The 123,408-nt window shown below is 44.7% G+C and overlaps 1 protein-coding gene across 6 annotated transcripts; it reads left to right on the top strand.

The window, feature by feature from the left end:
• Nucleotides 1–7,613: 7,613 nt before the first annotated feature.
• On the top strand, nt 7,614–117,513 carry LOC111154980 (kalirin-like). Of its 6 annotated transcripts, none has more exons than XM_022514937.1 (28): nt 7,614–7,706; nt 45,225–45,508; nt 46,908–47,012; nt 48,755–48,757; nt 50,350–50,442; nt 61,022–61,152; nt 65,347–65,413; nt 66,187–66,290; nt 66,479–66,548; nt 66,870–66,956; nt 67,676–67,768; nt 68,550–68,600; nt 69,466–69,543; nt 72,832–73,017; nt 73,555–73,726; nt 78,450–78,688; nt 80,601–80,857; nt 84,426–84,549; nt 85,688–85,747; nt 100,194–100,221; nt 100,698–100,869; nt 103,227–103,348; nt 103,994–104,125; nt 105,591–105,755; nt 107,897–107,975; nt 111,576–111,776; nt 114,645–114,783; nt 115,637–117,513. In XM_022514937.1, the coding sequence occupies exons 1-28, from the start codon at nt 7,622–7,624 to the stop codon at nt 116,180–116,182; spliced, it is 3,873 nt and encodes a 1,290-aa protein (XP_022370645.1). In that variant the 5' UTR covers nt 7,614–7,621; the 3' UTR covers nt 116,183–117,513. The 6 variants fall into 6 exon arrangements, with proteins under 6 accessions (XP_022370645.1, XP_022370646.1, XP_022370647.1 ...); XM_022514938.1 differs by having other exon boundaries at nt 80,604–80,857; XM_022514939.1 differs by lacking the exons at nt 84,426–84,549; nt 85,688–85,747; nt 100,194–100,221; ... (6 more) ...; nt 114,645–114,783; nt 115,637–117,513 and having other exon boundaries at nt 46,911–47,012; nt 80,604–80,977.
• The last annotated feature ends 5,895 nt before the right edge of the window (nt 117,514–123,408 follow it).

Genomic DNA, 123,408 nt, shown 5'->3' on the forward strand with positions numbered 1-123,408 from the left:
GCTCTACCTGATCTGAGGTGGGGCACTGTCTCTGGCTGGGCTCATGCTAAGAACTGTGTGGGGGTGATTTTGAAGAACTCTGTGCTTGCAAATCTGAAGAGAAGAAGCCTAAAGGACAACATTAGACATATGTCTGTCGGTGGATAGGGCGGATGTCTGAGGTCACCACCCTCCAGTGTTACTGAAGCCTGTGGCTGACATGGAGGAGAGGGCAGTGCTTTTAGTCCCTGGTCTCAGGCCCCGCATTATGGTGTATTTGTCTGGAGGCCCAGTAGGTCTGCAGGCTGAGACCAGCAGGAATTCTTTGGGGTTCACTGTGGCATAGAACGCAGACAAGATATGAAGTGGACACACAAGTGGATAGAAAGCCTAATGGACTTTGGAGGAGGCCCCACCTAGACAAACTCAGCCAAATAAGAATGAGGCTCAGCCATCTGTTCGGAAATTAAGAACCTCTAAAAATATATGCTGTAGGGGCACCTGGGTGGCTCAGTGGGTTAAGCCTCTGCCTTCAGCTCAGGTCCTGATCTCAGGGTTCTGGGATCGAGTCCCACATCAGGCTCTCTGCTAGGCAGGGAGCCTGCTTCCTCCTCTCTCTCTCTCTCTACTTGTGATCTCTCTCTCTGTCAAATAAATAAAATCTTAAAAAAAAAAAAAAAGAATGAGGCTCAGCCATCTGTTTGGAAATTAAGAACACTCTAAAAATATATGCTGTAGGGGCGCCTGGGTGGCTCAGTGGGTTAAAGCCTCTGCCTTCGGCTCAGGTCATGATCCCAGGGTCCTGGGATTGAGCCCCGCATCAGGCTCTCTGCTCCGCAGGGAGCCTGCTTCCTCCTCTCTCTCTGCCTGTCTCTCTGCCTACTTGTGATCTCTGTCTGTCAAATAAATAAATAAAATCTTTAAAAAAAAAAAAAATATATATATATATATATATATATATATGCTGTAGCTCAGGGGTTCTTAGCCTGAACTTTGGGAATGCATGGGTAGGTGTTTGAAACCCTGAAATTAGACATTCAATTGTCTTATGCAAAAAGTTTATCTGGGTGTGCATAGTCCAAGGTACAGTAAACTTTTGGGAAAAAATGTATCTAGTTATTCAGTTAACATCATCAGACCTCTCCCCCAACTTGTCTGTCCTTCAGTCTCTCTCAGTCTCTCATCTCTATCTCTGACTCTCTTATCTCTTTCCTCCATGTTGACTTTATTCTCAGGCAGCTTCTTCCTATGTGGTTATGGCCAGATGGTCTCCAGCTGCTTCAGGCTAACATTCCACCAACTTAGAAATCTCGTGGGAAGAGATTGCTGCCATCCCAGGACTTCTTGTTAAGCTCTCACGGTTTACGCTCCTTGGCTAAAATTGGGTCATTTGTTAAATTTGAATCAGTCCCTGTGACTGACTGGCTGAGCCCAGGTTCATGGACCCATGCTTCGAGTGGAGGGTGGACAGGGAAGGATGTCAGGTATACCCAAAAATGTGGTCTGAGAATGGAGGGCCGCTTCCTCAAAGAAAAACCAAGATGCTATTACAAAAAGAAGGGTCATAGATTGCAAACACATGGGGAAAATTGTCTACATTAGTGGTTCTCAAAGTGTGACCCCTGTACCAACATCAGCATTCTGGGGTAACCTATAGGAATGCGAATTCTCATGCCCCACCCCAGTCCTACTGAATCAGAAACTCTGGGGATAGAGCCCAATCATCTGTGCTTTAACTCACCCTCTAGGTAATTCTGATACATACTCAAGTCTGAAAACCACTGCACTACTGGTTCCCAAACTATGCTACATGTTACAAACACCTGGGGAACTTTTAAAACTACTAAAGCAAAGATGCACCCAAAGTGAATTAATATGAATCTCCAGGAGTTTGGGGGAGGAAGACCTAGGCATCACTTCTTAAACTTAGTTCCACCCTGGCATCACATGTGGGGCCCTTAAGAACAACAACAACAAAAACAGCAATCCAAAAAAACCCCTAATGCCTAGAATTGTTTTATCTTAATTCCCATAAAGTCAACATAGTGTTATATTAGTTTCAGGTGTGCAGTATAGCGATTCAACAGTTCTATGCATTACCTAGTGCTCGTGATGATTACTCTCTAATCCCCATCACCTATTTCACCCATCATCCCCCCATCTCCCATCTGGTAGAATGAAATCTTATGATACTTGTCTTTCTCTGACTAACTTATTTCACTTAGCATTATACTACCTAAATCCAGCTGGGTTGTTGCAAATGGCACAATATCATTCTTTTTTATGGTTGGCATATATATATATAATCTCCACATCTTTATCCATTCATCTATCAATGGACACCTGGCTGCTTTCTTAATTTGGCCATTGATAATGCTGCAATAAACCTAGGAGGGTATATATCTTCTTGAATTAGTGTTTTTGTATTCTTTGGGTAGATACCAATTAGTGGAATTACTGGTTCATACCGTAATTCTGTTTCTAATTTTTTTAGGAAACTCCATATGGTTTTCCACAGTGGCTGCACCAGTTTGCATTCCCACCAACAGTGCACAAGAGTTCCTTTTTCTCCACATCCTCGCCAACACCTGTTGTTCCTTGTGTTTTTGATTCTGGCCATTCCAACAGGTGTGAGGTGGTATCTCATTGTAGTTTCGATTTGCATTTCCCTGAAGCCGAGTGATGTTAAGCATCTTTTCAGTGTCTGCTGGCCATCTGGATGTCTTCTTTGGAGAAATGACCTCTCATGTCCTCTGCCCATTTTTTAATTGGATTATTTGTGGATTTTTTTTGGTGTTGAGTTGTATTAAGTTCTTTATGCATTTTGGATACTAACACTTTATCAGCTATATCACTTGCAAATATCTTCTCCAATTTAGTAGGTTGTCTCTGTTTTGTTAACTGTTTCCTTTGCTGTGCAGAAGCTTTTTATTTTTATGTATTCCCAATATATATTTGCTTTGATTTCCTTTGTCTTAGGAGATGTATCTAGAAAAATGTAGCTACAGCCAATGACAAATTATTGCCTGTGTTCTTTTCTAGGATTTGCATGGTTTTAGGTCTTACATTTAGGTGTTTGAGTTTATTTTTTTTGTATGGTGTAAAAAAGTGATTCCATTTTATTCTTGCACATGTAGCTGTCCAATTTTCCCAGCACCATTTGTTGAAGAGACGTCTTTTTCTCGTTGCATATTCTTGCCTATTTTGTTGAATATTAATTGACTATGTAATCATGGGTTTATTTTTGGGCTTCTATCCTGTTCCACTGATCTATGTATCTATATTTGTGCCAGTACCATATTGTTTTGATTACTACAAATTTGTGGTATATCTTGAAATCTGGGATTGTGATACCTCCAGCTTTGTTTTTTTGTTTTGTTTTGTTTTGTTTTGTTTTTTCAGGGTTGCTTTGGCTATTCATGGTCTTCTGTGGTCCCATACAAATTTTAGGATTATTTGTTCTAGTTCTGTGAAAAATGCTGCTGGTATTTTGATAGGGATTACATTAAATCTGTGGTTGCTTTGGATAATATGGACATTTTAACAATATTTGTTCTCCCAATCCATGAGCATGGGTTATCTTTCCATTTGTGTCATCTTCCATTTCTTTAATCTTTGTTGCATAGCTTTCAGAGTATAGATCTTCACCTCCTTGCCTAAGTTTATTCCTTGGTATTTTATTATTTTTGGCACAATTGTAAGTAGACTATTTCCTTAATTCTCTTTCTGCTACTTCATTATTAGTATATAGAAATGCAACAGATTTCCGTATATTGCAACTTTACTAAATTCATTTATCAGTTCTAGTAGTTTTGGGGTGGAGTCTTTAGGGTTTCCTACATATAGTCATATAGTATCATGTCATTTGCAAGTAGTGAAAATTTTACTTCTTTATCCATTTGGATGCCTTTTATTTCTTTTTCTTGTCTGATTGCTGTGGCCAGGACTTCCAGTACCATATTGAATAAAAATGATGAGAGTGGACACCCATGTCTTGTTCCTGATTTTAGGGGAAAAGCTCTCTGTTTTTCTACCATTGAATATGGTACTAGCTGTGAGTTTTTCATACATGAATGCCTAGATTTTCTTTTAAAGCTTCTCTTATGATTCTATAAGTGTTCAATAACCATTGCCCTACCCTCCCCTTTAAATTGTCCTGAGGACATTACCATAAAACAGCTAGATGCAGATTAGAAGAATCAGACATCTATTTTCTGAAATCCCTCAACTCAAACCTTGGTCACATATCTGATGTTGATTCCCTTTTCTTTCACATTTATGGTGAGTCTGTCTTAGCAGCTAGCTCCATGAGGACTAGGATTGTTTTTGTTCACCAATGTAGACCTAGTACCTAGAACAGAACCTGGCATATAGTAGGCATTCAAAAAGTATTTGCTGAATTGTTGAATAAGTCTGCCATGGGTCAGTGTCCCATTGGTGTTCAGGATTTCCTTGTTGGGTTGTAGACATCACTGGTCTCATTCTGGAAGGCACATGAGGATGGCGATGGGACTCTGAGTTATTGGTGCCCAACAGCTGAGTGAATCTCCAGGATGGCCAAAATGTGTTAACCACATCAACTTAAGATGGGTAGGTGGTCCTAATGTTTTATGCCTTTGAGAGTAGGGTGGATTCTCAAGTTATAAGGACCTGTGGACACATGTCTGATGGATTCTTTTCACAGAGACTGAGACTACTTTAGGGTCTACTCATACTGTAATCTCTGAAGTAAGGGCTGGATCTTCCACGAACATCGAACTCAAGCCAGTTTCTGCAAGATGATGTCACCAGCCTCTTGGAAAGGATTATGACAGAAAAATGATCAGTGTTACCTAAACACAAAGGCCCAGAAGGAAGATTCAAGAGAAAAAATAAGTGGCTACCAAGCAATTTTGAAGCATCTTTCAATTCCTGTCAGAATGCCCCAAAAGTATCCAGAGAGGTGGATTAGGTGGCTGGACTAATATAGATTCTTGTATCATGGCCTCTATGCAGGGGATCACAGGCAAATAAAGCTCACTTTTAGAAGGGCTGAGGTCATAGCCAGTTTTCTGCCGTGGGCTGGCAAGGACAACCAAATGGCTTTTGTTTTTGGTGATACGGAAGAGAGAACTGGACAGAGTTATGTGTTGGTTGCCGTAGGTCAGAACTGGAACCCAGGATAACTGTGATCCTGAATTCATTGAGGCTGATGAGATAAGACTGACCACAGTCAGGATGATTGGCAAATCAGAAATCTGGAATGCAGGCTGCATGAGCAATTGGAACTTTTATTTCTCTGTTTTGCATGTGGAGCACCAGGGCACATTTCCTACTTAACATGAGATTCTCATATAATCCTTACCAGGAGAGGCTATCAGGGAGATGGAAGTGTCAGAACTAGAAGTAAGATTTTGACCCTGTGTCCTACTCTTCCTATGGGGGGAAGCTTTTTAGAATTTCTCTTTAGACTCAAATCATCAAAGCCTCATCATGGTTCATTCATTCAGTTTCCTCCGTTATGAAAGAGGACCCTACATTTTAAGGGTTGGTTGTGTGTTTCCGTGTGTGTGCACGCATAAATGAGTCAATGTATAGAAAGCAATTAGGAAATGGCCTGGCACAAATAAATGCTCAATACATGTTTGCTACTGTTATTCATTAAGTTGTGCTGCTGTTATTTCCTGAGCATCTGCTGCGTCCCAACTGTGTGGCAGATGCTGCAACACCCAGATCTAAACATGGTTCAAACTGAGAGAGGAAGGCCAAATCCTGCTAACTCCTAAAAGGCTTGGCCCCTGGCTGTCTTTCTTGTAGGTGGGAATTGGTTACCTGAGCGTTCAGTTTCTGGTTTTTTTAATCCTTCTCACAGACTTCCCTTTTTTTCTGCTTGATGGGCCTTCTCTACTTTATGAGTGTGGGATGGTTCCAGAAACCTAAATCTGGATACAAAAGAATGGGAGAGATGACCTGTGAGTGATAAACATAGTGGTTCATAGGAGGATCCTGTGGGTGTGAGGCCGGTGGGCTTCCTGGTACGAGTGAGGGGTGTAAGTGTGCCCTTGAAATATGAAAAATATATTTTTAAGATTTCTTATTTATTTATTTGACAGAGAGATCACAAGCAGGCAGAGAGGCAGGCAGGGAGAGAGAAGGAGAAGCAGGCTCCCCGCTGTGCAGAGAGCCCGATGTGGGACTTGATCCCAGGACCCTGGGATCGTGACCTGAGCCAAAAGCAGAGGCTTTAACCCACTGAGCACCCTGAAAAATATTTTAAAAGAAAAGCTTAGGGATATAAGGAAAGGATTGATAGACCCACTGTGGGTGGGGAGATGGTAAATGGAAGTCTTCCTCCACCCTGAGTAATGTCTTTGGAGTTTCTCTGCCATTCACCCAAATGGAACTATTAAATGTCTAACAGGTGCTTACATGCATATGTCTTTTAAAATTCTATTAGCGGGGCGCCTGGGTGGCTCAGTGGGTTAAAGCCTCTGCTTTTGGCTCAGGTCATGAACCAGGGTCCTGGGATCCAGCCCCGCATCCGGCTCTCTGCTCAGCAGGGAGCCTGCTTCCTCCTCTCTCTCTGCCTGCTTCTCTGCCTACTTGTGATCTCTGTCTGTCAAATAAATAAATAAAATCTTTTAAAATAAAAAAATAAATTAAAAAAATAAAATTCTATTAGCAATCCTGTTAACTTAACAATCCTTTCTCCTCCTTTTATTTATTTACTTTTCAATGAGGAATTTGACGATCAAAAAAGCGAAGTGACTTTGCCTAAGGTCAGAGAGTTAGTAGGCAACAAAATAGCTTTGAATTTGGGGCTTGCGATTTCAAATCCGGAGTGCTTTGGCCTAACATCATTATGGGCCGGGAGCCTATAAAAAAAAAACTCAGGCGCGGGGCGCCTGGGTGGCTCAGTGGGTTAAAGCCTCTGCCTTCAGCTCAGGTCATGATCTCAGGGTCCTGGGATCTAGCCCCGCATCGGGCTCTCTGCTCGGCGGGGAGCCTGCTTCCCTCTCTCTCTCTCTCTCTCTCTGCCTGCCTCTCTGCCTACTTGTAATCTCTCTCAAAAAAAAAAAAAAAAAAAAAAACACAACAACAACAAACAAACAAAAAAAACCTCAGGCATTAAGTAGTAAAAGGAGGGCAAGAAAAGAGTTAAGTGAAGGTGTTTCAATGCAGAGGAAGCGGTCCACGTTCCGAGACAGGGGGGAAGGAGAAGGGGCATCTGTGAGAGAGGAAAAGCATTAGAGTCTTGAACCTTCTAAATCCGCTCCTCTCCCACCGCTTTGGCCTCCTCTGGTTGTATACGCTAAGCCAAAGCTGAGGACGGGAAACTGCGCGCAAGGAGGAGCCCCTAAGCACCTGTTGTGTGCGGTGGCTGTGGGTACCCCAGCCCGGACCCCCAGCGTCCATCCACACCCCGGCCAAAGTCCGCGCACAGCTGGACTTTGGAACTCCGCCCCTTGAGGCCCTCCCTCGCCGCCGGCACCCCGCCCCTCCTCCCCAAAGTGGCTCTGGCTCCCAGAAAGAGCGGCGGCCGAGCGGCGGGGACAGGGAGGGAATTGGCTCGCGGCGGCAGCGCTGAAGTTTCTTGCCCGCCGATCTCCCACCCGCTGCCGGCGGCGCGGGCCATGCCGGAGCTCTGGGGCCAGGCGGCAGCATGAAGGGCGGCGACCGGGCTTACACCCGAGGTCCCTCTTTGGGGTGGCTTTTCGTGAAGTGCTGCTGTTGCCTCCGGTGCAGAGGTGAGTGGCTGTCGCCGTTCGCGCCTTCTTTTAGCAAAACCCGGGCCGACGGGGGAGGAGGGAGGAGTTGGGGGGGCGCGGCCGAGGGGGTTCGCTGGGCCCCGCGTTCGCGTCCTCGTCCCCAGCAGAAAGCGGGCTCGCTGGCGGGGAGCTTCTGACTTGGATGCGGAGCTGCAGTTTGGCATCTCAGTTACTTACTTGTCAGCGACTTTGGATGTCAGGACGCCAGCCTGGGGGGGGGGGGGGGGGGGCATTGTGCGGGGGAGCCTCGCCTCGGCCCCCGCAGCTGTGTGTCCCTGTAGTGGCCCAGGCGCACTTCCCTGCTCTCATTTACATATGGATCTCAGCTGAGGGATTAACTAGTGACTCCTAGCTATAGGAATGTGTTTGACACTTGTCTCTACACTAGAAACTATTTTTGCCAAGTGACAATTTTCTTCGGGGACTGCAGCGGGCTTTTCGTTTTTCTCCGCTGGGGCTTTCGCAGGTTCGCTGAGTTTGCAGCTCTGGGACGGAGCTGGGTTCATTAATTAACCAAGAACTCTCTGTGTACCCAATTAGGGCTGTATTTAATTATTCTTCTAATTTTAATGTTGTTGAGGAGTGGCAGGAAGCAACTAATTTCCCCAAAATCAGCCTGCAAAACAAGATGGTGAGAAGGGTCACAGAGAGAAGGTTATCAATTGTGGAGCCTCTCCTGAAAAAGAAATGGGGCTTTTCCTAGGCAGAGTGCCCATATGTTCCTAAAGCTGTTCCTGTCACTTTAACATTTCAGCTTAGAGGGTGGGGGAAGAGAGGTTTTGTTTCTATGTGATTAGAAGGGAGAATACAGCCCCTCACTTGAGATTCTGATATTCGCCCTTTTTAACTTTCACCTATTGGGGTGAAATTTCCCTCCACCCTCATTTACAATGCCCCGATCGCTGGCTTCATTCTCATTTAACAAAGTCCTGATAGAACTTTCTCTCTGAGTTACTGATAAATAAACTTCATCCAAGGAACCCTTAATTGTCCTTGTCTATGCCACACACAGAGCAGAACCCTGACAAATTCTTTACCCTGAGCTGATAGAAGGCTACAACAACTAATTAAACCTGTAGGACATTTTCCCAGTTCCTAATGCCAGCATTAGCCTTTCGGTCTCTGCATTTAATTAGAACAGCCTGGAACTTCGTGGTAACCAGCTCTAAAAGCCAGAATTCGGATAGAGAAGGAATCATAGAAGGCCTGGGACCCTCACCAGAATCTAAGCCTAGTTCAGAAACATTCAAAACCAAGGCTGGGAATTGAAGGAAGGGAACATTAAAAGAGAGAGAAGGCAGGAAATGGCCAAAGAGAATCTCTGAGTGGGTGGGATTGCTCTGAGGGCTGAAGGGTTTCCAAGCAGGATTTCTTGGGAGCCCATTTCCTGTCAAAAGGCAGAATTTGGGGACTTGGGTAGTGCTTTTTCTAAAGCCCCTGCAGCGGCCTGCTTGAATCCAGATGTGTGGCAGCCCCAATTTGCCTGCAGAGCAATTCTCCTGGGTTCTCTCAGTCCTTGGCTCTGATTATGGCCCCAGCTGCCCCTCCCGCTCCAGGCGCGCCCAGGAGGTGGGGGCTGGGGGAGCCAGCCTCCAGCATGCAGGACTGGGAAAGCAGTGGCTGCAGGCTCTGTGGCTTGCAGAGGGGGTGTGGGAGGAAAGAGGGTGTTGCAGGAGCCAGAGCCAGAGCAGGAGGAGACCAATGACCCTCAGCTGAAGATTGAGGGAAGCAAGAGCCCCAAGCAATGAAAGCTGCTTGAAAAGGGAAAGGAGAGTAACAGAGGTGGGTTCCTAGTCATCTTCTCCCACTTTCCTCCAGATTCCTTCCCAGATGTGAGATGTGAAGATGGCAAGCTGGGGCTAAGATCTGAGGAAAATGGGGGGCAGTGAAGTAGCCACCCTTTAAAGAACCCTGGGCCTCAGCTGGGCAGGGCGATCAGATCACGATTGTGTCTGAGGTATGCGGCACTACGCTGAGGCTCTTTAGGTCTGCTCTAACAGAAAAGAGAGATCCCAATGGAGACTAAAGGCATCTATTCTATTCGGAAGCTGACTGCAAAGATAGGTCTTGTACTGAGTTTGAGCACCTTGCCCAGAGCCCCAGAAACTTGCCTAGTTGCCTAGTTGCAACATGGAGAAGGGCTCAGAGAAGTCTGAGAGGTTGGCGGGCGTGGAGGGCAGTGCCGCCCGGGACTGCGGCCTCTCTTTTCAGTTGAACCAGTTCCTCTGGTTGTACAGACTTCATACAATTGAAAGGCAGCTTCCCCTTTTCAATAAGGGCAGCTGGCTGTTTGGCCTCTCTCTCTTCTCCCGAGAGAACTTGGCTGTCCTGCTCCAGGAGCTGTGCTCTGAAACCGGAGGGTCGGAACCCACTACTACAGTTCCCAAGTCTAGGGGCCTTCCCCCCGCTGGCTTCCGGTCACTCAGAATTCAAAGGGTAGAGGAAAATCTAAGAAAAGACCTTCTGAAGTCTGAGGAAAAGAGGAAGTAGAATGTTCTGGCTATTTTTGACCAACCTAAAGCTAAGTGAGGCATCCTGGACTTTCTCTGGTGAACCCTAAGTGGTTGTAATTGTTAGCACACGGTTGAGAGTCAAGGTCTTAGTGATGGACCTGTGTGGTCTTTAAATATCATATTTGAGGAAAATGTGGGAGAAACTAGTTGAGCTTGTCTTTTGATTTGGAAAAGTGAGGAAAGCTACTATCTCATTGTCTCTCTTGGTTTTTGGTTCTAGTGAGTATGAGGATGGTAAAGGGGTTTGGTGCAAGGTGATCTTTCTTCCCTCCCCTGAAATTGGTGCGGAAGGGCAGGAAAACCGAAAACCAGGGGTAAGATGAAAACAGAGATGAGGTGAAAAGGAAGACAGACAGCAAATACATTTATAACTGCCTTTTTGGAAGTGAAAAAGGGCCAAATGTGAGCTAATAGCATGTATATGTGTCTAAAGGCTGATTAATCATTGATGTCACACTTTGCGGGAAGTTTTGGGATTGCTCTGGCTACTTAGACTTTCCTTTAAGCTTGAAGAAGTGGGTCAGCTCTGGATTCTTCTTCAGTTATCTTAAATTTTTAAAAAGCACCTCGTTTCAGAGATGAAAAGGAATTGAAATCACCAGGATATACCTAAGTTCTGTGCTGCAGACTGGAATTTGTGACTTCTAAGATCATGGAGCCCAGACATTTTTTCTGACCTTGCTAGGGTGAAAGCCAGTTTTAGAGCCTTTAGTTTTCTAGTCCACTTGTAATTAACTTTGGGTGTGTGGACCAAAGAAAGTCCTTTCTTGGAAACCCTTATGCCCAGGGTTTATTTATATTTGTTTATTACTGTATCACCGTCCCTGCATCTCAAGCCCACGTGCCATTGTGTGTCCCCGTTTATGCTGCAAGTGCCCAGTTCAGGCATCTGAGTCTCTCAGAAAGAGAGGAAGGAGCGGTGACTGAACCGGACTGAATCAGCCAAGAGGGGAGGCGCCCGGATCACATTCCCATGGTTTTTTCAACACAAGGGCAGTTGGGCTCCAGCCTGAGTCTGACATCATGGGGCTGGGGTAAGGGCCGTGGGGCTTCACAGGGCCTCCCAAGTCATCGTCAGCTGTAAGCTCTCTTTTCCCCCTACCTTTTCCCAGAATGACTATGCAGGGACCTCATGACTTGATGTGAATGTCTCTTCTTTGGCCTATAAATGAAGATAGCTTATTTTATAGACTGAATTTGATGTGTGAAAGCATGACATCAAGTTCCTTTAGAAAGGTGCTGGTAACCTCAAAGAGAAACCCTTGTGACATTCACTATTAGTGACTTAATTCACCACTCCACAGAAGCACAAAAATCCTTAGGGCCTTAATGCACATTCTCTTTTGTTTCTTCATCTCTGGGGACATGCCTGTACCACAAAGAAAGCAGAATCAACCATTTAGCATGTATGTTTTTCCAGTGTATCTCTTGGTTTTTCTGCCTCCTGGGGAGATACCCAGACATGGGGAGAATTACCACACACACCAACCGCCCCTAACCCAAATCCTGTTTCCTTTCCCCGATGTGATTCTCTGACTAGGGAGTAGCAAGAAGGATGTCAGTTATTACCTGAATAACAGTACTGACTGCCAATTGTATGTCCCTTGTAGAAATAGGAGTGTTTGGGTTCAGTGGGATGAGGTGGAAACTGGCAACAGAACCCGAATAGCCCTCCTCTGCTACAGCTGTAGGTCCTACAATCACCAAAAATGCTGTAGACATCACCCCTGTGGTTGCATGTGCTACAGGTTGGTTGGTCCTAATGTGGAATAAAAAGGTAAAAATTCAGACTCTGTATCTGTATTTTTATGCCAAGTGATTTTAAAGTTAAAAAATAAAAGTGAACATTGGGGATTCACTTCCAAGCCCCCTATTAGAGTCAATAACACCCCAGAGAGGTGTTATTGATATTCTCCTTCATGATAGTTCCCCTTGAGAATCTTGATGCTGGTCTGTTCTGCCCTGAAGGTATTCCTCATCCATCGAGGTCCTGCTCCTCTTTCAATGAGTGAGTGCCTGCATGGCCTGCCCTCTTAGACTTTTCCTAAAGGAGGGCCCTAGAAAAAGCATGGATCTGAAACCCAAGGGAGGGCTTCTCAAATAGAAGGGGCTAAATCACAGAAAGTTAGAGATCACTTAACAGATCTTCTTTGATAGAGGAGGACACTGAGAGCCACTTAGTAGCAGGTCAGAACAGAGCCCTTTTCCTGTGCTCTTCCCTCAGTGTCATTATTGTCTTCCTGGGCATGTGGTTTCTCCTACTATGGGCACAGATGAGGTAGAGCCAACCAAGAAGGGTAGAGGCAAACCCTAGACTGGAATTTAGGTGTTGACTGTGGATTATCTGCAGTTCTGGGGGATGACTGCATTGCCTGGAGCCATTTGGAACTTGACCTGCCTGGTCTGCTTTGAAGTCCTCTTCTGTCCCAAGACCACGGAAGGCAAAGACGGTCACATCTCTGTCTGTCCCAGAGCAGCCTGTGCACATGTTCTTAGTAAATATTTGTTCACATTTTCCCCTCGGGTTCAATTTAATTCAGAAGGTCTCTTTCCCCCCCTTTCTTATCCCTTTTCTTGAAATGTACCCTTTCAGGTGGAAATGAACCAATGAAATGCATTCCTATCATTTTATTTTTGAGCTGGCTTTTATGTAGCACGCAGTGTTTTAATTCATTTGACAAATGTTTATGTGCTGACTGCCTGCCAGCCCAGCACTAGGCACTGGGGGATGGAATCCTAATGGTGCTGACCCCATTTGGCTGTTGTGAAGATTAGTTAAGATGATGTATGTAAAGGGCTTGGCATAGCACAAAGCATATGAAGTCTTTTTAAAAAGGTCGCTACTAATGGTAATAGTAATTGTAGTACTAGATATAGACCCTATCCTCAGGGGACTCCTACCTAAATATTTGTGGGTCCTCTGGGTGGCAAAACCATAAATCTACATCCCTATGCCAATTTAATGGTCTCAATTCAAGCCATTGTCAACTGCGCCTCAATTCTGTGGCATTGTAACTATGGGGGAAGAAAGTTTGTGATCTAGAAGTATGATAGGGATTGCCTCTTTATTTTTATTAAACCAATTTTAAAAAAAGAAACACATAACACTCCTAGTATTACAATCTCTGTGTTACATTAAAGAACATTCCAAAAAAGACACTGGCAAGAATCCTAAGCATCCCTGAGTTACTCTAATCTGGGGGAAAACACAAGGTCCAAGAATTGCAGCAAAACTACACCAGTATTAAAGTTCAGATCCTGAGAATGTACCTTATATAAAACACACCACTTCTTCTTGGCTGCCCTTTGATTTTGGCTAATGATCTGATGATACACATTTTTCTCTTCACTTCAGCCAGCATTTATTGCACATTCATCGTATGCAAACTTTGTTGCTCTTCTCCAGGCTGTTTTTGTCTAGATAAAAATCACCACCTGCTGCCCACAGCAGCCTCCCCGAGGCTCTGAGGTTTGGCCATAAGCTTGGTACTTCTTGTAGATAGGGGACATGGGTAGCTTGGTTCCCCACCGGGTGTGTCCAGTGACTAATGGAGGATATCTTTCCTAGTTGACAAGAAGCCTTTTGTGTTAAACCTCCTGGAAGGAGGGTAGCCCTGGTCACACCTGGGAGACAACAAGAAGGCTGCCAGGTTGGCTTCAGCCAGGCAAAAGAGCAAAGATCAGAGTTACAGAACAGGTTGTTCCACATTTTTCTCAATTTCCTGGTGACCACAGTGAGGAAACTGTCAAGTTCAAAGGAGGGGAAACCCCTTCTACTGCTAGATTGAAACAGTACCTCCTAAAACATTTCTGTTTCCAGGTATTTGCTTTCCTTGGGGGCAGGATTAGTTGTAAGTGTGTGTGTGTGTGTGTGTGTGTGTGTGTGTGTGTGTGTGTGTTCTCTTGTAGCACCTGGGTGTAGCAGGCTCTCAGGACTTTCCCAATTTCTGCCCTACCGCTTTTAGAACCACCATATTGCTCCCATGGAGAAAGGATTATATCACTCCCTGTTCAAAGGAGAACCAAGACCCACTGTTAAAAAGAAATGCAGGGGCACCTGAATGGCTCGATCAGTTAAGCATTCACCTCTTGATTTTGGCTCAGGTCATGATCTCAGGGTGGTAAGATCGAACCCCATGTGGAGCCTAGTTTGGAGCATCTCTGCTCAGTGGGGAGTCTGCTTGAGTTCTCTCCCTCTGCCACTACCATGCCCCCACCTCCCCGTGCACACGCAGGTGTGTGTGCGCTCTCTTAAATAAATCTTTTCAAAAAAATTAAAAAAGAATTGCAAACATTCCACTTCAGCACAAACTTTGGACCTGAGTCTCACACCTGTGCGGTGCCTCTTTCTCTTCTCTACTTAGAGCAGAAATTCTTGAAGGAATTTGGTCACTGAGGAACATGCTAGAAATGCAGATTCTTGGCCCCGTTGACTCAGACCCAGTAGTCTTGTTTTAACAAGCCCTCCAGGTGGCTTGGTTTTTGTTTGCTTGTTTGTTTGCTCTTTTTCTTTCCTCTCTCCAACTCTCCCTGACTTATCTACCCCACCCCAAGTCCCCCAGCTTCAGCAAAAGCTTTCTATAACAGAAGACATCCTGCTTCCCTGGGGATTCTTGCTTTGAGAAGTGGAGGAGGCCCCTGCATGACTCACTTTCACTTGTCAGACAGAGGTAGGAGTTAGGAATCCCCAACATATTCTGTAAACTTTACAGCCCCCCAGGGTCCAGTAAGGGAAGCTGCGGCATTCTTCTTCCTATTTAAGACTCCTTTGCTTTTTATTTTGTTTTCCTCATTACTCTTAAAGCTAACTGTGCTTACTACAAAAAAAAAAAAAACAAAAAACAAAAAAACAAAAGTTAGGCAAACAAAAAGACCATAAAAGTGTAACCTTAATAGTGTAATCCTTTAATAACGTAAAAGTGTAACTTTAATAGCGTGACTTTAATAGCTTTAATAGAGTAATCCTTTAATAGTGTAACTTTAATAGCGTAAACTACCTCGAAACAACTACTTAACTACTTAATATGTCTTTTTCTATATGTTTACCCCCTTAATAAATGGGCTCGTTTCATATATTGCTTTATAACCTGATTTCATTTAATCTTTTGAACATCTTCCCAGGTAGAGGCATTTCCAGTGTGTGTGTGTGTGTGTGTGTGTGTGTGTGTGTGTGTGTTTTAGATTTTTTTTTTTTAAAGATTTTTATTTATTTATTTATTTGACAGAGAGAGATCACAAGTAGACAGAGAGGCAGGCAGAGAGAGAGAGAGAGAGGGAAGCAGGCTCCCTGCTGAGCAGAGAGCCCGATGCGGGACTCGATCCCAGGACCCTGAGATCATGACCTGAGCCGAAGGCAGCGGCTTAACCCACTGAGCCACCCAGGCGCCCCTGTTTTAGATTTTTTACTTAAAGACTTATTTTGGGGAAGGTGGAGAGGGGAACAGAAGGGGAGGGAGAGGGACAATCAGACTCCATGCTCAGTGACAAGCCTGACTTGGGGCTCCATCTCAGGACCCTGAGATCATGACCTAAACCAAAACCAAGAGTCGGAAGCTCAACCAGCTGAGCCATCCAGGGGCTCCTCCAGTATATTTTTAATGGCTCCAAAGTATTTCACTGGTGACAAGACTTGAACTTGACAATTGTTAGAATTAATTTAATACAGTGGTTTAAAGTTTAGTGAAAAAGCATGAGGATGAGCCTTGGGTGAAGAAATAGATCTTTCTAGAACCAGATTCTACAGCATACTGATCCTTGTCCTGGGGTTTATGTATGTCCACTCCCTACCTCACCCCTTTCCTTTCGTTAAGGTATGATTTACTGTACCAGGAAAGTGTGATTTATTCCTCAGGAGATCAGTGTGCACGGTGGTGAGGGGATATTTTTTCCCCACTCACGCTTCTCTTCTTTTGTGGTATTAGGAATCATCTCACTCCTCAACTTCTGACTGATCATGCACTTGCTTTCACTGAGCAGATCTATGGATTTTTCTTTTATTTATTTGAGACATACCTTTGAAAATAGGGTATTTAAAAATTATTGTAACTGGAAAAGAGAGTCTTGATTATTTTTTTTCCTAGCGAAATCATATATAAACATTGGGAAAACATTTAGAAATATAAACAAATGAAAATAAAATTTCATTACCTAGCGATAGCCATAGTAACATTTTGAATAATCCTCTTAACCTTTTTTTCCATGTATGTGTTTTTTTTTGTTCAGAAATATAACAGTAATATTATAAACTTTCTTCTTGTTATATATTGAACAACTTCTATGATGTTTTTCTGTATGCCTTCAGTGAAATGCTGGAGCCAGCTCTGCTCAGGTTGGGATTATTAAATATTCAGAGTTTTGTTTTGTTTTTTAATTTTATCCATTTATTTGACAGAGAGAGAGATCACATAGGTGGAGGGGCAGGCAGAGAGAGAGAGAAGAGGAAGCAGGCTTCCAGCTAAGCAGAGAGCCCGATGCGGGGCTCCATCCCAGGACCCTGGGATCATGACCTAAGCTGAAGGCAGAGGCTTTAACCCACTGAGACCCCCAGGTGCCCCTATTAAATATTCAGAGTTTTGAGAGAGGATTGTTAAACCATTGGTAGCTCGAGATCAGCCAGATATCACAAATCAAGGTTTTTTACTTTATTCAAGGAGCTGGTTTATCAGCATACCACCAGATGCACAATTTAATCATGCATAAATATGGTTTTTTTTCAATGTTCATTCTATTTTTAGTTGTTTCTAATTTTGGCTATTACAAGCAATACTTATAATATTGCTTATAGTCTTAGAGTTAATTCTTGGCACAACTATCATTACTTCCTTCGGATAAATCCCTAGAAATGGAGTTCCTGAATCAAAGAGCATCCAGAATTTCACAACTTACTTGTTGCCAGTTAAACCCCCTGTTTCACACCCTTTGAAAGGAAGACTGTACTGTTCTTTGTCTTAAGAGGATTTATGAGAAACATCCTCTGAGACCAAGGAATTTAATGTCTCTCCTATTGTTTGCTTCTGTTTACATTTTCTGAATTAACTTAATTCTTTTTATATAAGGGAACACCCTGGCTGAGAGCCTTTGATTCATAGGCTATATATTGATATGCAAGTTGTAACAAATATATTTTATGTTTGTGCTGGATTGAGAGGCCATATATCATGATGATTAAGAGCTTGGACCCTGGAGCCAAAATGAGTTTGAATCCCAGCTCTGCTACTTTATCTGTGTGACCTTGTACAAGTTATATAAATCCTTTGTTCATGTTCCTCATCTGAAAAATGGAGATGATCAAGGAATCTAGTCTTGGGATTTCTACGAGGCTTAGAGGGGTTGACATAGGTAAACCACTTAGAACTGGCACGTGGTAAGTTCTACATAACTGTTGGGTTATTGTTACATTACCGAGTATGTAGAAGTCTGCATGGAACTGTACCAACTGTCCACTGTCACATTCAAATGATTTCATTAGCTCCTTCATCATATGGGAAACTGAGCTGAGCATTTCTTGTATTAGCCTCTAAGTATTTGAATACCATGTGGCAGGTACTGGACTAGCAACAGTAGAGAATTTAAAATGTTTTCACCCCCTCGAGGATCTTGCCATCCAACTTGGGAGCTGCTCCACAAATATGAAACAGTAAATAATAACCAAAAAAAAGAGGGAGGGAGGAATAGTTGCTGAGGCCAATAAAAGGAAAGATACTTCAGGGTCCTACCTGACAGCTGACTTAAGTAATTATGTAAAATCTGGTGGGAGCACAGTGGCCTGCTGTGGTCTGGGAGGACTTCTCAGGACATACAAGGTTCTGTCTGGGCCCTAAAGGGTAAGAAGGGGTTTTTAAAGGACTGAGTATACGGGGCACCTGGGTGGCTCAGTGGGTTAAAGCCTCTGCCTTCAGCTCAGGTCATGATCCCAGAGTCCTGGGATCAAGCCCCGCATTGGGCTCTCTGCTCAGCAGGGAGCCTGCTTCCCCCCTCTCTCTGCCTGCCTCTCTGCCTACTTGTGATCTCTGTCAAATAAATAAATAAAAATCTTTTAAAAAAAATAATAAAGGATTGAGTATATAAGGAGAGCAGAGCACCCTGGACCGGCTGGGGACCACAGAGGAATACAGGTCAGACATGCCTTCTAGAGCTGTGCTGTCTAATTCAGTAGCCGTTAGCCATATATGGCTATTGAGAACTTGACATGAGGCTAGTCCAAGTTGAGATATGCTGAAGGCACAAATTACATACCAGATTTCAAAGATTTAGTACAAAAAAAAACATTGTATGGGAATCTCAGTAATTTGGATATTGATACTATGTTGAAATGATAATATTTTGGAGATATTAGATTAAATACAATAGGTTAAAATTAATTGCACCTGTTTATTTTCACTTTTCAAGAGAACTAGAAAATTTTTAATTATATAAAAATTATATAAAATTATTTTATATTATATAAAAAATAAAATTAGGTATGTGGCTCACATTTATGGTTTGCACTGCATCTCTGTTGAATGGAGCTATCCGAGGGCCTATAGTACATGATACACTGATGTGCCAGAGTAGAAACTTTCCATCCCTTCCAATGGCCGATGCTAGGCCCTCCTCTCAGCCATCTCCATAATTCCAGGAGGAGGCAGTCCCTCTGATGGGGAACCAGATGCCCACGGGCCTTCCCAACTGAAACTTTCAAGGGAGGCAGTTACATATTTTCATTTCTGAGTGACATAGTTTGTGAGGAAACAGACAAGGGCTTCAGTTGCAAGTTGTCCCCCAGAGCTCAGACAAGCCAGCTTTTAGGGAAGATCCTGAATTCAGGAAGAGCCTAAAAACAGTACTGAGCAGGAAGAGAGTGACAACGTGCTCCCATCTCCCAACCCCCCTAACCCCTCCACCAACCGACTTCTGGTCAGCCCTCCTCCTTTATGTGACAGAGGTAGTGTTGCCACTGGCAGGCGCCCAGAGTCTGAGGGGGAAGATGGGTAGCTTGGCAGACCAGGGTGAGATGGAGATGCAGGAGATGTGAGTAGGTGGGTGTGTGGAGCCCCAGGCTGAACTCCTTTGTCCTTTAATTGAAAGCTGTGTGAGTGTTCTATTGTATCATTCCAAGCAGCGTCTGTGATCCTAATGTTTGTCCTCATGGGGCATCACCAGGTGCCTGGCCGAGCACAGTGCTGTCTGTCATTTCCCTCTTTGTCTAGAGACCACTGTATACATAGCTTGTCTTGATTATATATCATCGAACACTGGAATTTTACAGCATCTCAGATCATAACGATGTCAGTTTTATCAACAAGAAGAGCACTTTGAGAAAGAGAAGCAACTTACCTCAGGTATGAACTGGTAATTTATAAAATGGTACCATTCTGCTGGTACTTTTGTAGAAGAGGTGGTGAGATGTAGACTAGTCCTGCCCTTTTGTTTTGGGGGGACGCAGAGGGTAGAAGCACTAGATCTGATCTGAGAGGAGACCCAGCTCCTTGGAAGGAATCTAAGAGTTGAGGCGCCCTGTGAATCAGAAATCACTCTTAGGTTCCTGGAACTGTGTCCTAGCCACCGGCTCTAGCTTTTCTCCTGTAGAAATCTGCTCCACAGTGTCCGCTTACATATGGTGTTTCTAAATGTCTGGAGGGATTCTGGGGAACTTTACTGCTCTGAGATTGCGGCTGGATTCCCAGAACCTGGAACTGGCTCTAATGAAATCAGGGTCTGCCCTGTGGGTCTGAAGTCTCTAAATGGAACTAGTCAATACAGGAGACCTTCTTGAGACATCTCAAGGGGCCTTCCTATGACCTTCCAAGCAAAATGGAAGGTCAGGTTAATCTGAAGCCAGGTCTGGATAGCCAATGTGCTCTTATCTAATCAGGTTGCCACAAAACCTCCTGGGGAACCCAGGATGTCTGTGGCTGCCGCAGTATTCCAGGGGCGTTAGCCAAGGCCTCCTGGACTGGTCATTTCTGACTCCTCTAAGACTGGGTAATAGTCAGAAATCATAGCCAGTGAACACAGTGGACATGGCCCTGCCCTCATGAACTGCAGTATAGAGGGGGCGAGAGAGAGCGTATTCCTTGTTCCAGCTGTTCTCTGAGCATGTATGAGAGTATCTGTTGGTGGGAGTGGAATTTAGATTGGGACAATAGGAACCCTGTCTGAGGAACTAACATAGGTGCCAAAAGTCTTGTTACTACCATGCTTCTGGTCCCCACATGGGTTTTATTTCATTCTGGACCCAGTTTAAAGAGCCTTTCCAAAAGGTTTTGCTAAATATTATGGGAGAACACAAGGGAAGGAGAATAAAAAAAGATAAGGCCAGACAGTTTTCTAGAGTTCGTGTTTTTGGTACCTTGCGTGAAGCTGGCTTCCTTCAAGGGCTCGGGTGCCATTCTTTGGTCCCCAGACACCAGAGAAACCCGTACTGTGTCCATAAAGGATCATTGGTGAGGCCGTCCCTTCCTAATTCATGAACTGGAGAGCTCTCTTCTTATGACCGGAGCCCCTCCCTTCCTACATATTTTGACCCTGGAATCCAGGGAAAGGGGCCAGATTCATTCACTGTTCCATACCTTGGGCTTTCCCAGCTGGCTTAGTTTCTGCTCAGAGGCATTGCCATCCCTCTCAGCAGCCTCCACAGGGTTACGCCACTGATCATGCATGCTGGCAGTTCTCCACTGAGGCTAAGTGACCTTCTCTTGGCAATGTTGGAGACGACTCTACAACATGTGGGACACTGTACTCAGGGGACTTTGAGATCTTTTCCAATTCCCATTTCACAAAGGGATTTTAAAAAATATCTGTTAACTTGGATTCTGTATGAAAGAAGGGGAAGACCTCAATAACTTTCCAAGGGTTTTTTCTGCCTTTCTAATTTTTAGGTCCCTTTCTTTGTGTGTGCGCTATGGTCAGGAAATTCTACCCCCTTCTCAATTTACCTTACATCCTTGCCACCAAATAGTGCTTCCATCTTAGAGTGGCAGCAGCCGACTCTACGAGAGTGTCTACGGATCTCTTCAAATAGCCAGTTTCCCAGCCCGTTCCCAGTGAGGTGGTCAGGTCTAAGTTTAACCATGACCTTCTGCCAGCATACGCAAGCTAGGGCTGCAAGAGCAAAATCGGAGCTGAACTGTTCTCAGGGCTGTGTGTGTGTGTGTGTGTGTGTGTGTAGGAGTTTAAAGAGAAGGTGAACAGAGCTTCCCAAAAGGCCAGATCAGCCCTGGGGGAAGAGAATATGTTCAGGGCAGGGAGATGTATGTTCATCCCTGGTGACTATTAGAGTTTATGCTAGCTTGGCCGGCTCCCGGGGAGAAGGTCAGCCAAATTCTCCACCTTCTCGGTTTCCTCCCACTATAAAGTATCCGTGACGTAACTCACCTGGGTTTGTAATTACTGTGGCTTCCTGCCAAGCATTCTACCACAATTAATGTGCTCGCTCTTGTCTCTTCTCCCACAATTACTAATCCCAGCTTCACGAGATATGATCTGCACTTCATGTTGTACAGGTTTCAACTCTTGTTTACCTGTCTGGCTTGAGTCTCTTTCTGCATCAATGGGTACATGTCTCAAACATAGGACAGGGGCAGTATCTGTAATTCTGGGGGTGGAATGCCTTTGCACATTTTTTATGCCAAAAATGTGTAAGTGCAGAGCAAAATTTAGCTCATCATAATTTAGTCACACATCTAATTTGTATTTATAGTCATGATTAGCGTTCTGTACCATAAAATTCATACACATATATGTGACATATATATACATATACATGTGACATCGTATATATATACATACATATATATATATATATAAGGCATTTTTAAAGATATTCTTTATTTATTTGAGAGAGAGCAAGAGTGAGAAAACACAAGCGGGCGTTGGGAGAAGTAGCAGAGGGAGAGGGAGAAGCAGGTTGCAGCCCAATGTGGGGGCCCCATCCCAGGGGCCTGACCTGACCTTAACCAGTGAGCCACCCAGTTACCCCAATATGGCATTTTTAGAATGGCATCAGCTTAGGACTCAAATAGGATTTTTTTTAAAGTAGTCTCCACACCCAGTGTTGGGTTTGAACTCATGACCCTGAGATCAAGAGTCATGTGCTCTACCAACTGAACAGGCAGGAGCCCCTTCAATAGGACAATTTTTATTTTTCTGTTTGTTTGCTAACAATAGTTTGGAAGTAATGTAGAAGCAGGTTTGGAGAGGCTGCCTTGAATGTATGTCTTTCCAAGATGCCTTGGCTTGCAACTAAGAGAAGAGCTTACAGAGCTTCTGGAAGAAGAGTTACAGAGCTTCTGGAGCTGGGGCTCTAGCAATCTTTGAACATGCCCATCATGACAGGGACTTGACTACGGAGGGAGCACGGGCCAGTTGGGGCTCTTGTGCTCATCTGTCATTTGCTGTGAGTAAACTAGAGGAGTTGTGCAGGCAAGTTGCTCTTTAGCTCTGGTCTCTGAGGGAAGGGCACGGATCAGGGAGGGTCCAGGGAGGGTCCGACTGGGTCTGTCCTGGCATTAGCACTTACTAAGTGCATTGTGTTAGTCTAGTTACTGAACTTTTTTATGCCAATTTCTTCATCTGCATCCTTGGGAAAATACAGGTATCTGTCCCTAGGGTATCCGGAGGATTCAAATAAAAAAGGTGTGGACTGGTGTGACACCTAGTATAGCTCCTGGCTCCCTGGCACGTAGAATGCACTCTGTAAATGCTAAATTTATGGACAATAATATTCTTTCTCATTATCAGATATTTCTCTGACTTATAAGGCAGTAGTTTTTGGTGAACCATTAAACGGTTTGGGGGATTAGTGAATATTTTCCAAAACTCTCTGGGAAAACAGACTCGTAACTTAGACTTGTAATTACTGGCCTTTTGCTCAGTTTTTGATTGCTAGGAGTGTCCCTGTTTCAAACAAGTTGCTGATCTGGTGGGTCCTAGGGCTGATTCAGGGTGAGAGTTTTTATTAAGAAGGAGGTAAAAGGTCTCCTCTTTATACCCGGAGGCCAGTGTGTTGGGTTATTAAGCAATTCTTCAGCAGGTCACTATAAAGATCTTTATATTTATTAGTTTTTATATTCAATTATTAGTTTAATGTATGCTATTATCCTATATTCACGTCCAGAGCTGATCATCTTAGATGTCTGTCTTTGGTTACTACAGTTATTGGCTGTGTTTGGGTAAATATCTGGTCTGTTGTTGATGGGTCAGAAATTTCTATTCTGTCATCAGCAGCTAGTCAGAACTCCTTGTAATCCGTCACCACATTTATCAATTTTAGGCAAAAAACAAAGAAACTTGGCATTTTGGTAAAATGTGTTACCAGCTGGATTTAGATTATTTTTTGCTATGGTGAAACTCACTTATAGATCTTCAGGTTTGAGGGGAAGAAGGAAGTCAAAAGTCCCCCAGATTGACTGCTTTTAGGCCTGTCTCTGCTGAGTGGGGTCATGTTCCCATCCTTGAATTGGTCCCCATGGCCCATGGAATGAAATACTCAGGTGACTTTTGGCCCCACCTCTGGGCTTGGGGCTGGAGTTGGAGACTGAAGAGGAACAGGGTTTCTCCTCACAAAGCTGGATAATCTGGGATGCTCCTATGAAGGAGAAAGAGAAGCGGATACTGGAGAGGCAGCCAGCATGTGTCCTCTGTGTTGACCTGTGGGCCCCGTTATCTAATGAGAAACCTCCACAAGTGCTGCCTCTGCCTCTCGTGTTGTACGTGCCCAGAGGACAGCATGACCCGCCCCTCTGGAGGAATGAGGAGGTTGCGTGCGGACCTTATGAAGAAAGGATACAGGAGTTTGGTCTTAAAGGGGGGATATTCTTCACCTAAGAAGTTAGGCAAAGGAAATAGCACGAGGAAGGACATAAAGTCCTGGGTACAGGTGGAATGTTCAAGCTAGCCATCTACTATGTGTGACTCTAGTATCTCCTTTGGTCTCCAGCTTCTGGGGGTCAGACTGCACATCTCACAGGTGAGAAAACTGAGGCTCAGAGAGATTCAACTTTCTCCCAAGAGCATGTGGGTAATAAGTTGCATCCTGGTTTCCTCTCCATGTTCTGCTCTTTCTCCCACTTATCCTGCTCCCCAACTCGATTTGGATCCTTGGGTCAAGTTCTACTTTTTATTACCATACTGGAATCTGGTGCAGTTCCATACTCCGTCCCTGAAGCTATGGGATGGGTTAGCGGTTCCAGAAGCAGCCTTTTCTTGTCGGGTATTACTTTTATTTGCATACATAAACCCTGTGCCGCCACAGATCTTAACATAAGCCCTGCCTGGCATCCACACACACTCGTTTATACCCTAAATAGCAGAGGCCTAGAGATGTTTGTCTACTTTTGCCAACATCTGACTGTGATTATCTTTAACCACAGTCACACTGTTTGTCTCTTAAAATAGCACTGACTCTCCCGAGGAGGTTGATTGTGGTTTTCACGGCCCTCCCGGAGCTCTGGTCCACCTGCCTTCTCCTGGTGGCCTTGGCAGCCCGTGGTTTACTGGGATTAATTTTGCTTTTCCCTTATGTCCACTGTCCTGAATTCTTCTTTAGGATTCACAGACCTCTCCTGGTGGTCCCAGAGCCCACCTGTTGACTCAGGTAACTGACAATATAGCTCTCCCTGCCTTGTCCGTCCACCTTTTTTCCTTCCTACTCCTGTCTCTGCCCTCAGGCCATGTCAACCTGCAGGGGTTGACTTCCCCAGGGGAGAACAGCCTAAAGGCCAAGTGGTGTCTGACCTGTGGGATAGACTTGGTCAATTTCTGAAAGGGAGTGTCCCTTCCCCCTGCCCTAAAGCACAGGTACTAAACACATATGTCCTTGCTTTGGGTTTTGCCTCACAGAAACTCAGCATTTCCCTTTGCTCATCCCAGGTTCCTTTGCTTTAAAAATTTGTCTTATTTTGACTTCGACCGTGATAAGAGTAAAAAGAAGGAGTGAAGAAGGTGTCTTTACCTCACAGTTTCTGACTCTGCATCATGCTGCCCCACCCGCCTCCACCCCTTAGAATAATACATCATACCATGCTAGGGAAAACTACTGCCAGAGAGAGCCTGGTGGTCTTATTTGAGAAGGACTTTCTCAGAACCATCACTAGTTTCAAGGGAATGAGAATCAGCTCACACATGTGATTCTGGGTGGTGCGCTCTGGTCTTGGATCCTATCACTAAGAGATCCTTTTTCTGAAACAATCCGGGTGAGGTGGGTCGTAGACACAAAAGCCAACCGGGTAAGAACTCCAAAAAAATAGATCATCGGGGTAGCTTTCTCATTTTTCAGGCTCGCTGTGTGATTTGAACAGTGTGTTCTCCAGCATGGGGGCGTGGAGGTCATCCATTGAGCTCTGGCAAGAGCTGCTCCCGGTGCTGCTGTGGGGCTCCGTCGTTCTTCCTGAACCACAAAGGTTCTTTCTGCATAACCTTGTAGAAGTAGAATTGAAAGTTGAGGTGCCTGATTGTGGAAAATAGGTTTGGGAGATGAAGGTTACAGATGAGCTCATGAAAGCCCTATAAATATTTTTCTGATCCTTCAAATAAATTATCCCACTAAATAAGGAGAATGAGCACCATGTAATTTCCATTCTGTTGGGGTAGAAATGTTTCGAGTTTTCCTTACTTGAAATTGGAACTGGCTATTTTTCAGGTCGTTTTGGCGTGTAGATAATGGATACATGGAGACATGTTCATCCCCACCCCCACTGGGGTCCTTCCTCCAGATAGGGCTCAAAACCTTGTAAGAGGTTTAGGGTCCAGCAGATCTCCCTGAATACTGGCTTTGTCATTTACCAGTTCTGTAACCTGCCACAGGGACTTAACTTCTCTATGCCACATGCTCATTGTCAGTGAAATGGGCATAATATTAAGCAATTATGTGCCTGGAGTGTGCAAATGTTACTGACGATAGCCCTGAAATGCTTAGCATTTCTGTCATGTTGGAGTTTCTCATAAAGAGCAGCACATAAAATGTAGGGGTACCTGTGCCGCTCAGTTGGGTAAGCGTCTGCCTTCGGCTCAGGTCATAGTCTCAGAGTCCTGGGACAGAGCCCCACATTGGGTTCCCTGCGTGGCGGGGAGTCTCCTTCTCCCTCTGCCTCTCCTCTCTCCCCAACCCTCACTTGTGCTCTCGCTCTTGCTTTCTCTCTCAAATAAATAAATAAAATCTTTAAAAAAAAAAAAAAAAGAATAGCATATAAAACGTATATACAGACAATGGTAATTGCAACTGTACATGTACAAGTGGTTAAAATGGTAACTTTTGTGTTATATATATTTTATCAGAATAAAAAGAACTTTAAAGTGATACCCCAGAAAAGGCTAAGCACATGAGACAGAGAGTGATTTTTATAAGAAACTGGAAGGACTTTTGCCAAAGCATGTTCTATGGAAGGATTCTGAATGATTTTTTTTTTAATCCTCTTCTTTAAGCTTTGATTTTTTCCAAATTCCTTCAATAGCGTGATTTACTTCTGCAACTAGAAAATTCTAAGTTACAATGAAGTCTAAGTGGACAAAAGCATCACTAAGTACAACCATGCCAGGCTACCCACAATGTCAAGCAGGTCCCAGGACTCTGTTCTCCACCTGCCCTGTTGTCCTTGGGCTTGATGGGGTCAGGGTCACAAGGTCAACCTCTTCCTGTCCTGGGTTTGCACTGACCTCTGCCCCAGTCTGCTGTCTATCCCTGGCCACCATCACTGGAGAAAGGGGTGGGTCAGTGCAGGTGGCTCTTTATGGGCCATCCCCCTGAGTTGTGCTTAACTGCGGGAGCCCCAGCTGTCTTGACTACCTGATTACTGAGTTTCAGTCCCTTAGAGTTTCTGGCATCTTGTATTTCATAAAGATGCATACGCGCCCAAAGGTGTCTCTCAGCCCCCATGTTTCACCCATGGCATCGTGATGTGTCAGAACACCCAAGAGCAGAGCAGCAGTTGGCCCTGCCTCTGTCACCCCCCCCATTACACGTGACTGACATTCCCCTCCTCCAAACACACACATTAGAATGTTATTCTTGACACAGCTTCTAATCTCTCCCGAGACTTTGATTTAACACAACTATGCATTCATTCAGCAAATATTTACTGAACCTGAATATGCTGGAACTTAAAATACACAGAGCAATAAAATCACATTTATTGAAATTCTTGCAGGAGGGGAATTAAACTTTAGAGTAATTACCATGTTGTCCTCAGATGGGACATCACAGTTCCTTAAACTTAGGTCTTCAGTGATATCCTTTCTTGAATGGGGGCTCACAATGGTGACGTGTGGCCCAGAGGAGCATGGAAACTGAGATCTGCCTCTTACACATCTAGCAAGCCTAACGAGCCCACAGCATGGTCCATCATTCATACTTTGGCTGTGAGATGTATAGTATGGCAGGCTTCTCCTTCATTCTTTCTCATGGTTGTGTCTCCTTAAAAATTCCATAATTCTGATTGATAAAATATGGGAAGCTTATAAGATAAATATAAAACAGGTTCTTTGAAGTTTCTACTTTTTAAAAAAATATTTACATATGGGGGGAGGGGCAGAGAGTCTTAAGCAGACTCTGTGCTGGCGTGTAGCCCGACATGGGACTTGATCTCACCATCCTGAGGTCACAACCTGAGCCGAAACCAAGAGTGGGAGGCTTAACCGACTGTACCGCCCAGGCGCCCCTGAAGTTTCTGCTTTAAAATATTTTCCCTGACATTAAAGTAAGGTAAATTATGTTCCTGAATAACATTATACATAAAAGTAAATTACAAATAGATTTCAGGCAAGGAGGTGAAGACAATTAATAGACTGGAAGAAAATACTTGCAACCTACATAACAGACAAAAGATTAATACTCAGAATACATAAAGAGTTTTTATAAATCAATAAGAAAAAAGCCAACAACCCAACAGGAAAAGTTAGAAACAAGCAGGACTTACAAAAGCAATAAACTTTTGAAAAGATAATATCAGTATTAATCAGAGAAATGCAAATAAAAATAGGATTATTTTCACCCTTCAGACTAACACAATTTAGGTAAGGGGGTAGAGAAGTAAACAGTTGTATAGTGATGGGAATACAAATTGAAAACAGTCTTTCTGGAGGGCCATGTGGCAGAATCTATACAATTCAAAATATATTGTATCTTTTGGTCTCCTTCTAAGAATATACCTTTAACGAAGTTCTGAAGTTCTCCGTTTGTCCCAAGATGTTCAGGTGGTAATTTTTGTAATAGCTACCAAGAAGATGGGCAGCATCTTTATTTCCAATAGGGGAATGATACAGTTTTACTGTGAAACCCTATGTAGCCATCTAAAACAAACAAACAAACAAAATACAGACATGAAAGTCTTACACTTGCTAAATGAAAAAATGTATAGAAACTTTCAACTATATAACATGAACTGCTTTGTGCAAGAAATGTGGGTATGTGTGTGTCTGCATATGTGTGCATGTGTGTGAGTGCATGGAAAATGGTCTGAGTGATGCCTGGGTGGCTCAATCCTTCAGCCTTTGGCTTAGGTCATGATTCCAGGGTCTTGAGATCAAGTCCTGCATCGGGCTCCTTGCTCAGCGGGGAGCTTGCTTCTCCCTCTGCCTGCCGTTCCCTCTGCTTGTGCTTGCTCTCTCTCACTCTCTGACAAATGAATAAACAAAATCTTAAAAAAAAAAAAAAAAAAGGAAAGAAAGAAAATGGTCCAAAAGTCCTACATTAAGCCATGATTACCTCTAGATAGCAGAGTGGTACTGAGGTGTGGGGGAATAGCTGAGAAGAAATTGGAGAGATAAGGAGGACTTTTTACTCTGCAATTTTCTAAGGTATTGTTTGAGATTTTATGAATGTATATTTACATATGATGTACTTTTTAAAGTAATAGGTATTTATAAAACTTAATTTGGAAAACATAGGAAAAATTAAGGAAAATATATCACCTGTCATTCTAGACAGCTTGACTATAGTCAAGCTCAGTTTTTTCTATATGTACACTGTGGTGGGGGGGTTCAGTTTTATACTCAACATCATATCCTGGTTCTTTCACTTAAAGTTGTCTGAGCATTTCCCCACAGTTTTACAGATTCAGTCTCTGGTGCTACCTTTGAATATTTATTATAAATTCACACCTTTAAGGTTCTAGAAAAATGGCTATGAGGAATAGGTACCTGGAGACAGAGTGCTCACCCTTTCTGCCCAGGAGGGGTGGTCAGTGGAAGGCAGTTAGTTCAGACATGAGCCTGACCTGCTGGAAATCTGAGGAAACCAAAAAGCAGCCCCTTTGCTTCTTTCACCTTCTCAGGTTATCATCGGACCTTCTGTTTTTCTTTCTCCGCAGCTCAGGCTCTAACTCTTGACTTCCAGGAGCTGCTTTCTCTGCTACAGGCCTATCTGAGGACGGCAGCCAAAGGGCAGGATTTGAATGTCATCCCTACCCTCGAGTAATGGCATCTGAAAGTCAGCTTAGGATGTAGGCTTCTGTCTCTTTCTGTGAGTTTTAAAGGGGAAAAAAAAGACTCGTGCAGATAATCTGGAGTTGTTCTCCCACTTGGTCAGTTGGTAAACTGAAACCCAGCAAGATCGGGGTTTGCCTGAAACTATGCAGCAGGTTAGCAGTGAGGCTAGAATCTTCCCCTGGGATTCTTGGTGTAGCCCAGTGCTCTTTTTACTCTGTGATGAAAGATACCTGAGCAGCATTCAGGCTGCCTAGGGCCCTGAGACTTAGCCAAAGGTGCTGTGGGCTGGGGAATGGTCACCTGGGCCTAAGTTTCAGTTCATTCACTCCACACTCATCCAGAGATGAGGTACGTGTCCCCAAGTGGTATAGGTGTAGTTTTCACATGGTGGTAGGATTCCTGAACCTCAGTTTTCTTCTATTTTTTTCTTATAATGGCTCTGTATTACAGTTGAAATACAGAGCCATTAAAAGCTTGAAAGTTTGACTCTTTTTCAAGTCCTCCTATACAGTTAAGTATTTTTAACTTCTGAAGTCATAAAGTACTTCCTAACTTCAGACTAAGAAATGGGTGGGAAATTCATCGTCTCTTCTCATGTGAGTCTGATAGTTCTGGGGTCTTGGGCCTGAGTTCATGAACACCCTGTGTGTCATGCCACGAAACTATTCCCGCTTATCATGCACCTCTGTGAGTGCGTGTGTGTGTGTCTTTGCCCTTGCTGGGATCTGCTTTTGCATCTGGGACTGGTGAGGAGCGGCGGCCCGTGGAAGGCAGTCAGGAGTAAGCGCGTTCTCCCTTTGCTGCTGTCTGGGGAAGGAGAGTGAGAGGTTCATGAGCGAGGGACGCAATGCACCGTGGCCTGATGGCTCCAGAAGGGGCTGGCCATCTCCCAAGCCCCACAGGCATGACTGCATTGCAACACAGCGTTGCTTATTGTCATTCAGCTGTCATCACTGTCACCTCTGTTTATTGTCATGTAATGGCCTTTCACTGTTACTCTAAGTATGCATGATTATCTCACAGGTAGGTGTTGCTTCTCCTGGGTTATGGATGAAGGAGCCCGGGTTCAGAAGGGCCAAGAGGCAGAGCTGGAACTCAAATTCCGAGGTCGCCTCCCTCCACCCCTTGCTCCCTGTAGTTATGTGCGCACACACAAACCAGCACCCTGGCTTCCTTTTTCCTCATTTAATATTGAGAACATATTTACTGATCATCTTCTAGGACATCTTTTCCAACAAACATTTATTGAATGTTCTAGTGCTCATGTCAGCCGCTCTTCTCAGTGCTAGAAACAACAGTGAGCAAAAGCTGACAAAAATCCCCTGCCTTCAGGGACCTGATGTTCTAGCGTGGAAAATAGGAGAGACAATAAAGTAAATTCTATGGTAGGTACTTTTAAAACTGTGCAGTTCAACAAGGCCAACAGGTGAGGAGATGCCTGCCATTGAAAAGACAGCCTGCGGGGCGCCTGGGTGGCTCAGTGGTTAAGGCCTCTGCCTTCGGCTCAGGTCATGATCTCAGGGTCCTGGGATCAAGTCCCACATCGGGCTCTGTGCTCAGCAGGGAGCCTGCCTCCTCCTCTCTCTCTCTCTGTCTGTCAAATAAAAAAAAAAAAAGAAAGAAAAGAAAAGACAGCCTGCTGGTCACTTTGCCACCACACAGGGCTGCAGAGGAAAACACTGAGCTTGCTGGCAGGCAGAGAGAAGAAGGAACCGCGAGGCCCCTGCCTTTATGAGGCTAGCCAGGGAACTCAGGCTTAGGATCGGCTAGTTTGAATCATTGCAGCTGGCTCCAGAGTGCAGGGGCCTCTCCCTAGCTGTCTGGTTCCTAGCCCTGGGGTGCTTAGGGCGGGTGGAGAGCGGCCCAAAATGCAGAGCCCAGTGAAGAAGATGGTTGGGGGTATGGGCTGTTCTGGAGGGTTTGAGTATGAAAGTCACAGTTCCAGTTGAGTTGTTTGCTGTGTCTAGGAATTAGGTAGCCCTAGGAAGAAGGGCTGTCCCTCCATGTCAGCAAGGCTAAAGGTAGCAAAGCATCAGAATACAGAAAATAAAAAGACATGGTTATTACAGCAAGCTAAATGGCAGTAAATGGTACAGGGAAAATAAAAGGGGAAGGGATTAGGGACTGTCAGCATGGAGGGGTGGGAGGTTGCAGTTTTAAATAGAGTGTTCAGGGGAGACTGTACCAGGAAGATGGCATTTCAGTGAAGACCTGAAGGCAGAGAAGAAAGTTTTCCTGGGGGATGAACTTTCTAGGCAGGGAGATTAGCAAGATCAGAGGTGGGAGCATGTCTCATTGATAATGCCAACCGAAGCTTGGCGTGTTAGACCATAACAAGAGGAATATAGTCGAGAGCTCAGGTGACACATAGGGTTGGAAACACAAGCTGACGGTAGGAAGGAATGAAATAGTCTTGTGTATGTGAGCTGTATATGGAGTGTTTTGTCCAGAAAACAAATCTGAATATCCTGATATTTCCCTTTCATCCATATTTGGTTAGATGTTTCTTCCCAAATCCTTAAAGATGAGGTGATTCTTTTTTTAAGATTTTATTTATTTATTTGAGAGAGAGAAGTAGAGAGAGCAGGGGGAGGGGCAGAGGGAGAGGGAGAAGCAGACTCTGTTGAGCAGGGAGTCCGACGCCAGACTTGATCCCAGGACTCTGGGATCATGACCTGAGCCAAAGGCAGAGGCTTAGCCAACTGAGCCACCCAGGTGCCCTGGAGAAGAGGTGATTCTTGATGGAAAGATGATTCCAGTTCAGGACAAATTTATCCAGTTGCACAACGTGGACCAATCAGGAATTAAAGTTTGTCAATTAAAGTAAAATCATCCCTCACCCCAGCCTCTTTGAAAACCCTCCAATGGTTTCCCATTGCATTTAGCATAAGGTTCCAACTTGTTGCCTTGGCCTACAAGGCTCTGGGTCCAGCTGCCACCTGCCTTCCCAACTTCATTTCCTATCCCCCCAGCCCTCACCTGTGCTCCAGCCACGAGAACTTCTTCAGGTAACTTGGACCTCCCAAACTTATTTCTGCCTTGGGCTATCTTCCCAGACGGTATTCTTGGCAGCAGGTCTTCTCCCCATCTTTACATGGCTTGTTCCTTCTTATCGTTCAGATCTCCGCTTACCTCAGGGAGACTGTCAGCAGCTGCTCACTCTGAAAACAGTATCCAGGCCCTCTACAATTCATTTAATTTAATGAGGTTTTTTTTTTTTTAATTTAAAGCCGGTTTAATTCTCTAAATCATGTTTGACAGTATCGGAAATTTTAAAAACTCATGTTAGTTTATTTTCTGACCCCACTGCCGCCCCAACTAGAACATCAACTTGACTTTGTCTCCTTCACCGCTATTGACCAACATCGGGAGTGGCACCTAGCACAGAGATAACACTCAGGAAGCATCTGCTGAATAAAGGAATAATAACACAGTATCTTCAAGTATAAAGGCTATATGAATTGAGCCAACAGGACCTAGCAGTTAGGTAATTAAAGGGTCATCATAATGGGGCCAGGTCTAGGCAGTCTTCTAGGAAAGAAGCACTCTCATGGAAATAGTCTAATTGTGTATCTTTCCTGAAAAGGATGTCTCCAGGGGTATCTGTGATGCTGGGTGACACCCCATCACAGTCATTGCTGATCATGAAGCTGGGGGGTTCCTGCTGTAGAAAAGGGGAGATGGCCCTGTCACCCTTGAGCAGGCATGGCAAAGTAGCAGCCCTTGGGCCTTTGGTCCCAATATGTAGTATTTGGCAACAGAATGTTTGGCTTATTTTTAAAAATATGAACATGCATGTCTTTAGCTGACTTATACTCTCCATTTGGCCATGCATCCCTCTTCTGACTATCCATGTCCAAAGCCTTCTCATGCTGACCTTCTCATGTTGACATCAGAACTTCTCATGTTGACCTTCTTCATGTTGACATCAGAACTTTGACCCCTGCCCTAGGTGAATAAGTACCCTGTTCCCTACAAGTCCGGTGAGTACTCTGGATGTTTTTCCTGATTAAAGGGAAGTTAAAATACTGCTGGTAAATCTCAGGAACTAGCTCATGCCTAGAGGGCAGGGTGTCAGCTTATCTTACCCACATCAAAGACACTGTGCTGACCAAAGGGAAATTCTTGTCCCAATTATGCAAATGAGATATGTGGTATAATTAGGAGGTGACCTTTCTAGGGTCCCACAGTATCATCTGAACTCAGCCTCTCTATCCTGCTCATCATGCACTCAAGTTTTATTATTTGCTACAACAGTTACGTAGCCCATTTCAGTGTTTTCTAGAGTAGAGCCCAGCATCGGAGCGTCTAAGGTTCTCACTGATCTACTCTCTTAACACCTATTTGTCATTTCTCCAATCTTTAATGCTCTCAAACGTGACTCGAGAGTTAGGAAATGCTTTGGCATCTACCAGGATCTTGGAATCATGACCTCTCTGTATTTATTAACAAAATATTGTAGGTAACTAACATAGCTGGCCAGCATTTTATGGCTCCCCCAAACCCACAGCACCATTTTCAGGGACAATTTCAAGATCTATAGAGAAGACTCATAGGTTGAATACAACCTGACCCCCAATTAGCTTCAGGAATCCCCATTTAGGAGTATGAATTTCATATGGACCCTTAAGGTTGACTGATAATTGTATGCCCACAAGGCCAAAGTCAACTTTAAAGGGCAAGTAGAGCGCAACTTGTACAGTTTTAACAATCTAGTTCTAGCCTTTTGCAAAGCCACCATTTTCATTATACATTGTTAAATTTGTTTTCAGTGGAGTAGAAAATTATTTTCCCCTCATACTCATGACTAGGAGCTTATTTCATGAATAGGATTGGGTACTGTCTGTAGGAATTGTGTTCAAACATCACTCATGGTTGATTTGTGTCAGAATTTTAAAATATCCACACTGAGCAAATATGCAATTTAACTTGATGGATTAGAGTATTGTGCCAGGGACAGATACCACCTCAACCGAGGGATCAAACTTAACGTCACTAGAATTGGATCAAATCAATAGTATGTGTCTTCTCGCATGCTACATCATTTTCAGAGGTATTCTGTCCAAAAACACACTGAATCTAATCATAAGGCAACGTCCAGCAAACCCAGACTGAGAGATGTTTTACAAAATGACTGCCCTACACTGGTAAAGATATCCAAGTCATGAAAGACATGACCTTTCTCTGTGAAGGACATCATTTGAACAATGGGTAACATTTGAAGAGAGTAGCAATGTTAAATTCCTGAACTTGCTCATTATACTGTGGTTATGTAAGAGAACACCCGTGTTTGTAGGAAACATACGCTGAAGTATTTGGGAATCAAGAGCAATCTTCTTTCTAACTTATTCTCAGATGGTTCAGAAAAGGGGGAGAGCAGGTAAGAGAAAGAGAAAAGAAAAAGCAAGCGGTAAACTGTTAGCCTTTGGGAAATCTGGGTGAAGGGTGTATAAGAATTCTTTGGACTAATCTTGCAACTTTTCTCTAACCTGGAAATTATGTCAAAGTAAGAAGTTTGCAAGAAAAAAAAAAAAGAAGTTTGCAAGAAATGCAACCATGGGATCATATCATGAATCTCACTCCCAGGGAGGCGAGGCAGTGGCTTTTCCTGGTCATATGCACCCCTGAGCTTGGAGTCTAGGCTCTGGGTTCGAGAAGGTGGGCCCAGGAGGCGGGGCATGAGGGCATTGCTGCACAAAAGAGCAGGGCAGAGCCATGTAGAATGAGACGTTACTCTTGGTCGTACAGCTTGGACAGAACTCAGCTTGTTAGTTGCTTTTTTCTAAGCAAGTAGCAAGGACCCAGAGGAGGACTCATTTGGCACAGGTGCTTGGGGCAGACAGGGCCAGGTTAAGCCTGTGGGGTCTCAAACTATGTTAAATCCAGGATACTCGGTTCCCTAATACTTTCTTCCCTCCACCCAATCCCTCCCAAACACATGCAATGTAGTTTTCCTAAAAAAGGACACTGAAAATGCAGTCGTTAACTACCAGCCCCTCGTTTCTTCCTCCAGGTATGCAATTTCCCCTCTTCTTCCCTCCGGTTCCCTAGGAGACTTTCCACTGCAACATTTTTAGTTAAGTAGCGCTTAATTACAGTCTTAAACTTTCCAGAGTCACCCTGCTTAACTCTTTCCCTGCGCCTCTGTAATTAAGCCTGGCAGAGCCATCTTTGGTTTAGGTTGCTGGTGAAGGGCATTGTAAGTTGAATCCGGGACCGCTTCCCACTGACTCCTGGGTCAACCCTGAGGTAATGGCACTGAACTTGAAAATAAATGGACTGTAATTTAGCTCCTCCTTTAGTGTTCATGAGAGGTTTTGAGTTTGAGCGGTAACCCTGCTGTCAGGAGACCATCCTCAGGAACGTGATTCACCTTTTGTATTCTAGACCAAGGAGGAACAATCGCCAGGATCTATGCTAACCATGCGGCTTTCCACAACACGTTAATAGACTTCTGTAAATGGTCTGTGTTCCCCCTCAGAGAAGCGTCATCTGCCCGATAGGTTAATTCGCCTAGTAAAGATTCCAAGAAGTCTTGCTGTAAAGAAACGGTTAACTTTGTTTGACCCCTCTGAATGGCTTGGGCAACACAGACCTTACAGAACAGGAAGCACTAGCCCATGTTGGTAGTCACCTTGCTAAATTGAAGAGATGGAACCCCTCACCAACACTGGCTTTTTCTTAGAGGTCTCTGGGCCTAAAAATACTGAGGCGCCAGTGATTTATCATTCATCATCCCTAGCTATTCATCTCTGGCCATTGATTGGGCTCCTCTATCCCCATATCTATCCCTCTGTTCCGGCTCAGAGAGAATATTATATAGGGGAAACTGAAGCCAGGGAGGCTATGAAGACAAGCAGTTGGAAACAGCCATTTTACCCTCTGTTTCCAAAGGTGTCCTGATGGAAGTCTAAGTGGCGGGGGCGGGGGCACCAAAGGAGCTGGGAGTAGTTGAGTGGGATCTGGGCTGAATTAGAATAGAATTCGCAAGAGTTTATCTAGATTGAAGCCCGAGGTACTGACTTCTCACCCCTATGAGAATTGTTTTGACTGTTGGAGTAGACCCTGATATTAAGGGCTTGTGTCCCCAAGAGCTCTGAAGATGAAAAAAATTCCTGCCCTATGTAGATGCCACTGGATTTGGAATCCCTATGGCTCAGATATCTGTACATTCTACCAGGTAGAATCAGCACTATGGGAGGAGATGGGGACGAGGGAGTAGAAATGAACTATCATCTGTCTATTGAGCTCAATACAATGTGCTGTTGAGGCTCAGAGTGATCCTTCATTTTGTACTCTGTTTAGTGGGGAAAAGCAGACACAAATTTCCAAATCCCTAGGGATTTAGATGTATAAAAAAAATTATAAAAACACATGAAGTCTGAGTAAAGTGGTGAGATAAGGAACGGTGGGTTGGCAAAGGATTCATCAGAGAAGACATTCCTGAACTAAGTATAAAAGCAGGATAGCGAGCAGGAGGCAGGAGTGTGGAGTACGTATTTGAGACTTGCGTGTTGGTGAAGAGATCTTGAGCCAAGTGGTGTTTGCCAGGGTTAGTCAAAAGTTGTAGTAGGGGCGAATTGCAAGGGCACCAAGTTTCCTAGTGTTAAGAAACAATGTTTCTGGACCAAGCTGCTTATCTTCCCTTCCCCTGTCCTGTTGCTGTCACTGTAGCAGCTTTCTTCATCCTCTGGCACCAGGTGGTCTAGACACTGGAATGGCCAACCAAATGGCCTGGTGGGAAGCCAGCCGTTCCAGGAACTGGTGATGCACAGCCTTGGGACCTCAGCTAAACACACAACCAAGAGATTGGCTTTCATCAGCATTCCACTAAAAGACCTGTCAGAGTCATTATCTTGTGCCATGAGAGATATATTAATGCTTACTGTAGGTTTTTTCCTGTCCCTGCTTACAAACAATTGGATTTATGTGTTTATTACCCAAAGAATTTGTACCCTTGACATTTCCATCATCCCTTTCTCCAGAGGTGCAATTTCCAGTGTGAGAAAAAATGTATATATGATACCTCTATAATGTTTATATTAAGTAAATTATTTATAGAAAGCTGAAGAAAACATGAGTATTTGGGTCTCTAATCTCTGCAGACAGATGTATTGAAATGCATTTGCCTTATATAGCTCAAGCCACAGAAGGCAGTAAGGATGAGTTTATAATTATTCCAGTATCATTGGAACTAAAGCCAGACAAAAGAACAGGAGGTTAAAGGACTCTTCTGTAAATATCTAGTAGATTTTAGGAGTCTTTGTGTTTTCTTCTGATTTCAGCCATTGGAGTCAAAGCTTCCAATAGAGTGTTATAAGTACCAGGGGGACATTTATAGACCCATTGACCATCTAGATAAAACAGTTATGATTAATGCAGAGCAACTAGATTCTGTATCTTTTAGCAATTACATAAAATAACAGTATTTAAAAGACAGCCTTTGGGGTATGATTGAATACCACCATTGACCTCCAGAAGAATGGACTGAGAATGAGTTTTTTGTTCTTGAGTTGTGTCCCTTAAGCCAGTATAGAAAATAGGTGTCCAGCTTAGTGAGGTATGCATCAAGGGTACTCACAATCCATGGAAAGCTTGGGTGACCTTATACATGTGTATGCTGTCTGTGGTCCCAGCCTTGCCCTTTCAAGGACATTGTTCCCGGTCTTTGGGGAAGGTAACCCCCTAAAACTAATAGAACTCTCTTCTCTTTTTGTCTGAGAGGTATAATCCTTTATTTTCAGCTTGCTTTGAAGTCAGTGAGAAGAAGACTGGTGCATCAGTATTTTGTGATTAGAGAAATAGTGGGCGGCCATACTGGGGAAGCAGCCAAAGGCTTTTGACATTTCCTACATGTGCATTCTGTGATGACTTGTGCTTTCTTTCTTTCTTTCTTTTTAAGATTTTATTTATTTACTTATTTGACAGAGAGAGAGAGAGATCACAAGTAGGCAGAGAGGCAGGCAGAGAGAGGGGCGAAAGCAGGCTCTCCGCTGAGCAGAGTCCTATGTGGGGCTTGATCCCAAGAACCTGAGATCATGACCTGAGCCAAAGGCAGAGGCTTAACCCACTGAGTCACCCAGGCACCCCCGTATTCCGCTTTCAGAATAGGTTTGCAAATTTTACAATAGGCTATTAAGGGTAAAAGCTTTTTTTTTTTTCCCTAGGTGTAATGTGAAAGTGAAATAAATATGAGTTGAAACTTTTTAAAAAGGAAATAGAATTTATAAATGGGCTGTATTAGATATGGCAAATTTCTAGTATATTCAGTTACTACCCACTTGCACACATTTATCTTCTATTCTGGTAGCTAATGAAGGTCTAGCCAAGTATAGAAGGACAGGGTTTGACCTAGACAATGGACTTGTTGGGACGTGTTCAGTGCACGTATTCTCATGAGCTTTGTTCCACTTTTCCTCTTCATGTCAAGAAGACAGCTCTCCTCTCCGGTACTGCTTGGAAACATGCTACTGTGATGAAAATACCTGAAATCATGGAGTGCTTGCCCCAAGGCTGAAACCAATAACACTGGCATGTTTATTCTAAAGCCACGATGGTATTTGAGACCCTAATCGCAGCAGTTGTTCAATTGCGTGGTCATAAAATCCATCTGCGGCTCCCATTCTGAGACACCCTATGCATAAGGAGGCTCGTGTCGTTTCCAGGGAACAGCCTATGGTACTTCCACTTCCAAATAGCGGGAAAGAGAGACAACCATGGCCAAGGAGCCCTAGGATTTGGCCACCTTATTCTTGGACAAGATTTCAGGCAGTGGTCGTACAAGTGGTTCCCTGAAATGAGAAGGGAAAATGACCTGGAATGGCAGCTGGTAGCATTTTTTCTTCACTTTTAGGAGACCTGACTCTTTGAAGCTAAAAATGGCCTTCAATCATTTGTTCTAGGCTTTAGAAGGACATAGATAGAATGAAAAAAACAGAGTTTATACAAAATAAACTCAAAGTCACGGAATTAAGGGAGCTTTTTATGGTTTTATTGATTTTTTTATTTAACTTAACATCTTGTTTCTATGGGTCTGAAGTGTTCTAAGCACTTTAAAAATATTAACTCCTTAATCCTAATAGCAATCCTTTAGGGTAGACACTAATATTATCTTCTGTTACTGATGGGGAAACTGAGATACAGAGAGATTAGGTAAGTGGACCAGAGTCACACAGCTGGCCAGGGGTGGAGCCGGGCTTTGAGTGTATCTTGTCTAATCTGTCTGAGCGCTGCTCAGCTGGTTAGTGACATAGCCGGGCCAGAAGCCAGCTCATCCCTTTGTTGTAATCCACTGACGAGGCACCAGTGGGTTGTTCTGAGGTCATTTAAGGCAGGCCCAGGGCGCCTGGGTGGCTCAGTTGGTTAAGCAACTGCCTTCGGCTCAGGTCATGGTCCTGGAGTCCCAGGATCGGGTCCCGCATCGGGCTCCCTGATCAGCAGAGAGTCTGCTTCTCCCTCTGACCCTCCCCCTTCTCATGCTCTCTCGCTCTCTCTTGCTCACTCTCTCTCTCAAATAAATAAATTAAAACAAAAACAAAAACACAAGGCAGGCCCATTATGCCAGGAGAATTTCCCTTTTAATCAACATCAACGAAATATCATGAAGAGATGGGTGTTGAGGTCAAGAACTCTCTAATCATTGACTAAGCTTTGGAATGTGTTGTGTGGCCAAGCAGCATGTCTTCTCAGCTATTAAGGAGGAAATCAGGTGGGTTAGAGAGGTGGCTTGGGAACTTAAGAAAGTAGGGATAAAAAATAGTGTGTGAGTCTGCTGATGGATAAGCCCTGGTTGTCTGTTGATTTATTTATTTACATTTTCTTGGTTTCATTAGTATCTTTATACTCCCATGACCAACCAGATAAGCTGTGCCACTCAGAGCCTATGAAGTTGGACCTTCAACCTCAGAGATTCCCATGACAATTTTCCTATTTTCCCAGTTTGTGGCTGAGATGCCAATTACAGCGTGCATTTCTTACTGATCTAGAGGCACTGGTTTTTACCTTTTTGTTTTTTCTTCTTGAGACATTCTGCTTTAATTTCAATTTATTTCCTTTAAGTATGTGCTTTTGGTTAGGAAGGAGACATGTACTTTTTCCAGTGGAAAATTATATGCTGATGTACATAATTAAGCATCAGAGAATGCAGGAAGATAAGAATTTTTTCTTTTTTTTAATCAAAATATTACCGACATAACATTATATTAGTTTCAGGTATACAATATAATGATTCAGTATTTGCATGTATTGTGAAATGATCACCACAGTAAGTCTGCTTAGCACCCATCACCACATACAGTTAAAAGTTTTTCTTTCCTGTGATGAGAACTTGTAAGGTTTACTCTCTTAGCAACTTTCAAATATATAATACAGCAATATTCACAGTAGTCATCACATGGTACATTACATCCCTGTGACTTATTTATTTTATAACTGGAACTTTGTATCTTTGGACTTCCATCACCCATTTTGCCCACCCTCCTCGCCCAACTTTGGCAACCACCAAACTGTTCTCTGTATCTATGAGTTTGTGGGGTTTTTTTCCCCCTCGATTCCATATATAAGTGAGTTCATACATTCTTTATCTTTCTTTGTCTGACTTATTGTGTTTAGCATAATGCCCTCAATGAGCACATTGCAAAATGATACCTATATTATGATATTTATATAAAATTTTAAAAATACAAAATAATACTATATTTCCATACACAGTAAATGGCTAACAACATGGACAGGAAAGATGCACACCAACTTCAGAAGAGAATTTAACTCTGGGAAGGGAAAATGGTGGATAGAATTGTGAATGGGTGCAGACCTGTACCCCTGAATCTAATAATACAATATATGTTATTATATATGTGTTATAATAAAGAAAGAAAGAAGGAAATAAAGAACTGTGAATGGGTAAAAAAATTTAAAACTTCAATAATCTTTTATTTATCTTTTTTAAAAAGTTGAAGCAAATATGCCCCCCCAAAAGTTGACATTTATGCCATCTAGGTTGGTGGGTACCTGGTTGTTACATTTTTTTTCTCTATTTTTCTCCATCCAAGTATCTCCCAGTAAAACCAGCCTCAGAATATGATTTTTTTTTTTTTTTCTGATCCAGAAAGCAAGTTGAACATACTGGAACATCTGGGGAGCTTGATTACCTACAAGCCCTGGGACACATTTGTCCTCCCAAGTGACTTAAAACCAGATATTAGCTGTTTGTGCAGCTTCTGTGCCTCAGGGCCGTAGAGGAAACATTTGTTCAGAGCCCTGGGGCAGCTGTACAGATGCCTAGATTCTGCTCCTAGCTTTGTGACTAACTCACTGGTAATAGTGAATTTCTCATATTTAAATCTTCATTGCCTTGTGGTAAAATCAGTCTGAGACTGTGTTCAGCATTGCAATTTTGTAACTTATACAAATTATATATAAATGTATATTTGAAATGTTAAATACACTAGCAGTTTGAGGCTCCTTTTACAATAATCATAGAAGCTAAAGCAATACATAGAATAAATGCAGATGTAGGAATAAGATTAATATATGTGCCATGGATGGGGCACCTAGGTGGCTCAGTCAGTTAAGCATCTGCCTTCAGTTCAGGTAGTGATCTCAGGGTCCTGGGATCGAGCCCCATGTCAGGCTCCATGCTCACCAGGGAGTCTGATTCTCCCTCTCCCTCTGTCCCTTTCCCTAGCTTGTGTCCTCTCTCTCTGCTTGCTTTCTCCCAAATAAAATCTTTAAATAAATAGTTGTGTGTGTGTATATATGTACACGCACACACACACACACATATACGCACAATAGAGTGAGATCTGGTTTTAAGTCTTGCTTCTCTGCCGTTCACCAACTATGAGCCTTGGTTTCCTGAAACACTAATCTTCTATTTCCTATGACAAGTATCATAATAAATAGCAACTACATCAGCTTGGAAAACTTTGATAGCAATCTTATTGTTGCAGTTGTTACAAATCAGTCACTTAACTTTTATGCCTGGAAAGGTATTAGAATAAAACCTCAAACAGCTAATTGCAGTCATCTTCCAAAGATGGGATGAGCATAGCGTGCCAATTATTCTTTAAAGCAGCAATAAAGTACAAATTTTCTAAACTAAATGGTGCCACATTCTTTAAAAACATGCATCCAAAGTAATTTAGTAAATTTCTCAGCTCAAGAAAAAAAGATTTAACTATATGAGGTGATAAACTTACTGCGGTGATCATTTCACGATGTATCAAATATCAAATCATTATGTTGTACACCTTGAACTAATACAGTGTTATATGTCAATTATATCAAAACCAGAAAATAGAAACAGAAAGAGACAAACAAAAAACACCAAAGTGATTTAAAAACAGTCCTGTCTCCATATGGGACCCTAATTAGACAAATTACGGATTGCTTCCAACACTTGAATTCTCTTTTATGTGGGCTGCGATTAAATGGTTGATTTGATTCCAACAAATCTGATTCCAGTAGATAAACTTTAAACATGCTTGATTTTTCATTTGTACTTTGTGGTGTGTACTCTCGCCATTCATTTATACAGAATGACCCAAAGCAGAACCGCATGACCACAGGGAACGACAGTCAGTCAAGACTCACATTTGTGAATCTCAAAGTTAGGCTATGCTTTGTGATGGAACAGAGAATTTGGACAGTCACCTGCCCTGCCTAGAACCAGGCACAGTTAATACCCTTGGACCTCTAGTTCTGCTGACACAGTACATGGCTGATTACATTTTGAAGGCTCGGTTTTACAGAGCCATGTGGTATCCCAGGGGTCTGGTGAATGAAAAGCTTCTGCAGCTTATCAGCAGAAAGATAAGAGAAAGGCCCTGGTTCCACTGCCAGTGCAGGGAGATGCTGATCACCCAGGCTTCTGAGAACAGGAGTCTGACCCACACTGAACACTTCAGCAATAATGTCAACATACCCAGGACCACAGCCAGCAAGGAATTCCCTGAGATAAGATTACAGTGTTGTCCTTAAGGGGACGCCAACCAAGTCAGTGGATCTCCAAATATTCCCTGAGTAGAACAGCCCTGTAAATTGTCCTTTATACCAGGGGACTTGAGGACCTCAGTGTTGGGGCTTCTAGATGCAGACATTGAGGTATTGTTTTCCAAAGTACACATAAAACTCTAGCAACGTCAGAGTCAGTCCCCATAAGGTCAAGAGCCTAAGCTTGGGGCCCTCAAGATCCACCAGTTAAAAAAGCTGGAGACAGCTCTTTGTTGGCAAAAGTATTTATCCACCTTCCTTGGGGATTTTGTTTCTTCTCTACTGGCTGTGTCTGGGCCAGAGGGCCTCTAAAGCCAGCTTTGTCCTCCAGGCCAGGTCTAGGATGAAGTCATTACAGGAAAAGGTGATTCAGTCTTTGAGAGGAATAGGTATGAAAAACCACTGCAATAATTGATTTCAATACCTAGTCATATGTTTGGTTTAAATATCAGTGTTCAAACCGGTGCTGGGACAGCATGCCCATGAGGGGTCAAGGCAGAGCTGGTCAGGGATTCTTCTAAGACCACTTTGGTAATGAGAAACAGCAGACACAGAGAAGTAACTCACCTTCACTTTGTCATCCAGACCCTTTGTGCTTTGGAATGCCTCACATTCATTCCTCTGTACCCCTGTGTGCTGCCCTAGTATGGCCTTCTGGTTCTGACCCCACCTTCCCAGGGCTATGCTGTATATAGTGACCAGATTAATTAACAACAACAACAAAAAAAAAACAAACCCATCTTTTTATTGTGTCATTTCCCAGGATAGTCTCACAATAAAATTCAGACACTTCTAGTTTATTATTAAATGTCCTCACCCATCTTTCTATCCAGTTTCTCTTTCTCCATCAAACCTTTGTTTCATGCAGAGGATCTCCTTATGGGCTGGTGTTAACTTATTTTTCAATATTCATGCTTTGGTTCCTGCTGTCTCTCCCTTTTGGAATTCCTTCTCCCCTTCTCTTCTACTCAGACACATCTCTTCCATTAAACCGTTTCAGACCAGTTCCCGCCTACACTGATCTGACCTCCCTCTGAACTCTGCTAGCTTATCACCTAGAGTTCACACCAGCCTTATGGCAATTAATCACATTCTACTATATGAATTTGGCTTTGTTTTGCATGCTCTGTCTTGCTCTTTTGCTCTTTTCTCTTTTTCTTTGAGTGTGTGTGTGTGTGTGTGTGTGTGTGTGTGTGTGTGTTTTGTCCGTAGATAGATAAGAGGTGTTTGAAAATAAAACCTAGGTCTTAAATGTCTTTAAAATATACTACCTAATAGATGGTCCATAACATGGTTATTGGTTGGTAATTCTTGCTTAGGATCTTGATTTTTTTTCTCATGAGGGTAGGAGTCCTTATCTTCTGTTCACTCCGATATCCACAGCTCCCAGAGCAGTGCCTTGCACATTAAATATTCAGTGAGGGTCAGCTGTTAACCTCTAGAGAGGGCTGCCCTGACCACGGTCTGCAGCGGGCCTTGACATTCTGCCTTGTGTCCCAGCTTTCTGAGTGATGGAGTCTTACTCCCAGCCGCAAACCCTGTCCCCAAACTGCTTCTGACATGGCTGTATCTGTCTGTTCTTTCTCCTCAGATGCATACTCTCATTCCTCAAGTGAAAATGGAGGCAAGTCTGAGTCAGTGGCCAACCTCCAGTCTCAGCCCTCCCTGAACTCCATCCACAGCTCCCCCGGGCCCAAGCGTTCCACCAACACCCTTAAGAAGTGGCTAACCAGTCCCGTGCGCCGGCTCAACAGCGGGAAAGCAGATGGAAATATCAAGAAGCAGAAAAAAGTACGAGATGGCCGGAAGAGCTTCGACCTGGGCTCTCCCAAGCCTGGGGATGAGACGACACCTCAGGGAGACAGTGCCGATGAGGTACGTACACGTGGCCCTGGAGCCTCCATCAGAGGGACCTCCTTCACCGGGTTCTGTAAACCTCCCAGTCTCTAGACCCCAGTAGATTGTTTTCTTGAGCCCAAGGAATCTGAGTTTTTGTACCAACAAGATCTTACCAGGCCAACACGTGACCATTTCAGAGACTGACTAGCACCTAGAATTTCCAGCAGATAGACAACACTTTGCCAGATTTGGAGATAGGGGCCTGGGCCCAAGGGGAGCCATTTGGTCACCTATTCCCCTGCTTCTACTAAAGACTACATCAAAACCTGCTAGTTGAGAATAAGAATGGAAGAAGGTCCACCATTTCCCTTGGAAGGAGAAGGCCATGCTGGGAGAGTATAACTGTTTTCAGTTGTCTAGAGCAGTGCCACATGTAAAAGGGAATAGACAACTCCAGGTGCTCAGGGGGGAGAATTATGACTAACAGGCAGAGGTTTGCAGAAGGCTAGGTTGCAGCCCAAAGAGGGACTTGAATGGAAGTCAACCAGTGATGAGCAAGCAGTCATGAAAGCGAACAGACACCAGGGCTAGAAGGGGCAGGGATGACGTATGACCTCACATAGCAGTGGGAGAGGTCCCTGTATTAGCCAAGAGGTCAGACTGGGTGACCTCTGAAGTCTCTTTCAAAGCCGAGATTCTATAATCAAGATACAGTGGGTGGGGCACCTGGGTGGCTCAGTGGGTTAAGCCTATGCCTTCGGCTCAGGTCATGATCTCAGGGTCCTGGGATCGAGCCCCGCATCGGGCTCTCTGCTCAGCAGGGAGACTGTTTCCCTCTCTCTCTGCCTGCTTGTGACCTCTCTGTCAAATAAATAAAATCTTAAAAAAATAAAATAAAATAAAATGCAGTGGGTGTGTTCTAGTTGGGGGAATGAGAGTGGTTTTTTTTTCTGGCCAACTAACCTGCTCTAATCGTTGATGGGGCTAAGCAATTCTTCCTGCTGTGTAACCAGACTCTGTTTGTAATTTTAGGCTATTTGCCATTTCTCCCTCTGAGGATGACAGGGGAGCCTGGTGATACTCAGATTGTGGCTTAATAGTCCTTCAAAGGCTTAAAAAGTTAGGCTCCCTCTGACCACTCTCAGCTTTTTCTTTTTCCTGATTAACAAGGTTGATGTTTGTCATGTGTGTGTGTGTGTGTGTGTGTGTGTGTGTGTGTGTGTGTTTTCCCCCATTTTAACCTCACTGTCCTTTGAGATGAAGGTGCACCCATTCCACAGAAGAGAACAGTGAGGCTAAAAAAATAAGGGTGTGTTGAGGAAGGAGGTTATCTTATATGTTGCTTTTTAAAAAAAACTCTAAGTTTTTTTCTAAACCACTGGTATCTTTATATGAAACAGAGGACTGTATGATTAATGCTGCTCTTTTGTTCTAGAAGAACAAGAAAGGTTGGGGCGAAGATGAGCCAGACGAAGAGTCACACACCCCTCTTCCACCTCCTATGAAGATCTTTGACAATGACCCTACGCAGGACGAGATGGTAGGACTCCTTTACTTTCTCCCTTGAAAGAACAACGTGTAATACATGTGATTTTGTCTTGTGTGTATGGTGGGGGTAGTAATACTCTCTCTCCCTTGTTCTCGCTCTGAATCTATAATAATGGAGATTTGTCTATATTCGGTAGTTTACCCTCCCCCTGCCGAGAAGCTCTGACTCCATTCTGGGCAGCAGAGGGGCATGTGCAGCAATCCCAGAGTGGGACTGGTGTCTCGTCCTGTTGATGGAGGATAATGGCTGTGTCTTCGGACACTGCAGATCCTAAAAGGAACTGTGTGTCTCACAAGGAGTCTGAGGGCGGTTCCAGGCCGAGATCCCTTTGTTGTACCTGACGTCTGAACTGTGTTTTCGCTGATCGTTTTCCCTATACTCAACTCTAAAATCCAAATAGCAGTAGCTTCTGGTCAAGCCCAAATTCTGCAAGAATGGGAGGGAAGGAGATGCTGCTAAGGGGGGAGGGGAGGTTGCTGACAAAGGTGGGAAACCTAAATAAATGCAGGCTGTCGCATGCTTGGTCTTGTAAAATCTCTGGCTCCTGAGCACGCGGAGGCTCCCGGGTGCCTGGAGCGTGGATGTCTGTGTGGCCTCGAAGCCCCGAGCGATCACCCTGATTGCTCTAGAGGCTCAGCTTGGACATGCTGCCCAGTACCAGCCAAGGCTCAGGGCTGCTTTAACTGCACACTCCGTCACTCATTTTCCTAGCAAACCCTGCTTTCACCTCAGTGTGTTTTTCCTGCCTTCTCTTTGTCACTGTCCCCTTGGACTCTGTAGGTTTTAACTGTCCTTTACAGTTTCTTTTCAGAGTGGCTTGTGGTGGTGGTGGTGGCTCAGCTGTCCCTCTGAGGACAGCCCTGTGTTCCCTGCTGCACCGCCTTGCAGTGGCACGGCTTCCTGTGGGCAGGGGGCCAGCAGGGACGGGGAACAGATCTTTCCACCAGCTCCTGGCATGCAGTTCAAAAAGTCCAGCTTGCCCATGCTTTAGCATGTCCAGTTATAGCCCCGTCCTGGAGCTCATTCCCTCCACTTTTATTGGGTCACGAACCCAAAGACATTGGTTGGGGTCTCCCAGGATGCCACACAAGAGGGAGAGACTCTAGGGACAGGACGATGACAGTTGCCCTGCTCTGGGATTCTGCCATGAGCCAGGCACAGCGCTGGCCCCTCCTACAGTGACGCTGGTGGCCCCTGTTGGAAGGACAAGTAGCGGGAAGTGTGGCGCGAGGCCCATCCCGGGTTCCCAGGAACAGAAGCGCCCACACTCCACACTGAGGTCCGCATGGGAGCCAACCTGCTGTGTTCCCAGAGGCCTTCCCTTGTAAAATGTTCCACAAACAGTGATCGCGTGTGTGGGGCGAAGGACGCTCCTGTCACAGCATTAGCTGTCCCACACGACCTTTGGCAAGGAGGTGCCAGCTGGCCTATGATAAGTAAAGGTCATGGACCCACCCCCTCAAATTCCCTCAGACACAGCTTGTTTGGGGGAAGAGGATGTTATGTTGTTTCTGGATAATCTTTAACTGAAAAGGCGGACTTACCCCAGACATTTGTGTGGCCTTTTTGTTAGCCAGAAAGAAGACAGATGGCAATGGTCCCTTTTTAGACATATTCATCCTCCTCAGCCCCGCCGGTTTGATTTCTGTGCGTTTATTTTTCTGAAACATTTGGGGAGCCTCAAAACTTCTAGCAATTAGAGTCAAACTTATTAAAATAAGTTTTTACAACAGTCTGTAAGGAATTTTTTAGTCTACCTATTTTAATGTTATACAATCACCTGGATTCTCCATGTTCCCCTCTAATATTTGTTCATATGTATGTATGTTTTATTTTTATAGTTTCAATATATACTTGATATGTTGAACGTTTTATTTAATATTTTTTAAAATCTTACTAATTTTATCTTCGTAACTACAATTTTAATAGCTGAGGAGTATTTCCCTTATTCGATGTAGCATAATTTGCTTGGCCAGTCTGTTTTGGGATATCCTGGGTTGTTTCCAGTTTTTGCTACCCTAGATAACACTGCTACAGATCACTTTGTACATACAGCATTTGTTCTTTTGACTTCTGTCCTTGGGATAAGTTCCCAGGGGTAGGATTACTAAATCAAAAAGTTGATAGCTTGGATTTCCAAACAGGCTTAAACTCCTTTCCTGCATTCCCCAGAAGAGGAGAAAGAGTGTTGTTCTCTCTCTCTTAATTATTATTTGATTTTGTTTTACCCTATCTCAGGAGCAAAGACCTAGAGTAACTCTTAAACTAGACAAAAAGTAGCTTCTTTTTGAAACTTTTCCCCCTAATGTAAGGGACAAACTTGATGCCAAAGCATGGCCAGGACTTTGAGCTTTTTATCTCTGCATTGATCAGTGTCAAAGACTGAAGGAACATGTGTCTGGGGCCCGGGGAGCACAGTTGCCCTCTGCTTGGCTGTGCCAAGGGGAAAAGTTCATACATGCATGCAGGGTGAACCATTTCTCCCCCAATTTCTTCTCAGGTAGGAGAAGGAAGATAAAAACCACTGCCCCTCCATGAGCAGGATTCCCCACACCATTGGCCATCCAGCCACATGCACCAGTCAGTGCTTCTTGCTGGTACAAAGGGATGGTGGGCAGGCCCTTGGCTTGAGCCTCCTTTTACTGTGAATAGGACAGTCCCTAGTGACTCTAGCATGAGACATTCAACTCCTTGCTAGAATCATGCATTATATCCACATGTTTCAATTCAGGAGCAACACAAACAGCTATGTTTGTGGAGGGGTGTATGTGTGTGTGCATGTGAGTGGGCAGGGGGTTTCTAGCATCCTGGTCTTTAAGTGCCCTGCCCTAAAATTTTTGCTTGATACACACTGAAGATCTATGTTTAAAATCTGTATTTAAGTAAAGCAAAGACAGTTTCTCTCCTTTGGACACATTTGAGGCCAGGTTTATGGACCCCTTTCATACCCTGGAACAGCAATGGGCAGCCCTGTTGTGGCCAAAGTTCTATCTGTCCCTCTCCCCCTGTTGCTGACAGTGGGTGCAGGCCTTACCTGTTGGCCTCCCGGGAACTCAGCAAACCCTACCCTCAGTTCCTCCAGAGGCCTGCCTAAGGAGAACCTAGTCTCATCCCTGCCTTTCTGCTGGCCAGAACTCCTGACAAGGAGTCAGGCAGGACTATCTGACACCCACACCACTTCCTACCTTGCTCTGTGATTTCTTGCCTCTAAACATAAAGCTTTGCTTCCCTTGCCTGCCTTGAGCTGTGGACTTGCTGTTTTGCTTCCTAATTGCTATTCCTCATTCCTTGCTAATCTGCTTTTCCTTTGCTGCTCAATGTCTTGCAGTCCTCTTTGCTAGCAGCCCGGCAGGCTTCCACTGAAGTACCTTCTGCTGCAGACCTTGTCAGTGCAATAGAACAATTGGTCAAAAGCAAGCTGGTAAGTGGGGGTCCTGGAGGCAGTTTTGTGTGTGTCTTACCTCCATGTGGCTCCCAGGGTCTGGCATCTGTCTGCCATGGCCTCCTTTGCACCTGTCCTCATTCCTCCTGTGGGATTATTTCTAGCTAAGGATGGTTTCCCAAAAAACCTGTGCTCCACAGTCTTTTTAGCTCCTTTTTTTTTTTTTTTTTTTGAATGGGCATGGGCAATTAATGGCCCTTTGGGATTGTGTCACTAATGAAAGGAAAAAAGTATCCAACACAAAACAGCATCTCTCTGAGCCCGGTCCACTGACCCATAGGGATGCAGCATTTGGACAGTGACTGGTGTATGTCTGGTTAGCCCTGAAGCTAATTCAGCTACTGAGACACAGAACATGATTTGGGTCTTTGAAAGTACCGGGTAATTTTATTTGCGGACCCCAGGCGAGTTTCTAGCCTCAGAGTCTGGCAAAAGTAGATATTATATAGATAGTATATATGGTATATAGTATGTATAGTGTGTATATATATATGTATGTATACATGTATTATGTATATATAATATCTACTATCTATAAATACAGATATATCTATATCTATAAATATAGATAGTAGATATTATATATATCTATATACATATAGATAGTAGATATTATAAAGGGGCATGGGCCAAAATGTGTAGCTCTCTCACTGCAGGAGATGAGGGGAGCTGGTGTGTACCCCCATCATGGGGGACAGTCGAGCTGACGGCTACTGAAAACTGGCCTAGCTTGTGACTATCTCAGGGGCCAAGCAGATGACCGCAGAGAAGGATTATGGGTCTGGCTACTTTAGGGTTTGGGCTCCATGCTGGTGAAAGAGCTTGTTTTTGGATAATGTTATTCCTCTACACCACGTTTTTACACTGACGTGTATTCCTACAGGATGACAATTTAAAGCATTCTCCTTGCCCTTCACCCTCATCTGTGTCACTCGTTTGGTTTTTCTCAAAACTCTCATTAGGATAAATGTCTGTGCTTCTGCCAGACTTCTCTTGGAGAGTTCTGCTAATCAGCACCATATAAACCCTTCTCCCCTTGGCCCAGGAAAATGCTGGATGCCGTGCAGGGAACGCTGCCCAATCATAATTCTGATTACAGCAACTCCGTCTTCAAATCTCCCAGCTTAGAGAATACTGATGAAATTTAACACGTGATTTTCTTCTCCTTCTAAGTTTTCCATCCTAAGTAAGAAAGACTTTTGCAGCTGATGTTTTCAATAACTGTATCTAACTGTTCTTGAGGGCTGTCAGGTCTCCGGTCACCCTCCCTGTCTCTCACTGGTAGGAGGTCGAGTGCTCGTGTGGGCACTCCATTGGCTTTTCAAAGCTTGCCTCTTCAACCACCCCCCACTTGCTCTCCTTTCTTCTTCACACTGACCCATACACCCTTTTCATGATCCAAATACTGTCTAACAATGTTTTTCCTTAAAGGTCATCCTTTGTTTTTTTTCTTTACATTGTCCTCTTCACCACCAGTGCCTAAGCCCTCACCTCATGCCTGGACTATTGAAGTAGTCTCCTGCCCCACTCTGCCTCCCTCTCAGGCCTCCGTCCTCTGGCAGGTCTTCCACATGTACTGCCATTGCCTTCCTCCTCGGTGAAGGGTCACTGTCTCCCTCTTGCCTCCACAGTTGTCTGCAGGGTGGGGAGCCTTCAGGTACACAAGACTCTTCACTGACGTGCAGGAAGATAATTTTAGCATCTCTTCATCATTTAAAAAATGATTTGGAGTACATTTTGTTAGGTACATAATGATAACACAGTAGCACAGAAATACAAGTTATAAATAAGTTACATGTTTGGGCAATGTATGGCCAAAATTAGGTTTCCTGATAGAGGTATATGATCAAGGTTTGGAACTCACTGGATAAAATATTCCATGGATAAAATTCACATTTACCCAGTATTCTAATGCTTTGTAGGCAGCCTACCACCACTTATTTATTCTGGTTGATGAACTCTGCTCCAACCAAATTGTTTTCCTCATGCATTTGGCTCTCCTCCCCCCAAGTTTCTATTCATACCACCCTACTTCTCTGGAACATTCCCTCTCTTATTTTTGCTTATCTAAAGCACAGTAGTCCTTCGGGGCCCCACTGGAATCTCATCTGCCCAGAAGGGCTTCCCTGACCAGCCCAGGCCAGATTTCCTCTGCAGTCCCATGCCAATTACTGTGTAAGCCACATACTGCTGGGGCCAGCTCTTAGATAGTTCTGTTGCATTATTTGTTAGAGTATCTTAATCTTTTCATTATCTTTGTCTGTGTAGCTTCCCTACCCAGCAAGATTAGGACATGATTTTCCCCTCCTCCATTAGTACACAAGAGGCTTTTACACTCATACATCAGTAGACACTTCTCTCCAAAATGCTATATTTTTGTATATTTTCGATTACCTTTTATCCTGATATTACTGCCCACCTGAGCTCTCTGGGAGTCCCCCCCTGGCCCTTCTAGTTGTGTGATCAGTGTGTCTGGTATTAAACAGGTAAGGGCAGATATTGAGAAGTTGGGGCGCCTGGGTGACTCAGGTGGTTAAGTGTCTGCCTTCAGCTCAGGTCATGATCTCCAGATTCTGGGATCGAGTCCCACATCTGGCTCCCAGCTCAGCAGGGAGTCTGCTTCTCCCTCTCCCTCTCCCTCCCCTCTGCCTCTCCCCCTGCTTGTTCTCTTTCTGTCTTTCTCTTTTTGACATAAATAAATAAATCTTTAAAAAAAAAAAAAAAGTCATTGAGAGTAAGTTTCCCAGAAGAGAGGAAGTGGAGGGTGTTACTGGAGCAGATCAGCCCTGTAACAGGCCCTCAACAAACCTCTATCAGATGAGTGGTTGCTCTGTGGTACGTTTCCACAATAAGAACTTTAACTTGTCCCTCCACCAATAAGTACTCCTTGAGGACCTGCAGTGAACCCAGAATTATAGAGATTTCTTTGGCCAAACAAATAACACCAACCCCATATCATGGAGAGGAATGAGAGAGCAGCAGCGTGGTTTCTCAGACTCTTCTCCTCAAAATTTGATCCTTTGTCATTCCTCTGCTTTCTCCTCCCTCCCATCCCAGTATGTACCCACTGTAGGAGAGCAATGAACAGCAGCGTGTGGTGGTTTCCCCAGGCATGTTGGAGAATCCTGAGTTGCATTTTTACCTCTGAGACTTGTATTCCTATTCCTCATTAGCTCTTTAGCTGAAACAAGGGTAAGACCTAGAACCTATGAAAGTTCCAGAGTTTTTATTTGACTGTGAGTACAACAGTGTGACAGCTGCCAAGATAGGCAGTGTGTTCATAGGCTAGGTTAGTGAAAGTACAATGTACAGTCAAGGAGAGTAACTACCCCATAGTCCTCCAAGTTCTTCAGTCCACACCTGCCTTGAATATATGTGAGTCATGTATCAGGTTCTGAACGCAGCATTCTGAAGTGTTCTTGAACTCAGTGCAAGGGCCCCAGAGGACGTGAACAGTACCATGTGGTGTCCACATCATTTGAAGGGAAGTTGAAGGTACTGGGTTAAATGAGGGGAGAAGTTAGGAGAGAGAAGGCTAGTGAGAGCTGTCTTGAATTCATTGAGGACTGCTGTGGAAAAGAAGGGTTGGTCTCCCTCTGTTGCTCCAGAGGGTGGAACATAGACCTGTGGGTGAAAGTTATCTTAGTTCAGTATGAGATGAGGTAATAAGTTCCTTTCCAACCAACAGAGTCTGGAAATTTTACAGGAGCATCTAGCATACTTGGACTTTTATATCTAGGGCTTAGATTCTTTCTACTTTCTGTTTTGGAAAATAGTAGGAAGAGATAGCACCAAATTCTGCTCTACCCAAAAGCCTGGAGATCCCTGTGTCTTGGAACCCCAGAGCTGCCCTTGGTATGTTTTGGTCACGTGGTCATGATGGCACCAAGGCTTCTGCCTTAGAGTTGCTGGTAGGAAACAAGGGTGGGTGTTCTCCAGCTCACCTATGATACAGACAAAAACCCTTGAAGCTTCCCCCGGAACTCCTTTGACAAGTTCCTCTGGACATCAGTGGACACTTCTGAGTTCTCATCTGCCAGCCTCAGTTTTGAATCACTGCTTTTATTTACTAAGAGAAGATGCCCACCCACCTCCCCCCAAACAGATCTCACACATTTTTTTCCACATTTTGTATTAAAATGTTCTCTCTAACTCCAAGCCGGGTGTAAGGACTCTTCCTACTTTCCCTGTGTGATTTTTCTTTCTTTTTTTTTTTTAAAGTAAACTCTATCCCAAAGTGGGGCTCTAACTGACAACCCTGAGATCAAGAGTCACTTGTTCTACCAACCAAGCCAGCCAGGTGCCCCTCCCTATGTGATTTTTTTTTAAGATGTTTTATTTATTTATTTATTTATTTATTTATTTATTTATTTGACAGAGAGCGAGAGAGAGACCCAGTGAGAGAGGGAACACAAGCAGGGGGAGTGGGAGAGGGAGAAGCAGGCTTCCTACTGAACAGGGAGCCCGATGAGGTGCTAGAATCCAGAACCCTGGGATCGTGACCTGAGCCAAAGGCAGATGCTTAATAACTGAGCCACCCAGGCGCCCCTCCCTGCGAGATTTTTAATAAAACTTTTCCTAGATGTGAGGACAGGTGGTGATGGTGGTGGGTGTGCAGGGAATCAGAGACCTGGGTTGTAGTCCCGCCTTGGCTGTTTATTGTGTAGCTGTGGGCAGTTACTTAGTCTACTTGGGCCTCTCTTTTATCTCCTTTATCAGCAGGGATGATTCTGTCCAGCTGAATCTTATCTCAAAAGAGATACCATGATGATTGAGTAGGTGTGAGTGTGCTTTGTAAAATGATTTGTAAAATGATAAGCAAGCACGCTACAAATGTTCGCTCTTAGCCACCTCATCCGGGATCTGTGTTAATGTCGGGGGAAGGCAACAGAGGCAGCCCTTTCATAGCCCCGTCCTGGGCCATGAGGACACAGTGTGTGTCAGCCAGTAGATGAGCAGTTGGGTGAACAGGGCAGGGTTATATCTTAACCATCTATATGATCTGGTTTTACTTCTCAAGTTCAAGGAACAAGAGCATGTGTGTCTCTAAAAATCTCGTGTGTCTCTAAACAGCCCCAGGATTTCACAGCCTGCCTGAGATGAAAGGTCAAGCCTCCAGAAAGCAAGTCTCCTATCTGAGCCCTTGTCCTCAGGTGGCATGTCACAGCACTTTCTTGGGCTTGGGATGGTATTTCTCCTCTACCTTTGGAGAAAGCCTGGGATTGAGCTCTTGTTCAGTCTACCCAGTGGCCCGGCTTCCTAGAATGTGTCCACCTGCTTCAGCAAGGCTTCCTGCCCTCTGGTTCTCCCACTTGATAGCATTCACCTCCCTGGGCCAGCCCTGTGGGCCACAAAACATGGCTCGGGCCACACTGCATCTCTATGTCTTTGTGCTTTGCTCACATGATGTGAATCAGCATGCTTGGTCAGTGGCAAGGTAGAATTAGCCAAAGAGCCCAGAGAGGAGGAAATAATGGCCACATTGCACCCGTGGTGGAGGGGTGTGTTTTCAGGCACTGGGTGCCTCTGGTCTTCCTCTATGGAAAAGGTTCCTGAGCTTGGTGAAGTAGAAAAGTTTCGATTTCCACCAAAAAAATTTGAAGACAAAATCGCAAACTTGAAATGTCATTTGCCCAGACATGACATTTTTTACTCTACAGTTATCTTCTTCCCCATCCCCACCCTTAATTTGTCTGGAGACGATTCTGATCTAGTACTTTTGGTCCAGAGAATATTATTTAAATTTTTAGAACAGGGTGGGTCAGCTAGGAGGTTGGTGTGATGTGTGGTGCAGGACAAGAACCCTTATCTGTTGTTTTATCAGATGACCTTTGACCTCTCCCCAAGAGTCCCATAGTACATTCAGTAAATTCTTGGAGCCCTACCATGTGCCAGCTCTGGCACTGAGCACAGAACCTTCCTTAATGGAGCTCACAGTCTAGGGTTAGTGCTCAAAACCCTCTCCTGCCTGGACTGTTGAACATTTCCTCCGTGACTACGGTCTGACGTCTCTCTACATGAATACCAGATGGATTCTCTTTTCTTTTTAAAAAACTTTTTAGTAGTTCTTTTTTTTTTTTTACTAATAAAAGCGATATATGCTCATTCAAGAAAAATTGGAACAATGACAAGGGTAGGAACACAAATTATATCACTGATAATATCATCATCTAGACATATTCTGTGCTGAAATATTGATATATTTTCTCCTAGGCACCTTTAAGATTTTATTTATTTATTTGACAGTGAACACAAGTAGGCAGAGAGGCAGGCAGAGAGAGAGGGGGAAGCAGGCTCTCTGCTGAGCAGAGAGCCCGATGCAGGGCTCAATCCCAGAACCCTGGGATCATGACCTGAGCCGAAAGCAGAGGCTTTAAACCACTGAGCCACCCAGGCGCCCCTCTCCTAGGCACTTTTAAAAATAATATACTTAATTAGAGAGTATAGAAAAATGACATTCTTTTTTCCTTTACTGTCATATCAGAGACATTTTCCCAAGTCATGAAAAGCCCTTGGAAACATTAAGACTGATCTTCCTAAAACTTAAATCCAATCATGTCACTTCCCTGCTTCAAACCCTTCATCACTGGTTTTAGAAAGTAAAGTCTCTACTTCTTGATGCAACACACAATTCTCCCTATGATGGGACACTGCATACTTCTCCAGGGTTGTCTGTCTCACTCCTACCCTCTTCCTTCACTCACTCCCCCAAACTCACACAATACACAGTCATTTGCCACCACTCCCCGAGCCCTTGCCACTTTCACTCCCTTATATTCTACCTGTGTGGGCTGCTTTCAGCTTCCCAGGCTGCCCCGGGTAGGGTCACAGCTTGATCCTTTACTCAGAGTGTTGCTCCTGCTTAGAATGCTCTCTCATCAGAGGATCCAGGGCAATCCTCTTTCTCAATACTCAGTTCAAGCACTGCCTCTTCCTTTCCCTCCCCTCTCCACCCCCTCCTCCCCCAGAGAGCATCTTGCTCCTTTTTTCATCCTCCGTGGTACCCCTTCTGTCTAGAACAGTACCCATGATAGCTCAGATGATGGAGGGTAGGAAGCCAGATTGTATTCATCTTCATTTCTGCAGTGCTTGGCAAATATTTAGCATGTAGCAGATGCTCAATGAATATTCGCTGGAGTGCAAACCGTTGAGCAGTTGCAGTGCTGTGTCATGACTGGTGTGCAGGGGCGTGTAAAGGGTGCTTGCAGAAGTCCCAAGGAGGGGCATTTTATCCATAATCCAGCAGACAGGGAATGTGTTCATTTTTAATGGGGGACAGCCTTCCTCCCTAATTAATCTACTGCTTTGAATCCTATTTGCATTTCTTTTCCATGGCCTTGGACCAGCTAGAGGCACTTTGTGGCCCTCTCCTCGTGCACCTTCTCCTTTGCCTGCTGAGACTGTGATGGCTTGAGCCCTGGGCAGGGCAGAAGCTCCCACTACCCATAAACCAGCCCCTGCTGCCTGCCTCCCACCAGGAGCAGCACAGACAGTGGCAGCTTGCCCCCAGTTGCCCATGGCTGGGACCCAGGAATCCCCCTCTAGCCCTGGAAGCCTGTCATCAGGGGAATGGCATTTGAGTTATAAGCATTGATAGCCAAGGCCATTAGGAGGCACATTACCCAGACTACAGCTTACCCAGACCCTTTATTTCTCTCTTCCTCCTCTCTCGCTGCCTCTGCCCTACTCACCCCCTTGCAGGGAGTCTCTTTGGGCTTTTTTGCTCATTCAACAGGTCAGACAGGAAGATAGGGAACATAGTTCCCTGCATGACATTTCAGTTCCTCAGAGGTCCTTCATTCTAGAAGGTTGAAAAAGGACCATGCCAAGCTGGATGTTCCACAGGAGAGCCTTGCAGGCAGAGATGGAAGCCTGTTTGCCCGGGCCTTGCAGTCAGCATCCTGCCAGCCATCAGGCTGTAGACCAAAGGCTGTAATAGGACAACAGGACAAGGAGGAGGGGAAGTAAAAGGCATGTAATCAGATCAGTTACCAGCTGGGTCCATTTGCCTGGGAGCCTGTCTCTGGCCATGGCACCAGGGAGCAGGTCACATGTCTTGAAGAGCCTGCCTGTCCACTGGCTTCTCAGACCCCAGCACCAGACACTCTCATTTCCTTAATAACTGGTTAGAGATCCTGAATCTATAAATTTAGCTAAACTCTCCTTGACCTTCCTATATTTTTAGTCTATGCTGTTTCTCAGGATAACAACTTCCACAGTTGATTACTTATCCTGTAAAATAACTTCATGACAAGTTAAAAGAAATTCTCTCTCGAGCTTGAAAATGCTATCTTTATTTAAATTTTATTTTAATTTTTTTACTAACATATACTGTATTATTTGTTTCAGGGGTACAGCTCTGTGAATCATCAGTCTTACACAATTCACAGCACTCACCATAGCACATAAATCGCCCCCCTCGCCAAAATCCATCACCCAGCCACCCTATAAGATGCTATCTTCTTAATTCTAGTTTCTGGTGTTGGTAACAAATTCATGCTTGGCCCTTGGTACATTTTGTTGATTTGGAGGTAGAGCAAGGGAAAAGAAGGTTGACATCACTTCTCAGCTTTAAATTTTTTGGCTTTAAGACTCTTTTTTAAAGATTTATTCATTTTTTTAAAGATTTTATTTATTTATATGAGAGAGAGCGAGAGCACAAGCAGGCGGAATGGCCGAGAGAGAGGGAGAAGCAGCTCAGCAAGGAGTCCAACGTAGAGCTCGATCCCAGGACTCTGGGATCATGACCTGAGCTGAAGACAGACACTTAACCAACTGAGCCACCCAGCCCCTCCCCTTATTCATTTATTGTAGAGAGAGAAAGAAAGAGCGTAGGGGAGGGAAATAGAGAGAGGGAGAGAGAGAATCTCAGGCTGACTCCCTGCTGAGCATGGAGCCCAGCATGGGGCTTGATCTCATGACCCTGAGATCATGACCTAAGCCAAAGCCAAGAATCAGATGTTTAACTGACTTACACACCCAGAGGCCCCTCCGCTTTAAGTCTTAATATCCACCATCTGTTATATAATGAATGACCCATTGGGTACCTCATTTACTTTTTGTTTCATTCCTCTGGACTGTTCCTACTTGTATTTATCCTATCTTGAATTACGGCAGCTAAGAGAATTTAGACATATATTCCAAGTGCACGCTGTTTAACACCATGCTGAAGCCTGTTGTTTCTCCCACCTTTTTGGAGATTTTTTTATCTTTGTGACTTTAACCTTAAGGCTGATGTTTTCAAAGACTTCCAAAGTGAAGCTTTTACTTTGAGCCGCAGAGGCTGTTGTAAATAGGCCTCTTGTGTGGGTAGTTTGGGTTAGACACCCACATTTGTTTTAGAGTCACTCACCTTGACCTTGATCTCCAGGCTTACTGTTTATCCACATTGCTTCTGCCAAGTTCCATAATGAAATGCTAAGTGTTGCTGTTTGATCTTTCTTCAAGGACACCTGTGAAAATGCTAAGATTGGCCCCATTTTTTAATATCCTTCTTGTTAACAGCTCCGGGGGCTGGGAGGGAGAGCTCATCATTGTAGAATATTTTTAATTTTCCAAGGGGTTATACAACTATTGTCTCTGTCGATTCCTTAGAAATCTGTAGAAAGGAGAGATCTGATTTGAAAACTGAAAAAAAATGAAGCCCACATGGAATAATTGCAGCTGTCTCACTTAAGATCATCCAGTGGCTAGCATATCTGGGGTTAGAATCCTTTGCCCTTAAGTCTTTCTAGAGTACTGTATTAATATCTTTACCTTGTTTCTCAATCCTATAGCACCTTAATTAAAAGAAATTAAAGGGATTCATAAATGAAAGAAAACCTTGGCAAATAACCTTAGGAAAGATATTTTTAGGAAAGGCTAAATCTATTGATCTCTTCCTGTCTACATCTCATTGGCATCTCGGGGGGGGAAAAAAAAGGTAGCTGATTTAACAAACAGGAGTTGGTCCAACTAGCTCTCCTGTCACTACCCTCCCCTTATCAATTGGCATTTGATGGTCTCACAACTGATTTTCTTTTTTCTTTTTTTTTTTTTATTTATTTATTTGACAGACAAAGATCACAAGTAGGCAGAGAAGCAGGCAGAGAGAGGAGGAAGCAGGCTCCCTGCTGAGCAGAGAGCCCGACGTGGGGCTCGATCCCAGGACCCCGGGATCATGACCTGAGCAGAAGGCAGAGGCTTAACCCTCTGAGCCACCCAGGCGCCCCCTGATTTTCTTTTTTAACTGCTTCGTCAGTATAGAATCTCAATGATTATCTTTACCTCTGCAGCACTTACCCAGATATAAGTCACTTTGACAATTTTCATTATGTCAGGAAATTGGCCGCACATGATGCCAAGTTCATCCTGATTGCCCGAGAAGGCGGCAGCTCTGGGCAATCTGCTGCAGGGACAGGGGAGTACCTGGCCTCCTGGTGCCTCGCTGACATTCAGTGAGAACAGCCTGGGCTATTGGTCTACCAAGTTGGCTGCTGCTAGGCAGGAAGGGACACAAGGGCCTCCAGATGACTTTTCAAGGTATGCTTCCCTAAGACTGTTTTTCTTCTCTTTTCAGAGTCTAGAAGGAGGCTCCTACCGGGGAAGCTTGAAAGACCCTGTAGGCTGCCTGAATGAGGGGATGACTCCACCCACACCTCCTAGAAACCTGGAAGAAGAACAGAAAGCCAAGGCCCTAAGAGGCCGGATGTAAGTAACTTTCCCATATACTATCCTAGTATGCATGTGTATGGTGGACAACATGCTGAGGTTGGAAGAAGTTTGGGGAGGATTACAGAGGGATCCCCCACACTGTATTTCCACAGATACTATTCATTCTAAGTAAAGGTGACCTAGATCTGTGCAGTGTACATTGATAGACAAGGCACTGCAGTGGCACCGACATTAAGAATTTTAGGCTAAAGTATCGTCAGAGAGATAGCAGCTGTTATTGACAAAGTGTGGTAATAACCAAGGTCTGTTAGAAATTTAAAACATGTTGGGGCACCCGGGTGGCTCAGTCAGTTAAGCATCTGCCTTTGGCTCAGATCATGATCCTAGGGTCCTGGGATTGAGCCCCCAGCAGGCTACCTGCTCAGCAGGGAGTTTGCTTCTCCCTCTCCCTCTGCCTGCTCGCTTGCTCTCTCTCTCCCCCATCATTCTCTCATAAATAAATAAATAAATCTTTTAAAAACAAAATAGCACATGCTGACAAAAGGAAAACAACAAAGTGCAGGGAACAATGGGACTATTACTATGGTCCCATATTAGAGAAACCATGGCAGAAAGTCTGGTAGAGTTTCACCTGAGGAAACATTTCTCAAAATGTAGAGAAGTCATATCTAGGAAAGGCTTCTGTTGTGCCGGCTGGCCAGGGCCTAACTCCACCCCTTTCCTAACCCTTTAAGTTGACATCCATTTGTGGGCTTAGCTCCAAGAGAACCTCTTCACTTTTTTTTTAATAGTTGAGGGTAAATAAAATTCACATTGCAGCCCATTTCACAAAAACCCGTATTTTATATAAGGTTTGAGTTATCTACCCTGATGTCAAGGCCATCTTCTGTTATTTGAGATGATCAAGAGGATATCAGATACCATTAATCCCAAACCACAATTCCTCCAAAACTTTAGTTTTCTTGCTTCGGATTTGATTCCATGTTGGAAGCAGAGCTTGGTGAGTCTTGGATGTGGCCTGGTATGTGAGGGATTATAAAGCCCAGAGAACTGATCCCTTTGCTAATTAGTCTGTCCTTCTCCCTCAGACTCGTCCTTCCTTTAGCCTGGTCACAGATGTGAGGATTAGCAAAAATGAGTGAGGCCAGGCCCCTCTGTTGCCTGGAAACCGGCAAAGTGAACATCTATGACTTTCTTTCCTAGGAAACAAGAGTAGAAACATCGTAGCCAGGGCCTGGCCTCCAAGCAGGGTTGTCACCTCATAGCTGAGCTGAACAGTGTCTCTTCAGGTCCAAACTTACCCCTCACCTTTATGGGTACCCGGGGGAATCCCAAGAATGGAATAGAGGTAGAAAAAATACCGTCCCTAAATGGAAATTTTTTAGGACTTGTATAAAGCTGCTTCTCTTTAGCCTCTCAGGGTATTTTTTTACATAGATAAGACAGTGGTGGAGCCAATGTTCCAGTCCTCTGTCAAGCCAACCAAAACTCAGATCAGAGAGGAGACCTTTGGGGTAGCAGATGGTCCTTGGCAAAGCCTGTCACTGCTCTTGTCATTTTGGATGAACAGGCTCATGAGCAGTCATGTAAGCCATTGTCCAGCTTCCAGATGTGCTGTTGTCTGATCTTGCTCCAACAGGCAAAAGTCTGTTGCCTCTTTTACTCTCTTTACCCATTCTTCTCCCTCTTCTTACTCTTTTGCCTGACTCTACAACTCTCCACATCCTGAGCTATCCTAAAAATCCAGCCATTACAGTGTCTCATTGCTCTTGCTGCAACTTACGGCCATGATGAAAGAGAGGATAGATACATGTCTAATTGTGAACTCTGTGTGAGGCGAGAGGCCAGGGAAGGGGAGTGGTGGGGGGAGGGGGCAAGGTACAGGGAATGGAGACTCAGTCCAGACAGCAAAGGGTTAAATGGGAGCTCTGTGGAGAAAAGATAAAAACAGATAGTTATTTGTCCAGGACAAGAAAAAAATCAGGGTGGGCTTGGTTGTCTTCAAGTTTTAGCCGTCATTCATTGAACAATAGGTACTGAATACCTATTGTGCACCAAGGTATGGGATGTATCAGTGAATTAGACAAACAATAGGAATAAAAGAAAAGTCCTTGCTCTCATGGCAAGTCTACACTATAAAGGGAGAAATTGCACAATAAAAATAAAAATAGATTATTAAATATGTTAGAGGCTGGAAAAATAAAAAATAGTAAGGGAGATTTGGAGTACGATTGAGACCGTGTTGCGATTTTAATGCACAAAGACTAGAAGCAGGTAAGAAATAAGCCATTAGCTGTGGCCATTAGCCAGGGAGGAAAAGTGTTCTTGGCTGAGGGAATAGCCAGTGCAAAGCTTCTAAGAGATTTCCTGTGCAAGACCAGTCATTCCTCACCATTGTGAAACACAGAAGTTAGAAACAGGTCTGACCTGTTGCTGGAAGAAGTTTAGTTGGGCGAAAGAGTAACATTTACCTTGTAAATAACCTTTACTAATAAGAACTGAACATTTGTTAAAATACTTTATTATGATTTCAATTTATTTGGCAATTAATCATGGTCTGTCTTATGCTGCATGTAATTTAAATCTTTTATGGACCTTTTCAGAATGTCCATTAATGCGTCATGATCTCCTCAAGTATTTCATTGGGCCTTCAGTGGAAGTGATGCCAGGCCCACTAGCAGCACCTAGCCTAATCATTCCCCTTCCCTAGAGGCTGGAAAGCCCAAGACAGCCCTCAATCTGTCAGCAGATAGCATAGGATAAATATATCGCCTGGAGACAGGGAGCTGGACTTCATCTCCAGAGGGCCCTCCCAGCCCCAAGTTCCCACTCCCACTTTCCTGTGGGTTTTTACCATTTTCTTCCAAGCAGTAGCGTGGGCCATGCTAAAGATATATTTAAATGCTTTTATTTGGCCTTGCCAGTTCCTTCCTGTGGCCTATAACACATGATTGTGGATTGTGTATATTAGAGAGAGGAAACTGGTTGGAAGTACTGGACATGCTGATAAAGAAGCATGTGTTCCTTTTGCTTTCTCCCCATCACCCTGAGGCCCAGAACCTTGGATCTGTTGGCTTCTGTGTGCCATATAGGTCAAGAATTCCAGATGAAGTGCTTCCTGCATTCAGAACACTTACAGCCCTTATGCTGGGGTTCCTTCGGCCCCTTGGGCCAAATAAGCAGTTGTGTGGCTCCAGGCAAAAAAGATAGTAGGAGTCAGACTCCAGTAAGCCGCATGGCACCCAGCCTGCCCCCGTACAGCCTTTAGTATTTTATGTCCAGCTCTTTACTCTCTGGACAGAAAGAAAGAGAAGCTCTTGGATTTGAGGCCTCAGGGGCACCAGAGAGCCAGTCTGAGCAGTTTGCCAGGCAGCAGGCAACAGTGGAAGAGCAGAGTCTCTGAACTCTGGCATAATAGGTTCAGATCCCAACTCTGCTACGGACTTCGTCATCATGGGCAACACAGCCTCAATATCTTCCTCTATATGAAACAGGGCTTACAGGGGCACCTGGGTGGCTCAGTGGGTTAAAGCCTCTGCCTTCAGCTCAGGTCATGATCCCAGGGTCCTGGGATCAAGCCCCGCATTGGGCTCTCTGCTCAGCAGGGAGCCTGCTTCTCTTCCTCTCCCTCTGCCTGCCTCTCTGTCTCTCAAACAAATTAATAAAATCTTTAAAAAAAAAAAAAAACAGGGCTTACGCTCCCTACCTTGATAGAAGCATGAGACATTTCAGATGAAGGGCTGGCACAAAGCAGTGTCTGAGAGGAGGAAATCATTAACAAGAAAGAGACCAAGAAAGCAAGGGTCCTTGTGTTGATTACACCCCACATCTGCTGGGGAGAGGGGAGGCTACTGCTTTGAAAGCTGTGATAATGGGGGCCTGCAGTCAACCTTTCTGGCCCTGACTGGACCTTTTGCAGGCCGGTTACCAGGGACAACTATCTAATGTAGCTTCTGTATCTCAAAAGTTTCACTTGATGTTGGTGTCTCTGAGGACTCAAAGCTTGATTATCAAGCAAATGTCTCTCTCCTCTTGATAATCACAGAATAGAGTTGAAATGAAGGAAGAAAAGTCTCCTGGTGGGTCTTTGGCCTCAAAGCTTTCATAACTCAGTTTTGTCAAAGTATCTTGTCATAAAGGTGCCAAAGTATCTTTCCTGTCAACTTAAGTGTGAAGATTTCTTGCTTTGCAATGAAGAGGAACCCTCATTGTTCTTAATCTCCTGCTCAGGTTTGTCCTGAATGAGCTGGTACAGACAGAAAAAGACTATGTCAAGGATCTGGGGATTGTGGTGGAGGTGAGTATGTGGGTCAAGGTGGGTCTGAGGTCACCCAACCAGGGGCATGTTGGACCCCACCTGGGCCAAGGTGTTTTTAACTTGTGGGTTATGTGCAAATACGTCTGCGTATTTGCAGAATGAAACTAAGAATGACAATAGATCAAATGTAATATGCAGGGTTTTTTCTTTTCTCCTTGAAATATCAAAAGATTCAGAGGGAGATGGGGTCTCAAGTTTGGGGTAGAGCTGAGTCCCTTCCTCTTGTTTTAGGTGACTAACTTACTACCTCAAGAGCCTCATATGGCGTTTAACCATATGGACATTTCTTCTTCAGGCCTATGAGTCACCATGGGCACAAGCAGGGCACTCCTAGGGAAAACTTGGGGCTTAGAGTCTCCTTAGATTTTAAGGAGAATGTTATGGCTACCAAGAGAACAGACCAAGAAAGACCCACCCATAAGACAAGACTGACAAGTCCATAGTTAAGAGTCAACTTACAGTAAATAAAACAGCGCTCTCCTTAGGGATTTACTTTAGGGGCATTTAGATACTTGGATGAAGAAGACTTTCTCTTAAGAGGGCTGAAGACAAAGAAAGGGACCTAGAACTTTATCAGAGTTGGGTCTGTCACTCTACATGGGGTGAAATCCTGGCCGAACACTGAGACCAGGGAAGAGCTTGCCCTCAGGCTCCCGAAGAGAGTGGGCACTTACACCAGCTGCAGTATATGAGGCTTGGCATGAGAGCTTTCTGGTAAAGATGCCCCACTCATCACTGCCTCTGCTCTACAGGGCTTCATGAAGAGAATAGAAGAAAAGGGTGTCCCTGAGGACATGCGAGGGAAGGATAAAATCGTGTTTGGAAATATTCACCAGATTTACGACTGGCATAAGGAGTAAGTGCCACCTTGTCCCCAGGACAGGGCTCCCTGGAAATCCAGGACCCACCCATCCTCCCCCTGCATCTGACCTCAGGGGTAGGGTAGGGCTGGGGGAGAGTCTGGTGTCATGTATCTCATCATGGAGAAATAATACAGTTCTGAAGGAGGTGGCCTCCTTCCCTTACGCCCTCCCCTCCTTTTAGTTTTTTCTTGGCTGAACTGGAAAAATGTATCCAGGAGCAAGACAGACTGGCCCAGCTCTTTATTAAACACGTGAGTGCTTCCCAGCAGCCTCTGCGCTCTGCCCCGCCCCTCCCACCAGGCTCCCTTGCATGCTCTCGAAAGTTCCTCCTCTCTTCTGGTTCTGACCTTCCTTCTCACCCAAGTTCTTGGTTTTTTGGGGGGTGGGAGGGGGAGTACCTTCTTGGCAATTTGAAAGATGGGTGGTTGCCTACGCGTGTACTCTTGTATCCGTGGTACTGAAGAGCCTGTGACCCCTGAGCAGGGCGTGGGGGCCGTGCCCTGGGGCGGAGGGGTTTAGGTGAGGGGTCGGTGGGGGGCGGCCTCCTGAGCGCCGCTCGTCTTCCTCTGCAGGAGCGGAAGCTGCACATCTACGTGTGGTACTGCCAGAACAAGCCGCGCTCTGAGTACATCGTCGCCGAGTACGACGCTTACTTCGAAGTAAGCTGCGGCCTTCGCAGAGCCGGGGTCGGGGAAGAAAGGCAGCCTGAGGCAGCCGCAGTCAGAAAGGCCGGCCGTGTCCAGCCACATACCGCTCCCCGCCCCCCGAACAGCGCTGGGACCCCCTTCAGGGCAGGGAGCGCTGCCTCAGCGGGGCCACTGCCTTACCTCGGTTCCGTGGGCGGCTTTGCTCTGGACGAGCTGAGGCGGCCAGCGTGCGGAGCGACGGTGAGACCGACGCGGCTTCAGGAGTTTGGCGCAGACCGCCACCCGCCCCGCCAGTCCTGGGGGACTGCTGGCGGAGGCCCCTCCTCCTCAGCCAGGCACTCGCAGTCCCCTCAGGCTCTCCGCTTGCGTTCTGGAAGGTTCTGTTGGCCTCCTCGATCTGTTGGCAGATCTGTGTCCAGGGTGACACCTTTAGGCCCCTGCCCTAGGAGGAGCCCTTCTGACAGCAGAGAACAGAATACTCATTCCAGCGTGTCCCCAGGGCTGGAGTGAGGACACGGGGTGGGAAGTGCCTAACATGCAGAAAGTGGCAGGTTTGTGTGGTTAGTAGCATGGTGGCAGCTGTGTGGGCAGCTGTCCCTCTCCCCTGGTTTGAGGATTCTAAAACTCCATTGGCCAGAGGGAAGGCCCGTCCTTCTCACCTTGCCCTTTAATTTCGGGGACCCCATTCCTTTGGTTCCTTTTTCTTCTAATGTAGATCCCTTGTGTTCCAGGAGGTGAAACAGGAGATCAACCAAAGGCTGACACTTAGTGACTTCCTTATCAAGCCCATTCAGAGAATCACTAAATACCAGTTGCTCCTCAAGGTGAGAGAGCTGTGAGCCTGAGTCAGGGCTGGAGAAGGGTCATCTCAGATTCTGAGATGGAGAGCAGGTCAGCGGGAGGCTGTGTCTCCACCACACCTTTCTCATGAACGAGTTGGGGGGGCATCTGTGGGCTGTTATCTTCCCTGTCCCTGACTTATGTCAGCTCTTCCTCCAAATAAACTGCATGCCACTCCTGCCTATAAGGTTGGTGCTTAGCTCATTTTCTTTCAATTCGCTTTCTTCCCTTGTCACCATCACGGACTTGGGATCTTTAAAAAATAAAAAACAGTAACATAAAATCAGAGTGACCACAAGGAGAAAGAAAAGCCAAGGCAAGGCCCTGGAGAGCTTAAATGAGTAATACCTAAAATTTGATCATATTTTACCTTTTAAAATGGTTTAATTTGGTTTGTCTTACAGAATATGAGGTAAATGGAAGAGTGAGATTGATCTTTCCTTTCTCCCAGGCTTTCTGAACATAACCCCCATCCCTGCCCCGCTTCCTGCTCAGAGCCTCCCTCTCCCTTCTTCCCTTTCTCCCCCTCCTCCATTGCCCATAGCTTTTAATCTTTGAGTATTTGGGGGTTTTCTCCATGTTTCCAATATGATTCATAAGTTCATATCTCAGCTTCTATAATGCACTGCCATGTCTGTTGGGGAGGAAAGTCATCTGGGTATCATCATAGGTTTTATGATGCTGGATTTTTTATAGTGCTCTGTTTTCCTAACTGATGTCACCACTCTGCACCTTCCCTGCTCCCTCCCGCCCCCACCTTGCTAGGACTTCCTGAGATACAGTGAGAAGGCTGGTTTGGAGTGTTCCGATATTGAGGTGAGTCTAATGCTCTTGGCACTGGCTGTTCTTGGAGACAGTGTTGGATGTCTATCTCTAAGGGGGAAGAACTGGCTCTTGAGGGCCAAAGGTCCAGGCTGAGTCCTCTCAGTGAGAGCCCCTTGCCAGCAGCTGCTCGACAGGATGGGGAATGGCAAGTAGTAATAAACACACTGAGTGTTTTTCCAGAACCTGAGAATTCTGTCCTGAGAATTCCAGAGTTTCATTGCACTCATCTCCTCAGTGTGGCTCCAATGGCATATGGTGGGAATGGGGTGCAATATTTGAGTCTTCTAACATCCTTCAGAGATTCAGTGTTTCAGTGTGCCATTTCATCCATGAATCCAGGTACTATCTGAGTTCAACACATAAAACATCCTGTTTTCCCTCCTTCCCCTCCCCTGGAGGATTACTCCCTAAGTGAAGTCCTTTGAGGCAATCTCACCATGGGGATTATTTTAAGCCAGAGAGGTTACAGACCACTCTGGCAGGTTATTTTAGGTGAAAACCTCTAGTGTTTCACAAGCCAGGCTAAGCTGTTACTTAGGCAGCCAAGAAGCAACAGAGAGAAGAAAGAAAATATGAGAAGGAATGAGAATTGCTAAATAAAAGTGAGAAGGAGGAAAAAGCTGGCTGGGTAGCGTTCTTCCCACATGTGGTCACTGATTCATCTGGAGCCGTGCGCTGATGATCAACATCCCAACAGAAAATCCCATACTACTCTGGGAGTGGGCAGCAGGAACCAGTGTCCTTTCCTAGAATTAGGGATCCCCTCAGAGGTCCCTGTCCTCCAGCACGGAATTGCCCTAAGCTTCCTGCTTGAGTGCTTATCCCCCTCCTGAGCTGCTGTTGTTCTCTCCCACAGAAAGCCGTGGAGTTAATGTGCCTTGTTCCAAAACGCTGCAATGACATGATGAATCTGGGACGCCTGCAGGGCTTTGAGGTGAGCCCTTACCGAGCCCTCTCTCTTCTGGACAGCAGGATCCAGGGCTGTGAGGCAGCTTCCCTTTGAAGCCCTGTGCCCACCTCCTCTGCCACCTCCACTCACCATCTGTGCCTTTGTGCCAGGCTTTCTGGCTCACAGGCCCAGAATATGTATCTGTTTAGGATATCCAGTGATAGGACAGTCAGAGGAGGCTACAGAGCAGTCCACCAAGCTAGAGTCACAATTCCAAGGGGGTTGGAAAGACCCGAAATTCCTTATAACTGTGGACCTGGCAGTGACTTCTGCTTTGCTTGCTTTCTTGAGATGTGAGCGCGGGGAATAAGAGGGAGAGCAGACTATGGAATGAAAGTAGCACCAGAGGGAAAATGAGACACCCTTTTTTGGGGGGTGTGGTTCCTAGGTCTACATAATGGCTGGCTTTTTAGTTAAGTGACTATTTAAAACTTTAAAGCACACGCACATTTCTATTCTTTGAAATAGAATAGAATCTTAGGAGCTTGAATTGAGAATGGAATCTTAGGAGAAATAGCTAGATGTCCCTAGAATTTTGGCTTCAGTAAATAGCCAGTTTGCTAGGGCTGCCATAACAAAGTCCCACAGACTGGGTGGCTTAAAGAACAGAATTTATCATCTCATTTTTCCAGAGGCTAGGAGTCCAAGATCAAGGTGCAGGCAGTGATGGTTTCTTCTGAGGGATATGAGGGATGGATCTGTTTAGGCCTCTCTCATTAGCCTATAGATGGCTGTCTTCATGTTCACATGACATGCTTCCTATGTCTTCATATTGTCTTCCCTCTGTACATTTTCTGTATCCAAATTTCCCCCTTTTTTAAGGACACCAATCATGTTTAAGTAGAGCTCACTCTAATGACCTCACTTTAACTTGATTCTCTCTGTAAAGACCCTGTCTTCCAATATGGTCACATTCTGAGGTACTTGGGGTCAGGACTTCAAGTTATGAAGGGGGGATGGTTGAGCAATACACCCCATAACAGTGAATCTTTGAAGAAAAAATGGGCTTTCCTACTTTAAACTTGGTAAGTGACTACCATTAGTTTATACCCAAACCTCATATGCTAACTACATATCATCTGTTTTTAATATTAATATGATCAAATTGGAACTGACAGAGTCATTGGCATTTAATAATTGTTGAACCCCTTAGAGAAAGATGTGGGTCTTCTAATTCTGTGTCCTGATAATTCTGCAGCCTAAGATTTTATTATTCCTTTCTAGAGAAACAGGGTTCCTGAAAGTTGAGATGATAAAGAAAATAATAGCTTTTTTTTCTCCCTGGCTAAATTAGGATAGAACAGAATAGAAATAAGGCAGACTGGTCTATAAGTAAATTTAGGAGATGGTACATTCAGGTTTGGGTTACTGAGTTGGATTCCTGATGTTCTTGAGCCCAGTCCTCCTATCTCTCAGCCGTTCCTTGTGTCTGTCTGCCACCACTTTGTTCTTGTGACCAGGAACTATGTAGAGGGTTTTCTTTCTTGTTTATTTTTTGTAGATCCCAGTTCTCCACAGTAGACCTGAGGCATCTCAGGTCTGCAAAGCAGGGCTTTGTAGCAGAAATATACCCTGAGTTCTTACAACTTTTCAGTAGTCATACTGGATGAAGTTCATCATTTTTTCCTTGAGGCTATGCTAGGTCTAAAACTATTCTGAACAAACCAAGTAATTCCTTTTGCTCTTAAGTCTTGATGTCCACATGTTTCTGAGGAGTCTGGCTTGACTTTCTCCTGGTCTTTGAAGGCACCGACCACTGACAGGAAATCAGCATCTGACCATGCTAACTCACGTTAGACTCCACAGGAACTGCATTGTGCATGCACACCTGTGTACACAGAAGGCCACACACAGACTGCACGATTATCTTCCCTTTTCAGTCAAGCACCACCACCTCCTTTTTCCATCAAGTCTTGGAGAATTTGCTTTGCATTCCTTCCACTAATTAAGAAGGACCATGAACATTCTTCCATCCCTTCTGAAGTCCAGGGCTTTGGGCCTGGGAGAAGTTTGTCTCTGACTTACATTTTCTCTCTTTTACATCCTCTAGCTTTTCCTTCAGTATTGGCAGGGCTATAATTCACAGGTCAGACTCTTACATAATGTTAATAGAGCTTTTAGAGCTTTCCTGGCTAGCTGATAACTGGCTTAATATTAACTTTGGACCAGGGTAGAGATAAGCCTGTTTGGCTGCTGACCTTGACAGTAAGGAGCCATGATCCAAGCAGAGGGCAGGTATTTCTTGGGAATAGGAAAGAAAAATGACCCCTGTGCTGGGTACTGTTTGGAATAAGGTATTGTGTGCAGAGAATGGCCCACATTTTCACTAAAAGGCAAAAGCCATCACCTGAGAGAGTGTGGTTCAGAGGAGGCCCTCTAGCTGCTATCAGATATCAGGTGTCCGCGTGTTCTTGCTGCAGAACAGTGGGGAAATCAAGGTTCTCCAATGGCATCTGTGAAGACCTGCTGGGTTGGGCCTAATTCCCTTTGAAGATGTGAAGATGTCTCTGAAAATCAGGTTAGAAACTGGCAAACCAAATAGGCTCTTCTTATGTAGGCTGGAAAGTGGCCTGCTAGCTCAAGGCATTTCAAGAAGATCACAGGGCCCAGAAAAATATCTGCCAGCTTTTAAAACATGAGCACCTGTATATGGTACTCCGACGGTACCTGTTGATAGGTAGCAGGAGACTAAGATTTCAGAATTAGACTAATTCTAACTAAGAGTCCATCCTGAAATAATAGAAGGAGAGGAGAGGAGCCCAGCTCGTTAGATTACTTGTGGTCCTGCCTACATCACTCCCCTTGGTCACAGATTGGTTCTAGGTTTGTGGCCATAAGAGTACCCGAGGTCCTTGGCCTGTGCTGCGAGGGACTTCTGAGGACAGAAAGGCTACAGATGTCACCCACTTTCTGTTATCCTTTTAAGAAAAAATAAGAAGAGCCAGGATAATCCCTGAACAACTTTTTTTTTTTTTTTTTTTTTTTTTTCCTGAACAACTTTTTAGCTAATGATTTTATCTTCCTCCCTTCTGGTATTTTCTTAGGGCTGCTTCTTAGTGGTTTTCTAACCTTTTCCCCCAACCCCCTCCCCCAGGGCTCCGTGTCCCCTACCTGAATGGATGGGTCCTAATTCAGTCTCTTACTAGTACCCTGAGGCTTTTAGTGTCAGTTCTGTTGTCTGTGTCCTCAGGGGGGGCCAGTCTTGTGGACCCAGAAGGCTGTGGCCCCCTCCCTGTTTTTCACCTCCCTCACCCCAGTACTTGTTTCCATCAGGGAACCCTGACCGCCCAGGGGAAGCTGCTACAGCAGGACACGTTCTATGTGATTGAGCTGGACACAGGCATGCAGTCCCGGACCAAGGAAAGGCGTGTATTCCTCTTTGAACAAATTGTCATCTTCAGTGAACTGCTAAGGAAGGGCTCCCTCACCCCGGGCTACATGTTCAAAAGAAGCATCAAGGTAAGGCTCCCAGTGGGGATAACAGAGCAAAGGACAGAACCAGTCCTGGGAGCTGCTTCCTGAGGACAGAGACGTGGAGTAAGTACAGATTCAGAACCTTGGCAGTCTTCCAGCCAAAGAAGCTGTGGATGTGAAGGTTACATATTTTGAGAGAAAGAGACAGGCTGAATGCATGGCTTACGGATCGTGCAGGTTCTCCAGGATCATGTCATTCACTCAGAGTCAGAAACCAAAGTATTTAGCTATTAGATCCAGGACAAAATTTTGGAAATGTCTCCTGAAATAAAAACGTGGAGGAACCTGCCTTCAGCTCAGGTCATGATCCCAGGATCCTGGGATCGAGCCCCGCATCGGGCTCTCTGCTCCACAGGGAGCCTGCTTCCTCCTCTCTCTCTCTGCCTGCCTCTCTGCCTACTTGTGATCTCTGTCAAATAAATTTAAAAAAAAATCTTTAAAAACTTGGAGAAACTGTAATATGTTGTTGATTTTCTTTTTAAACCACTTAAGTATGAAAAGACTCAACTTGGATTCTTCCAGATGAATTACTTGGTCCTGGAGGAGAACGTGGACAATGACCCCTGCAAGTTTGCACTCATGAATAGAGAGACTTCTGAGAGGGTCATTCTGCAAGCCGCCAATGCGGACATCCAGCAGGCCTGGGTGCAGGACATCAATCAAGTCTTAGAAACACAGCGAGACTTCTTAAATGGTAGGTACTGGTCCTGGCTTCTAACAGGGCCAATGTCAGGGAACCCCACACCTCTGAACTTCCTTGGGTCTGGGCTTAACAGTGACCTCATGAGCCCGGATGACATTTTCTATGGATGGTATATTTGTAGTTTTCAGAAACACTTTGTTTAGAATTTTTCTGAACCTGGATATGTCAGTGGAACAGATGGAACATGATAAAGATGCCTCATCTTTCCAAAAGAAGAGCTATTCTCTTAGAGCCTGGACATAGGGTAGATGCCTTGTGGCCACCACTGCCAGCTGGTAATGATTGTGGCCGAAGTCTGAGTTGGGCACATCCACCTTGTCTTAGGGGCTGACTAGCAGTGTCCTATGTTTTCCCATTTCGTGGCTAACGGCTGGTATTTTCACAGATTCTCTGGTGTGATCTAGTGATAACTGGGAATTTGACAGATCAGTGGGAGAGCCTACATAGGTCCTCTTGGTAGCCAGCTTGAGCCCTTTCAAAGGAGAGGTGATCCCTAAACTCTAAATTTCAGTGATATCCTGATACTTCCTAGAGCTCATGATTACACAGAATGTGTAGCTCTCTACGGACCCCGCAGGAGTCCCCTAACTGGTGGTGGGAACCGAAGTGAAATGGTGCTGCTACCTTGTTTATGTTTCTTTATCTCTTTTCACTGCTAGGGTTGTCTCCACGTTGAGCTTAGCATGTGACAGGAAGCGTACGGTTTTAAAGTAGTGCTCGTCTCTCAAGTTGATGCGCTCAGCAGTCATTCTGAGCAGAAACAGAGCCAGAAGGTGAAGGCAGAATGTCACCAGAAATGAAGTTACCCCAGAGACTTAGCTAGCACATATACCCATACATATACATACATACACATACATGCACACATATGCACGTGCACAGACTCAGCAAGCTCATATATCCATATGTGCGCACACACACGTACACACAGACTCAGCAAGCACATATATCCATATGTACACACACACGTACACACAGACTCAGCAAGCACATATATTCATATGTACACACACATGCATGCACACACAGACTCCACAAGCACACATGCCTGTGTGTACATACACGTGCACGCACACACACAGGTCCAGTGTCGAATGTGTCACCTCTTGCCAGTACTGGAATCTGGACTCCTTCACGTGGTGCAGACAGCCCTTGTTGGGTGTCCAGCAGCAACCTGAATGCTGTGGGGAAAGATTGAAGGTGACATACCAGTTGAAGACCATGGGCAAGTCATGATGTTTCTCTGGGCTTCTGTTGGCTCATTTTTGCGAAAAGGAGAAACAGTCTACTCTGCCCACATTGGCATGTGCTCTGGTAGTAGAAGCAGGAAAGCATGGCACAACTCCCTACAATCTCAGTCTAATTGCATGATAAGGGATTTAACACATTGTATTTATTTTAAAACATGTAAAAAGAAATTATACAGCAAGATAAACATGAAACTTCAATTTCACGCTGTAAGTGTGAGAGTATTTTGGGGTCATCCCCTCTGATCCCCCAACTGTAGGCAGTTTGATGGAAAAAAAAAAAAAAAACTTTGTGATCTCTAGGGCTCTTTCTCATTCTAAAAAGTCTAAAATAAAACACCAGCCCAGCCCTGAGGGATAGCAATAGAAGTCGTATATAGTTTACAGTTTCTGAATGTAGAACTTTGAATTAACACCTATGTTGATAAAATTTAGGTAGAAGGTGCACATATATAAAATACATTGATCGAATTACATCCAGTGGTTAAGAATTTCTGATAGATTCTAAGCTGGGATGAGATTTTTAAGTTTATCAATTCAGTACAAAAGACAAATAAGAAAAAACTGAAACCAGCAATAATGGAAGTAACAACAACGGCTCACACATGGAGTCCTTTCTCCGAGCCAGGCACGGTGCTAAGCATGTATTCACAGGTATCATCACCGTTCATCCTCAGGTCACATGGAAATGTGAGTCCTATTATCCTGTATTTTTCAGGTGAGAGAAAGGATTCAGGAAGGTTAATAAACTTGTCCAAGGTCACAAAAACAGTAGGTGATAGAACAAGGACTTGAACCGAGAACTATATAACTTAAAATTAGGCTTTTAACCACAAATTACCATATAGTCAGTGGTGGTAGGGATACACATTTATCTATGACCTCCCCGGTAAACAAAGCAAAGAAAGAAACAGGATCAGGCAGAAGATGCTATAGATCAGGCAGAAACAAACCCTTCCAGGAGATCCGTAGCTTCCCTGATCCTAAGACCTGAGTAATGCAGACTGAACAAGTGGAAGTGGAAGCGGAAATAAAGGCTGTCTGTGTAGCTCATTTAAAAAGCCATATTAAGGGGTGCCTGGGTGGCTCAGTGGGTTAAGCCGCTGCCTTCGGCTCAGGTCATGATCTCAGAGTCCTGAGATCGAGCCCCGCATCGGGCTCTCTGCTGTCTAGGGGAGCCTGCTTCCTCCTCTCTCTCTGCCTGCCTCTCTGCCTGCTTGTGATCTCTCTGTCAAATAAATAAATAAAATCTTTAAAAAAAAAAAATAAAAAAAAATAAAAAAAAATAAAAAGCCATATTAAGGGGGCGCCTGGGTGGCTCAGTGGGTTAAAGCCTCTGCCTTCGGCTCAGGTCATGATCCCAGAGTCCTGGGATCGAGCCCCACATCGGGCTCCCTGCTCAGCAGGGAGCCTGCTTCCTCCTCTCTCTCTGCCTGCCTCTCTGCCTACTTGTGATCTCGGTCTGTCAAATAAATAAATAAAATCTTAAAAAAAATAAAAAGCCATATTAAAAAAAATAATTTAAAAAGTTAAAAAAATAAGCCATTTTATTTTGAAATACTTCAGCACATTTATTATATCTATAAACAGGTAATACCCCAGTTCCATGTGATAGGTACTGATTCATATAGTCAGGTTGATAAGGCCTGCTTCAAAACTTTTTGCCATCTACTTAAAACTTAGAACTGCATTTCTTTGGGTCTAGTCCATGGTCCAGACTTTTACATGGTTCCAAGAGACCTTTCTCTTAATTATAGTGTGTTATAGAGCTATTGCTGAATTAGATTATCAATACTTAAATATTTAATGTCTACAGAATACTCTCCAGGGAGAAAGGCTGAACTCTGGCAGGAGTCTGATACTTTTTTTTTTTTTTTTTTTTTTTTTAAGATTTTATTTATTTATTTGACAGACAGAGATCACAAGTAGGCAGAGAGGCAAGCAGAGAGAGAGGGGGGAAAGCAGGCTCCCTGCCAAGCAGAGAGCCTGATGTGGGGCTCAATCCCAGGACCCTGAGATCATGACCTGAGCTGAAGGCAGAGGCTTAACCCACTGAGCCACTCAGGCGCCCAGGAGTCTGATACTTTTGACACGTTCAAGGGGTAAGGCTGTGATGACAGAGTGGAGCCAGCCTTTTGCTCGCAGAGACATGTGCAGGCATCGCAGGGCCAATATTTCCCTCCTGAGACCTCAGAGAGGAAGAAGGGTGGCCCTGTATTGGGTCCTAGTGAAGTACATACTTATCACTGTAGAAATGTTCCTATAATTGAAAGGCCCCAGCTATAAACCCACTTAAATATTTGTTACAGAGAATCCTGATAAAAATGACAAAAGTGGGGGCACCTGGGTGGCTCAGTGGGTTAAAGCCTCTGCCTTCGGTTCAGGTCATGATCCCAGGGTCCTGGGATCGAGCCCTGAATCGGGCTCTCTGCTCAGCAGGGAGCCTGTTTCCCTCTCTCTCTCTGTCTGCCTCTCTGCCTACTTGTGATCTCTCTCTGTCAAATAAATAAATAAAAATCTTTTTTTAAAAAAATGACAAAAGTGGGCCAGCCCTTGAAGTCATTATTACAGAGTTTGACCTGTATGCCTTTTGCCTGGCTATCCCTCTTTAGTACTCAGGCCTTGGAACTTTCTTATCTGAAACTAAAACAAGGCTCACATCTTTCCTCTGTCTCCTGAGTTCCACTGACTGCCATCCTACCGGTCTCCGAATTGGAGTGACCCTCAGCTCTCGCTTCCTCCTTGCACCAAGGCTGTGGCAGTCTCATCTCCCTCCAGAACGCGTGCCACCCCACAGCCATTCTACATTCTCTCTGGCTCTGCTCTGCTTGGGTCTCACTGGTCACTATCTCAAGGTTTCTGAATCAGCCTCTTTGATTCCTCTTCCCAGCTGCCACGAGGTTCATGTTCTTTGGTTGTGGCTCTGGTGAGAGAATTTAAAATGTTCAAATTCATTTAATCCAATCACTTTTCATGATCTTCAGAATTACACCCAGACTCGTTAGCCTAGCTTTGTTGATCTTTCAACCATGGCACCCATAACCTCCTTTTCCTGTCTCATCTCCTCTTCCTCCATGGAGACGCATGGCCTGCAGGTCCTTTGACTCCATCCCGTTCCCCAGACACACTTCACACTTGCCTATATCCTGCAGAGTCTGAAGCATGTCACCACCCCTCCTACGGGCCCCTACATGCACACGCACCCACACACATGCACACACACAAAGCCTTTGTTGCTGCTTTTGCACAACACTGTGCACCTCACATAGGGCATCACTTCATGTCTGCATTTTCCTTTTTAAGGTAGCTTTCTTAGTTCTCACAGGAGATTATAAGTTCCTTAAAAACAAGGTTAGTGTCTTCCTCAGTAACACCACAGTGCCTGGCACAAAGCCTGTGTGTAATAAGCTTCCAAATCCTTGTGGGATTCCCAGAGCTTAGAGTAACCATCCGCTCTTACCCTGCAGCCCTACAGTCACCCATTGAGTACCAGCGGAAAGAAAGGAGCACGGCCGTGATGAGGTCCCAGCCATCCAGGGTTCCCCAAGCCAGCCCCAGGCCCTACTCCTCTGTCCCCACGGGCTCTGAGAAGCCCCCAAAGGGCTCCAGCTATAACCCACCTCTGCCACCCCTGAAGATATCTACCTCCAATGGCAGTCCAGGGTTTGACTACCACCAGCCTGGGGACAAGTTCGAGGCCAGCAAGGTAAGTGACAGCCCCGCACCCCCACCCTCACCACTCTGAGGGCACAGCCTCCGAGCTCCCTTGAGGAAGTAGCTTCTTTTTATTCTGCTCATTTGACCAGAAGCAACCCACTAAATACAGCCAAGGCTCAATTATTTCTCTTTCTTCCCCTGCCAATTGAGTGAGTTAGACCAGTTCCCTCTGCTCAGATACTCTGTGTTAAAGGACTGTTGCCATCTGCAGAAACTCTGCAAATATAAGGTAGTATTGTAGTGGCAATTTTGACTTCTACCAAATAGAGTAGTTGTGGTTTGAATCACTGAAAGTGACAACTCTAGTGTTTGACATCTTAAAGAGATCACTCTTTCTAATGATGAGCTGCTGAAGTGAGCTCATGGTCCTCCACCATCCACTGGCTGATGCAACAAGGGGAGATTGCTCGTCTGTGTGTGAATGGGAACAGCAGACTTGGATGAGACATTATTCACAGATAATCCACAATTCAAACATCACCATGGCAGCAGCATAGAATTAACTGTAGACCCAGTCTGCACAGCGGTTTTGACCCTACCAAGTGGTAGGTGTGAGAATAAATGGGAAAGGTGTTAGATTAGGAATTCAGGCAATCTGGTTCCATTCCAAATTCTGCAGCTCACTTGTTCTAGAGCCTTAGCAAGTTCATTAATCTCATTAAGCCCCAGTTGCCTATAGAACTTAATGAATCTGTGAATAGGAAGATTTTTTTTTCACTTACGTGTTCTGGTTTTATTGTTTTATTTGCTTTATCCAAATTATTAAATGATACTGAGTTTTTAATTAACTGTTAATAAAAACTACCATAAGTTTTTTTTTTTAAATCAACTGTTAATGTCTAAGTTCAATTCTGCATTAGAATAACTGTACTGACCTATTTCATCACATTACCTAGAAATGATTTTCTACATTAAAAACCCCTTGTGGGTGCCTGGGTGGTTCAGTGGTTTAAGCCTCTGCCTTTGGCTCAGATCATGATCTCAGGGTCCTGGGACTGAGCTCTGCATCAGGCTCTCTGCTCAACAGGGAGCCTGCTTCCCCTTCTCTCTCTCTCTGCCTGCCTCTCTGCCTACTTGTGATCTCGATCTCTCTGTCAAATAGATAAGTAAAAAACAAAAAAAAAAACAAAAAAAACAAAACAAAACAAAACAAAAAACCCTTGTGAATTAACTGAAGCCATGTTGGCCTTTTGTCAAACTTACTGAGGAATTTTTTGTTCTGATCATGCTGTGTGAGGTAGCCAGATTACTAGGAGGTACAGGACAAGATTCAGCTTTCCTGGTGTACTCATATGAAAAGTCCTCAGAGGCAGGACCTCTTGTATTAATGAATACAGGTGGGACCAGAGTTTTGTTCCCCCTCGAGTTGGGTCAGGGTAGGTCATGGTCTTGCCTTTGAATTGGGCAAATGTCTCATTGTTGTTGGTCCTGCTTCAAAGAAGATCAGAATGTAGCATAAGACCAATGCTTTTACAAAAGGAAGAAAAAATGTTTCAAAGGGTCTGTCTTCTTTCTCCTGGGGGGTTGTGACCCTGACATGACCTTTGCCCCAACGTCACTCTGCCCAAGTGCTTATGTATACTTGTGCCTGTGCCACACTCTTCCGTGCATTGGAGGATGCTGGTGGGAAGGTTACATGCTAGAGAGGCTTCCAGGTGGAAGGTGTTTATGCCTTTCCCTAGGCTAGACAATTCTCTGCTTATTCACCCTGGATTATAGTATTATATGCAACATTGTTATAAAAAATAGATATTCAAAGCATGTTTATTGATAACATTTTATCACTTAAAATAATCTTCTGTCTGCTGTTTACCCTGATGGTGGAGGGTTGGCCTTTAACCACACAGTGGGATGTGAACCGGCCTCCTCGTGTCCGTGTCGCTCTTGCCCTTGTCTCCTAGCAGGGTGACCTGGGAGGCTGCAATGGGACCTCATCCATGGCTGTGATCAAAGATTACTATGCACTGAAGGAGAACGAAATCTGTGTGAGCCAAGGTGAGGTGGTCCAGGTCCTCGCCGTCAACCAGCAGAGCATGTGCCTGGTGTACCAGCCCGCCAGCGACCGCTCCCCTGCGGCAGAGGGCTGGGTCCCAGGCAGCGTCCTGGCGCCCCTCCCCAAAGCCACAGCAGCCACAGAAAATAGTGACGGAAGCATCAAGTAAGTGCCTCGTTGGCTTCCCCGGGAGAGGAGTGTGTGGATTAAAAAATCAAAATCAAACAAAGAACACAAAAAATGCAAACACATGCTAGGGAATTCCTGCTGCTTATTCTCGACAGTGCCACTGGAACCAATGTTTGAGTGCTGGAGCCACACGCAGCATGGGGCAGCCAGGCTGGATTGTTCTGGGCTGTGGTTGTTGTTGTTGTTGTTGTTGACAGTAGTGGCTGTGGGTTTTTTTGTTTTTTGGTTTTTTCCTTTTTGTTTATAATTTTCTGTTCGTTTTTTTCCCTCCCCTCCCCCATTAAGAAAAGAACCCTACTGAAACCCTAGATGACAAAAGGTATGCCTTCCGTTGCTCCATTTGACCCACCACAGGATTCACTGGACTGGACTTTATTTATATTGTATTAAGTTACCAATATATATATATATTTTTTTTTTTTTTGATTGACACCAAAAAATTACCTTAGCACGAATGCCAGACCTATATAGGTCAGAGGCCTGCTGCTTCTCCCAGAAGAGAGGGAACTTTTTGGTTGTCTGTGGCAATTCCTCTGTACAGATTGTAACTTTTTTTTTTTTAATTTCTCCCCTCCCCTGTCACTTTAATATATGTTCATGGTAATTTGTAAGATATTTCTTTTCCTTATTTTGGTTGCGAAGACCCTTCTGAACACATTCCTGTATAAAGTATTTTGCACTATTTAAAGAACCCCATATGGATGAAGTCAGGTTGTGCAATATAAATGGAGAGTCACAATGTTCATCATTGTACCTGTAATGTAACTAATAATTTTAAATGTACTATTTTAAATATGTAAAATAAATTTTCACCATGAGCATGTTTTAATGAGGCTAAAGACTAGTTGACCCTTTTTCCCCTATTTCACTATTCTGTGAGTTTTAAATGTGCAAACTATTCTTTTTTTTTTTTTTCTTTATTTTAGGGATTGGTTGAATGCATTGGCAGTGTTTTCCTACACAGAAAGGGCTTTAGTTACTAAAGCTCCAATACTAGCCTTCCCTTCAAGAGCCCCTATGATATCTCTGTCTCTACCTCTGAGATGTAGAATGGTACAGATAGGATTCCATCTGTCTGGGCACCCTTGAGGTGCTGACATAATGTAATGACTGGGGTATGAGGCCGTGCTTGGCTTGCACCCCCTGTTTCCCGTGCTGTCTGGCCATCCATGGCAGAGGTGGAAGGAATTCCCCACCAGAGAGCTGAACAGGGGCACCAAAGGAATAGCGCTTCTTTGGCCCTTTCTCTAGCTCGGGGGAGAGGTGACCAACCTCACCCTGGCCTTTCTAAGTAATGACAGGCCCAGATTGAAATCAGTGGTGGCCTCTAAGGCACAATAGGCCTAAGTCCTTTTATTTTAAAGACATTTGCTTTTGGTACCTTTTAAGGAGCTTTGGAAATAAACGCCCTTAAAGCATTGAAATTCTTAATAGTCAATCACCTGGTAACTACAGAGCTAACCTGTTGTGATTTGTGACCTAATTATGCAAGCTCTCAGCACTTCCTCCTCACTTTTGTGTCTTTTGGCCACTTTTTCATACCTTCCATGAGAGTGAAGGTAGAAGGGATGTCAGGCTGGGCAAAAGAGAACAGATCCAAATATGAATGGGTCATTCCGGTTCTTTGTCAACCCCTCTTGCACAAGGGTTGGTGGGAGTGGACCAGAGGCACAGACTTGGAGTGGTTGTCAGTATTTATCAGTGAAGGACACTTAACCGCATCCTCCCCAGGGCCTACTAGGACCACAAGAGTCAGAATTGGTTGTGATGCCTCCATCATAAATGTCACTGAAACCCTGTTTCCACATCAGTTCCTGGGCCTGTGGCCAAGAAATGGAAGCTCCCCAAACCATGATGACGACTTCTTCTGGGAAGAATATGGAATTGAGCCTGCCCTACCACTTATACTACCCTGAGTCTTTCTTCTGAACATTATTTGTAACATTTCTAGTTTCTCATCAAGCATACCGAATGACCCAGAGGGTTGCTAATAAACGTAGGAACACCCCGCAGATTTACACACGCACTCACTGTCTGTCCACCCTAGGAGTCTTGGTAGCATGGACCTCCCTGACTTAAGGTGTTCCCAGACTGAGTCAGGGATGTAGATTTTGGGGGTAAAGATACAAGGTGAATGTCTGAAGTTAACAGTGATATTGTCTAAAGTCAGTTTCCAGGACTGGTTCTCGCTCAGGTACAACAACTGAAGGGAGTTGCTGGTATGCTAGGGAGCCTGCCTGTTCAGGAGGTTCAAGACAAGGTCTGGCCAAGAGATCCTTGCTTTCTGATGGAGTCCCCTTACTCCCAAAATCTGAGAACATGACTATTATTGCTCTTTCCTGTTCAGAAAGGTGATCATTGAACATGTGTGTTAGCGATAAATATTTTGGAAGCACTTCAGCACATCCTAAAATTCCTGAAATATTAGAACATTCTCCTTCCTCCTAAGTCTTATGTGTGTGTTTCTCCCCCCACCCTGTGCCCCTTTCCCTTAATGAAGGCTCTTTTCATCAGGCTCTGTCTGCAAAGGCCTAAATTTGACAAGGAGACACTGAAGGGAGGCCAACCTCACTTATTCCTGACAATGATAGTCTTTCATCCAAAATCTGTGACCACTCCTGAAATTTATAATGTCTGCCCAGGGTCATTAATGCTGTTTGTGACTTGGCTTTTGACGTCTTTGTTTTTGAGTCCTGACATACGTGGAACTTGAAAGCTCTGCTCTGATCTTGTCTTTACATGTCTGTGAAGTAGCTTCCAGACCCCTTAGTGGGAAGGAAGAAGTTAGGGTATTGCTGCCCCACCACCCTGAGAGCACATAGTGGGTCTTCTCCCAACAGGAAAATTCTAGGACCTCTTAGTGCTCGACAGAGCTCTTTATTCACAAACACCTGAGTGACAAGGAAGACATAGACCAAGAAAAACCCTTCATCCTAAAATAATCAGATAAGTGAGTTGAGTTCAACTATGTATTAAGTCAAATGCTCTAGAAAAAAAAATCCTTTCTGTACTACAGTATTTGGGAATAGCCACAGCCCAAATATAAATAATGAGGTGAAAACCTCAAAATCATCCTGTTGGGTCTTTCTTTCTGGTCTTGGGAAAGTACCAATAGCTTATGCACTATAAAATCTACTTCTCTTATGTTTTCTGTTTTACCCACCACTACCCCCCAACCTCATTCTTCCACCCTCCACCATACTGCTCAGGAAGAGAATTCCTCAGTCCTCTAAGGCTTCTTCAGCATGATATAAACACTTTCCTTGGTAGAGTTTAATAACCCAGTACTCATATTTTCCTCAAGTGCTGCAGCCAACCTTGCACATCTCTCAGGAGGAGTCAGAGCTCATCCTCACTCACTGCCTATCGGAGGCAAGATCAACTACCAGCCACCACAGGAGCTGGCATGCTGGTTTGGGGCCTCCGAAGCTGGGGCTTGACTGGAGCACCTCACCTACTGACTCACCCGAGGGTGGCAAGCCCACCCACCACCTCACTCTGCCCTGACCTGCCATTTTGATTGGTGCATTTTTTGGTACAACAGGAAGTCATGTTCATGGCATACTCTACGAATGAGAAAGCGGGCGGAAGTGGAGCACACGGGTAAAAATGAAGCCACAGGGCCTCGTAAACCCAAGGATATTCTGGGCAACAAAGTCTCTGTTAAAGTGAGTAAGGACTTCCAGAGCTGTGTCCCAACTCTCACCTAGTCCCACCCTGCAGCATCTCACGAGGCAATTTGGGTGGATGGGGTTTTTTCTTCCCCAGCGTGGGGACCAGAGGGGATGTAGTTTAGCAGGATTTTGCATGCAAGATCAATTTATTTTTCGTTTTTTATTTCTCCTGGCAACTTTGATTCAAATAAGTAAGTATCTTTTTTTCTTTTATATCTTTCTCTTTATACTGTGCACATGTTTTATAACACATTATCTGCAGCATTATTGTTGTGAAAAATGCAAGATGCTGGACTCATACTAAAGTTCTCAAAGCTGCCTATTCAGTATCCTAGGTATGAAAATACATGCAGGGGAAGGAGATTAGGGGTATTTGCCAAACCTCCAACCCTGTGAAGTCTGAGGTTTGGAATTTAAGGGCCACTATGGCCTTGGTAAAGTTTCATTTCTTTTCCCCAGAATTCAGACATCATTATCAGGCCTATACAGGGGCAGGGAAGGGGAGGCACATCAGCAAAGCCCAAGTTACTGTTTTGTAATAATCCACCTCTTGCTGTGAACCCACTGATTCTAAGCTTCAGCAGACCCTTGTTGTGCTCCCCCTACCCCAAATCTTGAAGTGATGTGATCTGTTTTCTTTACATTGGGCCCTCTGAAAAGATCTGACTCTGGACAATGGGAATCAGACTGCTGATGCTGACTGAACAGCTTTATAATGTGTGATTCCCCACCTGGCATTTTTTCCCCTTCTTGGGCAAAATAAAGAACGTCCTTCTTGGGGAAAAGAAATTCTATTCCCTCCCTCACTCTCCTCGGGGAAATCCAGCCTCACGGGAGACAAGAGTTTAAATTCTACAACGCTCATGCTTCATGTGCTTGCCTCTTCCACTGCTGTTTCCCGTGAGATGCGTGGCGGCACACGATCCCAGCCTCCTCTCCCACCCCCACCCCTGAAAAGAGCATGCTGCCACCCCTGGGTGATCAGCACCCCCACCTTAGAAGCACCTGGTTTTTTTCTCAGCCCAATATTCCATTGCTCGTGCCTTTCTGAAGTTCTCCTCACTCTCCAGCAAAAGCTGCCTGTGTTCTAACTATGTTCTCTTTCTTCCCCCTCCTCATGCTGCCCTTCAAGGAGACGAACAGTTCCGAGGAGTCAGAGTGTGATGATCTTGACCCTAATACTAGCATGGAGGTAGAAGCAGCTATTGTTGTCCTATTTGCTATAATGATTGTCTTTTTAAATGTGTTCTGTAACAGTGACCTTGTTGAAGTGACCGGTCAGTCAAGGATAAATGGTGATGTGGGAACATCTCTGGGTGTCCCCTCCCAACCTAAAAACAAAAACAAAAACAAAAAATACATTGATCCAGCTCAATTTTTGTAGAAAACTTGACCTAGATTTTTTTTTTTTTTTAAGTAAAACTTCTGGTTCTCCTGAATGCTTGCTTAATATTTCCTTCTTTGGTGGGTATGGCTTTGTGTAGAAAATATCCAACTTCATTATTGGAAACTTAGAGCACTTTTTCCCCCTGTGGAAAATGGCCTTATGAGGAGTGGCAGATTGCCTGCTGAAAGACAAGAACTCTTTTAGTTTCTCCTTCTTTTATTTCTCCTTCCTCTCCCTTCCCTCTTTTACTTTCCCCTTTATCCTCTTCACCTGGTTCTTCTACTAGAACCTATTCCTCCCTTGAGGCTCCAGCAAAATCATGGACTAGGTGTGGTCTGGTGGGTAACCTGCTCCCTAGTTACTGGGTATGGCTGGCTGAGAGCAAATGAGTGATTGTAGCAGCCCCAGGACCCGCCTCTGCTCGGCCCCAGAGCTCCTGCACAGTGCCTGTCCCACCAGGAAGTAAAAATAGCCCTGGGAAAGGCCTCCCTTCTGTAACCTTAGCAGCGATCTCTCTAGAGATGGGAAAACTAAAACATTGTCAGAGGCCTTTCTTATACTGTAGGGCTCCAGGGTATGGGATTGGAACCAGTACCTCCACCAAGAACATGAAATCAACTTCCAGCCCCTTTTTGGCTAGAAACGATCTTGGGTTAGAGAAATAGGACTCCTTCATGGCTTGCCACTGAGGGATAACCCTCATAAATTTACTAACCCTAGACAATTAAAGCAAACATGAGCCTGGCTTTCCCTGCCATTTTGTCTTTCAGAGTAAATGGAAATGTTTTCCTCCAAATCTGTGTTCTCATCACCAGGAATGGATAAAAATTTAGAGCGTTCCTCTGAGTACAAAATAAGTATTTTTAAAAAATCTTTTCCTTTTTAGAGACCTAAGCTTTTCACTTAACTGGATGGACTTTTATTATTCTTATTCTAATTTGACCTAATCCCAAAGAATTCCACCACCATATTAAGGCAACCACCAGAAAACCAGAGAAAAACCATTCTGCCTGAGAAGGAGTAAGGCAGCTACGGAAGATGCCAGTTGCTTTGAGCCAGGTCAGAGCCAGTGGCTGAAAGCAGACATTCTGCCAGGATACAGTGGTTGCCTATGGATGTGGGTATTGCCACAGAGCTAAATTCAGCAGGTGTGTGTCAGTGCCCTACCGTGGGTGGAAGTGGGACTGGCACTCGTAGCCTAAATATATCTTAGAGAATGAGGAAGCCAGGGGAAGTTTCTGGCTCTGCTTTCCCTGTGTTTCCTCGGATAGGCACCAGCTCCCATGGAGCCCACACCTGCCAGCTTGTAGACCCCCGGTGATGCCTGTCCCTCCAAGTCTAAGCTCTGCTGGCCTGTATCACAGATGTCATCAGCAAGCAGAGGCAGCCCAGGCACAGGGAGGGACAAGCCAGGTATTTGTGATCCAGAAGACGACTTGGGACCTTTTTCAGCTCAGGTGGAATGGGGAGAGAAAAGTGCCTTTCCCACCCTGCTCTTTAATGCAAGAAGTGGGCCCAGAGCCTCATGGGGCCAGGTGAGCAATGCAGAAGGAGAAAGTTAACTGATGTAATCAGATGCTCCATTCTATGGTTAGATAAGCAAAAGCACACTCACACTCATATACACTTGCATTAGCCCTGCTTTGTGCATTGAACACATCTCTAAGGTTTTTATTCATCCCAGGCCTGCAGCCCTTCGCATAGACTGAGTGCAGTGGGTCCCAGGGAGGCGCTTTGGGATGCATAAGCAAAAGCAGTCGGATGTTCATGCTGAATGGAGGAAAGCCATGAGTTGTGTTGATGCATGTCTGGAAAGTTTTCAAACACAATACTTGAGGCAGACATTTCAGTTAACTGGCACTGTAGAGAGGGCATGTGGTTAGAAACGAGCCAAATATTCTGGTCAGTCCAGGGTTTCCGTAGGAGGTGTGCACGCAGCCCTTGACTATTCCATACGGATCCTTTCAGGTGCCAGCAAGCTCTTGGGCAGTGTATGGCTGTGTTCGAGTTAACTCAGCACAAAGCAGGTGCTGAGGGAGCGCAGGCATCTTGGCACTGCTAGCTCAGAATTCTCAGACACAAAAAACAACTGAGACATAGAAAGTCAGCCTGTTCAACATGAGTTGAGAATTTTCCCACAGGATAGGTAAGTAGAACGTCATTGCGATGTTCATTGCAGAGGAGGAAAATGGCCAGGGGTGCATAGGAAAGAGAGCGGTTCCTTAAAGACCTGGCTTGAGAAGCAGGGGGGCCTCTTGAAGGCCTCTGGCTGCTCACGGATTATTTGGGGCATCATTACCAGGCCCAGCCTGGCCCCCAACCTCACTCTTACCTTCTGAACCTGAGCACTGTGATGTGCATTGTCTGGCTGTTGACAGTCCCTGTGCCCTGGGGAGGTGTCCTGCTCCCCCCCCAAACATACACTGTGGCCTGTGCCCTGAAGCCCTGTGCTCGGCCCCAGCCGCCACGTCGGCCCCTGCAGCAAGTGCACTGCTCCATGCTAGGTCTCTGGGCGTGAAGTCTGGCCCTCTCCACTGCTTGACCTGCCGCCTGCGTGTTGATTCCCACCTGAGCTGTGTTTAGGTTCTTTCTCCTGCCTTCGCACATCTGTCACTACCAAATTCACTACTTTTCTTGTCTTGTTCTCAATTGGTGGACTGAAGGGTCCCTTTAAGGAGCAGTTTCCTTGAATCTTTGCTTACAGACCAGCTGCTTGCTACCCTCAGGGTTGGCTTATGTCCCACCATACCATTTCACGGAGGTTTATAGACATCTCCTTGAAAGCTACTGAAGAGGGAAGTGAAGCACCCCGAATCCCAGGAATCTAATTTCCAAGGCTTCCCAAGAACTCCGAGCACATTGTAGAAGGAGGCAGTTCCGCTCCACTATACCAGCCTTTGTTTTCCCCTCTGGAGAAACGCTTGTGAAGAGTCTCAGGTAGAGCCCCCGCGCCCCCTCCTGGCATGCCAGCTGCTGCACGATTGGTTCCCTGTCTGCAGATCCTCTCATGGTCTGGCACCCCCTTGCTCCTGTTGACCCGTGACCACACCTCAGAGAGATCTAGTCTGGAAATGGCATGGGTCTGTGCGTTGTTCACCTTACTTTATCTTGCGCTGATTACACATTGGAGGCTGGTGGAGAAGAGGATATTATATATAAGAGAAACGTTTCTACATGGAAGAAGAATCCAGTCAGGCTGAAAATCAAACTCTGGGCTGTTTGGGGAACTAGTTAATATTAATTCATTCTTTCCAGTACAGCTTAGACTGCTGACCGCCTTTTCTTGATGAGGTGTGATGGTGGACTAGCATCACATGCCCACCTGCCACCTTCTCAGGCCTGCCCCTGCCCCAGTGTCTGCACAGACCCCCAGGCGGGAGCCAGGGCTCAAGGGTTCAGGCTTCATATCCACCTTCTGAGCCAGTGCTCTCCTCTGAGAAGTCTGGATCCTCCCTGAACTGTCCTGGATTTCTCATAGGACCCAGCAAGGCGGGTTCCCACACCCCTGCCATCTCAGAAAACTGTCTTGAGGACTGCATTGAGATGGGGTTTTATACCTGCCCTCCAGCCCCAGAACTGCCACATGCCTACATTGTGAGCTGGAGGAGAAAGTCCTTGACCAGCCTCCCTGACTTGGGCCTTCATCTTCAGGGATAAGGTTTCTCCGTCCAGCTTTTATGTCAAGCCTAATTAAATAAATGCATCTTAGTTTTAAGACAAAAGCCCAATGCCACTTTTAGCAGAGAACATCAATCTATCAAAATAAGAGGTGGTCCGATTCCAAAATGCTCCATCTCTGCCCCAGTCATTTAACAAGGAGCCGGCCTCATCCACGATGCAGACTAAATCTAGACCTTCACCCTCGGTCATTATGCCAACTGCAAGACAGCTCAGGGTGTTCCTTTCTGCCTAAGAACAGGGTTGGGGTCTTGTGGGAGAGCATTCTGAGAGATTAGGGAGAGAAAGCACTTGGAAAGACAAAGCTACATTGGAAGGAAATTTCCAGTCAGGGTAAGAATCGTAGACTTTCAGAGTGGACAGAAACTTAGAAACCATCAGTTAACCCCCCATTTATTTATATACTATTTTTTCAATTGTGGTAAAACATACATAACATAAAATTTACTACTTTAACCATTTTTTTAAAATATTTATTGATTGTAGGGAGAGAGAGAGATCACAAATAGGCAGAGAGGCAGGCAGAGAAAAAGGGGGAAGCAGGCTCCCTATTGAACAGAGAGCCCGATGCAGGGCTCAATCTCAGGACCCTGAGATCATGACCTGAGCCGAAGGCAGAGGCTTTAACCCACTGAGCCACCCAGGTACCCCTAACCATTTTTAAGTGGCATTAAATACCATCACAATTTGTATAGCTGTCACTGCTATTCATTTCCAGAACTTTCTCTTCATGCTGAATTGAAACTGTACCCACTAAACAATAACTCTCCATCCCTCTTCATCCCCCCAGCCCCTTCAAAGACTTTTAGAAGAGGAAACTGAGGCAGAGAAGTTGTATCTTTCAGTTTGAAAATGAGAAGTTTCCCTGAAGGCAGATTGTGGCTTTCCCTGGACTTCACTCCCCAACCTCCACCATCCTTCTGTGGGTGGGTGGGGGGAATCCCCCATCTCCAGGTTGTTTTTAATCTAAAACACAGATCCTGGAAGATGAGAAGACCTGTCTTCCAGTGCCAAGTTTTATGTGTGGATTTGTTGTTCAACTTTCCAGCTCAACAAAGAGGAATATCATATGTGCTCATCCCAGGTTTCCAGGGCTTAAGTATGACTTAAATAAAAATGACACAAAGATAAGATACCTGGATGACTCTGTCGATAGAGCATCCGACTCGATGTTGGGGTGGTGAGTTCAGGCCCCATGTTGGGTGTAGAGATTACTTTTTTTAAAAAAATCACACAAGGGCACATGGAAAGTATCCCCACGGAAAGAACGCGGGAAGAGGAGTCAAAAAACCTGATTTGGAGTCTGGGTACTGTCAACTGTGAGGTGAGGGCCACTTAGCCTTGCTGAACCTCGGGTTTCTCTTTCTTCCACTGCACACAGCTCAAGGGTACAGGTGTTTACGTATGTGGTGTGAGACCCTTTGAGCACCAAATGGATCCAAGGTGTGATATCAGTGGACTCTGAGACCCTTTGCTCTCCTGAACTTCTGACTGAAAACACTGAGACCCTCCAACAGAAGAAGTCGGAGATTCTATGCCTTGACCCTGAAATTTGCTTTGAAGGAAGTGTGCCAGGAATGGCCTGGGTACATTTATTCCTGAGATCGGACCGGAATGTCCACTCCCCCCTCTGGAAGGATTTGAGTGGCCAGAACTGACCCTTCTTTCCTTCTCCATATCCACAGTTCCCTAGCCCCAGCTTCTACATCCTGAAAGAGCTAGCCTGCTGCTCCCACCTCAGCTGCTTTGGCTCCCTGTCCCAGATTCAGAGCTTCAAAATAACCTGGCCAGACAGACTGGAGGAAACTTTTACACCCCTAGTCAGGTGACTGACCTTCTGGCATCACCAGTGTGTTTCCACTGATGCCTGTTAATGCATTATATAAAAAGAAATTTTTTATGAAAAGAGCTCTTTGGAGAAAAGAAAGTGAAGCATCACATTCCTGCCTTTTTATTTTTACAAAATATTTTCTTTGTAATATATCTGATGGGTTTGGCCTGGAGACTCACTCCCGTTGCTTGGCTTTGTTCTAACTCAACAAGCAGATTGATTTATATTGTGCCACTAAGGGAAGGGCACTTAGCTTGCCAGAGCTGGCATTTCTCTCTCCTGGGGGAATTATAAGAAAATCTTCCACTGCATATCCACATCTGTGATGTTCCTGTTCCTTCGAACAACCCTGTGAAGATGGGGTTTTCTTACCCTCCTAGAGGAAACAGAGTCAGAGAGGTCACAGTCACACAACCAACCAAAAAGCAGGTCTGAAAGAAAGGAAAAAAAAAAAAGCAGGTCTGGGGCACCTGGCTGGCTCAGTCTGTAGAGCATATAGCTCTTGATCTCAGGCTCATGAGTTCAAGCCCCACTTTGGATGTAGAGATTACTTCAAAAAAAGAGAGCTGATCTTGATGGTGATGCATTGAGAGGCCAAACTTGGCATGTGATGTGGAGGAGATCTGCTCAATGAGGCTCAGGAACTTTCTTAAGAAGGTTCAGGCCCTCCCTTGTTGCACATTTGCTTGATGGAGGAGAATTTCTTCCTCAGCAACTTTTTAAGTCCCTTGACCTTGGGGGTGATGACTTGGCTTCACCCGTACCCTTCCCCTGTGACTCCGGAGTCCTGCCACAGAAGCCAAGAAGGGAGATCTGATCGCATGGGAGAAAAGTCTGAATGGATTTCTCAGGCCAATACAGTCACTCAGCAACCCCCAGTCATATGTGTCCTATGGCACACTCAGCCTAGTCTGGAGGCCTCACCATCTCATTTGAGTTGTCCATTAAAGAGATTATGAGGCGCCATTGACCCAGGAGAAATTGCTCTAAGAGCAGCTATTAGAGAAGCAAAAGCCACCACCTCCCTCCCCAAGCCTGTGCTGTCAAGTTTCACCTACAGGCTCACTCCACGTGATATACTAGTCAGTTCAATTTATCAAAAGTGAGTAATAAAAGCATTGCAGTGAGTATAATGGAGGGTCAACAAATGACGTAAGATCAGGGCCCATGCTTAAGAAGTGTGCAGTCACGTAGAAAGAGGCAGGCTTGATTAAATGTTCAAATTATATAGCAGAGTTCACAACGTGATCTATTAAAAGGCACAGGGTCATGCATTTATTCATTAGTGGGTATTTGCACAACCACTCAGGCACTGGGCTGATAATAATAGGAGCTATTACTTATCAGTCTTCCCTATGTACCTGGCTCTGCTGAGTCCTTTCCTCCCAACAGGGTCAATACATAGGTACTCTTAACATTATTCCTGTTTTATGGATGAGAAAAGGGGAGCACAGAGAGAGAGGTGAAGTAACTTTCCCAAGGTTGTGTATTCTCACAGCCTGTGTCTCCCAGGAAGCATGATCATTGTCTTCATGTGATGGCAGTGTATGGGCTGGGTGGACTGCTAAACAGTCTGGTAGAAGGATAAAGTAGGAAGAGAACATGAGCAAAGGGCCTGAGGTATGAAAGTGCCTGGCACATTTCAAGAAGAGTATATGGTCTGGGTGGCTGGGGTTTAGTATGTGAGAAGAGTTTGTCAGAGACAAAGCCTAGCAGATGACTTGGGACCAAACAATGAGGGCCTTGAGAAACTTGCTAGAAAGCCTGGACTTGACCCAGTGGATGAGAAGAGCAAAAGTAAGTTTTCAAGCAGAGTCCATGTGTTTCATTAGGGAGAAAGAGAATCTTAAGCAGGGTCCATGACCAGTGGGGAGCCCGATGCAGGACTCTATCTCACAACCCTGAGATCATGACCTGAGCCTAAACCAAGACTCTGATCCTTAACTGACTGAGCCATCCAGGTGTCCCTCATTCTGCACTTTAGGGAAGTAGCTGGCACCTGAGTTAGCAACAGCAGGCCAGGCAGGTCTACTGGAGGGCTGTTGCAGTAGACCTAGGAGTAGGTGAACAAGAGTAAAAAAGTAAAAGACATTTGGGGGTAGGAATATGAGGAGGTTCAAATCCTTAAGGCATGAGACCTCAAAGCATTCATCCATAAAGCCTTTATCCAAGGTCAAGATCATGACTTCCAAGTTGGACATGGGATGTATAAAAAGGAAGTTGGACCAGCACCCCCCACTCCAATCCCTTCTGAACAACCCTTCAGGCTACTGAGAGCACAGGACTCTTGTATGCACAGTAATAAACCACCTGCTTTGACTACTTTGTGGGATGGGTGGTGAATTTTTTTTCATTATTATGTTTCAAGTCATATTTTTGTCCTTTTTATTTTCAAGGACACGCCAAATGTTCTCTAACCAAAATACTGAGGAAGGGCAGGAAGAGGAGTCAGACAAGAAATCCCCATAAAAGAGCTAATGTGTTTGACACATGAACATTTAGAAACCTGTACCCAACAGCTAACACACATTCTTCTCAAGAACCCACACAGCTTTTTACAGAAATGGACCATGTCTCATCAAAAATCAAGGAATGAGTATCCTATAGATCAAAGCCTCCAAACACCATGCAATTAAGTTAAAAACCAGTAACAAAAATAATTTTTAAAACTTACACATTTGAGGGACGCCTGGGTGGCTCAGTTGGTTGAGCGGCTGCCTTCGGCTCAGGTCATGATCCCAGCGTCTTGGGATCGAGTCCCGCATCGGGCTCCTTGCTCGGCAGGGATCCTGCTTCTCCCTCTGACACTCTGTCTGCCTGTGCTCTCTCTCTCTCTCTGACAAATAAATAAATAAAATCTTTAAAAAAAAAAAAAACTTACACATTTGAAAATTTTAAAATGTTTCTATCACAAATGGGTCAAAGCAGGGGGAAAGGCAAAGTTGAAAAAAAAAAAAAAAGACCTAGAACCTAGACAGTCATGAAAATACTTGGTAAGTAAGGATCCCATTGTTGTTTGGGATTGTGTTGCATTCACATCTTCGTGTCTTGCTTTCATCTTTATGTCCATTTAGAGATAAGCAGAGGTAGGGATATTTTCTAAACATTTAGAAAACTGTGTCTTGTTTGGCCGGATTAAAAACAGTAAGGGTTCAACCTCCACACCAGAAATCATACCTAGGTTTTTAGAAATTGACTTTCTTATATCTGTTCATTTCATTGTCACATTTCCTCACGAAAATCATCTGAAATCCCTTCCCTTCCTCTTCTGAACAGAGATTCTCATGAAAAACACAAAGGTTGGGGCGCCCGGGTGGCTCAGTGGATTAAGCCACTGCCTTCGGCTCGGGTCATGATCTCGGGGTCCTGGGATCGAGTCCCACGTCGGGCTCTCTGCTCGGCAGGGAGCCTGCTTCCTCCTCTCTCTCTCTCTACCTGCCTCTCTGCCCACTTGTGATCTCTCTGTCAAATAAATAAATAAAATCTTTAAAAAAAAAAAAAAAAACACAAAGGCAATAAAGAAAACAAGGCCAGCTATACAAATTCTGGGTTCGTTGAAGGTAGTTCTGAGATGAGTTTAGAACATTTGGTTTGAGTTTCTTTTGGCCGTTTTGATTCCTTCAGCATTCTAGATATACATAGTTTTGAACTGTGTTTTGTGACCAGTGATGAGGGATTGGGAAAAAATGGGGTGGGGTGTTTTCCTTCTGGAGTCAGTTGGCACCTGGTTTTCTAGACAAGGATTTGCCCTCACTCTCAGGACATGGGGCTGGAATCTTGGACATTGATTGGCAAGAAAAGGAGACTCAACATTTCTTTAAAATTTAGCTTGTTATTGAGGGCTGGTTGATTTTTACCTATAACTCTCTCCTGTTCCTTCGCTGCCCTCCTGTTTTGAAGAAGACAATTGGAATTCTCTCCAGAAGGAAGAAACTAAGTTGCTGGTGGACCACATTGTGGTGGTTCTTTGCTCCCGGAAGGAGGAAACACGACCATCTGCCGCCCTCTGCTGTTCAAATAAAAGCAGATTCCCAAGCCCTGTCTATAGCAGCTTCGTCCCCTTGGGTTTGCGTCTCCCAGAGAGAGAACATGTGCTTTTTGTACAAGTGTCATCTTGCCTCAACATCCATTCTGATTCCAGCTCCCTGCTCTTTTCCATCTACCACTCTCTGCGGACACTCAAACTGTTTCTAAAGAAGGAAAACATTAGGCTTCAAGAAATATGTGTTAGCTTATGATTACCCCTTCCAGCCCCGGGCGGGGGTATCTCAGGTCTCGGCACACACCAACAATGATCATTAGACAAGGTGGTCAGGAGGCCTAGATTCTAGTCTTCTAATTGGGTAAGTTAATTTGATTGGACACATACCTGGCCTTCTGCTATGTGCAAGATGCTATGTTAAGCAGCATGGCTTAATGGTGCATAAAACATAGAAAAGGGTTACTATCTTCAAAGGGTTCGTGAGTCTGGTATGGTAATAGCATGCAGGGAAGATGTTGTGATAGACAGAAGCACGGGAGCAGAGCACTAGGTACCAACCTCGGGAAGAGCAGGGAGGAGGAAAAGATCGCTATCGCCTCTCAGGCATGAACTGACTGATGAGATTCCAGAACAAGTCCCATTCCAAATGATGGAAATAGGAAAACACTTCCAAGTTCATGGCAAGACATTTTCTCAACTCCCACCAAATTAGGACCCCACCCCTTGATTGACTGATTAATTCGACAAATACCAATTGAGCCCTTATGTGCCAGGGATTGTGCTAGGCTCCAAGGCAACAACAGTGAGCAAGGTTCTTGCCCACGTGGGCCTTGTAGTTCCCAGGGAACCACAGACAAATACCTAGGCTGTTCCACTGCAGTGTGAGGAGGCTGCCGTGGCCCTCTTCCAGTCCATAACCCAACTTGCTTCAAAGTAGAAAGAGGAAAAATGAGGGAGGAATCTTCCATGGATGTCACCCAGAGTCAAAGTTAGAAAAAGCATTAGCATGGACTTCAGCCGGGCTCTTGTTCCTTGCTAGAGGAGTTTAAAGGGGAGAACTAGGTAGCAATGGGATGAAGAGCAAGGTTGGGGAGCAAAGGTAGGGAGGCAGGGCTTTGACATCAAGAACAAAGTGTCACAATGCTTTTCCAAGGCCGTGCCTGTGCACAGATGGTGGAAGGAGCACTGTGTGACCTTACACGAACTTCCCTGTCCCATCTGGAAATGGGAACAAATAACACCTGCTTGGTACATCCTCCCAGAGTTTAGGATGAATGAATGAAGGAGTCTGTGAGTGGTTTATGCCAACTACATGATATTACACAAACCACTGGTGTTATTGCCATTATTGGCAGTGCTTGGGCCGGCCGACAGAGGAATGAAGCCTGATGCCTTCCACGGGCCCCTTCCAGCTAGAGAACCTACAAGTAGCCTTGTTGGCAACCTTTCTCTCCAAATTCCCGCTAAGTCTACCTCCAAATTAGGAAGATTTGCTTTTTAAATAATGTATGTGTTTGATAATATCCTGAATGCAGTGGGGAGTGATGGGAAAGAGGACTAAGAAATTCCCTCAGCATCAGTTTGTTTTATAGAATAGAATTACTACCACAGCGCAGATTTATGAAACCCACTTAAAATGTTACAGTGAAGGAATGGGCCATTTGTCTCTTCCATATGTCATTTGTCTCCTCCCTGTCCCTCCCTGCATGTAATCCCTGTCTGACTCCCTTGTGTTTTCCCATTGGGATGGGAAGTACAGGCCACTGGACAAAGCTGGTAACATTCCCAGATCGTTTCTACCCTGAAGTCCTGACAGGGAAGGTGGGGCGAGGGAGAAGGCAGAGCTCTGTGTCTGTTGGAGGCTGGTCAGCCAGGCACCATCCTGGAAGCTGTGCTGAGGTCACTGAATTCCACCTTCCCCACCAGACTTTCGGCCCAAAGAGGGTGCTGAGCATGTTGCTGAGGGCCACAACCAAAGACCAGCTCAATAAATCTTTATCAGAACAAATCAGCCCTTGCATCAAACAAGCTTTCCGGTGGGCACCATTATCTCCAATTTCCAGCTAAAACTAAGGCCTAAGAGGCTTAACAATGTTGTCCAAGGCAAGAGACTGTGTCTGGCTTGGGGTCTGGATACTATGTGCTCTGTCTGCTCCTGGAGTTTATATTCGTTCCGGAGTGGAATGCCGCTGAGAACCTCCTCTCTCAGAGGCAATGGATTTTCTTGTTTTTATTTATCATTCCCCAAAAGTTTGTTTTCCATCTGTGTTTGAAAACAGGCTCTGATCAAATATTATTAGTAATATACCCCGAAGTCATTATTTTATAGATTACATGGACCTAGTTCCAGATTCTGCTTATGAATTCTTGGAAGAACTGGAATGAGGACAAAGGTCAAATACTCATTCAACCAACATGTATAAAATGCCCATTTCACAGCAGAAGCCAGGCTAGGGGCCAGAGGTCCAAGAAAAATAACATCCTCTGGTCCTTAAGGAACTTACAGTCCAGTAGCGCTGTGTTCTTTTCTCCTTTGAAAAAGATTATTAAAAAAGTGAAACATATGGACTGCAGGATATTTGGAAAGCCCAGGTAAGAAGAGAAAGAAAAAAATCATCCGAAATTCAGACATCTTATAAATCCTGAGGCTGGGGCCTCCATCCTAGCATTTCTGGATCAGTAAAATCTTGCACCAGTCTGGAGGAGGAGACAATGTTTTTTGAACTGGAGAAAAGCCACCCTTGATCTCGCCACCCTGTGAGAAGCCACGATAACATTTAGAAAATATTCTTCATCTCCTTTTCTCGGACTGTGAAATGACTGGTGCAGATATCGTTCTCTCTGCCTCACCTAAGCTGGGGGAGACCTTTGTGGACCCCTCAGCACCTTGCCCACCCTGTGCCCGGGCTGTTCCCCTGCCACAGCCCCATGTCTCCTCATAAAGAGGGGAGGTCTCTTGGGTGGGGGAAAAGCAGCTTTTACCAAATCCCCCCACATCTCCCTGCCCCACCCCAAAAAAGCCTCAGGGGCAGGGAGTTGGTTTCCAAAACCAGTTCCTTTGGATAGAGGGGGCTTTCAGGGGCTTTCCTCAAACTAGGGCGCACATTGACTCCCCCAAAGCAGCTTTCGAAAAACCCGATGCCTGGTTCCACTTCACACCAACTGAAAGAATCTCTAGGCCTGAGGTCCAGGCATTGATTTTTTGTGTTTTTAAAGCTGCCAGGGTAAAGGATTGAGAACCACTGATTTAAAGGAAGGCGGGGCAGTGGTGTACGTGGCCTTTGAGACTGGCAGAGGGCGCTGCCGTGGTCAGTCTCAAGACTGGGCAGCCCCAGGACTTGGCATGGAGAGAACTTTCCGCAGCTCACTTCAGGAAAGAGCTGGGTGCTGTATGTGGGTAGCTGGTTGGCAAAGGGGGAAAATAGCAACTTTGTTCCAAAGGGCTCACATGGATCCTGATTAAGGGTGTTCACATACACCAGACAGAAAACGTGTTCACATACGCCAGACAGAAAACGTGTTCACATACGCCAGGAGTAACTATGGGGAGATAAGTATGAATGCCACAATGGGCCACTGGTAAGGCAGGTGAGCTCTCTGGCTTCATTTATGAGGGAGAGAAGAATTTTACACCATAAACTCTGAGAGAAAAGCCACTGTAACAGTAGGCTGCTTCGCAGAAGGAGGATGACTAGAATTAGATCATCTTTCTTTCCTTAAGCAGAAATATTGAATACTTGCTATTTGTCAAGCATTGTGCCAACCACTTGACCTAGACTACTCATTTCATCTTTGCAATAACATTTCGTAGTGCGTATTAGTTATCCCCATTTTATAGGGAAGGAAATTGATGTAATAAATCTTAAGTGATTATCACATGAAACAAAGGAGATGAGCCCCAGGCTTTCTGACTCCGAAACCCATGTTTCATTCACCCTGCCAAGCTTTATAACCTGCACTCACGTGATTAGAGGGAAAACAAGATGAATGAAAATCAAGAAGGGGTGACTTTTCAGCATGGCTAGTTGGCCGGGAGTCCATCTTCTGTGAAGATCTGTGGGGTCACAAGGGGGCCTTTCCAGTGTGTCTTTGCCAACCAGCCATGTGAAGGTCAGGTCACTTCACTGGCCTAGGTCTGTGTTCTCAGCTAGACAAAGCCAAAAGGGCTAGTACCCCTAGGTGATTTTCAAGCTGCCCTATGCTGGGGACAGGATGGATGGGCATGACCTTCCCTTTGCCCCACAACCAGACAAGCTCTGCATGCAGCTGCTTGAAGAGGACCTTCCCCTGTTTGGGGTGAGGGGGCTGCCTCTGGAAGAGTATTCCAATCTGATACAGCTCTGCTGCTCTGTTTTTGAAAACCTGTGAGGCTGGGAAGACCCAGTGCCAACTCATAGCTCGAGTGCAGAAGGAAGCGGGCAGGGAGCATGGCTTTTATGCATTCGACAGGGAGGACGAGCCCCTGGGGAAGTGAAACGCAGGAGAAGGGGGCCGGCTAAAGCCAGCAGAGCTTGCCGTCATGATACACCTGTGTGGGTCCCTGGGCCACCCAGAGGAACGTGAAGAACTAGAGCAGAGAGGAGAGGAGAGCAGGTGCCGGGGTTGTTCCTGCGATGCTGACATGGTCGCAAGCAAGAGAGCCTGGCCTCCAGGCCTCGTCTCCCTAAACTGTACTTCCTTTACTCAAGACGGTGGAAGTCTCCTGTTCTCCACTAGTAGCTTAGGATTTAAGCAACTTTCTGTTTCTTTGTGTTTTTCAGATCTTAAATCCAAATTTCATCCAAGAAGGTGAGTTACAAAGTCGAATGGAGAACACGGGGACTGGCTCAATAAATTGTGGCAGATCCAGCCATTGAGGGAGAGGCGGAAAATAATGGGGATGTGGTTCTGTGCTATGGACAAGGAAAGGCGTGCATGATACACTGTGGGAGTGGAAAAGTCCACAACTTGCGTTATGTGTAATTTGTGTAAGAAAAACGGTGTTGGTGAAAGCCCAAAGGATGTAGACCAAGACATTCGCAGTAGTTACCTCTGTATCAGGACATCATGGAGACTTTTCCTCTTTTTACTTATCTGTATTTCCTGATTTTCTGCAATAAACTTTTCTTACTTTTAAAACCCTTCTTCATGGAACACGGATGACTTGACAGTATTAAGCTGAAGGTCATTTGAATCACTACACGTGCGTGGGCAGGGGAGAGTGGTATAAAACGGCTGTTTATTGTGTTTGTTCTAAATGATGCTTTACGTCCATCTGACCACAGTGGCCCCAGAATTCCTTGTGCCCTTAGTGGATGTGACCTGCTTGCTTGGGGACACAGTGACACTGCAGTGCAAAGTCTGTGGGCGGCCAAAGCCCACCATCACCTGGAAGGGGCCAGACCAGAACATCCTTGACACAGACAACAGCTCAGCCACATACACCGTCTCCTCCTGGTAAGCTCCACAGAGACACCGCCAGCACCTTGGTTCTTTAGCCTCTGGGGGTGGGGGGGGGGTTGGGTGCCCTGGAGCTTATTCTCGCCCCAATACTTGGCCTCGATGAGGAGAGAAATGGAGTCAACATCCATGGGCAGTTCAGGAAAGCGTGCTCTCACACAATGGTATGTCAGGGCTGGGAGCTGTAGGACAGCCCCCGCTGCTCCCTGCCACGAGCAGGTCAGACACAGAGGAGAGGGGTGCCCAGCACGTGGTCACGTGCTACTGAACAGCACATTGACATACCTGCACCTGCAAGGACAGTTTGGCAAGACTGCATTCTGGACCCACACTCAACAAATAAAAACATACCCCTCTATATCTTGGGTTAGGCATGAGCCGTACTTTCAAAGAGCTTTGACAGTCACCGACTTACATCCGCCCGACTGGCTGATCTTTCCCCAAGGATCCCCAAAAGAATCTCTGTGTCAACAGTAGTGGCAAAGGCTCCAGCCCCGTGGAAGGAATGTGGGTCTCACCTCCCAACATCCTGGTGTTTCTTTGTGCCCGTCGGGATCCTGAGAAACAGTGATCTGTTGAATTCCTCCATTAACCTAAGAACAGTTTTCTTAGAAGAAAAAAAAACTTTCTCCAAAATATGCGATGTTAAACAGAAAATCCAGCCATACACATGCTTCCACAAAGAAAGCCTATTTAAAAAAAAAAAACTTGGTTGACTGCCTCCTAATCATTCTGTTAGTATTTATTGTGTAATGCTGTTTACAGTGGATAAGCAATAATGAGCCCTTAAGTGTTTGAGCATTTATCAAAGAATAACCTAGAATCAAACTCCCATCCATTAACTTAATTTTTGTGCATATGAAATGGTATTCCCAGCAATGATGGCCAGGGATGGCCAGGTCCTGAGGTTAGCAGGCCCATGGAACTTAGTGGGGGAGTCAGTGTTTGGCTTCGTCTGTTTCCTCAGGGGGTTGGCAGTGGAGTTGACCTGACTGCTGTGTGTCATCCTTTCTGAGCATTTAGTGGCGAAATTCGACCTTTACTTAATTCACGTAATTTTTTTTTTTAAGATTTATTTATGTGACAGAGAGAGACACAGCGAGAGAGGGAATACAAGCAGGGAGAGTAGGAGAGGGAGAGTGAGAAGCAGGCTTCCTGCTGAGCAGAGAGCCTGACTTGGGGCTCGATCCCTGGACCCTGGGATCATGACCTGAGCTGAAAGCAGACACTTAACGTCTGGGCCACCTAGGCACCCCTCATGTAATTGTTTTGAGGGTCCCCTAGTAGAATTTGAAATTCTTAAACATTTCATTCTCATTCGTTCCATTTTCCTTTTCTTTTCTTTGTTTATTAAATCTTTTTTAAAAGATTTTATTTATTTCCTTGAGAGAGAGAGAACAAATGAGAGAGAGAATAGGAGTCAGTGTGGGGAGGGGCAGAGAAAGAGGGGGAAGCAGGCTCCCTACTGAACAGACAGCCCGATGTGGAGCTCGATCCCAGGACCCTGAGATCATGACCTGAGCCAAAGGCAGAGGCTTAGCCGACTGAGCCACCCAGGCATCCCTTCTTTTTTTTTTTTTTTTTTTTTAAAGATTTATCTATCTGAGAGAGAGAGCGAGAGAGAGAGAGCGCGTGCGAGCGTGGGGGATTGAGGCAGAGGGAGAGACAGAGAAAATCCCAACCAGATTCCATGCAGAGGACCCCAATCCCAGGACCCCAAGATCACTATCTGAGCTAAAACCAAGAGTCAAACACTTAACCCACTGTGCCACCCAGGTGCCCCTCCCTTTTCTTATACAGTGTTTTATCGATGTTTGAGACTGAAAATATTTTAGGACAAAACTGCTAGTGGTAATAATACCAGTAATATTGTATAGGACTTTATATATTTCAAACCATATTCTTTTTATTTTTTTTTTATTTTTTATTTTTTATAAACATATATTTTTATCCCCAGGGGTACAGGTCTGTGAATCGTCAGGTTTACACACTTCACAGCACTCACCATAGCACATACCCTCCCCAATGTCCATAACCCCACCCCCTTCTCCCAACCCCCCTCCCCCCAGCAACCCTCATCTAATTCTTATCTCGTTTTACTCCTTTTCTATCCCTCTGCCCTTTATACAACACACATGAGAGATGCGAGTGGCAAGAATGTCCCCCCATGAAGAAATGGGAATATAGAAAGACAAGGTGACCACCCAAGGTGTGTAGGGAAGTCCCAGAGCTGGGATGAGACCTTGGGCCTGAGGATTCAGCTCAGCACCCCGCATGCCCACCCTCTGGGATTTTATCCATCAGTCAATTGTGTCATTACTAGAGTCTAAAGAGCATCCTTTTGGTGTCCCTAGTGATTCAGGGGAAATCACCTTGAAGATCTGCAATCTGATGCCCCAAGACAGTGGGATTTATACCTGCATAGCAACAAATGACCATGGCACCACGTCCACGTCTGCTACAGTTAAAGTGCAAGGTACAGGCTCTCTGTTCATCCAACACCTTTTATAATTTTAAAATATTTTTATTACGGTAAAATATACATAACATTTTTCATCCTAACCAATGTTAAATGTACCTTCTGCAGTGTTGAATACATTCATATGTTTGTGCGACCGATCTCCAGAATTCTTTTCATCTTGCAAAACTAAATCCTATAACCATTAAACAGCAGCTCCCCTCCCTGCCCCCGCTGCCCCTGGCAGCCACTGTTCTACTTCCTGTCTCTATGAATTTATGTGCGTCAGATATTTTAAGTGGACATTACAAGGGCTCCCTGAGACCTGGGGAAGAAAAGGTCCATTGTGAAATCCCAAAGTCCAGCAAAGGGGAGAGAAGGAATCTTCCCTAAGGGCTATCTGTGGCCCGCCATAACTTCCTGCATGCTTTCCCGGTCAGCCTAGTCCCCAGCATGCAGTCTTTAGCCCGAGGAAGAACTTCTAACCCCAAAGCATATCTGCCAGGCCTCTCCAGGGCCTGGAGAAAGGTATGCCATTGAGTGGAAAGGGTGTAGGAAATAATTGAGACATGGGGAAGCACGTTTCCTAGGAAACATCCAACCTTGGTGCAAAATGTCAAGTTCCTCAGAAAGAGCACTTGACCATAACTTCCGTCTCCGAAGGTGTTCCGGCGGCCCCTAACCGCCCCATTGCCCAGGAGAGAAGCTGCACCTCCGTGATCCTCCGCTGGCTGCCTCCCTCCAGCACGGGAAACTGCACGATTTCTGGTTACACCGTGGAGTACCGAGAGGAAGGTGAGCTGGCTCCCCCCTGCTCTTCCCTTTCTTTCTTCCCTTCCTCCAAAGGGGAGGTCCTTCAGAGTCATAAACTACTTGCCTTCAAGCTTTTCATCAGGTGTTCCTTCTTGTGTCTTCCAATTCAGCATAAACACCTCCTGGCAGACTACAGCTGCCTTCTGACCTCTAACTTCGAGCAGTGGTTTTCGCCAAACTGATAATGACTCCTGGTAGATTTCAAAGTGCCTTCCTGGGCACTTCTGTCCTTAATAAGTCCTATCCCCCAGACGGGCAATCAGGCCCCTCTTACAGATGAGGAGGCTAAGGCCTGAAGAAAGTTAAGGAACACGAGGCAGGAGTTGGTAAGAGGCAAGGCTGGCATTAAACCCAGGTGTCAAGTTCGCGAATCCGTACTTTCTCCCAGAGTGATAACCAGGGTAGCGTGAGCAGAGCCTGACCCGCACCCCCACACAAAATTTAGAGACCACATATATAGAGATCGCATATACCTTTTGTGTGATCTCTAAACTTTACATACATACAGACATGTGTATAATGATTTTTAAAAGCTGTTCATTTTTTTAATTCGTTGCATTTACGTGCTGAGGGTGCATACATTAGTTCAGCAGTCAGAAACACCTGAACCTGCCACCGGTTATCCAGAAGAATTAGTTACACAAGAAGCTGCCTGCTAGCTCTAGTTGTTCATCTCTGAACCACGTAATGCATTACACAGCTGAATTTCCAGCCACCGTTCGTGCCCAGAACCAAAATCATTTGTTGTGCCCGCCGTCGCTCACAGTATCTCAACTCTTCCTCCTTCTACCCAACAGGCCCCGTGCAGTTCACAAAACTGCTTACTTTGGCCTCTCCGGGAAGCTGTTCACTCTCAGGTTCACCCCCCTCGGCACAGACATGTTCGAGCTGAGCTGGGGACGCATCTCACCAAGCTAGTCCCACCCCACCCCCGCCCCCATGCAGTTCGGTCCTTAGCTCATCATATTCAGGCCGTTCTCGTGAGATCATTTCATCTTTCTGAGCCTCCGTTTCTCCTGTTCCCGACCCCGCAGGGTGTCTGGGGATTTCGGTGTGAAAAGGAAATGAGAGAGTTGCCTGGCACGGTACTTGACGTGCGTGGAGGGCTCAGTGCCTGTTCGCTTCTAGTTTGTTTCCACTTCCAAATACATATTTCCTCTCATCTTGTGATTTATAAAATATATTTATGCCTTATTAAAAAGTTGCCGCAGGGTCCCCTGTAAATTCTGCACGCTCTCCGTCTTCTCACTCTCACTTGTGCTTTCACACCCCTCAGGACCTAGTCAGTCATTTGCCACGGGTGGCCCACGGGCTTTCAGAGCCCAATCAGTAACCACAGCTTCATTGAATGGAATGAGTCAACTTCCCCTTCTTTGTTTGCTGAAGGTCTTTGAAACAATGTCTCTCTGGCTTTTCTCTCTCCCTCTCCTCCAAAATCATGCACTAGGTTCCCAGGCCTGGCAGCAGTCCGTGGCTTCGACCTTGGACACTTACCTCGTCATCGAGGACCTCAGTCCTGGGAGTCCTTATCAGTTCCGAGTCAGCGCCAGCAACCCCTGGGGGATCAGCCTTCCCAGCGAGCCCTCGGAGTTTGTGCGACTCCCCGAGTACGGTGAGTCCCGGCCTTTCCCTGCACCCCAGGCGGGGGAGGCCAAGGCACCGGGGCGGCTCACCCAGTCACGGGTGCCTGCTGGCCGTTGGCATGGCAGGCCACCATGCGAGGGGAACCTGGATTTGCCAGTGGTTTCAGTCAAGTAATATTTCAGAGACCTGAAGAAAAGTGTGATTTCAACTGTCTTGGAGCAAAAGTGAGGTCAGCCACCCATGTTTACCTGGGGCCTGCCAGAGTCCCTGGGCCCCCGCGTGTGTCCCCAGGAACAGAGAGGGGGGCAGGCAGGAGTCATGAGTCACGTGGATGCTATCTGCCCCTTTTCCTACTTGGGAACGCCAAACCTCGTCTCCCTTGGGAACCAAACCTCGTCTCCCTTGGGAACCCCTGCCAGGTGTAAGTGTGCCTCGAGGCATCAGAGACAGCCCTGTTCACCAGTTTAAGCTGGGGAGAGGAAAGCAAGCTGTTTGAAAGGTTTGAATCAAAATGAGTATTAAAAAAATTTATTTGAGAGAGAGAGAGAACACAAGCAGGTGGGGGCCAGAGGGAGAAGCAGACTCCCGGCTGAGCCGGGAGCACCATGTGGGACTCGATCCGGAGACTCTAGGATCATGACCTGAGCCAAAGGCAGACCCTTAACTGACTGAGCCTCCCAGGCACCCCTCAAGGTGGATATATTTTTAGGTGGATATGTTGAGTAATTAAGATACGCCTATAACTAGCTACACGTGAGTATTTTACAAATACCACCTATTCCCTGTCTCACCAAACCCCCTTGGTCCTAAGAACATTTTGAAAGAGGACACCTGGGGCTCCTGGGTGGCTCAGTTGGTTGAGTGGTTGTCTTTGGCTCGGGTCATGATCCCGGAGTCCTAGGATCGAGTCCCACATCAGGTTCCCAGCTACACAGGGAGTTTGCTTCTCCCTCTGACCTTCTCCCCTCTGACGCTCTCTCTTATTCTCTCTCTCTCTCTCAAATGGACAAATAAAATATTTTAAAAAGAGAAAGAAAGAAAGACACTTGTTAGCCTGAAGAAATCTCCAAGTAGTGAGAGGTGTTCCGTGGTACAGGAGTGGGCTGTGTGTGATGGGGTGAAGGAGGAGGTCACGGCCCTGCAAAGACAACAGACCCATGTGTCTCTGGGTTAAGGGGATCCCAGAGTCTCCAGAGGGGCTTCAGAAACCTTCTAGGGCCTCCAGCTACAGCCCAGCCCCCGCCACCCCCGCTGACTCTGGAAGTACTCCCCAGCCTGCCCCAGCCTTGCTCCGTTGGACCCATGACACTGGGAAACCTTGGCCCTGGGCCTCAGAATTCAATATAGATAAGGCACCTGAGTGTCAGCCCCACTGTGCTCTGGGCAGCCTGAGGTGGCCCGGGTCAGAAGAGTTGCGCTGCTGGCGTGCTCCTCTTCTCCTAAGCCACGAACTAAATTTTGCCTCATGTCTTCCTTCTTGCAAGCCTTGGTCCCAAGAGACAGAACAAACATATGTTGGTGCACATGCTTTACATGGGCACACGTGTGTGGGTGTGTGTGGGTGTGTGTGTAAATCATTGCCAGGGAATTAACACCTCAAATAAGGTAATGCTGTCAAATATTGTGCTCAGGCCTGTATTTTGGGTTAAGCTACACCATTCGATATACCAGCTAGGCTCTCACTGTCTGAGGCAGCGGGGTGACAAAGACAAGTGATTAGGATGCTCTGAGCCCGTTCCCCTCCTTTCCTCCTCTGGGCCTTGTAACTCTCCCCCTAGCTGCCGCTGCATCCCTCCTCGGCCCTGATTCTCACTGGCTTTTCTAGGCCTTCCATGTGTTTTTCTCTCTCTCTTTTAACTTGTTCTACCAAATTTCTATTTTAAAATATCCAGAGGTTACATCTCTGATTGTCCCAAGTTTTCTTTTGTTTATGTAGATGGCACAGCACTAGTGGTGGGGGTGGAGGGATATGACTCTGTCATGTCGGCTTCCCCTTGGATGATATTTTTAAAAATAACATTTCAGAGAATCCTGGCATTTTCCCATGATTTAGACTCCATATTTGGTCACGAGAATGCTTTGGGGCAAAGGAGGAGCTTTTCTGTTAATCTTTTCTTTATTCTTATATGACTTCCTCAGTATCATAAATGGATTCTCTCTCTTCCAAAGATGCCGCTGCTGATGGTGCCACCATTTCTTGGAAGGAAAATTTTGATTCAGCTTACACTGAGCTGAATGAAATTGGAAGGTAATGACTCCGTTTTCTATTCCTTCATTCATGGGCTCTTATCATCATCATATCAGAATAATGACTTGCTTTTCCTATTGTTTGTTTCTCCTCACTAAGTGTATTCCCTCTTTAGTAAGAAAAAAAAAACAGAATATTTTTGTGTATTTTTACTGCTCTTTTTTTTAAAAAAGCTTTTTAAGTTAGATGCTTCACTCATAACTGTCAGCCTTTCTTCTATTCTAATATAAGAATTTAAGCCTTTTCTTCAAATTACAATTTTAGTTACGTCTCCTGAGTTCTGATATGTGGCACTTTCATTATCATTCAGTTCAACTATGATTTTTTTTTGACCTAATAGTAATAGAAATACTTTAAAATTTTCAGCTGTGTGAGATTTTCCCAAATCATCTTCGTCTTACTGATGTCTAACTTAATTACATTGTAGTTGAAGAACTTGATCTATGTGATACTGACTCTGACTTTTGCTGGGACTTGCTTTATTTGCAGTACCTGGTCAGTTTTTGTTCGAAGTTCCATGTGTTCCTGAGAAGAAGGTATAATCACTAATTACTGGTTCAGGTCTCCACATATGTCCATATGTCAAGCCCAACACACTGTTTTATGGATATTTGTAGTCCAATCCCCCCTACGCATACCCACACACTCGGTCGCACAATTTATCTCTATTTTGAGTAGAAAAGTGTCCTCAAAAAAAAAAGATAAAAATATGACTTTTAACAAAACAATGAAAAAAAAATCTATCACCTGTCCCATAAAATAGCTGATAGAAAGAAACAAAAAAGAGGTCATCTCTGTGTGTGCATTAGTTTGCACGTGGTCTAGGTGAGAGGGTGGGGAGTTTTTACAAGTTCCCCCACCCACTGAATGTATAAAAAAAAAGTACCCACTAACGGTGGGCTGTTACCATCATCTCTTTGATTGATGTCTCTCAATGAAGCACAACTTTTCCTGAGTAGGGTGGTTATGACAGGGGTTGTGGAAAGAGCCCAAATGTTTGCTATTCCCATTTCTTAGGCAGGAATCACAATGTCATTCACGACCTTTCACCATAATACCCTCCATCAAAAACCAACTTTCGTTCTCCTTTCACTCTTCTTTGTGTGGCCAGAGGGAGAAAAAGGCCAGTGGAAATTTACATGGTGTTGGATGATGCTTATATTGTGTTGCAGATACTATGAAGATATTATACGAGAGGCATTTAAGTGTAATTCTTGCCACATTGTGAGTAGATTCCCAGGAAAGGAACCCAGGCTTGGGGAGTTAAGTAACTTTTTCGAGGTCTTGGCAACCACTAAGTGTAGAACAGTCAGGATTCCAACCCTGGCCTACCCAATTTTTAAGCCTGTGTTTGTTTTACTAGCATATGTGATTTCTCAGTACAGCAGTTTTTGTCAAAAATAAGCTCTAGCCATTGAAATCTAGTCTGCTCCATTATATTCAACTTTTGTGAAGTTCCACATGACTCTAGTAAGGAATCGACTCCACTCCTGGTTCTAAAGGAAACTAGTTGTATGGCTCAGATGCTACAGTGATTTCCTTCCCCAGACATGCATTTGCTATTGAGAACCAGAGGCGAAGGCATGTTTTACCTAGAAGAGATGGATGTTTTAGTATTTCCCAAAGGGGAGCTCAAGTTTATGATCTGTTCAGGGCAATGATGTTTTTGTTTTTGTTTTTCAAATCTCATCCCCAGCCATCTGAAGCTTTTCCTCTCCTCCAAGTACAGTCCTCCTATTTTCAAGAGCTCCTTTAAAAATGCTGCATGGGGGCACCTGGGTGGCTCAGTGGGTTAAAGCCTCTGCCTTCGACTCAGGTCATGATCTCAAGGTCCTGGGATCGAACCCTGCATCAGGTTCTCTGCTCAGCAGGGAGCCTGTTCCCCCCACCCCCGCCTGCCTCTCTGCCTACTTATGATCTCTCTCTGTCAAATAAATAAATAAAAGGCCTGTCTGCTGGAAGGTTCTGCTGCCCCCAAGTGTGCCAGTGTCCCAGAGAAGAGAGGCGCTCCGTTTTACCCTGTCTAGAGAAGGGACCCCAGCCTTTTCCTGCATGGGGAGAGACGATCCTACAGAGGCCTCTGCTGGGGAGGAGATCTGAAGCAACAAGCTCTCACACAGTTTCAGCCACTCCTTCCCATGTCAGCATCCTCTTTACACTGGTTTACAGAGCTACTTGATGCGGCCAATTCCCCAGCCTTCTGGGGATTCTGCTGCAAAAGTTTCACTGGCTCTCACTTGACCCCACGACTGATTTGGACTGAGTTCCTCAGGTCTCCTAGGTCATTTGTCACTCTTTCACTTGTTTTCTGCTTTGAATGTGTTTTTAGAGTATCTCTTCTTCCCGTGTCCTCACCCTTACATGCCTGATTGGAAAAATTCCTTTAGTGGAGATTCAGTGAAGTCTCAGGATAGTGTGAAAACAGATGGCTGGGTTCAACCTTCCATCCTTGCCTGGAGGCCTGGCCCTGCTATCTTTTTGGATCCTGTACAGGTCACCAGTCCGCATTCCCAGGGGACAACTCTCTGGCATCTTCCCATTGCTGTGGTGCCCGTCTCGTTTATTTCCAGTAAGCTTGCCATGCTCAAGTGCTCTTTCCTTCTGTAGATAGACTTTAGGAGTGATGATATTTCTTTATGCACCATGGTTTTTAAACTACTTAATTACCAGAGAGTTATTTTTAACAAGATAGTCATATAGGCCTATAAGTCTAGGTTTAAGTCCAATGGAGAAAGCTGACTCACATCTATGGCCTGTAGATACCTGCGGTATGTCTCACATCAGTATCTACATGTTTTATTTCCCTTCTGTTTATGTGCAGCATTTTTTTAAAAGATTTTATTTATTTATTTATTTGCTTCACTCTTACTACCTCCTACTGGGCTACAGCTGAGTCTGGGAACCATTCTATTCTAGATGTGGCTAATTTTGTCAGATGTGAAGCTGGCATGCTGGTTATATATACATTTTTCAATGTCCTTGTCAGTTAGAAATGACTGAAGTATTTATGAGTGAAATAACATGGTATCTGGATTTTGCTAAAAATACCACGGGGAAAAAAAGGCAAGAGGTAAGAAAGAAAGGGATGGAATAAGGTTGGCAAAATGCTAATAATGACTGAAGCTGGCTGCTGGCTGCACAGATCTATTATACTATTCTCTCTACTTTTGTGTATATTCAAAGTTTCTGTCACACCAAGATAATAAATATAAAAGGAAAAAATTGCCTCTTTAAGAAATGTTTTTGAAATGATCATAGAGTAGAATTCCTCCTTCTTGCACATTATTATTACCGTTGTATTTTACAGAAATATACTCCGCTTAGAAAACTGAACCTGTGGTTGATATTTCGAAGCAAGAGAGAAATCTGTTGACTAAAATTGATATGAGTTTTTTGCATCTCAGAGATTCCTGAACTGCTAAGGCAGGAAACACGGCTTTTCTTGAGAGATCACATGATCATTTCAAAATAGGAAAGTAGGATTCCTAATAAGTGTAACTGTCTAACCACTTCAGAGAAAACGTTACAGATCCTTGAATAAAATAATACCTGGTTGATGGAGGAAGCTTCGCAAAATGCTTTCTGTCTTCCGCTCTCCAGAGGCCGTTTCTCCATAGTGAAGAAGTGTATTCACAAAGCTACGCGGAAGGACGTCGCGGTGAAATTCGTTAGCAAAAAAATGAAGAAAAAAGAGCAGGCTGCCCACGAGGCTGCCCTGCTTCAGCACCTGCAACACCCCCAGTACATCACTCTCCATGACACCTATGAGTCCCCCACGTCCTACATCCTGATTCTGGAGCTGTAAGTACAGGCGTCTTGGTCGTCTCCAGTGTCTGGGTTCCTTCGCACCCCGCCCCCAACAGCGGTTACTTTCTATACAATGTCTTGCTATGTACCGAGTGTTGTAGGTCATGTGCGATCTCCCGTCTGTTTTATAAAAAGGTGGTTCCCATTTACAGATTAGAAAAATCAAGGGTAAAGAAGGTCCTTATCACTAGGAAATGGAGAAGCTGGGACTTGAACCTGTGTATCTCTCTCCCTCGGATTCTCATGTTCTTTCTACTATGGACTCTTGGGCTGGACAGGGGTTTAGGAAGACTGTATGGACCCTAGGCTTGTTGACAGGGGTGGGGCTGAACTGAAAGGGGGTTTGTGCATCAACCCACTGACGTGGCAGCCATGATCTCCCACCTAAGAAATTCCTTTTAAAGTGGAACCTTGACCTTCAAAATATTCCACTCATTCCAGATTTTCTAGGAACTCGGGCATCTCCATACTTGGCCCTAGAACACATCCAATAAAGCACATTCTGCCCCGCTACTACCCCAGGCTAAGAACAGAGATCGTGTCCTGTGGTTCACAGAGATCTAACAGAGGCTAAAGAGAACAGAGTCCTCTCAGGAGGACGGAGCCCTCATAGAGACGTCATCAGATGCATGCTGATGACCCTGCCCCAAGACCGGTGCCACACATGTCTCCCCGGGAGCCTCTGTCCAGAAGAGAAGCACCTCCATGTACAGCTTTCCAGCTGTCATTTTACTGTGACTCTTGTGTGCTTGTTTGTCTAAATGTTTATGGATGAGGGCCTTTGAGGCAGTCCTCTATAAATTTATTTATGTTGGAAAAAAGACAGCCAAAAAACAAACATCTTCGGCTACATTTTTTAATTCGTTGAAAAGAAACAAGAGAAGATGGAACCAACTGTATTAATATTTGTACATCTTTTGTGATACATTATATAGCTGTATAGTAGTAGATCAATTGTCACTTTGGATTTAACGAAGACCCTTACAGAGAGCCTTCCAGAACCTAATATCAAGTGCTTATACAAGTATTATCACTTGTATATCAAGACAATATGGCGGACCCAGAACCTTAGCCCCTTCAGTTTCACCAGCTTGCATCGTTCTGGGGGAAGGTGCTGATTACCAGGCTGCCTCGGTGCAATGGAAGGAAGCCATTCTTGGAATGAAGAGCCTGGGCGCTCATCCCAGCTCTGGGATTTGGGGGCAGGGTCTTTAGATTCCCGGGCCTGGGGTCTCATCTGTGAAGTCTGAAGAATTATTTCCACTTCTCAGAGACATTACAGGGATTAAATGAGGTGAATAGTGGATTGAGTTAGTTTAGCAAACGTTTACTGAGCACACCCTGTGTGCCTACTGCTGGGAGGACCTAGGCTAGGATGGAAGGAACAAAGGTGAAAAGGGGTGGTTCTTGCCCTCGAAGAGTTCAAAACCTGATGAGGAGGACCAATCCATAAGTGATGATTTTAGCTGAACATGGTAAGTGCTGAGAAAGAAATGCGTTTTGAAGAGGGTTGCTGTGAGAACATAGGAAGTTGTTTGTGGGACTGGAAATTCAGGAAAGATGAGTGGACAGACAGTGCCCAAGGTAAACCCTGTGCTAAATCTTGGTTATGCTGTGACCAGAGGTCCTCCCTTTGGTGGCCATCTAAATCCCTGGTAGAGTTTTTCTCTGCTAGGCAACAGAGGTTCTGATGGCCTAGGCTAGGGTGAGGCCCGGGCATCTGCATTTCCCAAAAGCTCTGAGGGTGGACTTGGTATGAGGGCTTGCGGGTCTCGGAGCAGCACAGCAAGAAGCACGGGGGGGAGCATCTCACAAACCCAGGCCCCCTCCACTCCATGCTCATCCCTCCCGCCTCACCCCCCGCCAGGTCCTAGGCTTTGCTCCTATCAAGGAAAGCAGGAGAAGATAGCAGGGGGAAGGACCATGCTAGAGGAGAGAATGGAAACCTGACTGGGGTGGAGGGAGATCAACTGTGCTCAAAGGTGGTTTCTACCTCTGGTTCAAGTCTTTCCCGGGGATGTACCTTTGACAGCTCAGTGCACATTGGACTAGCAGTCTGACATTTGGTCACTCCAGATGCTCAAGAGGGTACAGGGGACCTGAAAACACTACTGAGCACTCAAGCTGCTACTGATTAGGCATACCGCTTGACTCTTACACAGCCCCCGGGGTGAAGTCAGTCTTATTGCTTACTCCCAGTTTAAAGATGAAGAAACCAACACAGGGTTTAAGCGACTTGTCCCAAACCCCCAGTCTGTAGCTGGCAGAATAAGGACTCAACTCTGAATCTGGCTGGCTCCCCCTATCGTGTTCTCAGTCATGGTTTTTAAGATTGGAAAATTGCTCACAAGGCAAAGGGTCCCGAAAAGGGTCAAGAATGCCGAGGACAAACTTTTCCCACTTTCCATTTTCCCCAGCTAAAAACTGACAAATAAAAGCAATTTGCAAAACATATTTGCAGGCGTAGAGCCACCAGGTTCCAGTTAACCGAATATTGAGAGAGAGCGCGCTCTCCTTTCTCTCTCCTTCGAAGACTTTCTGTGTTTTGCCAACTAATCTCTTAAAGAGGGGTCAGACCTCTTTCCTCGTGAGCGGTTTTTAACTTTAACAACGTAGAATGTGTCTTAAGGTTACCCATGTTTCTTCTGTGGAGCATATCACATGGTAACTTTTAAATTAGCTTGTTAATTTTAGTTCTGAACATTAATTTTGGGTTCTAACTAAAATACACATGTGTGGGAACATCGATCTTCATCTATAAGCAAGAACAGGAGAGATTCTGGAGCTCTGACCAATCAGTATATGTTATTTTTCCATTTCTTTACAAACATATTTCCTTGACCGATTCCTCCCTGATTTCAGGATGGACGATGGCCGGCTCTTAGACTACCTTATGAATCACGATGAGCTGATGGAAGAGAAAGTCGCTTTCTACATCCGGGACATCATGGAAGCTCTTCAGTACCTCCACAACTGCAGGGTGGCCCATTTGGACATAAAGGTAATAAGCAAGAACTGCACTTGCACGGAAGTGGCCAAGTCCAGCCTGTCAGTCATTACCCTTGGGGAGGTCCATTCTGATTCATTTTAGGTACTTGGGTTAGAATCCTGACAAATTTTAAGACAGGAACTAGGTCGTCCCACAATTCCAGTGTGTTCTTTGTGAATTAATGAAAACACCAAGAGTCACCATGACATCTGGGGTGAGGGAAGGTCGGGAAGATCTTCCCGCCTCATCTAACATTTTAGAAGGAAGCCAATAGATGTCAGGTTTTTGTTTGTTTGTTTCTTTTTAATTAAGTAAGTCTTGATTTCTTTTTTTCTTTTTTAAGATTTTATTTATTTATTTGTCAGAGAGAGAGAGAGTGTACAAGCAGGCAGAGTAGCAGGCAGAGGCAGAAAGAGAAGCAGGTTCCTCACTGAGCAGGGAGCCTGACTCAGAACTTAATCCCAGGACCTTGAGATCATGACCTGAGCCAAAGGCAGCCGCTTAACCGACTGAGCCACCCAGGTATCCCAAATGTCAGTTTTTTATGGTGCCCAAGAGAAGCCCCTGTTTTCCAAAATGAATAACCCACTCTTTTTTTTTTTTTTTTTTTTGAGTCAGTGCAGAAGTAAGGGATAGTTGAGAAGACATGATTTTTAATGTCAGACAGCTTCTCTGAAACATTACCCCAACACAGAATTTAGTCTAGTTTGTAGGCCACCAGGCACTTTGCATAGGCAATTTCTCGTGCTCTATAGGCTTTCCCAAAGACTAGCAGAACTATGTCTGAACCACGAGAGTCGTACTGGTAGACAAGACAGAGAGCTCAACTTGCCTTCTCTTCTCCCTCCCGCCTGGGTCTCCTCAGCCCGAAAACCTGCTCATTGACCTACGCATCCCAGTGCCTCGGGTGAAGCTCATTGACCTGGAGGACGCCGTCCAGATCTCGGGTCACTTCCACATCCACCACCTGCTGGGGAACCCCGAGTTCGCTGCCCCAGAAGTGATCCAAGGCATCCCCGTCTCCCTGGGCACAGACATCTGGAGCATCGGGGTTCTGACATACGTCATGCTGAGTGGGGTGTCCCCCTTCTTGGACGAAAGCAAAGAGGAGACCTGTATCAATGTGTGCAGAGTGGACTTCAGCTTCCCGCACGAATACTTCTGCGGCGTGAGCAATGCCGCCAGAGACTTCATCAACGTGATCCTGCAGGAAGACTTTCGCAGGAGGCCCACGGCAGCCACGTGCCTGCAGCACCCCTGGCTGCAGCCCCATAACGGCAGCTACTCCAAGATCCCCCTGGACACCTCCCGCCTGGCGTGCTTCATAGAACGCCGCAAGCATCAGAACGACGTGCGGCCTGTGCCCAATGTCAAGAGCTACATCGTCAACCGGGTCAACCAAGGGACGTAGCCGTCTCCTCGCCCTTGGGGTTCCACGTGGAAGTGCAGTGTGAACCAAAGCAAGACTGAATGTCTGTAAATAGTTCTGTTCGTTCGCTCCACGCAGTTCTCTGGCTTGAGAGACAGACCTCTTCAACCTTGTCCGTGGCTATTCAGGGTCTGGGCAGCGGCAAAATTACCCTCAACCCAAGGGCTTTCCAGAAGGCCATTAGAAGACAAAGATGTGAAGAGTCACCTAGAGCGTTAAAGAGAGGGGGCAAGGATACCAAGAATATGAGCCGTTATGAAATTTTAACAGTGAGTTCCACAACGGGCGGTGAACTGGGCAAAGCAGCAGCTCGAAGTAGTGAGCGCAAAAGGTTTCTAACCCTGCTGAAATTGGAAGCAAGAAAGTTCTATTTAACAGAGATGTCACGTATGTCCACTCTTCTGGTTTAGATTACTTCAATATAGTTTCTTAATAGCATTCACATATACAGTAAAATAGATCCCATTCGGGTTTCAGAGTTTTATAATATAGAGGTATATATGACATCGATCCTAAGTAACTTTGAGCACTCCGATTAAGACAGTCCTTTATTTATCGAAGCATTACATTGTTTTGACTAAGCACAATAAGACGACAAGTTTTTTAGAGCATTTTATAAATCTTGTATAGAAATCTCTTACCAGAACCCATGCATTAAGAGAAAGCAATGTTACCCTTCTGCAATCTGTGAATGAGAAGCTTTTTCTCTCAGTCACAAGTATCTGATTAACATAGGTTCTGTATATGAAATGCTACCCCCAAATTCACTGGCAGCTCAGAGTTTATCTGGCAGGAAAGCCTGCCAGGAAATAAGTCCAAATACAGTTAAGAGTTGTGGGGCTATTTTTATGTCTACACTCAGTTTGAACTAGGTAATGAATAAAACAGGTTCACACAAAAGGGCAAATAGAAAACTTTCCTACGGTTCCTATGAACAACGTTAACAACACTTTCTGACTTCTTCTACAGCTGTAGAAGGCAGTCCTCAGAAAGTTGGCTTGCTTTATTTCTAACCCCTTCTGGAAGCTGAGGGGTGCTTACCAAAAGGAGGCAGCCATATAGGCCTTTAAAGGCCTGGTCCCAAGTCCTTTTTGAAGCCATGGAATAAAATCTGATACATCACTCGGACAGAGCATTGAGTTTTAACTGTGATTGCCGTACTGGTCACCACACAGCCGCTGACATTTCTCTGGACCAAAAGGACTAATTGCACTTTGAGGCCAATGCTGCTTTCTGGTGCGTATTCTCCACACAAGGTGATTATGAACTGCCCTTTTCCCCCCACGCTGGTGGAAAACAAACAAACAAAAAAATCAGCCTGGGCATTTCATGGTTGTTTTTCTTTCTTGGTTTCTGGGGAAATTTTTTTGTGTTTTTTTTTTTTTTTTTTCCTGTTGGTCCATGATCCACGCTTTGTTTTCTAGGATGTGTTTTGAAAATTGCTATTATGCAAAATTACTTTAAAAACGTAACTCAAGTGTGTCCTCAAATCAGGTTTAATGGCGCTGCTTCTCTCCTATAATAGGGTTGAGAAAATTGTGCAAGCAGAGAGTTTATGAGGGATAAATAGAATTACACATCTATCTAAATGAAAAGGATAGTAGACATTAAGCCTGAACTTTAATATATAAAAACCCTTATTCCCACAGTGGAAATGTAAAATTAAAAGTACCTGTCTTTCTTTTCCGTCTGTTTCAGAGTCACCTTCCTCATCCACACTCCAGCTCATCCCATCCGAGACTATAGATTAATCAATTAGTAAGAAGTACAAGCAATAAGACTAGGTAGCACTTCGTATTTTTAGGATTAACCAAATACGTGGAAACTGATTTCATCTGTATTTGGTTCCTAGTTTGGGATGGCCCTGGGTCACCAAGGCACCCTCCCTCAGAGCCCGCCCCTGACTAACCCTCCTAATCTCCATTTAGCTCTACATGTATATACAAATGCTATCTGATATGATATTTTAAAATTTAAAACATATTTACTAAAAAAAAATTTTTTTTTAGTAAACATGTGTTCATTGTGAGCTCTAGCCTAAAAGAAGAACGCCTGGTCCCTAGGGCTGGTCACGGGACAGAGGGCAGGTGCTGAGGATTCCAAATACCCATGGAGTGTGGCTTGGCAAGGTCTGTTTCGTCCACTGTGCGCAATGACTAAAGAACTCCCTGCTGAGTCTTTTCGAGTTTTTATGACTATGGAAGAGATAGGCTGAGTTTCTGCTGGAGAAGATTAGGGCCTCGGACAGTGGTGCACAGAGGACACAGGAGAACATTCACGAAACCGTGTTGTGGGAAGGCAGCTGACGGATTGTTAGAGCCAAAGCTTTTATATCAGCGTCTCCATGAGAGTTGGGACAGCCCAGGTGTGGGGTTGTGCAGAATCTCCCCTCCCCCCTAGGACACATGTTGGGGAAGTGAGGAGATGGGAGAGGTGAGACATGGAAATGCAAAGTAGTATGATTCTGTTAACCGGAGCCAAAGTACAATCATTAGAGTAGAATTAATTTAATAGACACCCCAAGAAAAAAGGGCATGTATTTTATATAGCCTGGTCACTGAAGAAAACTAACAGAGAGGTGTCCTGTCTCCAAAGCCCCTGCTTCTTCCCCAACAGGAGTAAGATAGCAGTCCTGCTTTGAGAATGCTCCTCAGCCAGTTGGAAAGAAAAAGGAATCCCCGAAAGTGGGGCTGGGAAAGGTACTTGAGGTTGCTGTGTGGGTGACCGTAGTGAGGGATGAAGGATTAGAAACCAGTTTCTTGTACCTGTTTTCGCAGATAGTTATGACTTTGTGGTAGAGAGACGGGGAGAAGAGAAAATGGTCCACGTCTGCCATATTGTCATAGTTCTTGAAATCAAAACTGAACTAGGAATTAGTGTGAACTTCCAGCTGAAATGGGAAAAATTAATGTCAGTTAAAGTCATAAGTTTCTTGCCTGGCTTATATTCTTTGCATAGAGTTTGGGGTTTGTTTTGTTTTGTCAGGGTGGGATGCAGAGAGAAGGAAAAGATCAGGGACAACTCATATTAATTTTTCTAAAGATTTAATGATTTACTGCATCTTTTACATTTGTTTCAAATTAAATAGATTTATATCCACGTACAGCTGAATGTTGGGAAAATTTTTAAGAAAAAAAAAATTGTAATGTTGGAGGATGTCCTTCTGGACTCTCACAGCCATAAACACTCTTGGGGGAGTAGAGGGAGCAGAGGGAAAGCTGGCTTCACCACTTTGTTGTTCACAAAGCCTTTATAAATAGTAGTGCCTTTCAGAGGGGAGGTTGGGAGATAAAGAAGTTCATTGTATTTAGATTGACTGATACTGCAGCATTTTTTTTTATGTTAAAATATCTTTTAAATGAAAACATCTGGATATAGGGTGAGGCCAGGAATTCTTGAGTTTCAACCTCAGCTATTCCTGATTCGTCCTTTCTTACAGAAAGTCTTTGTTTTTTTTCTGTCCCAAATGTCCTCATTGTTAAAATGGGAAGTGGGGGGAAGGAGGAGGGACTTTAATCTCATAGGAATGTTGCAAAAATAGCATAGTTGGGATGTCTAAAGAATACTTTGATTTTCTTAAAGTGCTACACACTGCCAGTGCTGAGAATTTTATTAACAGTAACTTTGAACATTCTGAGTTTTCAGAATTCATATTTTAGGATACCATTTGCAAACTCATGAGATTAAATTCTGTAAATTGATTTTAATTGGAAGTACCAGGTGCTCTTTGTCTAAATGTTGTTTGGTCTTAGCCTGTAATTTCAGTCATTTGAAAGCTTGTCTACAGACAAAGGTTAGGAGAGGTGATGGTCTTACAGGAATAAGCTGTTTTCTCCGGTATTTCTGATGGCAGAGCCAGAGTAGAATGCCCTGCAAAGCGACTGCTGCTCTCTCTTCTCAAGCTTTATGCTCTGGAAAAATTGATGGAGAAGAACTCAAACAGCCACTTTCCTCACTGGAAGGGCAGAAATGAGAATAAACTACTGTTTGATATCACAACTCATTTCTTCAGAATCTCACCGGCATCCATTATAAGAGACAAATTATATGCACAGGTGCAGAAATGAATTGAACTGCTGAATTTTGGAGGGAAAACCTTGGATCTTTTTTTTTCTTTTTAGGATAATTAGATGTTTCAGGGGTAGCATATTTGCTTTCCCATACTATCCATGATTTAATGCCCAAGAGTTAGGCATTCCTTGTTTGCTTGCCTATGTAAAAGAGCAGGGAAATTTAAACTTGCGAGAACATGAGGAAGCAAAGGCATTATAAATTAGATGGTGGTTATCTCTGCATATTAACTAAAACTTTGTCCCACAAATTTGATAGAGGAGGAAATACTACAGACCTAAAGGGTCTCTGTAGTAAGGCAAAAGTGCCAACTCACCACTTCCTTGTTCAGTTTTGAGGAATGTGGTCTTTACTCCTTTTTCTCCTGTGTAGCATCTCTGTGGAGTCTGGGTTAGGCTAACATAGTATGTGGGCTTCCAATGAATTTATTTGCATTATGGCTTTTCTATTTACTATTTAAAGTCTAGGGATCTTTTGGAAATTAATAATTAAATCTGGGGTGGATTTAGAAAAGACAAGGTTTATATATACTCCACTAAGAAAAGGAAAGCTACTGTGTTAATATTTATTTTCTAAAAACTGTAAGGCTCTCAGTTGTTTCACTATTTCTAGAGGGTTAAAAAGAGCTGAAATTTGTCTATAGCACTAGACAGTTTTAATAGAAAATATTATTCATGTGAGAAATCCATATAGAAATAGAACACAGAAATATCATAGGCCATATTTTCAAAGAAAAACATTTCTGCATTTTCCATGTTTGTAGAAGTTATAGCAGAGGAAAAAGCAATTACTCTAGGGCAAATTTTCATCTTTAAGGGACATTCTTGAAATTAATACTCATGAAAGCCTGAAATACTCATAGGCTACTGTGTTTTCTTGTCAGCCTGTTTGCTGGGAGATTCTAAAATACGATCGGGTTTCGCTTTATTCACATGATCAAGATCAACTATTTCTTCAGATAGCTGTTATTTCAGAGGGTGAGGATAGTTGAAAAAAAGGGAGAGTGATGGGGGAAAAGTGCAGATAAAATTCCTGGCGTCCCAACTTAAGCAAGCCAATTTGCTAGCCCAGGGAGAGCGAGCATTAAGAAGAGTTCCATCAACGCCTGACTTCTGTCAAGAAATGAATCCACATCCTGGAGTATTATGGGGACTTTTACCATGATCTCAGAGACTGTGGTTATGAATTTGAAGTCAGCAAAACATACATCTTCTCTTACTAACTTAAGCCATATCTGTCATCTCTTTGTCTGATTTTTTTGACCCTGGTGCTTTTACTTCTGTTTCTGCCAAACTCCAGCCTGCTCTATGGGGAAGGTGAGTAACACCAGTAGTTAGGACAAATGTGAAGACTGAAAAACTAAACATACCCGTCAGAATGAGATCCTAGTCAGAGAACGGCAGTGATCAAAGTGCAAACTGTTGGAAAATATGGATATATGTACATCTGTACATGTACATAGTGTATAATATGTATGTATATGTTCTTGCTCATATGCAGAAATCTATCCAGTTGAAGACAGCCCAGGTTGGTCAGTTTTTCTACTGGAAAACCATTAGGGCCATTCAAAACCATTAGGGCTGATGTGTGGAGTTCGAGCTTACTCAACTGGGAATTGTTTGCTGTCCTTTGAAGTCCACAAAACCAAATGAACAAAGCCTGAGACATAATGGGGCCATCGTTGAAGCTGTTTACCTAGGGTCACAAGTCTCTTTATATTTGAATTATTAATTATTTGTTTGCAAACTGCATTGGCACCTCTTGGTTTTGAGTGACCCCCTCCCCACCAAGTCTTTTGAGAGTTTGGAGGGGGCTTCTCTGGCCTCAGATAAAGGGCCTTAATCCATAAGTGGATAGGTTTCCCCATAGGGACCATTACACATATACATATAAGTACATACGTCCATCAGGCTTGTAACAATTGATTTAAAATCACTCCACAGTATTGATAAATAGCTCTATATTTTCAAGGTGCAGAAGAATTCCACAGCCTTAATTATTTCAGTGTCTTGCTGGTCTGCCTTAAGTGTATCTTCTGGGTTTTTGGTTGTCTTATTATTTTTAAATTTTTCTGCAGTTCATTTTGTATGCACACAATGTCGTTTTGTAAAGGTAGGTTGTAAATATTTTATTTGTAAGTCAAAATCACTCATGTGTAATGTTGTAAAGTGAAGACCTGCTGTCTTGTTGTTACTACAGTATATGTTATAAGTTATGGATGAAACTTCAAAATGTACATCTCACAAGTTATGCATTCCTATAAATATACTATACTAAAGATATTATTTCTGGTGGTCTTTTTTCTTTTCTAATTAAAACCATTGTTCAAAGGAAAGAGTAATTTTTTTCTCTTCCCCAAATATATGAAGGCCTTTGACAAGTTGAAAAGGGCACGTTATTATTACACTTTTCCCCCCAGCACTTTGGAAAGAAAGCAACAATTTTGTAGCCTGGAGAAGTACTCTAAGACATTTATCTCCCACCCCCCCCAAGTCAATTAAGTCTCAGGTGTGTGTTATTAACTTCATTCTGGTATTCCAGGTGCTGACTATGTTAAAAAAAAAAAATAGACCATTTGAGCTAGATGTGACAAATTTATGCATCATGGTGTGTGCTCTCCGAGTCTGGATCAGCCTATACAGACATGATCAGGTCTGTGGGTGCCACACAAGTGTAAATGAGACTGATTCCGAGTACAGTGTCCATTAGGTAGAGTGTTAGAGACTGAAGTGTTTTGATTAGTTTACTTTGCCAATAAGAACAGAAATGTTTTAACATATGGCTTCTATTTCATCAAAACTTTACTGCGTTTATTTGAAACAATAAACAAGTCTCAAAAGCACAGGTTTCTTCACACTGGCGGGTCAGCACAATCTCGCCAAAAAATAGACATTAAAAATATAGAAATCAGAATTGATTTAATGAGTAATCATCACGAGCCCTACGGTTTTTTGTTTTTTTAAGATTTTATTTATTTATTTGACAGAGATCACAAGTAGGCAGAGAAGCAGGCAGAGAGAGAGGAGGAAGCAGGCTCCCCGCTGAGCGGAGAGCCCCATGCGGGGCTCGATTCCGTGACCCTGGAATCATGACCTGAGCTGAAAGCAGAGGCTTTAACCCACTGAGCCACCCAGGCG

The sequence above is a fragment of the Enhydra lutris genome, unplaced genomic scaffold (genome assembly GCF_002288905.1).
Source record: "Enhydra lutris kenyoni isolate GAN:26980312 unplaced genomic scaffold, ASM228890v2 scaffoldscaffold39, whole genome shotgun sequence".
NCBI classification, from domain to species: domain Eukaryota; kingdom Metazoa; phylum Chordata; class Mammalia; order Carnivora; family Mustelidae; genus Enhydra; species Enhydra lutris.

Excerpts from the sequence above, each read along its gene's own strand:
- LOC111154980 (XM_022514937.1), top strand. The coding sequence starts at position 7,622 with ATGAAGGGCGGCGACCGGGCTTACACCCGAGGTCCCTCTTTGGGGTGG. Across the intron at positions 66,549-66,869 it reads CCCAGCTCTTTATTAAACAC|GAGCGGAAGCTGCACATCTA; the intron begins GTGAGTGCTTCC and ends CTTCCTCTGCAG. Across the intron at positions 67,769-68,549 it reads AATACCAGTTGCTCCTCAAG|GACTTCCTGAGATACAGTGA; the intron begins GTGAGAGAGCTG and ends CCACCTTGCTAG.